Source organism: Podarcis filfolensis, assembly GCF_964270895.1.
Source record: "Podarcis filfolensis genome assembly, chromosome: 11".
Classification (NCBI taxonomy): domain Eukaryota; kingdom Metazoa; phylum Chordata; class Lepidosauria; order Squamata; family Lacertidae; genus Podarcis; species Podarcis filfolensis.
This window is the reverse complement of record NC_139613.1, coordinates 6,187,558-6,331,736: the sequence shown is the minus strand read 5'-3', so window position 1 is coordinate 6,331,736 and position 144,179 is coordinate 6,187,558.

Sequence of the window (144,179 nt, the reverse complement as noted above, 5' to 3'; positions counted from 1 at the left end):
CCACAGAACCCCAGAGCACTTTGCAAACAAAATAGTCAAACAACCTAGCCATCAGGCTAAAACAAATTAAAACCAGGATATGCAATAATGTAAACTGGGGCAGAAGGGTTGAGAAACTTCTGGTCTAAACTTCCTAATCTGGTCTCCAGGACTGTCTCCTGCTGCTATCCATCTCCTGCCCTGCTCTGCACCCTTCCTTGACCGGACTGCATGGATTGTGTTTTGGGACTGTGATGATGCCTCTTGCTTCCTTGGATGGAGCCTAGAGAGGACTACTGTGTCCAATTCTGGGCCCCACAATTTAAGAAGGATGTTGACAAGCTGGAACATGTTCAGAGGAGGGCAACCAAGACAATCAAGGGTCTGGAAACGGTTGAAGGAATGGCTAAAGGAACTGGGCATGTTTAGCCTGAAAAAGAAGAGACTGAGAGGAGATATGATAGCCATCTTCAGATCTCTTAAGGTCCAACTAAACATCAGGAAAAACGTTCTGACAGTAAGAGCTGTTCAATGGAGGAATGGTCTCCCTTGGGAGGTGGTGGACTCTCCTTCCTTGGAGGTTTTTGCTTAAAAGCTTGGATGGTCTTCTGTCATGGATGCTTTAGCTGAAATTCCTGCATTGCAGGGGGTTGGAGTAGATGACCCTTGAGTCCCTTCCAACTCTATGATTCTATGAGTGTATTAATAATAATAATAATAATAATAATAATAATAATAATAATAATTTATTATTTGTACCCCACCCATCATGCTGGGTTTCCCCAGCCACTCTGGGCGGCTTCCAACAAAGATTAAAAATACATTAAAATGTCACACATTAAAAACTTCCCTGAATAGGGCTGCCTTCAGATGTCTTCTAAACGTTAGGTAGTTGTTTATCTCTTTGACATCTGATGGGAGGGCGTTCCACAGGGCGGGCACCACTACCGAGAAGGCCCTCTGCCTGGTTCCCTGTAACTTGGCTTCTCGCAATGAGGGAACTGCCAGAAGGCCCTCGGCGCTGTTAACTCTCTCTCTAAAATCCTAGCATCCCTTGAGCTAAAATAGCTTTCCCACCCTTCACATAAATGCATGCAAATAGCAGTGGATTTTATCTATATGGGATAACTCAGCTGGTAGAGCATGAGACTTCATCTCAGGATTGTGGGTGGCAGTATTGATCCTGGGGGGTGGGAGGCATTGCAACACCCCCAGTTTTGGCCATAAGGACTCCTTCCCCTGACATTCTCTCAGCAGGACGTTGAAGAACTGAGGGACTAAGCCAGGAGCCACAGCACAGCCAAGAAGACCTTTGCTTGTTCAGGCAAAGTGGCAGCTCAAACAGGAAGTCTGTTAGGGCCTTTCATGCCTAGAAGGGCCAAAAGCCCAATCTAGGTGGGTGGGACCACTCCAGAGCCTTAAAATACTTTGCTTCCAGGAAACAGCTACAATATGCAGTTCCAGCAGCTCACCATATGGGGTGACAGAGAAAGGCAGCTCTCACCCAGAAGGAGAATCAAGATTTGCCAGTTGTCGCCCCAGTGGTCAAAAGTGGATCACCACAAAAGCTGGTGGCTGAAGTCCAAATGGACACATCAAAACCTTTGTTCTTAGCCTTGTTATTATTATGAATTGGAAAGCTTGCAAAATAGTTTGCAAATGCCTTGCAAATGTTCGAGTTGATTATCCATAGCTGCAGGACCCAACACATACTTCTTTCCCCTTCCTTTTCCTGGCGAGATAATTCTTTCTCGCCTGACAACAGACCTTGTGTTATACGGTCCTTTGATCCGAATCTTGCTTTCTGACATGCCAATTTTTATTTATTTATTATGGAGGGCGGGTGGCAGGGAGGCAGCTCTGTGTCACTCATCTGACGACTTGAGTGAATGGAAATTTGGTTCTCAAATTTCCAGCTGTTTGAAAGATCCACCAGACAATACCAATCCCTAAAGGTACTTCCTTTACGTGCATGAAGATTCATTTTCTGTGCAAAGCATTTCATAGAGTTCCAGTCACACTTCGCTGGATCTTATTCTGAGAAGCATCTGTCTAAGCCACTGGCTGAAACTTTCTAAAACATGTTGCATTATACATTACTATTGACTTTCACGGCATCTCCACAGCTCAAAGATCCAAGGAATGTGAACAGGGCCTCCACAAGGCAGGGTCTTTCACCAGGATCATATGGCTGCTGGGTCTTGTAACAGTGTTATTAAGGAAATTTGAAAATGCCATTCTAGTTTTTCATAATAATCAGAGTCAAGAAATGAGGAGGCATAACTCAGGACGGAATGGTTTGAACTTGATTTACTCCCCTGGTCCCCTTCATTCACCTCACACTATTCTGAACCCTGCCAATCCCTGGGAGAAGCATACACTAAAATGCTGACCAAAAATGTGATGATGAGGAGGAGGATTATTCTATTAAAAAACCTGAATTTGGTTGTTTTGAGGAAAAGTTTATCCAAAGGATGCGGAACCTTAAGGTCATGATCAAACTCCTCTTCTTCAGGAGAGGAAGCCAGGGATTCAGAGTAGGAGAGGAAATCACTATGAGGACCAGACCAGAAGCTTGAAAATGCCATCTTCCAATTCCATACCCTCTAACATTTCTCCGATGAAAATTGTTGCATTCAATAATGAATGCAATACTATTTATACACCACACATCTTATTGGGTTTCACCAGCCATTCTGGGCAGCTTCCAACACATATAAAAACATAATGAAACATTAAACATGTAAAAAAACCACCTTCCCTATACAGGACTTCCTTTTGATGGCTCGGGGGTTGGATAATTCCATACCCTCCAACATTTCTCCAATGAAAAGGAGAAATGAAACATCCTAAGGAAAAGCGGGACATTCCAGGATCAAATCAGAAACCAGGATGGCTTCTCTAAATCAGGGATGTCCTTGGAAAATAGGGACACTTGGTGGGTCTGCAATTCCAGCTCAGAAACCTTAGTGCAGAGAACTCTTGCTTCTGTCCAAGGGACATGTTATCTTCTGGAGAAACCTCCATGCCACGTGTGCTTATAGTGAGCAGGGCAGGAACAAAAAAGTAGGCAGAGCAACAAATGCAATGTTTACCTTTGTACAGTAAGCTACTTTCTGCTCACACTCACACACTTCACCCTACCCCACATGCAGACAAGCAGGAGGCATTGTTAGTGTTCATTCCAGTGAAAATATTCAGGATAAGAAGGAGAATAAGTGAATTGTGTGATCTGGACATGGTTCCAAGTATCAGATATAGAGGCCTGGAATTCTGTATTTGGCCCCCAGGTCTAAGGTGCCTCACCCATAACCTTGTGCAACTACAATTCTCCCTCCCCCCAAAAATCCATCAGACTAACTGCTAAAGCAGGCTAGGCTCATTAAATTGGAGAGCCCTTCTCAGAAAAGGTGGACCTAGCAACTGAGGCAGAGCTGCTCCTCCGATTTATATTGCAACCGAAGGATGACTGCTGCTGAAGCAACATCTCAGCTTTTGCCTCACTTGGAGCTGTCCATGGTACTCTCACCTCTGCTGAAGTCACTGCATACAACATATCATTAGTCACTGGTACCACAAAGAACACCAACATTGCGAGACAGGTGGCAGCACTCGTGCAAAGGTTACAGGAGGCAATTTAGGCCCATTCCACAATTTTAAGCTGAAAGTCCTCTTGTGGAGCTCTTTTGACTTAGCCCTACAAGGGCAGAAATCACCACTCAAATCATGTTGTGTGTGTGTGTGCACGCACGCGTCGTGGAGCCAGTAACACAGAACAGCACCGAGTAAATATAAGTCCATTTGGAAAAATTATGCATGAGAGCAATTTAGCCTTTGGCACTGGTAGCATCTCCCCCACCCCACCCTCCTTTTGAGCATGGTTAGAATCTTCATGTGCTGTTATGATCACAGCATCTTCTGCAGCGAAGACTCCCATAACAAGCAAAAACAAAAAGGAAAGGAAAGAAACCCATAGCAATGGGAGAGAATTCCCTTTTGCTTAGTGACTTGAGAAGAAGAAGGAGGGAGAGAGAGAAAAAAAACAAACCTATTGCCTGTGGTGTGGCAGCGCTTTTTCTGCAGAAACTAATGGGACGTACATGCTGATACTACTGCTTCAAACTGAGATTGAAATACCATGTGGTGCCTAATGCGAGGGCTGCCCACGCAGAGAGCAACTTCCAGCCACGGCAGATCCAGCATCACACAGCTAGCAGGAGGTTCCATTCCAACCACACAGCTATTTCACTTCAGTCTTGGAGATCTGCTTCATTTGAGAGTTGGATACAAGTTGGAAAGGGCCCCAGGTGGTCATCTAGTCTAACCAGATTGGAACCCTGGTGTTTGGGTGGAAGGAGTCCCTAGGGCTGCAGTCTATGAGGGGTGGATTTCAATTTCAAAGGGTATATGTGTGAGCTGGCTACCGGTCTGTTTCGAAGAACGTTTCAGAGTATCGGTGTTAATCAATAAAACCCCATAAGGCTCGGGATTGCCTTAAGGGAAAGGTTCTCTGGTGTGATTTCAGGGACAAACAGTCTTTGAAAATTTTAAGAGCAGCTTCCCATAATTCCTGGAGTGATGTTTTATCTGGGTATTTTGGGATGAGTAAGGAGAGAGAAAATGGTGGCCACTAGTTCTCAGCTGCTAAGAGCTTCACTGCTGGCCTCATAGCTGGTGGCAATATATGTCTGTTGTCTTTGTCCATGGAGTTTTCTTGGCAGGGATACTGGAGTGGCTTGCTGGTTCCTGCTCCAGGTGGATCACATTTGGTCAAAACTCTCCACTATGACCTGTCCATCTTGGGTGGCCCTGCACAGCAAAGCTCATAGCTTCTCTGAGTTATTCAAGCCCCAATAAAATAGTCTAAATGTGTGTGTGTGTGTGTGTGTGTGTGTGTGTGTGTGTGTACTAACTAGTTGCAATTGCCTTTCTTTCTAAGTGAGCTAGAGGGTAATTTTTTGCAGGAAGTGTCATTTTTGGGGTGTAGGGCTATGCCTAAGGAGGCTTTGAATATTTCTTCCTCTGCTCCTTCAACAAACCCACAAGACCCACTTTGTTTTTCATTGTAACTTTTTTTTGACAGCCTCTGTTCTCTCCATCACCCCAGTGCCCCTCTCAGAATGATACTGTTTGATATGATTTACTCTATTTCTATGCCTCTCTTCATTCAAATGAGTGCCGAAAAGGCTGACAAACAATAAATAACAATAACACGGCAGAACATAATAAAACATCACAAATACAGCATAAATCATATAGAATAGTTAGCAAATCATCAGCGAAACAGTCGCAATCCATAAAGCACTGTTAAGAAAGCAACAACTAAAAAAATAAGCTAAGCATCACAATTAAAGCAAAAGTCATTGTATATGATTAACAAATCAATACAGCCTTTATAATCTATAAAACAACATTAACATTAACATTAACAAAACAGCAACAAAAAATAAATAAACTAAGCACGGTTAGGTCCATGCACACAATCTCCACACCTCCATTGATTCATACACTTTTGCTCAATTCATTAAAACACACACCCACACAATGCCTGTGGCAGCAACTCCCTTCCAAAAGTTCCTCAGGCTGGAGGTGGGGCAGAACAGGAAAAACCAACCACCCCCTGGTGGCAAACAGAGTCTCTCTCCCCTCCCTCTAGCATTGGAGAGGGGCGTATTCCTTTCTGTGTGGTGTGCGCACAAACAAGCACACACACCATTTCCCATCTACAAATCGTCTCCTCCTCCCAGAGAGCAAATGTTGCGGTGAGATCAGCAAGACTGACCTCAATGCTGTTGTGGATGGGAGCGATTGGATAGCCACAACAACACGATTGGTGGTCCCTCAGTTGCTGGGGTAATTCTGGCCAATGGGATCATTTCATACATTAACCGAGGGATCTTTGTATTCCGCTTCACGTTGCATTGAGCTTCCTCTTTTCGCCTTGTACATCAGATCACCCACCCACTCTCCCTATATTTAGGGTTGGATGGGGATGGCGCTGTGGGTTAAACCACAGAGCCTACGGCTTGCTGGTCAGAAGGTTGGCAGTTCAAATCCCTGCAAAGGGGTGAGTTCCCGTTGCTCGGTCCCTGCTCCTGCCAACCTAGCAGTTCAAAAGCACATCAAAGTGCAAGTAGATAAATAGGTACCACTCCGGTGGGAAGGTAAACGGCGTTTCCGTGCACTGCTCTGGTTCGGCAGAAGCGGCTTAGTCATGCTGGCCACACGACCCGGAAGCTGTACGCCTGCTCCCTCGGCCAATAAAGCGAGATGAGCGCCGCAACCCCAGTGTCGTCCGCGACTGGACCTAATGGTCAGGGGTCCCTTTACCTTTTATGACCTTGCTATGCCGTCGTGAGTTGTCTGTTTTTGGGACAGGGGCCCGCTAGGCATTTTCCGATTTGGCTGATTGGGTGGTATCACTTGGGTTTCGCCTGCCGTGTAGCAAATCATCACAACTTTGTAAGGTTTGGCGGTTAGGCATTGGTTCAATGTGGTGTGGAGGGGAGGTTGTCACACTTGCGCCTACAATGTGCAAATGGTATTCCGTTAAAGCAATCCAGGGGCTCGCCTTGCTTTGGAGGCTTCAAAATCTGCTGAAACTAAATTGCCTCCAATATATGTAATAGCCTTTTGAAATTTACACTCTTGGGTGCCTTGAAACGTAGTCAGTGAATATATTACTTTCTCTCCATGCCTAATTATCTAGAAATCTGTAGCATAGCATCTTATGTTTCTGGGGCCAATTTCTCTTAAAACATCCCTTCATTCAAAAGCTGATTGTGCAGTCGTTTAGTTTGCTTCCTCACTTCCTTTGAATGTGCCTTTTCTTAAATTTTCCTTTTTTCCTTGTTAAAGTCTACTTTCCTTCCACCCAGCTTTCCGTCCTCCTCTTTTACATGAGGTCTTTAACATTTCGGGGGGGGGCTGATTTTCCATCTATTGAGTGACTTATCTTTAATAGACTTTCAAACTTTTCTTTTTCCCTAAAGATAGAGGAATAGTTCTATTTGGTGGTGGAATATTGTATTAATGAAGCAAGTAAATGTGTAATAAAGACAATGGCTGTATATGAATTATGTGGCGATATACTGTCATAATTTACAAGGGCTGTTAAATAAGATAATCACAAATGTGGCGTCTACACTCCGTGTTGCTATTTTCCTCAAGAAACTCTGAAAAGGCCCCTAAATTTTCTACCACCTGGAGAGAGAAAGTAACACAGTGATTCCTGTCATTTTAACACACACACAGTTCTTTGGCTCCATCTCTTTAAACACACTTATTTTTTTTAAAAAAATAAATCATACTAATTACAGTTGCAAACTATCATTCATTTTTTTCTTATTGGATCCAAACTGATAAAAATGTTATTTAATACAATCCAATTTTTAGTTTGTTTGGTTTAGAAGGGGGTGGGTGGAGAGAGAATTAAGGGGTGGTTTTTTTTAACATACAATGGTACAATAGCCCATTGCGAAGGAAATTAGATTTGATGGGGGAGGAACATAGTTTCTCAGAATTGTTCCATTTTTAATAAGAGCATGTGCTCTAACCCATGTTCCCCACCAATGTTTAATTTCAACAGATAAAGAAAACCGCAGGGGGTTGGGCAGAAGAGAGGGAGAGACAATCAGCTTTGCTGTTGCAATTACAGAGACTGGATGGATGTTAGGGGTGAGGGGGCCATTGCAAATCCAGGTGATTTGTTTTCTTGCTTGCTTGCTAAATCCTCACCTCATCTCCCCTGCCCCTTCACACTTTCTCCATTTGTTTACTTATAATACATAATAAAAAAGGGACACAGGTGGCGCTGTGGGTTAAACCACAGAGCCTAGGACTTGCCGATCAGAAGGTCGGCGGTTCGAATCCCCGTGACGGGGTGAGCTCCCGTTGCTCGGTCCCTGCTCCTGCCAACCTAGCAGTTTGAAAGCACGTCAAAGTGCAAGTAGATAAATAGGTACCGCTCCAGCGGGAGGGTAAACGACATTTCCGTGCGCTGCTCTGGTTCGCCAGAAGTGGCTTAGTCATGCTGGCCACTTGACCCGGAAGCTGTACGCTGGCTCCCTCGGCCAATAAAGCGAGATGAGCGCCGCAACCCCAGAGTCGGCCACGACTGGACCTAATGGTCAGGGGTCCCTTTACCTTTAATACATAATGACAGAAGAAGAGACTGCGGGATCAGGCCAATAAGTCTATCTAGTTCTGCATCCTGTTCTCACAGTGGCCAACTAGATGCTTGTGGGAAACCCACAAGCTGTTGGGGGTCATTCGTTGGTGAGTTTTGATTGGCTTAATTGGTGTTAGTCTGGGCAGGAAAGACAAGTCAAGAGATGGTGGGACAAAACTGTTGTTGGCATCCATCTGTCTTGAGAGACAATGGAGTCCTCTCCGGGGGTGGAATCAAACCGCTGGAGAAGCAAAGCTCCTGCTGTGGCTGCAGAGACTCGTAACTCATAACTGTTGCACCCCATGTTGGTTTTGCAGTATTAGTATCACCAAAGTGACCTCTCAAGGTGCAGGCCGGGGTAGTGTGTAATTTTTCCCCATTCTTTTATCAAGTTTTTGTCATATTCCTTCCGCTTGGTTTGCCATTCCGCTCTGGTAGGGACTTTGTCTTCTTTCCATCTCTGGGCTAGTAACATCCAGGTGGCTATTGTTCCGTACATGAAAAAAAAAAATCTGCTCCTTTGGAATGCTCGTACCTGTAATTCCTAATAAAAAGGCTTCTGGTTTCTTAACAAAGGTTATTTTAAGTACCGTATTTTTTGCTCTATAAGACTCACTTTTTCCCTCCTGAAAAGTAAGGGGAAATGTGTGTGCGTCTTATGGAGCGAATGCAGGCTGCGCAGCTATCACAGAAGCCAGAACAGCAAGAGGGATTGCTGCTTTCACTGGGCAGCGATCCCTCTTGCTGTTCTGGCTTATGAGATCCAGAATATTTTTTTTCTTGTTTTCCTCCTCCAAAAACTAGGTGCGTCTTGTGGTCTGGTCTGATCTTATAGAGCGAAAAATACGGTATTTATTTATTTTTCATTTCATTATATAAATCTGATAATGTATCTAAACCCATCTACCATGGATGCTTTGCCATCAGCTCCAAATTTCATTTAGATCCAGGACACATTCTTAATCCTGAACTTTTTCAAGAATTACTTTCGAAATCGGGACAGAAAATGTGGAATGAAGTCTCCAATGCTCCCCTGTGAGGAAAGATTGCAGCATATGGGCCTTTTTAGCATACTGAAAAGGTGAGTGAGAGGGGACAAGATAAGGGTGAATACAATTATGCATCGTGTGAAGCAAGCAGATAGAGAAGTTTGTCTTCCCCTCTCATAACTTGAACTCATGGACATCCAAGAAAGCCGAATGTTGGAAGACTCTGGACAGATTAAAGAAAACACATCTTCCAATTCTACAATTCTGTGATTCACAAAGTACATCATTAAACTATGGAATTTGATCCCACTAGAGGTGGTGGTGGTGGCCACCAACTTAATTTATTCATTTTTTTTATCCCCACTTCCTCCCAAAGGAACCCGCTTGGATGGCTTGAAAAAAGAATTAGACAAATTCAAGGGGGATAAAAGGCCATCAGTAGCCAGTAGCCACATTGGCTATGTTCTGCCACAACTGCCAGAGAGAGTCGCTGGGAATCACAGGATGAGAGAGTGGGCATCTGGTTGACCACTGTGAGAAGAGATGAGGGTTTTGCCTGATTTTCCTATATTTATGTTGTTAACGTAAGTTTCCTGGCCAGCTCCTGCAAATTAAAATGGTTTTCACCCCGTCTCTGCTCAAAACAATTATAGCATTGTAGAGTTGCAAGGGACCCCAATGGTCATCTTGTGCTGTTGCTGTTTAGTCGTTTAGTCCGACTCTTCGTGACCCCATGGACCAGAGCACGCCAGGCACTTCTGTCTTCCACTGCCTCCCACAGTTTAGTCAAACTCATGCTCGTAGCTTTGAGAACACTATCCAACCATCTCGTCCTCTGTTGTCCCCTTCTCCTTGTGCCCTCCGTCTTTCCCAGCATCAGGGTCTTTTCCAGGGAGTCTTCTCTTCTCATGAGGTGGCCAAAGTATTGGAGTCTCAGCTTCAGGATCTGTCCTTCCACTGAGCACTCAGGGCTGATTTCCTTCAGAATGGACAGGTTTGATCTTCTTGCAGTCCATGGGACTCTCAAGAGTCTCCTCCAGCACCATAATTCAAAAGCATCAATTCTTTGGCGATCAGCCAAAATACAGAAATCATCGGACTTCCGGGTTGGCGCCATCGCCGAATGGCGGACTCCCTCCGAGCTCCGGAGGGAGCCGGCTCGGCAGGGGCTGGGTTTTACCGCACCGGCGATGCGGGGACCCTTAGAAACCACGGCCACGGGGGCCGTGGACTTGGAGACTCGGCTAGCACCGCTAGCGCCCTCCCGACTCGTGAAGGAGCCTTTTTAAAGGCTACGGATCGGGTGCCGGGGAGAAGCGTGGTGCTTTGAGTCCTCTGCCATCCCTGCCGAGCGAAGCCGCATGCCATCCGGCGGAGAGCGCTGACTTCTTCCATTGAGAATTTGGACTTTTAACAACAACCCGTGAGTAAATTGGAAATCGGGTTTAAAAGAAGAAAAATTTTTGGGATTTGAGACGAGCGGGGGGGGATCTAAAAAGGAAGTCAGTCCCCCTCCCTATTGTAGACATTTTAAAACAAGGATTGGGAAGCCAAGGCCCAAAAAGAACGGTATCTTTGCTAAATTAAGAATTCCATGATGGGAAAGTACAAGAATTGTGCTGGAGGAAGAATGGAAGGAGAAGGAAAATGCACCCCCCTCCCTGGGAACCGGGGCGATTGAGGAGTGAGCCTGGTGAAAAGAGCCGGTGATTTTGACAGCTGTCAAAGTAGCTGTCAAAGTCGGAATATTAAAGAGGATTTTATTACAAGGACCTTGCTGGTCAAATTTGTTACAACTTGATATAATTTGTTAAGACTTGAATACAAAATGGCGAAAATACGGAGAACAATCGGATTTTTGGAAACAAAGTTACAACAACCCCCCTAGAGGAGTTTCGGGACATTACAAAGATGGGCGTAAGCCGGGAAAAATACAACACTCCGGAATTTCACAGAACTGGTTATCTCCTGGGAAAGCTGCAAAACGGAAACTGAATCTTGTCTACAGGGTGTTTAGACTAAAAGGATACCTTACTGAAGAAGGAAGGGACTGAACGCAAGTTTTTGTTCCTGAATAACAACAACCCATGTAGAGTTACTAAACTTCTGAATAAGAAAGTTTTAGCAGCGGAACAAGAGGAAGCTGGACTATAACCTTGAAAGAACAATGGGGGGAATTTTATAATTTGACATTTTTAAAGATTTAGGAATTAATTTTTAAAGAAAGTAATCCTAGAAATGGGAAATAATTCTGCAAGGAGTTGGGGGAAAAATGGGATTGATGGACTTAAGATTTCCAGGCTGGAAACATAGATTGGAGGATAAGGGAAATTAAACCGGGGAAGGGGAGGGAGAATTAGAATCCAAAGGCTTGCAACTATTTTCTGAATTGGTTTTCTTTTTTCTAATATATTTTTTATTTTTTTATACTTTTATTCTGTGTGCTTTTACTTTAATGGGAAAAAAGGGGGACATTGTGGAAAGAAAAGGGGGTGGGCTATGGGGAGAGATCTTTTGCTTTTTTTTTTATCAAGGGTGTTGCATAAGGTTTGTATAAATTTAAATTTGAACAATGGGGTATATAAATTGTGCTTTAAATCAGAAATAGAACTTGTGGAAACAACAATATGAAAGGGGAATACAGTAGGGGTGGGGGAAGGGGGGAGTCCCAGAAAGTGGATGTTTGAAAATAAGGTTCTGAATGTATCTTCATAATTTCTTTTCTTCTCTTTCTGTATTTTGGAAACTTCAATAAATATTATTTAAAAAAAAAAAAAACAAAATACAGAAATCATCAATATAAAACCCCAGGCAGGGGGCCAGCTAACCTCTGTTTAGAAACCTCCAATGAAGAATAGTCTATCACCTTCCGAGGTAGCACATTTTTTCTCAGTTGCGTCCATCTTTGCAAACTTCCCAGAGGAATCTAGCTGGGAACAAGTTGCTTGAACTAGCTTGACCTTGGTCATATCCAGAAACACAGCTCTACACTCTTTAGTCCATGCACCACAATTTGCAAAATCTACAGCCACAATTTTAAAAACAAAACAAAAACTTGAGAAATTTCTATTAATAAAATGTATGTGTTTTTTTTAAGGCTTTCCCTGTTCAGTACTTAGGAGCAAAGCAATCTCAGGAATTATTTAGATTGTCTTTTGCATTTCTAAACCAATTGAGATTACTGTTAATTAGGTCCTTTTCTCTTCTACTCCCCAGAAACCTTGCTGGGTAAAGTGCTATATGGCTATATACATGAATGCATAACTGCTAAGGGCCTCTGTTAAATATTCATGGACTGTTATATGAGAAATCCTTTCCTTTCCAGATTTGGGTAAGTATCTCCATTAATAAAATCCATTTATGTAATAGCTGATCGAGTCTTTCTTTGTAGGTGACTTGAAGTTCAAACTGGAAAAGGGGGTGGCGTATAGGTTATAGACGGAGGTGGGGGAAAAGAGGGAGTGAAAGGGGCTTTGTGTAGAATTGGATCTCGATTCTCTTCCAATTTGAGTTGAGCTGTTTCTATCATCCGTGCAAATAGCCTCTTCAGTAGGAATACAGGAGGGTGCTGTTTTTAACCAAGACAAGGTTAAAGAATAGAGGAATTTCTTGAGGGAGCTCAACAAACATTCACTGAGTTCAGTATACAGACACACACACAACACTATCCTCAGCATTCTCAACCTGGTCATCAGATTTCTGTGGCCTCCTAAAACCCCCTGGGAAGTCTAACCTCAATAAATCTGTTGGATTTCCTCCCCTCTCCTCAAATCCTCTTTTCGCCTATTCATACTGTTGGTAGTCACTCGTCTGCAGTGGCGGTGAGTTTTGATTGGCTTAATTGATGTTAGTCTGGGCAGGAAAGACAAGTCAAGAGATGGTGGGACAAAACTGTTGTTGGCATCCATCTGTCTCAAGAGACAATGGAGTGCTCCATGGGAGTGGAATCAAACCGCTGGAGAAGCAAAGGTCCTGCTGTGGATACAGAGACTCATAACTCGTAACTGCTGCATCCCACGTTGGTTTTGCTGTATTAGCATCAACAAAGTGACCTCTCAAGGTGTAGGCCAGGGTAGTGTGTATGGAGGTCCTGGGCTGCCCAGACGACAAGACCCCTTTTTGGCCTCACTGATGTGGTCCAGAGGAAAGCAGCATTGGGTTAAGGATGGTCATTGGGGGTGCTCTTTGGGCTTGGCATGTGCATCAAAGCTGCTGAAAGATTTGGGACAGATAAAATAAGCTACTTCTTAAAGCTGTTCATAGTTAGGTTACGGAACTCAGTGATGGCCACCAACCTAAAGGTAAAGGTAAAGGGACCCCTGACCATTAGGTCCAGTCGTGGCCAACTCTGGGGTTGTGGCGCTCATCTCGCTTTATTGGCTGAGGGAGCCAGTGTACAGCTTCTGGGTCATGTGGCCAGCATGACTAAGCCACTTCTGGAGAACCAGAGCAGCACACGGAAATGCCATTTACCTTCCCGCTGGAGCGGTACCTATTTATCTACTTGCACTTTGATGTGGTTTCAAACTGCTAGCTTAGCAGGAGCAGGGACCGAGCAACAGGAGCTCACCCCGTCGTGGGGATTCGAACTGCCGACCTTCTGATCGGCAAGTCCTAGGCTCTGTGGTTTAACCCACAGCGCCACCCGCGTCCCGGCCACCAACCTAGATGGCTTTAAAAGAAGATTGGTCAAATTCATGGTGGAATGGGTGGTCAAAGGCTATTAGCCGCAATGAGGTCCATCAGCCTCCATACTTGGAGGCAGTAATGCTTCTGAAGGGGAGCGGGCGAGACTGCTGCTGCTCTCAGGTCTTGACTATGTGCTACCCACAGGTATCTGATTGGCCACTGTGAGAACAGGATGCTGGGCTAGATCAGGCCATTGGCCTGATACAGAAGGCTGTTCTTCTGCTCTTAAATTAGCCCAACACTTTCTTCCAGCTTATATTTTTCTAACGCCCTCCTCTTCTCCTACCCAACTGTCTACACAATGCAACTGATCTCCAGTCCTCTAATAAGTTACAAAGATAAGCAATGGAAATTAGGAAGTGGGTGGCCCAGGTCTCACTATTTTGAATCCTCCCGTGGATGGAAAATTCCATGCAAGTAGAAAACCAGAAGTGTGGGGGGAAGGCTGAACCCTCCGTGATGGATTTCTACCTTCTAGGTGCTAGATTTCTGCCTGCTGGGAATCCCTTTGCACAGCAGGACATTGGAGAATGCAGCGCTCTCCAGAGCTCAGGTCGCTGCCACCTAAACTCCCCTCACCTGTAGATCCACATTGAGAGATAGTTACTGACTCAAAATCACTCAGTGAGTTTCGTACCTATTACACAAAAGTTCCTGAAGGAGCATCTCCACCCCCATCATTCTGTCCAGACACTGAGGTGCAGCTCTGAGGGCCTTCTGGCAGTTCCCTACCTGCGAGAGGTGAGGTTGCAGGGAACCAGACAGAGGGCCTTCTCGGTAGTGGCGCCCACCCTGTGGAATGCCCTCCTATCATATGTCAATTAGATAAACAACTATCTGACTTCTAGAACACATCTGACAGCAGTCCTGTTTAGGGAAGTTTTTTATGTTTGATATTTTATCATGTTTTTAATATTCTGTTGGGAGCCGCCCAGAGTGGCTGGGGAAACCCAGCCAGATGGGTAGGGTAAAAATAATAAATTTGCCGTTGTTGTTGTTAGTTGATAAGCCGGATCTGCTCCACCTTGTACCACTACAACGTTTCACCTCTAATTGGTATTGTGGTTTACCAAGCTCGGCCTGGGAAGAATTTGTCAGGATGGATCCAGTCACCGGTTGTTTGAGTTTTGCTAATGTTAGCCTGTTCTTTTTGCTTGCTTGTTTGCTTGTTTCCCCCCCTGCTTGGAATCAATGCAGTCTCTCCTCCTCTAAGGGATAGCGATTTCCCTTATTTCTACACAGCACAATGGAAGAGCCACGTAAGCTGGAAATTGCTATTGACAATCTGCCTTTATAATTACTGCAACTCTGAAAGAACAACTCGTTTTCTGCTCCTCACTTCCTCATTTTCCCTCCCCAAAGATGCATAGGCTTGGTAGCTTTTTCCACTACTGCCCACTTCTCCTTCCTTCCTTCCTTCCTTCCTTCCTTCCCTGCCCATCCCATCAGCCAGACCTAGTTCTTTAATTCGGTAGCTTTTTTCTAAGTTTCTGAGCCCTGGAGAAACCTGTGGAGGGGGAGAAATATATATGTATATATTTGACAGAAGCTTACATTAAGCTCCAATCTTCAGGTCTTTCTTTTCTAAATGGGGAACAGCCTGGGGCTGGATGTCTGCCGCATAAGCTCAGGGGTGTACAGTGGCCCGGGGCAGGGGTTACAAGATAAGAAAAGAAGTTGGTAAAAGATTGCTCTTGTCTGGGTGAATATTTTGCCTCTTGGATCAGGAGGCAGGCGGGAAGGGGTGAGATCCAGCAATATATATGAAAGAAAGTGAGAAACCTGCAATTGGAAGGGAGCCCAAAGATCATGGCTGGTCCAAGCTCCTGTTGATCCTGCTACAGTTCCTCTCTGGAGGGTTGCAATCCATTGACCACTAACAGAAGAAAACAATAAAATAATTGTAATAGAGAAATAATAATAATAATTTATTATTTATACCCTGCCCATCTGGCTGGGTTTCCCCAGCCACTCTGTGCAGCTCTCAACAGAATATTAAAAACACAATACAGCATTAAGCATTAAAAACTTCCCTAAACAGGGCAGCCTTCAGATGTCTTTTAAAAGTAAGATAGTTGCTGATTGCCTTGACATCTGAAGGGAGGGTGTTCCACAGGGAGGGCGCCACTACCGAGAAGGCCCTCTGCCTGGTTCCCTGTAACTTCACTTCTTGCTGTGAGAGAACCACCAGAAGGCCCTCAGAGCTGGACCTTAGTGTCCAGGCCGAACGCTGGGGGTGGAGACGCTCCTTCAGAAAGATTTCTGTAATAGATAAAGATATAATGAGGTAGGAAAAGTTTGAGTAAAAACACAGTGGAAGTGGGGGGGTGGGAAGTCAATTTATGAAACAACTTATGTAAGTATTCAATATGAAGATTATTGTGAAAAGGTTTGGGGGGAAATAATTTTTTTAAATATTTTTTTTTAAAAAACAGCACATAACTCTAACTTTTCCCAGTTAAGGAATCTGACCCTGCAAAGCTCCTTTGGAACTTGTGACCACTCAGGGACGGGCAGAGTGCAAAACAATGCAATTTCATGGCAACCAAACCAGGGACTCTAAATGTCAGTGCTCCAGAAGGACTCCTGAGATATTAAATGGATCTATCCGCCGTGGCCATGAATCTCATGCAAAAGTTCTTCTTCTTTACAGTACAGTGTGTAAGCGTAGTGCCTTTATGTTGGGGCGTGTGATGTGCTTTAGGTAGCTTGCAAATAGGCTCTTATGAGAATCTGCGGTGTGAATTTGCTGACTTTGGTAGCTTCGTAATTTCGGGCCGCTGTGTTGTGTACAGCATTTCATTTTTGCAATCTTTACAGGGGGTGATTAAATGAATGCCTGAGGGTAGGCTTGGAGAAGAATCCTACCTGAATGGAATGAGTAAGCGCTTAAAGATAATCCCCCAGTCCTTCAGCAACCAAGTTAGCTGGTTTCTTGCACTTTGCTTGGGTCTCTGCAAAGTCCGATGGGAGATGTGCCAGAGACAGCAGCAAAATGCAAGTGTGTGCATTTTGCAAGCTGTACCTTTTGAGGAGAACTACAGGGAAGCGATGCAGTTCGATGGCAGAGCACCTGAGTTGCCCTCCAGCCCCCATTTAAAGTCATGTGGGCCTATTGCATGGGACAGCATTAAAATGGCAAACCCCCTAACTTTAATCTGTGGGCCAAAGCTAGATGTAAACTTACAAATGTAGCACATACCATACTTTTCTGTGTATATGACGAGTTTCCCCCCATTAAAATAATGTTTAAAAAATTGGCTTGTCTTATACACGGAGAGTGTGGAGGGGGGATGGGTGATAGGTTGCTGCCACAATCAGGAGATGTTTAGTTGTGATAGTTATGGTGGCTGCAGCAAGTGCTGCAGCCGATTGGCTGCTGCTGCGGCATTAGGGCAGGCGTTTGGCTGCTGGCAGCCAGATGATTGGTGGCTGCTTTGTTGCGTGTGATTCTCAGCATTGATCTTGCGGGTGAGCGATTCTCTGCATCTCTCCCCCCAAAAAGGTTTAAAAACTCTGGGCAATCCTCCCCCAAAAAGCTCAATAACTCTGGGCAATCTCCTCCCATTTTCTTAACTTTGAGTCCCCCCAAATAGGGGGTGTCTTATACACGCGGGTGTGGTATACACTGGAAAATACGGTAGTTATGTTGTTGTGTTTTCTCCTTTGCTAATTTCAGATGTGGGGTAGCCCAGCCTTCACATAAGAGGTAATTTTTCTATGAGACTTTTTAACAGTCTCGTAGAATAATAGACTTGCAGAGTTGGACAGGACCCAATGGGTCATGTAGCTCTTCACCTTTGCATCTACCACTTTAGGACTTCACCACCACATGTGTAGAATGTGCCTCAGGCAGCAATACTGAGCACAGGAAGCCGGTGTGAATTAAGTGACAACACTGTAAAGGATGGCATACCCAGAGCCTGTTCAAGGGCATTCGGGAAATGGAGAGTGATGGCTTAGCCCAGCAGAGTGAATGGGAAAGTACAAAAACACAGAGAGCTAGGAAAGGAAAACTACATGGTCCTACCTGGTGCTAGTCACAGCTGCTTTCATTAGCAGCTTCGTTAGCATGCAGAGAAGCCTCTCACAAAGGATCTGATCCTTTCAAGAACAACTTTTACCTGTGAAGGAGCACCACACAGGATCAGATCCTTCTGCTTAACCATGGTTCAGCTGGAGGTTCTGATCCTACACAGTGCTGTATACGGCCCTGTTTGTTTGCTTTTCAAGCGTTTTAAGCGGTTTTGCAAACCCTCAGCCCTGCCCCCTGAATTGTTTTGGGGCCACAGAATGGAATGGATCAGGAGTTCCATGACCATCCTTTGGCAGCACACATTAAGAGAGATGGCACAGTTGATTTCCACGGGTAGCATTCAACTAGGTTTCAATCAGAGCAGATGTGTTGAGATTAATGACCTTGGAAGATTCTTTAATTTCAATGGGTCTACTCTGAGTAAAAGTTCATTTAATTCCACCCTATGCAATGTTGGTTTTCAAGCTAAGTTAATGTGCCTCTCTTTTTCCTCTTTCAAATGCAGAGCAGTCTACAAAAATTAAGCCTGATAATTGGCAAAAGCCTATTCCCACCCCCTGAAAATCCATCCAAAATTAACTGGGTTCATCTGCACATTTTACCAGTGCCTTAAATTATGGTCTTCTTGGCACTTTCTTTCTTCTCTCTTCTCTCTCTCTCATTCTCTCTCTCTTAAAAAAAAGAGAAAAAAAGAGGGCTGAAGATTTACTGTCATTTACATATTTGAAAAATGTGTCCTCTTCCCTCCCTACCCTCCATCTCAAACCAACCTCCATTAATTCCTGACTGGATCATTTCATTCTTACCACCCTCAACACCTTCTACTTTTTTCTTCTTCTCTTTTTATCTGGGGCATGTGATTTGAATAGAAAATGGAAGGGAAAGCAGAACTTCCACAACACTTTTCACAAACAAAATTAGCAAGTTTCCACAATTTAAAGGTTCTGTTTGTAATTCTAAAAGTCTTTCCCCTCTCATTCCTTTCGTTTTGCTCCAGGCATGAATATAACGGAGAGATAGGTTGCTTTCTTTTTCCTTTTTCATTTTTCATACTGGAGAAGAGATAGCTAATAGTGCTGAATTTACAAAATACTTCCCCAGTTGTGCGTTTCATGCATAAGAGCACCTTATTAATATAATCTCTGGATCTTAACCGAATAATGACGCTTGGTTTGAAGTCACTTTGCTGTTCAAATGGAGGACAATGAGATTGTTTAACTCTCCCAAAGTTTTGGAAATAATTCACACAAGTGGGTGTGGTGTGAAACAACAACAAATATCATTGGACAATGACATTATTTCCTCTTCCCTTTCTGCACATGTATGGTTCTGTTCTCCCATGATTCACCCATGAAAAGAGCAGGAAATAATTCAATACCAGGATACTGCCCCAAATTTTTCAATTTTACTCTCACAATTGTCCAGTTTAAGGGGACTGCAAATAATCTCCTCCTCCTCCTCCTCCTCCTCCTGGAATCAAATAACATGGAAATGAGAAAACATATTTTTTCTTCTGAAGGCCAGTTCAAGAAATTTTGGCACCTGAGGTGAACTACAAAATGGTGCCCTCCTCCCCACCATGGCAGATGGGGTGAGCAAAGTTCTACGTCAGGAACAAGGAGGAAAATAAAGCTCTGCTTTGGGAAATAATGGGGGGAAATGATATATACTGGGAACAAAAGGATGAATGAAAAATCTACATTGAGAGCAAGGAGGGAGGAATCAAATCAATGTTCTCCAACAGTTGAAGTGGGTTGTGAAGGGGAAAGGAGCCCACTATGTATCATGCCAGGCAGGTTCAGAGAATTCTGGGCTAGGTTGACCACATTGGTCACATTCAGGGCAAAGTTGCTGCCCCTGTTTATATCTCAAATCACTCAGCATGCAAAACTAGGTAGCAATTCAAAAAGGCTGGATGCCCTGATATGGTCCAAAGCACAGGAAAGGCAGTGTTGGGGTTTTACTCTCTAAATAGAACACCCCTTACCTTCCATGTACTCCAAGGAAGAAGAGAACATTTCTCTGCTGCTTCAGGTGCCAAAGAGTTCTGTTGAGAAAACAGGAGCAAGATTCTTGCCCTCCTGCAGGTTTGGCCACATGAATTCCAAGCCTTGCAGTCCTCCTTCTGGGAAGGAGAAATGTTGCATTGGAATGAGCCCCGGAGTCCCTCCCCAAGCCTGGCATCTCATACAAAGGCATCGCCACTTTTGAAAATCCTACAGAATTGCCATGGCATCGGCCCATGAGATTACGCCGATATTTCCATTTCAACAAATAATAAAATCTGCCATCGTTATGCAGCCTTTGCCTCTCTCCATATGTTCCCTGTTATTTTATTAGCACTTTATCTTTTCCTCCCTAATTTGATACACGCAAAACAAGAAATCAAATTCCCATTGCAAATCCGACAAACAACAAAACCGATCGAGGTGGGTGGGTGGGCAAGAAGCTCCTAAGCATTTCAGGCTTGATCGAAGATCACAATCTTCCTCCTCTGCACCCCCCCTCTCTCTCTCTCATGTTATTTGGTATAGTGCAGTCCTGCAAAGAGTGAGATCATTATTTACAAGGCTGTGTTTTGCTTTGCCTCTTGTGGATTATTCTTAAGGAGTGAGTCTGATCTAGCAGCAGAGGAGCTAGATGATCCTCATTCCAACTCTACGATTCTATGGTTCTAAAATGGGTGGGTACCAATAATAACATTATTAGTGCTATTGCACCTTCCCTCCACCTCAACACCAAGCCAACATCACTCATCTGTTTTGCAGATGTCATGTGCATATATTTTTGCTGCTAAGTATTTGCATATTTGCATACAGCAGGGCTAGGGAACCTGTGACTCTCTGGGTATTCTTGGACTAAGGATGCATTCAGATGATACAGTGATACCTTGGGTTACAGATGCTTCAGGTTACAGACACTTTAGGTTACAGACTCCGCTAACCCAGAAATAGTACCTCGGGTTAAGAACTTTGCTTCAGGATGAGAACAGAAATCGTGCGGTGGCAGCGGGAGGCCCCATTAGCTAAAGTGGTACCTCAGGTTAAGAACAGTTTCAGGTTAAGAACGAACCTCCAGAAGAAATTAAGTTCTTAACCCGAGGTACCACTGTCCTTTCTTCCATCTTCCCGACACTTTATTGCCTGTTGATTTTCACATGTTATATGATCTTTCACATAAAACTCGCTTCTAGAAATCTAGAGGAATCTAGCAGAAATTTAGAACTCCCATCCACATTCACTGTTTTCAGGAAAAATAATCTGTTTGCATCCCTGGAAACTCAGAATAACTCTGGATCTTTGCATTGCAAGTTTGTTGTGCTTTTCATGGATCAAACCACCACAGCTTATATAATGAAATTTTGGGTGGTATTTTGGCATGGCACAGGGTAAATAATAGGGGAACAGAAGTGTGTGTCTGATCATGTTTGATGTTGTGCCATAGCTTGTCCACTGGTGTGAAATAAATTTAGTGCAACATGGTGATGTATCAATTAAAAAAGGCTCAGTTCCATGACGAAGCAGGCGTTTCCATGTAAAAGGAACATTATAAATCAGGACAGGTGCTCTAGCCTTATAACCAATCAAATGAATGCAATAAATATCACAGGTGAATGCAACACAGAAAGCTATCTCATACTGAGTTAGACCATTGGGTACATCCAGCTTAGTATTTTCTACACTGATTGGCAGTAGCTTGCCAGGGTTTCGGGGAAGAGTTTCTCCCAGACCTACCTGGAGATGCTGAGAATTGAACCTGAGACATTCTGCATGCAAGGCAGATGGTCTGCTATTGAGCTATAGCCCTTCCACAATCAGCTGGCCCTAGACTGTCCCCTAGAAATTGGTCTGCAGTAACCCAAGGTCTAACATCTTCTCACTCCTGGTACATATATGAATCACTGGGAGAAACAGATTGCTCCTCCATAAGTTGATCAGTTCCTCAATGCCTCCAGCACTTGGGCTGTTTTAAAAAGTATTTGACTTTCACCAGCTCCTGATGAAGATGGCAACTAAGGCTCTCTTCTCCTCCCCCTACAAATATTTCATTGCTTTTCAAGTACCTGACTTCTCACAAACTCACAGACTCTGCAATCCCTGGATCCATCTATGCCCTGAGGCTGATAACCCTTAGGGTCACTTCCAACTCTACATTTTTATGATTCTATGAATCAGCCTAAAATTCCCATCAGTGCTGAGCGTTAACCATTCTGACTGGGGCAAATGGGAGTTGGAGTCCAATGACAGCTGGAGGGCCACGAGGTCCCCATCCCCATCTTGCAGCCTGCTGTTTCTCTTGGACTGACACACTAATCCCAACATTAGCCTTCATAGAATATCTCTCACCCTTTCCTCAACTCATTCTTAGGAAAAACTAACAGCAAAGCAACAGGGCCCCGTGTCCACTGAACTCTGCTCCTTGCAACTGTTGGTACACAGAACAGGACCTTTTCACAAGTAGCTTCTCAGTTGTGGATTCCAAATGAGGTCAGGCAAGCCCCCATAACTTTTTCTTTTTTAGTGTGGCCTTTGTGGCTAATTAAGATCTGCCAGCTAGATGTTGTTGGGTTTTGTCTTGTCTTGTTTGAGAACTAGCTGGTTTATTTTCTTCCTCTTGTCTTATGGTTTGCTGGTCTGCACATTTTGGAAATAAATGGAGGTTTAAAATATTTATTGGTTTTGTCATTGGATTTGTGTTTCATGTGGTTGTAAAATGCTTTTTGGGAGACTCAAACCCTCCCCCCAAATATAGTGCCTTAAAAGCGAAGGAAGGAAGGAAGGAAGGAAGGAAGGAAGGAAGGAAGGAAGGCAGTCCTAGGATTTGGCTCCAATGTTTCCTTGAAAATCTCATGTGGTACGGTAAAGGTAAAGGACCCCGGCACTGTTAAGTCCAGTCAAAAATTAACTATGGGGTACAGCTCTCATCTCCACTTTCAGGCCATGGGAGCCGGCGTTTGTCCACAAACAGCTTTTCTGGGTCATGTGGCCAGCAAGACTAAACCACTTTCAGTGCACGGAACACTGTGACAAGTGCCAGAGCGCACGGAAACACCATTTAACTTCCCGCCGCAGCGGTACCTATTTATCTACTTGTGCTGGTATGCTTTTGAACTGCTAGGTTGGCAGGAGCTGGGACAAAGCAATGGGAGCTACCCCCATCACGCAGTTTCGAACTGCCAACCTTATGATCGGCAAGCCCAAGAGGCTCGGTGGTTTAGACCACAGTGCCACCTGCGATCCCACACCTCATGTGGATCCATGCAGGTCTAGGAAGCAGCATTCAATCCACCCACATCTGCGCTGGAAAGGGGAGAAGGAGCCACAATCTTCAGTATCCTACCCCTCACTTTATGTTCCTCTCACTTAAGTGCCCCTAACATAGCTGTCAACATTTCCCTTTTTAAGAAGAAGAAGAAGAAGAAGAAGAAGAAGAAGAAGAAGAAGAAGAAGAAGAAGAGGAGGAGGAGGAGTTTGGATTTGATATCCCGCCTTTCATTCCCTTTAAGGAGTCTCAAAGCGGCTAACATTCTCCTTTCCTTTCCTCCCCCACAACAAACACTTTGTGAGGTTAGTGAGTCTGAGAGACTTCTAAGAAGTGTGACTGGCCCAAGGTCACCCAGCAGCTGCATGTGGAGGAGCAGAGACGTGAACCCGGTTCCCCAGATTACGAGACTACCGCTCTTAACCACTACACCACACTGGCTCTTTTAAAGGGAATTCCCTTATTCTGAATAGGATTCCTCGCAAGAAAAGGGAAAAGTTGACAGCTATGGCCCCTACCATCCCAAGGAGAGTCAGCTCCAGTGTCTGACAAGCCATGCTCTACAGAGAAGTGGCTCCCTTGCCACTGTCCACAGGCACAAAGAAGGCCTGTGCTTCACTCTGTTCCAGAGAACATTTAGATTCCTGCTCAGCTGAACCTAAAGTGAGAAGCGGCAAACTTTTTCCCCTAGCTAATCTATAACATGACTCAGTCCCTAATTTATTCTGTTAAGCCTGGCATTGAAACTAAGCTGCTTGTTCCCTGCACCACCGAAGCTTTGACATAACAAGACAAATAATTTTCTCAGGCCCTTTTTTATCTTCTAAGCCATTTGATTCTCACTTACTCAAGCCTGGGGGCACAGCTGACCTTCTGATAAAGCAGCTCAGAAACCATAAGAAGCTCTCCTGACATCATGCAGGGCCCTGGTGACAGAAGAGCAAGGAAAGCCTCCCCTAACTCCTGTTTCCTTACATATCCTTCCCCATTTGCCTCCTGGCTGTTCTTTTTGGGACGCGCAACAGGCTCCTGCATGGAGAAAAGAGTAGGCTGGCAAGATGTGTCTTTTTGTCACTTAAGAGAGGTACAGCAGCACATCAAGAGCAACATGGCCTCTGAGAGGATGCAGAGGGCTTAGATTCCTGGCCTCGAGCTGCTTAGATGACCCGGATCATAGCACACAGTTGAAACCAGGGAAGCCACACAGCGCCGGCCCCTGGTCAGAAGGCAAGAGCTTCTCTTCCCAGCACAGTCTAGGCCAGTGTTTCCCCAACTTGGGTCTCCAGCTGTTTTTGGACTACAACTCCCATCATCCCTAGCTAGCAAGGGCAGTGGTTAGGGATGATGGGAATTCTAGTCTGAAAACGGCTGAAGACCCAAGCTTGGGAAACAGTGGTCTACTAGGAATCAGTATTGCACTTACATCCTGGTTGGCCAATCTGAGAACAGGATGATGAACTAGATGGCTTTGGCCTGATGTAGCAGGACTCCTCTAATGCTCTCATGAGAAATATCCACACACACACACGATGACTCAAGAAATGGAGGGGAAACTCAATGTGAGGCAAAATTCAACTTGTCACACGTGTCACTCGGAGAAACTTTAAAACTGAACTTGAGGTTCCCCCTCAAGCCAGACATCTGAGGAATCTTGAGGAGATAGTGCAGGATAGTGCACACCCCAGAAATGATCTTTTTCAGCTTCTGCCTTCTGGAAGAAGGTACAGGGTTATAAGAAAGAAAGGTACAGGGTTATAACTGAGAAACAGTTTCTATCCAAATGCGATTTTGGTTTTAAACACAGTGTAAGGTAGTCCCTGTGGGAGTATATTGTATTTAATTATGGGGTATCAGAGTTTTTAGGGGGCTAACCAGGCTGGGATCGCTGCGATAGCAGGCTTGTTGGTTTTTGAATGTATGATGTAGATTTTTTTCAATTTCGTTGTTCTGTATGGGACAATGACAATAAAGTCTATGGTATCGTATTGGAGTGTTGAAATCATGTTTAGCTCAGCCACACAACACAGTCTATCTTATGCAGAAGCCTCTGAGTTCAATCTATGACACCTGCAGCTAGGGCGGGGGGGGGGGACTCCTGACTGAAACAACCTGTCAGTTTTGAAAATATTGAAATAGATGGACCAATAGTCTATCTATTTTTACCAGGTAGCTTTTTCTGTTCATAAACAGTTTCAAAGGACATCAGTATATCCATAGGACTTTACATAGTGTTAATTTCCAAGTGCATTTAGTAGTTCCTTATGTGAAAGCACCAAAAGTATGGTGTGAAGACACATTTTGCTCAAGCCAAGCTGTTCTTGGTCTCGTCAGTGCCTGGATGGGTGACTGTGTAGGAACTACATGTAAGTTGGTATAATTCAGGGGGGAAATGGGTGAAATTGAACTAAATGCTTGGTAGCCCATCCACCATGTCTGGATTCTGTTTAGAGTTAGTACGCCAGCTGCACTGGATGACTTAGAAACAGGCCAAGGCTAAATGCCTGGAGCATGACTCATCCACTCTCCTTTTCTCAAAGGAATGTGAGTATGCACAGAGACTGGTATACAGTAAAGCCAAGGATGCATTCAGCAGCATTGGCATGAGCATGAGTTATAAAATCATAGAATTGTAAAGTTGGAAGGGATGTCAAGGGTCATCTAGTCCAACCCTAGTTGAGGAATCTCAACCGGTTCATACATGACAGATAGCCATCCAACCTCTGCTTAAAAACCTCCTAAGTCCTGAGAGTTCAACACCTTCCAAAGGAGTCCATTCACATGTCAAACAGTTCTTACCACCAGGAAGTACTTCCTTATATGATAGCCCTTTAGATATTTGAAGATGGCTCCTCTCAAACTTCATTCAGCAAAAATTATAACTGCCTTCTGTGTGCCATGGACTCCTCTCCCCCCTGATTCTTGAACTTGTTAATCTTTTAACTTAATCTTTTTGGTGAGCTGCCTCTCTTTGATTTCAGATTTGCCCTGGACTTTCATCACTCTACTGTTTGAACCTTATTGTGCCTACTCCCAGTAATATGCATGCCTAGTTCTGATAATGTCCTTCATCACATTCTATACCAGGTGTAGCCAAAGTGGTCCTTCTCAGAAGTTGCTAAGCTACAATTTTCATGAGCCCCAAATCAACATGGTCAATGGTCAGGGATTATGGAAGTCGTAGTCCAACAACGTCGGGGGGGCATATTACTAGCCCCTATCCTACACCTAATGCAGAGAACTTGGTCTTATGTTGTTATTCAGATGTGACCTTTTCAGGAATGGGATTCTTCTGATCTTGTCAGGATCAAATGGACCTCAGCACTTGATGGATAATTAGGAAATTATTGATCTTGCCCACAACTGTTGAATCCCGATTCTTGATGAGCACACCTGTGTCTTCCCAAATGTTGTTTTCTATTTCCGCCCCCTCCCATCTCCTTTCATGCCTCCCAAACTACAACGAAAGTCCGGTGGAAGAAGAGCAATAGGACCCGTCTGCGCCAGATGTTCATTTAAAGAGATCATAAATGAATCAGAAGCAGACAGGTGGAGAAAGCAGCATGAAAACCGTGAGACATCCTCAGCATGCTCTGAGTTCAATTGAGGCCATCCCCAGAGGAAATGGAACACAGCTTGTCAAGGGAAAATGAATGCCACAGAACAAGAAGGCACTGAGGGGGTGATGACAGGCAAAAGATGCATCATTTCTTCTTTGACTGCATTAAACAGAAACCATATATGATTGCAGAGATCAACCTGAAGAACCACAAAGGAGAAAACTTCTCCCCCCATCTCCATTTATTCCAGTGGGTGGGGACCTTAGTAGCTCATCAAATGCCCATGATCAACTTGCAAATTGTGGAACAGCATGGTTTTTGAAGTTGATCTTCACACTTGAAAGGTTCTGCAGGGAAGAGGACAGTCTCTCAGCTGTTTGGGATCAAGTCATTGAGGGGTTTAAGCACTAACCTTAGCAGCACCCTGTGTTTGTATGTTGAATATTAGCAGCTGACATCTAAAACTTACCTCTCAGTTCCTCATGGTTGTATACACTGTGGCGATCACACAGGGTCCCCGGACGTTTAACAGTCTATTGATCCCTGTGTCACCACTGTGCTCACTTCTCCGCTGCCACCAACCAGTTACTCTCTGGTAAAACACTGAGTCCAGACAGTTGTTAAAAGTGAACCAAAAAAACAAGTTTGTTTTACAAACATTAACAAGTTTATGGTTTCTCTGATAATATTCGTGTCAGTACCTTAACTTTAGTTTCTTTACCGGCCTATACCTTCCTAATACCTTCTGTCTGATTATCTCAACTGTTTGACTGACTCCTCTTAACAAATTCTCTCCCTCTCTCACCCCAGACTAGCCCAACCCACAGACTTATCTTCTCTGTCTCTTCTAACTCCTGACTGTCTTCTCTAACTCTAATTCCTAAAAAAAACCACACCTCTGTGCTTAAACCTTATACACAGTTAACTCTGCCCCTGGGTTCCCATTGGTTAGTCATTTTATGATTAGTTAACCCTTTCCCTATGAACCCAGTATGATGTCACACACCTAGGAGTGCAAACGCCACATACACAAACACATTTTCTCTTTCAACTGCATTTTGGGGGATTAATAGTAGAGTTTAGTAGCCAAATCACTGCTATTTTTAATACGCTTCCTAATGGATGTGGCTTGGGTTCCCTATACTTCTCCTCCAGCAAATCTAAAACCAGTTAGCACTATGCTGCTCCTTCTCCCAGGAGGCGCACTCCCCATTTCGATCCATCCTCTCCATCTCTGGGAGAGAGAAATCAGGAGATAAGCAGGAGCCAGGGGGCGTGTATTTAATCTACAACTGGCTTAGCCCAGCATCTCACCACAGGTGCTTTTGTGGAAAGCAATGATAGAGTGAGGAATGAAGAAAGGACCGTTTTTGAGATTGGCCTCCAGCTAATTAATTCAGGCCGGAGCAAGGAAGGGGGAGGAAAGCAGAAAAGGAAAATGTGTGATGGCTCTTAGCAAAGCATAAAAGGAAAGGAATAGAGTTTCGGCAGCAGATAGCTTCCCCCTACACACGCTCACAATTCGATATGATCTTTACTATGGTTTTACTATAGTTTCCAATTATAATTACAGAGGCAGCAGTGCTTCTGAATACACTGGACGCTCGGGTTGCGAATGTGATCCGGTGTGGGATGCATGTTCACAATCAGCAGCATTCGCAACTCGCAGCAGCGTGTCTGCGCATGCATGGGTTACGATTCAACTCTTCTGCACATGCTCAAAGCCCGATTTAGCACTTCTGCACATGCGCAACTGACGATACCCGGAAGTAACCCATTCCAGTACTTCCGGTTTTCGGTGGTCCGAAAACCGAAAAAAACACAACCTGAAGCATCTGTAACCCAAGGTATGACTGTACCAGTAACTGGAAACGACAGGAGAGGAGAGTGCTTTTGTGCTCAGATCCTGCTCACGGGTTGCCCACAGACATCTGAGTTGGAAGACACATTGAGGGTCACCTAGTCCAACCCCCTATAATGCAGGAATCTTTTGTGCCAACTTGAGGCTCAAACCTGCAACCCTGAGATTAAGAGTCTCATGTTCTGCCGACTGAACTATCCTTGATGGGCCATTGCTTTAACCCAGCAGGTTCCTATGTTCAACATTCATTACAAACTCAGTGACTCATTCAAAATGTAGTGGGTTATATTCTGCTAGAATGGGAAACAAAAGATGGGGAGGTCAAATCAGTTATGATCAAATGGACACAAGATATAGGACATAATATACAATTTGAGGACTGGGAAAAGTTGTGGAAGGTAGACTTGAAATTTACAGACTGTTCTCTTTTGAAAGAAAACTACTGTATTTTTCGCCCTATAGGATGCACTTCTTCCCCTCCAAAAATGAAGGGGAAATGTGTGTGCGTCCTATGGGGCGAATGCAGGCTTTCGCTGAAGCCTGGAGAGCGAGAGGGGTCGGTGCGCACCGACCCCTCTCGCTCTCCAGGCTTCAGGCAGCTCTGTGCAACCCTCGGGAGACCGGCGCCACTGCGCGCCCACCTCCCGATGGCTGCGCAGAGCTGCCTGCAGTCCTGGGGTGAGCGCAGCTCTGCGCAGCCATCCGGAGCGGGGTGCCACTTTGCAAAAATGGCAAAAATGCACAAAACTGGGTCAAATACATGTTGGAAATGTAAAGAAAAAAGAAGGTACTTTGTATCATATGTGGTGGGAATGTAGAGAAGTTAAAAAAAAATGGGAGATGATATATAACGAATTGAAAAAAATGTTCAAAATGACATTTTTAAAAAACCTGAAGCATTTTTGTTAGGGATTTTAGGACAAGACCTGCCAAGAAAAACAAAGAACCTATTTATGTACGCCACAACAGCGGGGAGTCTTGTAAGCACAATGATGGAAGAATGAAGAAATCCCAACGAAAGAACAATGGCAAGAAAAACTGATGACTTATGCGGAGTTGGCAAAGTTGACATATAAATTATGTGAGAAGGACAACCGTGACTTCAAGGAAGAATGGGAACTTTTTACAAACTATCTAAAAAGACAACAAAATGATTTGGACTCCTTGGCAGGTTTTGAATAAACATCCACAAATTTATTAGTAGAACATATGATAGATAAGGCAATGATATGTACAATTTTACAACATATAGAGAATAACGTGTATAAACAAATCAGAGAGGAGAGCTGAGGGAAGTCTCTGGAGGGTGGGAGAGGGAGGAAGGGGGGGAAAGGGGAAAAATGTAATTGGCTATATTGATTTATAATTTGATTTGTTAAATTTGCTCAATAAAAATATTTTTTAAAAAATGTAGTGGGTTATATCTAATGGGGCCATTCATTGTTGGGTAACAGTTGCATTAAGGGTGTTGGACCATCCTCTCAACCAACAATGTGGTTTTTATGTTTTGATGGTTTTAGCTGCTCATTGGATTTCACCTACCACCAGATTTGCATGGTATGATCACCAGTCACACCTACAAATTATGTTGCTGTTGTTTAGTCGTTTAGTTGTGTCTGACTCTTCATGACCCCATGGACCAGAGCACACCAGGCACTTCTGTCTTCCACTGCCTCCCGCAGTTTGGTCAAACTCATGGTGGTAGCTTCAAGAACACTATCCAACCATCTCGTCCTCTGTCGTCCCCTTCTCCTTGTGCCTTCCATCTTTCCCAACATCAGGTTCTTTTCCAGGGAGTCTTCTCTTCTCATGAGGTGGCCAAAGTATTGGAGCCTCCGTTTCACGATCTGTCCTTCCATTGAGCAAATTATATATATATATATATATATATAAAATAGGAGTGGATGGTAAAGACACACACCTGTTAGACAGGCAGACCTCCCCTATGTTTGAAAAGATTGTTTGCTATGACATCCAACTTGCTGCTCAAAAATCTCCATGCCAAAATATCTTCTTCCCTAAAGAAAGAGTGTTTGAAAAACAGATTCCCTTAGGCGGTTGAGGTTTGGCATTTCTTTGTCCTCCTCTGCCCTCCAGAAATTCGTATTTCCTCTTCCCTTTGTAAGTTTTTAAAAATTATTTTTTGCGGGGTGGGTGCAGAAGTCCCCTGCTATTATAGCCCAGGGAAATGTCACAGTGTTTGCATATGGAAATAAGGAGGGTAAATTAACAGTGAGTTTTAAAAAAGGAAGGGAAGAAGAAGACTGGAAGTGGGGAGGAGAGGACAAAATAGAACCCTGGAGCTATTTCACATAATATTTTGCTAAACTCACAGAACAGAAGTAACTGTATTCTCTTGAGTCTTCTTTAATGTTTATTCCTGAGATGGAGAGAAGGGAGAATGGATGGCTGTGTGGACAGAATAAGAGATGCTGCTGTCATTGGATGGGACAATATTCTACCCTGTTACAGAAGCATAGAGTAAGGTCACATTGACACCATACATTTAAAGCAGTATCATATCACTTTAAACAGTCACTGCTTCCTCCAGTGGGTTCTGGGAGCTGTAGTTTGTTATGGGTGTTGAGAGTTGCTGGGGGAACCCTATTTCCCCCGCAGAGCTACAGTTTCAAGGTGGTTTAACAACCCATCCGTCTTCACAAGATGCTCTGAGAATTCCAACTCTGTGAGGTGAATGGGTGTCTCTTGATAACTTTTAATTCCCATGCAAGGGTTCGGCCACAAGGACCCTGATTGAAATGAATTGGGAGGGGGATAAGATTCCATCTAAATCAGAGTGGTTAAATAAACTCCTAGAATATGCTGAGATGGCACAATTGACGAACAGACTGAGAGGCAATTTCAATCAATGCTTTACTCAAAAAAAATGGGACATGTTTAAAAAATATTTACAGAATTACAATCATGGTGTGGCAACTATGGTAGCGTTTGAATGATTTCTGTGTAAATAATATAATATAATGTGGGAAATAAAATAGGAGGTAAGGTTTACTTTAAAAAAGACCTCAGGTATATGAAGAACTTTATTAAAATATGAAATTTATTTTAGCACAATTGGTGTTCTAAAAAGGTATATACATTGGCTTCAGAGAGGAAGTCATGTATAAAGATACAAATGTAGAATAATAGAACAGAAGATGATCACTATTTTATCAAAATGGAAAATTATTACTGTTTTTGTTTTGTTTTTTGCGACCATCTCTGGTCTTTTCAATATTCATTGTAAATTCTATGATATGTTACTTATTGAATTTACACAATAAAATAATAAAAAAAAAAAAAATACCATGCAAGGGTTAGCAAATAGACCTGATCTGCTCTTTTCAGACTAAATTGTGGATTGAAACTTAGTTATATCTTGGTCTTTACACTTCCCAAACATTCTGTCACAGGTCTCATCTCCAAAAAAATATATAAAACCTTAAAAAAATTATTTTGAAATAAGCTATGTTTAAAATGTGCTTTTAAATGTGAATTCCTCTACAGATATATTTTTAAAAATCACAAGATTTGTCCTAAACTGTATAGAACATGGGTGAGAAGCAGGTTGATTAATCCATCCCTATCCCAATTTAACTTTGTGACTCTCTTCTATCCAAATTTTTGCAAGTGTTACATTTAGGATAGAAGTCAGTCACCATAGTTAGAGTAACTGCACCAACATTTTCATACCCTCCAGCCTAAATCTGTTTGACTTTCAGAACCATTTGGACAGTTCAGATGGTATAAGAAGCCTTTAAAATAGTGAAATAGACATTTGGGCACATGAGGTGAACCAAAAAATTGTGCCTCCTACCCCACCAGGGAAGTAGAGATCAAGATCAGGAACAAAGATTGAAATCAGAAACAAAGGGGAAGTGAAGATCTATATTGGGGTCCCCCTTTGGGTCTGTTAGAATTCCTGCTCCATGATTGCAGTCATAGGATTGTTGTCTTTCACATAACGTGGTATGTTTTGACTCCACAGATTGGGAAGTGACGGAGACAGGATGTTTGTGTTACTGTGTTCCATGAAGTGGGACTATTGTCCTTTATTCTTTTTCTCTTTGGTGTCTGATGCTAGAGAGAGAGGGAGCCATGTTGTAGTGCTCCGTGTGTGTTTATATGTTAATAAAGCAGATTGGCCAAAATGCTGAGTTGCTGGGGTCTGTCACACAGTGCTGTGAAGGCTCTGCGGATCCCTAAGTGTGCCGGTGTCTGTTGGCATCGGTCGCTGTGATGTTCGGGCTGAAGAAAGCTTTTGAAGCTCCCGAACGAAAGACCAGGAGGGAGAGAACATGCCAGTTGGGCATGTGTCTCTGCCAGGGTCCTACTTGAGTGTAGGCTGAACTCCTGACAAGGTCCTGCCACCTGTGGAGATCGCCTCATCTTGTCTCATGAGTGGGCCAGCCCTGACTAGGAACATGACAGCAGTGGGTGGTGACAGCAGAGGTTTGGAAGCCAACTTTGACTGCAAGACTACACTGGAGCCAGATTAGATTAGGATTTGAGACCATGAACGTTCCAGCCTAGTCGGAACTGGGTCTTCCTGGAAGCCCTGTGGATAGCACCACTGTAAAGCCAGCCCTGGGATGTCTAAGGTTCCTCCAAGGTCACACACAAACACTTGTCTGTAGAAATGTCTCCTAAATTCAAAGCAAATGTCACTGTCATAAGAAAAGGCGCTGCCCTTCTTCTCCCCTTGAAATCTGGAAAAGAAAAAAGGACCTCCTCAGCAAAGTTACCCCATGAAGGTAATCAACGGCTCAGAAACAGAGAGGTATGAAGCGCCAGCAATTCTCCTTGACTTCAGTCCCTGACACCTCCTCGATCCTCGGTGACCTATGATTTATTTATTTATTTGAAATTTGAAATGCGCTTTCTTAATTGGTTCCATCTACATTTTAATAATACATTAGCTTGCAATAAACTTGCCCGGTTCTCGAAATTCCATAATACACAACACACAAATCACCCGTCTTTTCTCTCCCTTCTCCCACCTCCCCTTATGCAGCCCTTGACTGAATTGAATTATAAAGCGCTGTTGATGTTCTGTATAGGGGTTTGCTTTATTTCTTGCTACATATTTTCTCATTACATTTCCCTATGATTTATTTATGACAGTGCTATGCATATAAAATCCACGCTGCTCCGAAGTTCACATTGCAATGACCGAAGCGGCAGTCCTGGAAAAGTTCAGCGGGATGATTCAGAAGTGAATCACTTTTGGCAAACGTCCTTCTCTTCCGTGGAGCGAGTCCTCGAGATGCGCTTCAAAGCAGAGCCGGGCAAATGGCAGCCTTTGCATCTGATTTGACGCCCGGCTCTTTTGCTGAAGGAGATGTTGACAACAGGCAGCGGAAATGCTCTTAAGCAGCTGTATAATGTGCTGTGGTAATAAATCATTCCACACAGAGATTGGTCCAACCAAACACCATATTGTGGTTGCTTCAAAGAGAATCAAGCTGACAGTGTTTTGAGCCCCATCCTACCTTTCCGAACCCTCAAAAGCACTCGGCAAAGGAGGGTGAAGAGATTAATTCAGCTGCTGTCCTTCAGAGATTGGTCCATAGCTCAGTGGTAGAGCATTTGCCTCGCAAGCAGAAGGTCCCAGTTTCCATTCCCAGCATCTCCAGGTCAAGCTGAAAAGGGCTCCTGACTGAAATCCACAATCAGTAGCAACTGAAGCACACCCCATCACTCTTCCGAACATTCTTGCTGCAACTCAGCAATGGCAGGATAGTAGAACTTCCAGGAAATCAATGTGGGGACAGATGGGATCAGATATACCTTCCCCATCTCCATGCTCATGCTCCTTGATTGGACAGTAGAAGATCTGTTTGACATACAGAAGTTCCTAAGTTCAATCCTGAGCATCTCCAGGCAGGGGTGGGAGAGATCCCTGCCTGGAAGCCTGGAGATCTGCTTCCAGTCAGTGTAGACAAGACTGGGCTAGATGCACCTATGATCTGACTCAATATAAGGCACCTTCCTTTGTTTCTAAACCTTCTCCAGCTCTGGAGGACCTTTTGCTGGAGTTCTCCCTCCTTCCCAGTCACAACCATGAGCAATCTTGGTTTCTAGGGCCAAAGTTGTGTTTCCCTCCCATTAAGAAGTTAGCTTAGATTTATAGCTTCTCAGCCTATAGGTTTGTTGCACAGAAAATTCCTCAGATAAGAGCTGCTGATGCACTATCTATCATCTATCTATCTATCTATCTATCATCTATCTATCTATCTATCTATCTATCTATCTATCTATATCTATATCTATCATCTTTCTATCTATCATTTATCTATCTATCATCTATCTATCTATCATCTATCTATCTATCATCTATCTATCTATCATCTATCATCTATCTATCTACTATCTATCATCTATCTATCATCTATCTATCATCTATCTATCAATCATCTATCATCTATCATCTATCATCTATCATCTATCTATCCCACTGCATCTCAGCTTCAGCAAAACATAATTTCCACCATCAAATGCCTTTTTTTTAAATGCATCTTCTGAATGCAACCTCTCAATGTGCATGGACACAATTCTCCCTGTATGATACTGCAGTGTCCTTCCAGCCTCAGTGCATCACTGATAGTAAGAATATAAGAGGAACCCTATTGAATCAGACCAAAGTCCTATCTAGTCTAGCATTCTGTTCTCACAGCAGTGAACTGGATGCTTCTGGGGAGCCTCTGTGCAGGATCTGAATGCAATAGCACACTCCCATTCATGACCCTCATGATCCCCAGCAAATGGCAATTCAATGCACATTTGCCTCTGACTCTGGAGATGACATAATGTTCATGCCTCTGACTCTGGAGATGACATAATATTCATGACTAACAGCCATTGACTATAGTAAATTCTATTTCACTGCCCCTGATCCAGGGCTTTTAAACTTTAAATTCTGTGACAGAAACCCGAAATGCCTAAACATCTGCTGATGTTCCAGAATTTCAGAGGTTTTGTTTCCACGTTCCTGCTTGAGCAGCGCATCAGAGCTGCCATGAAGGAAAACTGAAAACAGGATACTCACCACTGATGCCATAATAACGATGGTAGGATTGAATCCTTCCTTGTGTTCCCATTCATGCTTTAAAGGTCTTTGCTACAATATTTGCTGATGAAATTCATGGACATCTAAAGCACCTGAACGTTGGAAGAGGCAGTGATGGCCAACTCAAAAGGCTTTAAAAGAGGATTAAACAAACGCCTGGAGGAGAAGGCTAGTATCCATGGCGAATGTCTTCTACCTTCACTGTTGGAGGTATGGAGGTGGAGTGAGTGTTGCTGTACTCATGTCCAGTTTGTGGGTTTCCTACTGGCATCTGATTGGCCACTGAAAACAACAACAACAACAGGATGCCAGCCTAGATGGCCTGAACCAGCTGGCTGAACTTATGTTCTTATACAGTGGCACCTCGAGTTACAAACACCTCAGGTTACAAATGCTTCAGGTTACAAACTCTACTAACCTGGAAGAGTTACCTTGAGTTGAGAACTTTGCCCCAGGATGAGAACGGAAATTGTGTGCCAGCGGCGCAGAGGCCGTAAGAGGCCCCATTAGCGAAAGCACACTTCTACTTAAGAACAGTTTCAGGGTAAGAACGGACCTGAAAGGGATGAATTTATAAAGGCAGTGAGGATTAACTGTGGGTGAAATGCTGATCTTAGAGAGATGGCTGATATAAACCAGAGGTCTCATATATTTGGGATGTAGCTCTTTTGGGAAAGGCAGAAACTCATCGGCATAGCATCTGTTGAATCCAGAAGGTCCCAGGTTCAATACTCCAGGAAAGGATGAGAGAAACCTGTCTAAACTGCTGCCAGTCAGTATAGACCAGGGATGTCCACCAGGTCGATCGTGATCTACTGGTAGATCCCCGGGAGGTTTAGGTAGATCGGAGTCGATCGCTGGGTCACTTTCCTTAGCATTGTTTAAAAAGAATCCTGCCGTGCCCCATTGCTCTGCCCTCCATTGTTGCATGATCTGCAGAACAGAAGACAGTGTTTACTCAGTGAGGCTGTTTGTTTCCCTGAGTGGGTGTTCCTCTTTCTCCCTTAAAATGGCCAGCAGCTTAGCCATGAACCCCCCAAAATCGGGGCTTTCTTCCTCACTAAAAAAAAAGCTCAGCAACCAGTTTTTAATTCTGTGAGTAGATTGCAGCCTCTTCGGAGTTGACCACAATACTGAACCAGAAAACCTCTCAGACAAGTGGACGTGAGGATGAGCCCTCAGTATAAGGCAACTTCCTATGATCCTGTGACTTTGTGGAGCTTACACTAGAGGTGAAATGCATCCAGCTGTTTATTAATGAAAACTTAGTGCCTCTAGGAAAAAAATGAAAGTTTATAATATAGACACTCTGGGGAGGTTGCTTTGGTACGCACCAGCTAATAATATTTGATTAGGCTTTACTTCAAATGTGGATTTACTAGGATGTCATCTTAGCAATCTAGAACTGCTTCAAGGTCCAGTAGTTTTGCCTCATCAGGTAGCAATGCAGTCACCAGGAGCGGGAGAAATGCAAATAGGAAAAAATGATGGAGAGTCATTCATGTAATGGAAAAAGCTGGACAAAGTATCAATGGAAGGGTGTGTGAAAGACAGGGAGAGGCTTGTTCCATTTCTGAAGAAGGAAAAGAAGAGGATTAAAAAAAAGTAGGAACCGTAAAAGCAGGAGATGGCTAACCATTGTACAGAGCGTTGAAAAGGACGCAATTGTCTTCTGCTTGAGACTTGCAGGTTTTTGTAGCACTCCCAAAATATGGGAAACCAACTGAGAGTGGGACAAAAAGAATGGTGGCTCTAGCTTGACCTCTTTTAAAAGCACGGTTTGCTCTAAGCAATTTTGCTTTTCTTATCACTGTTTGGCCAAAGAATTCTGGCACCTGCAGTTTGCTGGGGGGTGCTGAGACTTGTTGGGCAGCCCCTATTCCCTTCCCAGAGCCACAGTTCCCAGAGCTCACTGGAAAGAGGAATTGACTGTGAAATATACTCAGAGTCACAAAGTGATTTCATGCTCTTTATTCAGCTCATAGTGGTGAGGAGGAATGAATGAAAGTCCCCTCAAAGTATCTGCTTTATATACATTATTTACACAATGGGTTACACATGATTGGCTAATTCTGGAATTCTACTGTAAGCCAATCAGGTTGTGGATTCACTTCTATCTGGAGCATGATTGGGTGGTTCCTGCCAACCAATCATACTGCTGCATTGTTCTAGGACCAATCAGACTGCTGCATTCTGAATCCTATTGTTCTAGGACCAATCAGACTGCTGCAGTTTGGATCCTATTCAACTCAGTACATAACAGACTGCGAAATCACTCTGAGAACTGACACTGTTTGTAGCAACTCTCAGCACCTTTAACAAATCACAGCTCCCAGAATTCTTTGTGGGAACTCATGGCTGTTTAAAGTGGTATCATAGTGCTTTAAATGTACGGTGTCAGTTTGGGTCAAGTCTAGATAAGTTAGGCCAAGGCCAGGCAAGGAAAGCCCAGAAAAGGTTTCATACAGGAGTCTTTTCCAGCTCTACGTAGAGATTCCAGAAGCTGAACCTGAAATCATCGTCATGCAAACCATTTGCTCTCTGTCCTTTTCTCTGCATGCTTTAATGGTCTCACCATAAAGAACAGCAGAAGTTATCTAAGCATCTTCTTTGGCCAAATCTTGGCTGATCTTAGCAGTCTGTTTCACCCCAGAGATTCTTGCCACCACCACTCCTCCTGATCCCAGAGCCTAGAAGGCCTTTAAGACCTCGTCTTCCAGACAAGGGCTGCAAGCAAGGCAGGCATTTGACATGCAAAAAGAGTCAATCCAGAATCAACAGCTGTCTCCATGCTAGCACAGGAGGCCATAAAAAAGAGAAAAGAACCCAGCACCTCATTTCTGGTGACAAAAATAGTAACGAAGAAAAACGAATGCCACTGAATTAATCTACTCCCCTGACAAAGATTGCAGCAAATGATGGAAATGGCCTGGCAGGAAAATTAACCCATATTCTCATTATACTGTTAAGTGGCCTTTTCAGATGCTGCTGCACTCAGCTGATAGTTTACAATTCAAAAATGTGCAAACGATACCAGCATACACTGGCAATGCTTTTATTGCCGAACGCTGCATATGGATTGCCCTCCCAAAATACACACACAGAGAGAGATAGAGAGATAGAGACCAGCTTTTGCAACTGCTTCTTGTAAACAGACCGAGAGATGCTTGTTTGCCTGCAGACTTGGGGCTGTTAAATTGGCTTATTCCAGAAACAGGGACATTTCTTTTCGCCTCCGCAACCCAAGCACCACGGTAGCCATTTGCAAAGCGGGACTCTGCAAAAGGGCCGCCACGTTCTGAAAGATGAATGATATGGTGGATGGTCCTTATTCAACGAGGAACAAATCTAGGTCTAAGTACCAGATGGCAGAGCCGAACACAGAAAATCCGTATGTGTGATGGCGGCAAGGGACAGTCATTGACATACTTGCTTTTCCGGCCAAATGCCTCAACAGATGCAGAGATTTTACATGTTAACGTTTCAATATGCCACTAAAACCCAGGAGGAAAGTTGGAGGCAAGAAGCAAAGGCAAATTAAAGTGACAGGGGAGAAATGCGACTCATTTCTCCCACTAAGCTAGGTGATTCTTTCTAGGGAGTTGCAGGTCAAATTGGGCCCTCAATATATTTTTTTTATTGCTGTTGCTGTTGTGTTCACAGCCCACTGGTTAGGCAACCCAAAAACTAGAACTCATGGGCATCCAATAAGAACATAATAATAGTCTGCTGTAGCAGGCCAATGGCTTTCTGCTGTTTTCAGTACCACATACCCTGATGTGCCAGAACCACAGATACTGAGTGCATGGATTTTTGCACCCCTGTCATTTGTAGCTTCTGGCTATGTTTGTTTGTCAGGGCACTTTCTCAAAAGCTACCGTAGGAAGCAAAGTTTCTTTGTGCTGTGCTCAGTGAATGAAAGAAAGCTAAGGCGCAGAAATTTGCTGGCCAAACAAATTAGTGTCTGTGATAAGGTTCTCTCCACAAATTTTGCCACTGGGATGCACAGGGGAGCTTAAATTATGATTTTCTGTGTTCTCGTAATGACAGAACATAATAAATTGGAGACGCAAAATGTGAGGGGATGTGCATTTTTGTTTCATGATCACTCCACTAAACTTAGCCCATCCCATATCTGACCTCAGGCAAACTCCTTAGGGGGCCAGGATATATTTCTAAGCTAATTGGGTTTCAGCCAAAACAAAGGGGGGGGGGGAGAAGAAACCTTTTTGGTTTGTTTTGTCCTACCAAGCAAATTATTCACGTTTATGGAACAAAATAAAAATTGAAATAAATAACTACTGCAAGCTTTGCACTTTCATCCAGCCCTGTATTATACTTTTAGCAGAGCCTTATTTCTCCCCACTCACTTGCTTCACTTTGGAAAATGTCATTACTTAAGTGGGGGAAAACTTACACATGGTTGCGGTTTCATTGCTATTACAGTGGTACCTCGGGTTACAGACGCTTCAGGTTACAGACGCTTCAGGTTCAACACTAATCCTACTCAGAGTAGGCACACTGAACTTAGTGGACATGGCTATCTTAGGGCTATTCATTCTACTCTGAGTAGGATTTCGTTGAACACAAACCCACACATTTCATTCTTAGGGGAAACGTCCAACAACTTAATGGTAGCGCATATGTCTTGTACGCTGGTCTCAGATTCAATCCCTGATATCTCCAGGAAAGTTCCTGCCAGTCTGTGTAGGGAATACTGAGCTGGATAGGCCAGTTGTCTCACTTTGTATAAGGCAGCTTCCTATGTTCCTGTGCCAGTAGATTATTAGGGGTTATTAATGTGAGAGACTGGACAATTACAGTATGTCTTAAACTCCTGTAGAAATGAATGGTGCATTATTATCTATCACCTAGAGCAGGCATGGCCAAACTTGGCCCTCCAGATGTTTTGGGACTACAATGCCCATCATCCCTGACCACTGATCCTGTTAGCTAGGGATGATGGGAGTTGTAGTCCCAAAACATTTGGAGGGCTGAGTTTGGCCATGCTTGATGTAGAGAGTCTCATCTTTTCCTTTCTTCATGATACATCACAAAGGAAGGGAATGCCCAAGAAACACACACACACATGCACACAGGGCAGATCTACACTCGTGGTTTTGAATGCTAAAGAAGGGTTAAGGAATTGTTTTCATAACTGTATGGACACATGATGCCCAACTTTTAATGTTCACAATGTGTTATTAAAATGTGACACCAGAGGGCACTGCAGAGCAACCAGAAGAAGGAAAACTGTTTTCACTGGGGGGGCGGAGAGCACAAAGGTAAGAAACGCTTCATTTTACAAGTATGCCCTGTGGCCCTGTGATCTTTTAGAAGGATCTATGTAATATCATTCTAATAATGTTAAATAGGTCAGCGTAGATCCAGTCCAGTGAGTGAGAGAGAGAGAACGAGAGAGAGAGAGAGAACGAGAGAGAGAGAGAGAGAGAGAGAGAGAGAGAGAGAGAGAGAGAGAGCGCCTTATCATGATCTAGCTTTGGCCTGTTGTCAACAGTTGCAATAATTCTAGCCTTATTTTTTGTATATAATATAGCATGCAGCTGGTGAAGGTAGTTTAAAAGCATGAATTAAGGTAAAGGTAAAGGGGCCCCTGACCATTAGGTCCAGTCGTGACCGACTCTGGGGTTGCTTGCTCATCTCGCTCTATAGGCCGAGGGAGCCGGCGTTTGTCCTCAGACAGCTTCCGGGTCATGTGGCCAGCATGACTAAGCCGTTTCTGGCGAACCAGAGCAGCACACGGAAATGCCGTTTACCTTCCCGCCGGAGTGGTACCTATTTATCTACTTGCACTTTGACGTGCTTTCGAACTGCTTGGTTGGCAGGAGCAGGGACTGAACAACGAGAGCTCACCCCTCGCAGGGATTCGAACCACTGACCTTCTGATCGGCAAGTCCTAGGCTCTGTGGTTTAACCCACAGAGCCACCCGCGTACCTCCAAAAAAAAAAAAAAAAAGCATGAATTAGGACTGCATGAAACCTGCCCCACAGTTTTCTGCCTTTCTGGATGGTGGCATTACATGCTCGGGAAACTTATACGAGAGGTTTGCAGTGCTTAGCTACAGCACTGTCGCACACTGCATCTGCTTCATCATTCAAATTCAGCCTGATTCTGAGCTATACCCCCCATTCAGAAGTCCAGATCTCTGTGTAATGTGGAATGGAGGTCTGAATAGCTGTGATAGATCACCTGCACAAGACAGACTGCCAATAGTTTAGCTGCACATCATGCTTGCCATTTTGATGCACAGAAACTTTGTAAAACTGGTGTGATATTGTTGGTCACTGACACGCATAGTTAAGTTGCATGCAAATAATAATAATAATAATGATGATGATGATGATGATGATGATGATGCACTGTTGAGTTGAGTGTAAATGCAGTCTCCCCCTTTCCAACCACCCCAATGGATCTGATAATATTCTTGCTCCTCTTCTTTCAAAGCAGTTAAACACAACAGCGATAGGTGATATCCAATGTGGACAGCAGAAAACCATGCATATTTGTGGCAAGCATAGTATACAATATTGTAACCAAGTGCTGGGAATGTAAAGAGTAATGTTTTGCATGCTATGCATAACTCAGAAATTTCATAGTGTGTTGCAGGGAAGAATTTTCTGACAGCAGCAAATGAATCTACCATATTAAAATGCAGTTCATTAAATTGCTGATCTCTGTTTTACCATGAAGAATCTTTCAGTGCACAACCTCTAATTTGCATCAGTACCACCAACCACCCCAATGAAATGCACCAGCTTCATGTACCTTTCCACAGATTAACGGAGGCATAATGGCTTGGCCTACACTGAATTTTTGAGCACAAACATATGGGGAATTCAAGGAGATGCATCTTCATAATATTCTCCACATACATCTCTTTTTGTACATTGTTCTCGCCTTCTGTTTTCACGTGCAAGCTCTTGAGGTTACCCCCAGTAAGGGATTAAAGAGTCAGTATTGCACCTCCCAGGGACGCGGGTGGTGCTGTGGGTTAAACCACAGAACCTAGGACTTGCCGATCAAAAGGTCGGTGGTTCGAATCCCCGCGACGGGGTGAGCTCCCGTTGCATGGTCCCTGCTCCTGCCAACCTAGCAGTTCAAAAGCACATCAAAGTGCAAGTAGATAAATAGGTACCACTCCAGCGGGAAGGGAAACAGCATTTCTGTGCACTGCTCTGGGTCGCCAGAAGAGGCTTAGTCATGCTGGCCACATGACCTGGAAGTTGTACGCCGGCTCCCTCGGCCAATAAAGCGAGATGAGCGCCACAGCCCCGGAGTCGTCCATGACTGGACCTAATGGTCAGGGGTCCCTTTACCTTTACCTTTATTGTGCCTCCCAGGGTTTGTTTGTTGTTGTTGTTTTTAACTGAGCATTTGCTCAGTGCGAGAGGTCATCTGATGAATGCCAATTTTGTGTATGATTCCTCCTCCATCTCTAGTTTTGAACTCCTCCATCCTTATCCCACAGGATAGTTTGGGAGCTATTTGCTTCTTTTAACATGCTGTTTTTACTTTGTTTTAATGTTTAGTTGGTTGCCATCCTGGGCTCCTTCGGGATGAAGGATAGCAGATATTTATTTATTTATTTAATCATCATCACCATCATCTGCCACCAGAAATTGATTTACCATAAATGGTGTTGTGAGTGGGGTGGGGGGATTGCCCCCAAATGCTTTGTGTATCCATGTCTAAACCTGCTCCTTTCTAAAATGCATTTATTGGGGTGTGTGATTTTTTTTTTTTTTTTTTTGAACTTACTCTTTTGGCACTCTGCTTCTGATAGGAAGTACTCTATAGGGAAGGGGCAAAATGGGGGGGTCAAAGAGGGTCAGCTGGGGGAATGAGAAATATCCCTATTTTCATCTGAGGAAGAGTATGGTCTAATTGATGGGTATGTTCTAATTCTACCCCAGGTCCCTTGCACGTGAGTCAGTTTTGCCCTGCAATGAATCCCGTCAAAGAAACTTTGGCGCAGAATCAGATCCAAAACCAGTTCTATCCTGGAGTCCGTTTGTGGTTTCCTCTGCTGCTGCTGCTGCTGCTGCTTCTGCTGCTGTTGTGGCTTTGTTTAATGTTTGTACCTCTAGGCCATTTTATGTTTTGATCATTCATCCATTTTTATCTTTGATTTGTCTTATTACTGTTTTCAGCTGTTCTTATTTCCCCTGCGTCACCTCGGCTATTTGTTTAGAAAGGCGACTCATCAGTTCCTATAGAAATAAGCAAATAAAATAAAATGAGTCATTCCCATTCCGTACATCCAGAATGCAGGCTGATGTGGCGTACATACATTCTGAGAGTGTTTTGTCTCTGTTCCACGGAATTGCATCTTTCACTCCCAGCTTTTTGTTTTGTTTTCTCTCTCCCCCCCCCCCAACTCATCTCTCTTTGTTTTTCATATTTCTGTTTTACCATGATTATACTCGCAAAGGAAGCCTCTGTTGTGTCAGCAAGATAGCATGCCAAATTAACTGGGGAAATCATAGAAAATTGCCCCCACCCCCCTTTCATTCAAAGGTTATTTGCTCTGTTTAATGGAGGAAGAGAACCCTGGCCCCATTCAGTCCCATTAAAGCTGCTCTCTTTCCCCCAAAATGCCCTAAGGCAGTCAGAAAAAGGACCTTGATTGGCATTTGGAATGCCCCATTATCCTGGCAGTGAGCTGGCATCTCCCCAGTTGGCTCAAATTAACATATCCCAGGGCAGCAGAAGTTATCATACTCCTTGCTAAAGCAATTCACTGTTTTTTTGGATGGCATTCATGGTAACAGATTTTCCCAGCCAGTCCCTTGCCAAAGGGGTTGAGGAGGCTTAAATAAATAAAAAAATAAAAGCCTGAAAGCTTGTCATTCTCTCGGTGGAAGTTCATCTTTCCTGGGTTCAACTGGATCCATCCCGGCCTCTGAAAAAAATATTAAAAAAAAATAAAGGGGGGAGGGAAGCAGTAAACAAAGTCACAGAGCTTTGAAAGACATTGCTGCGATTTCCATTATTCGCCTGGCATTTGCTGGGAAAGAGGCTGGGCTTTTGTACGCAAGGCCACTCTGGGTAATGGGATAATAGTGTCTTTCAATTTGACCGTGTGTTTCGTTCCAAAAGAGCCCAGAGTGCTTTGCAAATGGGAGGCACAGTGGAATTGGACATGGCAGCTGTTAAGAGCCAAAACGCAGCGAAGGCATTGAGCACACATGTCTAATTTTAAGAAGGCGTTTGACAGCTTTTATAGGAAATGCCACGCAGCTGGATCCGCAACTCAGTTAAGCTGAAAGACTTGGTATTTCTTTTGTGCCCTGTTACAGGACAAATGGATCGTTTTTAATGGCTGGTATCCCTGTGTGCATGGGACGCAGGTGGCACTGTGGGTTAAACCACAGAGCCTAGGACTTGCTGATCAGAAGGTCGCGGTTCGAATCCCCGCGACGGGGTGAGCTCCCATTGCTCAGTCCCTGCTCCTGCCAACCTAGAAGTTCAAAAGCACATCAAAGTACAAGTAGATAAATAGGTACCGCTCCAGTGGGAAGGTAAACGGCATTTCCGTGCGCTGCTCTGGTTCACCAGGAGCGGCTTAGTCATTCTGGCCACATGACCCGGAAGCTGTGCGCCGGCTCCCTCGGCCAATAAAGCGAGATGAGCGCCGCAACCCCAGAGTCGGCCACGACTGGACCTAATGGTCAGGGGTCCCTTTACCTTTACCTTATCCCTTTGTGCATTCATGGCTATATGGCTGCCCTGGCAAGTGAGGATTTATATGGGTGAATGCAGTTGCCAGTTTTTGAAACATATTCTCCTTATAGGGGGAAACTGAAGCAAGGCGTGGCAAAAGCCAGGGTGAATCCAGTAGCATCCATCAGGAGAAACTTGGTGGATCGTGAATGGACTCTGGTAGGTGTAGGTCATGAAACCCCTAGGAAAATGTATTTGTTGGGTGGATTCTGAGTGCCAACAGTTTTTAGATCCAGATGACAGATTTTTCGGGAGAACGACCATAGCCAGTGCTTTATATTGGGGGGGGGTGAGATGCTGGTATGCACCTTCTCAGTTCTCCCCGTTAACCTGCCTCTTCCTCCTCCACCACCACTTCCCCCCCTCCCAGCGCTTTGGTGTGACCCACCAAAGCAGGTCCACCACAAAGTGCCATGGCTAGAACAGCCATTTCCTTGACATGCAGGCCGTTCTAGCTGCAGCACTTTGTGCTAAAGCAAAGCAGTCTCCTCTGTGCATCAGCTGATGGGCAGGAGTCCAGTCCTGCTTTGTGCTTCAGAAGCTGTGCACCTTTCAGCCGAGCCACACCCTTGCCTGCCCCACATACGACAAGGACAATGACAATAAAGATAATATCGTATATATCGTATATTATTATAATTACATTGCTATCCCACCTTTTCCTCCAAGGAGTTCAGGGTGGTGTATATGGTTCTCCTAGCCTCTCCCTTGAATCCCAATCACAAACCCTGTGAGGTAGGTTAGGCAGAGAAACAGTGACGGTCCCACGGTTACAAACCCCACAAGTGTCCTTTTTTCCAGGGACGTCCCTGATTTGGAGAAGCTGTCCTGGTTTCTGATTTGATCCTAGAATGTCCCACTTTTCCTTAAGATGTCCCTATTTTAATCAGAAAAAAATGTTGTAGGGTATTGAGTTATCCGACACCTGAGCCATCTGAAGGCAGCCCTGTATAGGTAAGTTTATAATGCTTAATGTTTTGTTATGTTTTGATGTATGTTGGAAGCCACCCAGAGTGGCAACCCAGTCAGATGGATGGGTATAAATAGTAAAACTATTATTATTATTATTATTATTATTATTATTATTATTATTACAGTGGTACCTCGGGTTACATACGCTTCAGGTTACACACGCTTCAGGTTACAGACTCTGCTAACCCAGAAATAGTGCTTCAGGTTAAGAACTTTGCTTCAGGATGAGAACAGAAATCGTGCTCTGCTGGCGTGGCAGCAGCAGGAGGCCCCATTAGCTAAAGTGGTGCTTCAGGTTAAGAACAGTTTCAGGTTAAGAACGGGCCTCCGGAACGAATTAAGTACTTAACCCAAGGTACCACTATATTATTATTATTATTATTATTATTATTATTATTATTATTATTATCAACGTTGCTATTTTTATCAGAGAAATGTTGAAGGGTATGAGGTTATCTACCAATCACCATGGCTGTTTGCTCATTTGAACCCAGGGCCTAATCCAACACTCTAGGTAAAAGGTAAAAGGTAAAGGACACCTGGATGGTTAAGTCCAGTCAAAGGCGACTATGGGGTTGCAGCGCTCATCTCGCTTTTAGGTTGAAGGAGCTGGCGTTTGTCCGCAGACAGCTTTCCGGGTCATGTGACCAGCATGACTAAACCACTTCTGGCGCAACAGAACACCATGATGGAAACCAGAGCACACGGAAACGCCGTTTACCTTCTTGCCACAGTGGTACCTATTTATCTACTTCCACTGGCGTGCTTTCAAACTGCTAGATTGGCAGGAGCTGGGACAGAGCAACAGGAGCTCACCCCGTCATGGGATTCAAACTGCCAAGCTTCCGATCGGCAAGGCCAAGAGGCTCGCCTGCCTGCTCTCAGGGTGTGGCCCAGCAACGCCGACCACACCAACCCACCCGTCGGTCGATCTCCAACACTCTAACCATTGCATCACACCATTTATGTATGTTATCAGATGCAATGTGCAGGGCAACGGGAGTGGTTTACTCAAAATGGCCCAATGGGGAAGCCTGGCAGGCCACAACTGGCCTACGGGCTCGAGTTCCCCTACCCCTGCTCTGAGTGTTTGTCCTCTCCACACACATACACACCACTCTGCTGGTATTTAAGCCTACAGATTAGCTGGAGGGAGAGAGGAAAGGGCCGCTTGTGGGGAGGGTGTGGTTGGGACTGCAGAGCTGCAGAGTATTTGTCTACAATCTACTGGAGAAAAGCCTTGCTAACTTTCCCTCTTCTACCCATCTTTTAAAAGTTCAGTCCCATTTGCCAACTGTGCTGCTGGATGTGTGGCAAAAAATTAAAGCCCCCTTTGAAAGCTCTCTAAAAGGGTTAGCATGGGGCAAAGATGCTTCTCCATCTCATAGGCTCCAGCTATTCCACCACATACCTCCACTTTTGCAAATGCACCGTTAGCTGATTTCCCAAGAGGGCAAGATCTCCCAAACTTCTGAGTTCATTGATCCTTTGATGAGCTTATAAAGTCACCATTGACTCAAACACAAATTTGTAGGAATGTAAATGAAATAAGGTCAAGAAAAACCAATGTATATTTGACATTTATTAATCCTCAGTCATATATATATATATATATATATATATATATATATATATATATATAAACATCAGGTACTCTTTTCAAAACCTACAGGGGAAAAAAATTATTCAGGCATACCCATCCAGTCATGCAGAATGTTGATATGTGCATTAATCTTGCATTGAGCTTATCGTTTATTTCTTTAAAAAAACAATTTTTAAATGTTTTCAATAGTTGCTTTTAACTGGTTTTTGTTTTTAAAAATGATAATGTTATTGTTTTACTCTTTCCGTAAACCGCTTTGAGGTTTTATTACAATCAAGCAGTATATCAGTCTTGTGAAATAAGAAATACATAAATAAATGAGAAACTGCTGAATTGTGGAATCATCTTATTAAATACAGATTTTCCTCAATGACAAGGGAGGTGTACAAACCATGTTCATTACTTCTAAGGCACCTACTTCCTAATTAAATTGCTTGCACTATACCTCATGAACGTCTTTTCCGCACCCCTTTTGTCCCTAAGTCTTTGTTCAGCCTCTCCATAGTCCCATAAACCCCAGGGAGAGGGGTGGGGGGGTCAGTATTTGGGAAACCCTGCTCTATGGGGGTGGGGGAGGTCAGGGGATAGACAGATGACATTTTTGTCATTAGTCAGATGAGCTCTAGGTGAGAGTAGTCCTTTTAACATTGAAATGTCTATGAAAGAATGCAGAATTTTTGGGATTCCCCCCCCCAAAAAAACCCCAACAACAAAAAGCAGGGGATAATGATGGTCAAGACCTATGAAACTGGATCAAGACCATTCCACCCATTCATAACCCACAGTAGGGAATCTTGGCTTTACCTTTAAGTAAGCGAACGTGCTTACACAAACCACAATCATTTGCTCTGTTTCACCACCGTAGCCCAATTCTGCGGATTGAGCTGCAAATGTAATTGTATTTTAAGGGAAGAACTTTAATTAGGCGGTTTGATATACAATTCTGACTCATGATGGATTATCCAAGCTTTTGTATTCAGCAATAATTCCTGGAACTAAGTGATTCCAGTGGGACTAGATTGTGCTAATACAGTAGGCTGGTAAATAAATTTAGTTCTTAATTGGAGAAGCTTCATCTGGAAAGTCAGTTAGGTGTCCTCATCACTTTGTTACTGTAGTCATCCCAAAGTTTTCTACCAGCTCCAGGAAGAGTCATTCAGTTGCAGCAGAACCAGTTTCAAGTTTGAGAGGACACTTTGCAAAGTGCTGTATAGCGGACTTACACCAATGCTGGTGGAACTCAGAAGACTCCCCTGGTGGTTAGTGACAACCACCATTTGGGTGTCAACTTCAATAAAATATTGGAGAGGCTCCATCCCACATAACTGATCACAAGACACAGTGCATGCACCCCATTTGAATGACAATGCCCATCAACTTGGGTGGGGCTGGTCTCCTCAAATATATATATATTTGGGGAAGGAAGAGCCCTCGGCTGCTAGGATTTGGCTCCTATGACTACCATGGTCAGCGGCAACAGCAGTGCTCTGTAGACCGCAGGCATGGTGCCATTTTAATTTCCCACAATTCCCCCAAAGCATTGTGGGAAATGTAAATGGCAGCTGCCTAGCACTGACTAGAGCACAGGTTTTAAATGGCAAGCCTGGTTTGTCCCCTGTTGGGATTGAGCTTGCTTTCCATTTGAGAAACGCGACTTGCCTTGTATTGTATTTAGGGATGTAAAAGGGCATTACTTTCTGTTCTGCCCTGTATTCATCACATACAGCCCTGTTTCTGTTCTGCTGCTGTTCATCTTCCACCCAAGTCTGTGTTATTTGTCTTCCTATCTACTGTGCTGAAACTACATCACTTAGATCACTTCCGGAATTAGTTTGCAGAATTAAATTACATAATAAATGTAAATTATGTTGTCAGTGTGTTATTCCACTTCATCCATTCCAATTCAATGGAAGCACAATGCAAATGGGAGGGGGTGGGAGAAGGGTGATAAATTACATATTGTTTGCAGATTGAAAGCAACAACAGTGATTGCTGATCATATTCTCTGGACTGCATTTCTGTGCCAGGCACAGGACAAATGGGCAAACATCACAAAGTTCTGCTCCTGATTTTATCAGAATTCTCTGACATCCCTAATTGTACTTTTAATTGGCATTAAAGTGTGTGTGAGAGAGTTTTGAAGAGCTTTGGATTTGATATCCCGCTTTATCACTACCTGAAGGACTCTCAAAGCGGCTGACATTCTCCTTTCCCTTCCTCCCCCACAACAAACACTCTGTGAGGTGAGTGGGGCTGAGAGACTTCAGAGAAGTGTGACTGGCCCAAGGTCACACAGCAGCTGCAGGTGGAGGAGCGGGGAAACGAACCCAGTTCACCAGATTACGAGTCTACCGCTCTTAACCACTACACCACACTGAGAGAGAGACCTACCTCAGTATTGTTTTCCCTGACTGGGAGTGGCTATCTAGGGTTTCAGATACGAAATGTTCCCAGCCCTACCTTGACATACCTGAGACTAAGCCTGAGACCTTCTGCACTTAAATGTTCTCCTGCTGAGAAATGGTCCTCCACACAAAGCAGGTCTTGGGAACTTTGGGACCTCTAGATGTTGCTGAACTATAGCTCCCATCAGCCCCATCAAGCATGGTCATTTGTGAGGTATGATGTGAGTTGTTCAGCAACATCTGGAGAGCCAAAGGTGTCCCACAACTTCCCTAAAGTGGTATTATATACCACTGTGTGCCATGCCACAAATATGGACCACTTATAAGTGCCATCTCCAACTACTCGAAAGAGTCCATCAATGGTGTCTCCGAAAATTTTTACACATCACTTGGAAAGACAGGCGAACTAATGCCAGTGTACTGGAAGAAGCAAAGATCATTCTTTAACATCAACTTCATTGGACTGATCATGTTGTTCCGATGCCTGATTATCGTCTTCCAAAGCAACTACTCTATTCCGAACTTAAAAATGGAAAGCGTAATGCTGGTGGTCAACAAAAGAGGTTTAAAGACTGTCTCAAGGCAAATCTTAAAAAAATGTAGTATAAACTCTAACAATTGGGAAACACTGGCCTGCGAGTGCTCCAATTGGACAACAGCCTTTACCAAAGGTGTCATGGGCTTTGAAGACACTTGAACTCAGGACGCAAGGGAGAAATGTGCTAAGAGGAAGGCATGCTTGGCAAATCCACACCATGATCAACTCCCACCCGGAAACCTATATCCCCACTGCGGAAGGACATGTGGATCCAGAATTGGCCTCCACAGTTACTTATGGACTCACTGTGAAGACCATGTTCATGGAAGATAACCTTACTTGGCTATGAGTGATCACCGAAGAAGAAGAAGAAGAAGAAGAAGAAGAAGAAGAAGAAGAAGAAGAAGAAGAAGAAGATTGTACAATGCTTTTCATCAGCTGTCAAATTCTGGACAATACTAGAAACTTGCTACTGAATAGGGTAGAATATATTACAGCTGGTTTACATCTTCATGAAATGCTGGGGAACCAGGATTCAGTCACCAACCAAACTTGTTATCAGGAATGTTTTGTCATTGGTTCCAACACTGTATTTCCCACTGCCACACACAAACCCCAATTCACTCAGTGGTAAATAGAATACTTCCCTGTAGGATGTCATCAGGGGTTAGCAATGACCTATCAGGCTTTATTCACCCACACCCAAATGCTTCTGCTTTCAGCTCAAAACTACTTCTTCTCCTTTTGAAAGGTTGTGAAAACCAGGGAGATGATATTTCAGCCAGGTTGCTTCTACTTGAAGTCAGTTTCTGAGATAAATCTCAGTAGCCCCAAAGCCTCCAGGCACCTTAACTTTGACGATCTCAGGTTGATTTACACAAAACACTTCATCGTCGTAAATCAAAAAGACACACAGGCAATTGATTTACACTCAGCTGTTGTTTATGGCATTCAGAATGCTCTCAAGTCAGAAATAATCTTCTGAGAATGGATCCCTCTGAATTCCAGTTGGGAGAGGCTGGAAGCCAGGACACCCACATAACGGGATCCCATATTCTAGTAATGGTACGAAACAAATATCTAGCCTTGCAAAGATTCATTCTTCCTCCTTGCTTGCTCTTCTTCTCTGACTTCCTGTCTCCTTCCACGTCCTTCTTCCGATGTCCCATCGCTTACTGGTCCAGCAAGTAAACTCATTTCATGCCAGGTCACCAGTACTGGGGGAAGAAAAAACTCCAGTAAACCTTAGATTCTCCAAGGCTCCACCAACCACCCAACTAATTATGACAGCATATCATGACCTACTGGTCTTCTTAGGCTCCTGAATAAATTTTAGCTCCTCTAGTATCACAAACTGTCCAATAAAAACCCTCCTGATGTGCTTGTGACTCTACCAGCATTTTATTCTGCAGAAATCAATAGCTCTGGAGTTTCTTCTGCTATGGACATAAGCATGAAATGTGCTGATGTCTGTGAATCGAAACTGCTGTAAAAAGAACAGGGGAAGGGGACATTAAAAAGTTGGCAACTATTTGCCCCTTCCAGGGTCTATCATCTCTCTCTCTCTCTCTCTCTCTCTCTGTCTCTCTGTCTCTCTCTCTCTCTCACACACACACACACTGATGCTGCCTGCTTCTCTCTCTATATTATGTAATATGCTGGTTCTGTGTAAGCTGGCACTGTGCCAAAATCTCTCTTCAAAATTCTTGAATGTTTTCTTCCTTTGAGAAAGAGACTTCCACTTCTCATTCTCAGGGTACTTGCGAATTTCTTTAGAAAGTTGGCAAATGCAGGACTTTATGTGTTATCATTGCAAGGGGTGTATCCACATTTGACTTCCCAGTGAACATTTCTCTGGCTCTCTGCAGCCTCCCTGGGTGGCTGTGGCTCCTTAACTGAAAAAGCCACATGGGAGAGTTCCCTCATTACATATTTCTCTGGGCTTTAACTTGAAACATAGGCACCCAGGAAGACAGCAGAGTGCAGCCTGAACTGGAGAGATGATTTCATTGTGTGACCAGGCGGTGACTGCTCAAGCCCCCAGGGACCACCAGAAAGGAATAATTACTCATGATGACGTGTTATGGAATTAAAATTTGGCCACAACTTTATTAAACTTTCGAATGCAGGAAGACCTTGGCTCAGGCATTGGGCGTGTATCCCTCCCAGCCCCCCAGCCGGGGGAACTGGGGCTCCTCAGGGTAAATGGGATATAGGGGTGATCTGCAACTCATGTGTACGCAGGCAGCCCACCCCATATCCACACACGCAGGGTAGTTCACTGACAACCTTTCAGTGTATGGCCAGTGACATATGTAATATGGCCAGTGTATGGCCATATTACAACCCCTTATAAGAGGGGACCCTGGAATCGCTGCTGCCGGGGGGGGGGAGTCACCACTTCACGCCCCCCCCCCCATTATAGGGAAGAAAAGACTAAAGGATTCCACCCAAGGCCATAACTGCCAAAGTTGTGATGAATTGCTACAGGGAAGACAAAACCTGCCAATGCAGGAAAATTTCTTCCCAGTTCTTCAACAGCAACCAGTCAAAAGACCATAGCAGTGCACGCTAAACAGGAAGAAAAAGGTTAACCTGTAAACAAGAAACATTAAACAAAGGGAGGGTTGGGTGGGTGAAGCTCCTGAGCCGACTGCCTGGCTGCTGCCTGCTCCACCCCCTATTTATGTGACTAGCCCCACCTCCCAGCAGTGTAAATTGACTAACTGAGGCTGGGCATGAACCTCCAAAGAATAACACTGAGAGGCAGGCCAGCCCATACAACTGGTAAGTTCCCTGGGGTCCAAAGCGCTGCACGCAATCCCAAAAAGGGCACCCGCAGTGTCAAGTGTGAGCGCTCATTATGTGTGTTTTTTGTGTGTTCATTATATTTTGCTTTAGGGGTAGGACCCAAATCAAGGAATTCAAATGACTAGAAATGAGATTCTAACTAAACTTTAGGAGGAACTTTCTGGTGGTAAGAGTTGCTCAACAGAAGGTGGTGGACTTCCCTTCATTGGACGTTTCAAACAGAGGGTGGATGGCCATATCTCAGGGATCCTTGAGCTGTGTTTCCTGCATTGCAGGGGTTTGAACGAGAGGACTTTGGGTCCCCCCCCCAACTCTACAATTCTATAATTCAATGCTCCAGACTCTCCTTTGTTTTAACTGATTTTAATATTGTATTTTATGCTTGTTGTAACCCACCCTGGGACCTCATAAGGAAGAACAGCTAAGAAATCTTGACTACCCTACTTTATCCTACAAATGAGTGTTGAGCTTGTTTGGAGGTGCTAGCATGGAAGTGCAGGTATCATCTACCCTTGAGTGAAGAATGGTGGGATGGCTGTCCTCTTACACCAAGTGCACAGCTTCAGGAAGGCTGAAGGGAGGGAGGGAGGGTGGGTGGGAGGGCGGGGACACCCACCCAGCTAGCCAGATTAGCTGTATCAATCCTGGTGATGGGTGACCAATGTCACAGCCCTATTGTCCTCACATCTGGTAAAGCTAAATGTAAAGGGACCCCTGATCATTAGGTCCAGTCGTGACCGACACTGGGGTTGCGGCACTCATCTCACTCTATAGGCCGAGGGATCCAGCGTACAGCTTCCGGGTCATGCGGCCAGCATGACTAAGCCACTTCTGGAAAACCAAAGCAGTGCCGGAGCGGTACCTATTTATCTACTTGCACTTTAACGTGCTTTCGAACTGCTAGGTTGGCAGGATCACATCTGGCAAAGAAGCTTAATAACTACAAGTATGCTTTAAACTGTTTTGAATATTTCAAATATTGTGTTTTAATGTTGTAACCTGCCCTGGGACTTTAGGGCGAAGTGTGGGAAAACAGTAATAATAATGTTAATACAAATAATTTGTAGAATGAACACACACACACACACACACACACACACACACACACAACCCTTGGTCACCTTAAATTCAGGTAAGTACCAAAAAGCCACTAAGTCTTGCAGCCATCAGAATGAAATTTTCTCTACCCTTTGATAATTCCAATTGCAAACTCATTTCTTACTAATCGATAGGAAATGATGAGAGGGGTTTTTTTTTGGTGGGGACACACGGGGTAATTTTTCAGCACAGCTGTATAAGCAAATAGCACACCTTTCCATTAGAGGAATTATTCCCCCCCATTAAATAAAATCTCCACCAGGATTCCTCCAAGAGCTGGCTGCTTAAGATAGCAAAGGTGACATTTCAGGACTCGCCGTTTTAAACCGGTGTTGAAAAAATCTCCTTCAGAATTCATTTTGCTGACATTCAGAGCCTCAGCCCACGAGTCTCGCACTCTCTCCCCTAATCACTATATTTACCGCTGCCAGAATGGAATTCAAATCCTCAAAGTGCAAAGACCTAATAATAAACCTAAGTGGCTAGGGGATGCTTCTTCAACATTATTTCCACCTAATTTATAATCAAGATGTTCAATTAATAATTTTCGGTGCTTTACACAGTGTTAAGTCAGCTGAAAAGTACGTGATCCCTCCCACCCTTCATCAGCACGGACGTTTCATTCCACCTCCCACAATAGTGCTGAGAGATACATAATAATCCAGCCATACCAGAACACCAAAATTCTTTGACTGGGAAATTGGGCGATTTCAGAAATATTTATATTTAGGTGGGTGTATTCCACCCAGAAATTCATCCCAAACTGAGCACTGTTATGCCTCTCTGAGTTTTGTGAGAGAGTTAAGCATGGGACAAAGGTAATTTGCTTACCTGGGAGTAGATCCCAAGGATTTATAGAGCAATCCAATCCCCACCCCATATCATACCCTCCAATATTTCTCCAATGAAAACATGGGCTGTTATGCATGCAGGGACATCCTATTCCATACCCTCCAACATTTGTCTGGTGAAAATAGGAATGTCCATTGAAAAGCAGGACACTCTGGGATCAAATTAGAAACTGGGAGGCCTTCTGTAAATCTGGGACTGTCCCTGGAAAATAGGGACACTTGAAGGGTCCGATGTTGTGAGAGGGATTAGGCAGAGTCTCCACCCAGCTGTCCCATTTCAGCTGGTCTCCTATTGACTACTGAAAATGCACTTAGGAGGTGCATCAGCTTGTGCCAGTTGAAAGCACCAAATGGGCCTTCTGAGGTTCTAGACTCTGCTGTTCCTGCATCTGCTCAAGCCTAAACTGATTTCAGAGCCATCATGAAATGGGATTGATCTGGTGCAGTGATCAGACCCAGATCAGGCCCAATAGCTGTGCCCATTGTCTTCTTCTACTGTGAGCAGAAAGAAGAGTTGTGGATTCAGTGGCGGCTTCCCAGCTCCACAAAGCCCCTCTGATGGAAGGGTAGGAGTTGGGTTTGCTCCTTGCTGGGACTCGCTTCTAGGTAAATATCCATAGGATCTGACTGTATGCATCTCTTTTGTTTGGCAGGCAAATGGAAGCCAGTTGAGATGGAAGGCTGTGAGCTCTGCCCCATTCACCTGACTTGTCTTCACAGCTCAGAAGGAAGCCATGGTCAAATTATCTCCATCTGTTTGCATATAGGTTGTTTGCGGAGGCTGAACCTGGTCTCCTAAAAGACTAGAGTCTCTCTCTTTTGTCCTCAGGATGATTTGGGAGGAAGTTCTTCTTCTTGTTGTTGTTTAAAACTAACTTTGTTCATTGCAGAGTTGAAGAAAAGTTGGCTTGTGCCAAGACTGATGCATCAGTACATCTTGAAGATGTCAGAAATAAAAACTGGCATACATGGTTCTCTTCCTCCTCATTTTATCTTCAAAATAACCCTTTGAGGTTGGTTGGGCTGAGAGACTGAGACAGGCCCAAGGTCACCCAGTGTGCTTCATGGCTCAAAATCAACTCTTGTGTTAAGAACACTGGACACTGCCAGCTATTGACTCATAACAATGGTCTATACTCCTCCATACTGTCTACATTGAGTGGCAGTGGCTCTCCAGGAATTCAGACAGGGAATCTATCCCAGGCCAACCTGGCTATACCGGGGATTGAAACTGGGACCTTATAATTTTAATAATAATTTTATTATTTATACCTCACCCATCTGGCTGGGTTGCCTGCCCCAGCCCCTTGGGTGGCTACCAACACACATGAAAACATCATGAAATGTCAAACATTAAAAACTTCCCAATGCCTTCAGATGTCTTTTGAAAGTTGCATAGTTCTTTATCTCCTTAACATCTGATGGGGGGGGGGTGTTCCACAGGGAAGGTGCCACTGCTGAGAAGGCCCTCTTCCTCATTCCCTGTATCTTCACTTCTCACAGTGCGGGAACCACCTGAAGACCCTCGGAGGTGGACCTCAGTGTCTGGGCTGAATGATGGAGGTGGAGATGCTCCTTCAGAAGAAGAGGAAGAAGAAGAGTTTGGATTTGATATCCCACTTTATCACTACCCAAAGGAGTCTCAAAGCAGCTAACCTTCTCCTTTCCCTTCCTCCCCCACAACAAACACTCTGTGAGGTGAGTGGGGCTGAGAGACTTCAAAGAAGTGTGACTAGCCCAAGGTCACCCAGCAGCTGCATGTGGAGGAGTGGAAACGCGAACCCGGTTCACCAGATTATGAGTCTACCACTCTTAACCACTACACCACACTGGCTATTCAGGTATACGCCAAGGCCGTTTAGGGGTTTAAAGGTCAGCACCAACTGCTTTGAGTACAGTGGTACCACGGGTTACAGACGCTTCAGGTTACAGACTCCGCTAACCCAGAAATGGTACCTCGGGTTAAGAATTTTGCTTCAGGAAGAGAACAGAAATCGCGGCGTGGCGGCAGTGGGAGGCCCCATTAGCTAAAGTGGTATCTCAGGTTAAGAGCAGTTTCAGGTTAAAAATGGACCTCCAGAACGAATTAAGTTCTTAACCCAAGGTACCACTGTATACAAAGCAGATTCTCTACAAGTGATCTATGGCCTCTTCCAGCAGTAGGAATGTCATTAAAGATTCTATTGTAATTTTATTACAATTTGTATGCAGAAGGTCCTGGATTCCATCTCCAACATCTCCATGTAGGAATGGAAAGCCACTGCCAGTCAGTGTAGACAATACTAAGCTGGACAGACCAGTAGTCTGTATAAGACAGCTTCCTGCCTTCCAAAAATATCATACCTTCCAAAAATCTATTGAATGCAAATCTCAGCCAGTAAAAGAATTGATGAGCCTAACCTGGAAGATCAATCCATGGGCTTTGTAGCTGCTGAGGTTACACAGATGACTCTCAAAAACACGCATATGTACTGCTTAAATCACAGCAGAATTCAAAATAAATGAATGGATAAATAAATACATAGGCATATAGGTGAGGGGGGGGAGAGAGAGAGAGAATGATAAGACACTGCTTTCAAAGTCCAGACACACTTTCAAAGAGTACAACAAGCTCCTTGTTTCTATTTGATACTTAACAAGTGCCGTACAACAGAGCATATCTCAAGCTGTGCTTTTGTGTCTAAAAGAACCCAGACAGAAATTAACAAAGCCTTGGGTATTAAGGAAAGAGGAAAAAACACACCCAAGGGTATTTAGCTTGGCTGGAATGTTCAGTCTTTCACTTGTGTGAACACCTTTTTAGAAGTTACGCTAAGTAAATTAAAAACAGAGCTTCAAAGATTAACTAACAAAAGCAAAGGGAGAAAAATCCATTTGATTTCGCTACTTCCCTATCTTTAGGATCACACCATTGATCCATTTTGGTATAGATTGATTGAGATGCTCTTGTTTGCATGAGATGTTGCTTTGTTTGCAAACTGCCGAAACAGGATAAAAGACCATCGGCAAGATGGTTAATGTTGAGTCAAAGAGGCTGATAAAAGGCTTTCTGCATCCTCTTGTGTCCCAACATCTGTCGTTCAATAAGGTGTTGATTCTCTTCTTTGGACACTTTTTAGGAACGTGGAGGAAAAACTTTCTCCTCCCGCTCACAGTTATCCATCATGAGACATACTCTCCCTGAATCACTGTGTATTTTTTTTTTTGCATAATACACGTTAACAACTGTTGGCGGTCCCACACAAATTACTATCCACAGTTTATTTATTTGCTTTATTGTGTTGTAAATTGCTTTGTCGTGCCTCAGGGGAAGCAACTGATAAATAGATAAATAAGTAATGTTTGCTATTGTTTATATATTGTTGAAAGAAGCAATGGACTTGTCTCCACACCTTCCGTTCCTTCATCCAGCAATATGAGTTAACATAAGAGTTTCATTCAGCACTGAAAAGAGAATTTATGGAGAAAACCTGAGTGGTTTTACCATCCACCCTTTCCCAATTTTTTCAATGGCTGGATTTTATTTATTTATTTATTTTTATGTAGATACGTTTTTAACATGCGCTGGTTATTGCTGGTTGCCACCGTGGGCTCCTTTGGAAAGAAGGGTGGGATATAAATTTAATAAAAGAATAAAATAAAAACGAACAGAGCTCAAGGAGGGGAGGGATATGGCCTGTGGAGACGGTGTGTGGCTGAGGCAGAGGAGTCATAAGTCAAGGAGGGTCCCAGAGGCCACACAGAGAGTCTTTATTTGGCCCCTGAGTCTGAGGTTCTCCACTGGAAAGTGAAACTCATTCCAGGGTGGAATCTTTTCCCCAATGAAGCACAAGTTCAGTAATGTATGCCCAGATTTGGTTCAGGCCTTGCAAGGTGAGAGCACACCCTCCAACAATTCTCCGATGAAAATAGGGATAGCCCATTCCATAATGATAATTTTAGGGACGTGGGTGGCGCTGTGGTCTAAACCACTGAGCCTCTTGGACTTGCCGATCAGAAGGTCAGCGGTCCGAATCCCTGCAATGGAGTGAGCTCCCGTTGCTCTGTCCCAGCTCCTGCTGACCCAGCAGTTTGAAAGCATACCAGTGCAAGTAGATAAATAGGTACCGCTGTGACGGGAAGGTAAATAGTGTTTCCGTGCACTCTGGCTTCCGGCACGGTGTTCCATTGTGCTGGAAGTGGTTTAGTCATGCTGGCCACAAGACCTGGAAAGCTGTCTGTGGACAAACGCCATCTCCCTTGGCCTGAAGAGAGATGAGTGCAACAACCCCATAGTCGCCTTTGAGTGGACTTAACCACCCAGGGGTCCTTTACTCTTTACATAGCTGGGGGGGGGCAGAGAGGGGCAGCTGCCCCCCGCTAAATAATTAAAAATCAACAAAAAATAGTCAACTGAGGTTCTGCCCCTCAACAAAAGTCCCGACCCCCCAACAAAAATCCTGGCTACACCCATGCCCCACCCATCTGACTGAGTTGCCCCAGCCACTCTGGGCAGCTTCCAACATATATAAAAAACATAAAACCCATAAAACTTCCCTATACAGAATTGCGTTCAGATGGCTCGGGGGTCAGCTAACTCCCCATACCCTCCAACATTTCTGGGATGGGTTCTGTAAATTAGGGACACCCCTGGGAAATAGGGACACTTGGAGGGTCTGTGGGAATTCTTCCACTGACCTCATAAGCTTTGCTGCCTTTTATCAAGCCAGCCCATTCACCTGCTTGGCAAGCCGGCTCTGCTGAAGGCCCCCCCCCCCCCCATTTCCATTCTCTCCCTGTCATCAATTCTAAATTAAACGAAATGCATTTTTCTCATTCCACATTAATACCTCACAAACTGCAGCATTAATGTGGAGTGAAGAGAACAGCTGCTGAACCTGGAGCCATATGTTCCTCTCCCGGTGCCTTAAGCTCACAGGAAAGCTCAGCAAACCCACATAAGTGACTACCCTCTAGGGAACCGGCGGTCTCTCAAGGAAGTCTCAAAGTGCAGAAATTGGAGCTGTGGTTATCTCCACAGGTACAGGCAATTCCATCTGAGTCTTGCTAGGCCACCTCCTTCCCTTGTGGATCTTGCAGAAACCCAAACATTCTGCTTTGTGCTTTATCTATGAGAATCTCCCCCAGTTGTTTCAGTTGTTGTTTCAGTGTTACAAATATTATGCCTGAATGGAACATACCTCTATTTCCTCACATCCAGAAACGCAAGAAGGGCTTTTACTCTTGCCAGAAGCTTGGCCTTGCCCTCATCGGTTCTGGAAGGCTCCTATAGAAGAGTCCCATACACACAGAGACTTTGCGCCTGCCCATTAGGGGAAATAGGAAGCCCCGAACATATATTTTTCAGATGTCCTTTTTATGCTGAGATCTGTAGAGACACCATTGATCCTTTGCTGAAGAGGCTTGCCGATCTTTCAGACAAGTCTAAACTTAATTCTCTCCTCTTAGGCAAAGATCACAAGACGACCTGGCTGGTAGCCAGATTCTGCACCCAGATTTGTAGGCACGGATCATCCTCTAGAATAAAATAGTTTACTAGGGAAATGCTGAAGTCACCCTTTGGGGCGCCTCAGGATCATTTTTTTATGGTAGCCCAAATAACAGTTGTACAGGTGTATGTATATATCTCATTTTTTTAAAAAAAACCTCATGCCTGAATGTATGCTTTTGACTTGACAGCTCAGGGAAGATACCTAGCCTTATAAATTCATGGATAATCCATACTTTAAACAACTCTCCATTTTAACCCTCAAAGAAAGGTGAATTTGGGCTCCAACTCCCTCCATGAACCAAGAAGCAGGAAGTCATGTAGGCAGCAGGAACAGGGCATCCCTCCATAATTCCCCAAGCGTGAGAGCACATACACGGCCCACCACCCAGGGAGTGACCAAGGGGGCAGCAACAGACATCCACAGAGGCAGTTTAGCAAGTCAGGTGTTCTGAAAGCCCATCTCCAGACAAGTCCTGAGGGCAAAGATATGTAAATAGTTTTATTGTTCTTTTGGTCATGTGTTAAGAGGTGTTGGGAAAGGTGTCTGATAAAGCGACCTAATGTTGAACTTGTGTAATCCTTGTATAAAAAGGTAAAGGTAAAGGACCCCTGAGAGTTAAATCCAGTCGCAGATGGCTCCGGGGTTGCAGCGCTCATCTCGCTTTACAGGCCGAGGGAGCCAGCGTTTGTCCACAGACAGTTTTTCTGGGTCATGTGGCCAGCATGACTAAGCCACTTCTGGCAAAACCAGAGCAGCGCATGGAAATGCTGTTTACCTTCCCGCCAGAGTGGTACCTATTTATCTGCTTGCACTTTTGGCATGCTTTTGAACTGCTAGGTTGGCAGGAGCTGGGACAGAGTAATGGGAGCTCACCCCATCGCCAGGATTCGAACTGCCAACCTTCTGATCGGCAAACCTAAGAAGCTCAGTGGTTTAGACCACAGCGCCACTCGTGTCCCTAACCCTTGTATACCCCTCCCCATTTGTGACATTTATGGTGCAGGGATGTTTCAAATTCTGGGTGTCAAAACATTGACCAGATATCTCAACATTGATATCACACAGCTTAGGAAGGTGCAGTGAAGGACAATTATAAATGGATATAACATAAGAAGAGTCAATTTGGATCGTGCCAGTGGTCCATTCAGTCCAGTATCTTTTTCTCCCAGTGGCTAACCAGAAGCCTGTGGGAAGCCTGTGAGCAACCGGAGAACAGCACACTCTGCACTTGTGATTTTCAGCAGGACATTGCTCCAACAGTGGTGGTAGAGCTTAGCCATTATTTAGAATTCCACCATGGACAGTGATACGAACAATGTAGTTTTTGTTGGAAGCCAGATTGCAGTGGAATGGAAAGACGAATATGAGTTAAAATGGAAATTGATTGTATTAGACCTCTAAATGCCTGCTCATCATGTCATTCTAGCCTTGAAGAATAATCCCTCTCCTCTACTTTTTCACTGTTCTTTTTGGTTGTGTCCTTTGAAGACATCCCCACCAAAAATAGATGCTCTCAAGTGTCCCTCAACACCCTAGATCAATTCTCAGGATAAGTGAAGGGGATGTAGGGGATGGGAGGGGGAAGTTCTGTGGTGCCCAGTAGTAAGTCTTTTGCATGAGTGCTGTCTTGGATACAGTCCATGGGGTTCTGTGCTGTTATAGAAGGGTTCTGTCAGACAAAACTAAATAATGTCAAAGAGGAACCTATTGACTGCTGGCGCACACCATAAGATTTGCTTAGAATCCCAGTCCACATGAATTCTCCAGGCTTCGTATCTGGGATTGTGTGAGACACACATGTTGTTTTCTAGTAAAAGCAATACAAGAAAGAGGGATTTTTTTAAAAAAAAAATGTTATTATTACTAGTAGGGAGTGCCCAGCACTGCCCAGGAATTTTTAGAGACCAAGGAATACAGTGGGGGTTTTGCTATTTGTAAGCTTGGATCTGTGATGCCAAAATTTGAGTGAAGTCATGCCAAAGTCACATTTTGGCCCGCCATCTTGAATCAAAATGAAACCTCCATCCAGATGTTGATGAAGACTGTCACTCCCACCTTGGCAACTCTCATACCAAATTAGATATATATATATATTTTAAAAAGAAAAAGCTTTGGTGACAATATATCAAGATTTTTGCAAACACAGAGAGAAACGAACAGACAAAACCATTCCCCAAAATATATAATTTATCAATTAATATTAGTTCAATAATTGATTAATGATCAGTAATGATTAATCATTAGATCACAGATCAGACCAGCAGCAAATGCTGTGAAGGTTCATCTTAGCCAGTTTTCAACCAAGTTTATGAAATGTTACAATAAATGTTAAACCAGCCTCAGTTTTTCTAACTGATGTGCCCGTAGCCAAATGCAAAGGTGAGAGATAAGGTGAGAAGGAAACTCATCATTCATCTCTCTGAAGACAGGGGACAGGTCTGAAAATTATGGCTCAGTGAAGGGAAGAAAGGATTTGGTAATTTAGAAAACGAGGGCAACAAAAGCAGGGAAAGGCACCCCACTGCATGGCGTCCTAATGATATAAATTTCAATTAACAGAATTGATAAATGAAGCCATAAAGCAATGCAAACATGCAGAAGAAAAATTCAAATAATTTTTTTCTTCATGCTTCCAATTCTTTATAGTACATTACATCAGTTAATGGCAATTTGTATAATTTGTGTAATGACATAAATTGCCATGAAACTCTCGCAGAGCGAAGTGTGGTAAAAATGATAAATCGGGGAGGGTGGGGAGGAAGGAAAGACCAGGTCCTGACTGTGGTGCAAAAAAAGAAAAGGAAAAAAGGAGAGAGAGAGAGAGAGAGAGAGAGAGACTCTGATTCAGTGCAGTTGAACTCTGACATGCTCTGTGGCTCAGTGGATCAGTGTGTCTGGCTGTTAACCAAATGTTTGATGGTTCTGCCTCACAGGGATGGCTGTGGGCAAGATTCCTGCATTGCAGAGGGTTGGACCAGATGACATTCAGGGTCCCTTCCAACTGTACAGTTCTATGACTGAAAAAAAGAAAGTTAGAAAATGTATTACCGTATTTTTCGCCCTATAGGACGCACCGGCCCATAGGACGCAACTGGATTTGGGGGGGGGGGAAATAAAGGGGAGAAAATTACCCCCCCAGTCCGAGCTTCCCCTGACCCCAGCCCCCAGAACGGGTCCCAGAGCTTGCGGGGCTGGGGGCAGGGGAAGCCCGAGCTTCCCCCAACCCCAGCCCCAGAGCGATGCTGAAGCTGCGCGCCGGGCTCTGGAGGGTTGCGCGGAGCTTCCTGAAGCCTGGAGAGCGAGAGGGGTCGGTGCGCACCAACTCCTCTCGCTCTCCAGGCTTCAGCGAAAGCCTGTATTCGCCCCATAGGAAGCACACACATTTCCCCTTCATTTTTGGAGGGGGAAAAGTGCGTCCTATAGTTCGAAAAATATGGTATTTCAAAAAGGCTGAGCAGTTCCTCCTAGTGTAGCACAGCCACCTCACTGAGAACAAGGCCCAAATAAGTCATGCAAATCTAGTGGGCACTGTGTGGATCTTGGCCCAAAGTTTCTGGGTTTTTTCAGCTTAGAGATTGTCCTACTACAAAGCAAAGCCAGGCAAGTAGATTTTGAGCACCGTTAGGGATTGCAAAGTGTGTGCGCGAGAGAAATCCATGGAACAAAACTAGCAAATGCCCCATTGAGATGCACAGAAGCTGAACAAGGACACTCCCTATTTGCCATCTCAACACCAAGACATCACAGATGATCCAGTTTCTGCTCTCACAAAAGATAATTAGGAAAAACTGTCAAATCTGCAGATTAAGCCCTGCATGTATCTGCCTGGCTTTTACATCGAAAACGCTCAGATCTAAGAAGACAATCTTTTGTAATTAGCTAAGGCCACTATAATCCATAAAAAAACATCTGATCACATTGATTTTCAGTCAATCAGGCTCTATCAGTCAACTGCAATCCTAGAGATCATATGAAAGGTTTTGCACAGACCTGGCTTTGCTCATAAAGGTCATTTAAAGTTTCCTTTGGCTCCTGTGCACAGAATCGCTTTCTGAGACCAACAGCCATGGGTTCCAATTAAAAGAGAGAGGAAGAGAGAAAGAGCTACCTAAACACAGAGCAGAGTCAAAGGATGCTTCTGCATTTGAAGTCTTGACAAAAAGAGGTCCCTAACATTGTGATGGGAAATTGGCTGCGGAGAAAGGAAGGAAGGGAACTATGTTCGGAATAAAACAGAATGGCTAACGCTCGTTGTCGAAAATGAATTTCAAAGTGAATTTGGATGTCCTGCCTTGTCAAAGCATGCCAAGATTGATATTCTGCCTTTATATAGATGTACACATTGGGAGGGAGGGTATAGAAAAGCAGAGGAGCATACCAGCTATTTGGGAAGTTAAGAGTTAAACCGATGTAATTTTAATCTGTTTTAACATTTTAGCTTTTGTATATTTCAAAGTACGGCTGTGATTTTTTCTCGAATTTTTCATATTACCTTTTTGGCAAACTGCTTTTGGTGATGATGATTATTACAATCAAGCAGTGTACAGTGGTAACTCAGGTTAAGTACTTAATTTGTTCCGGAGGTCCGTTCTTAACCTGAAACTGTTATTAACCTGAAGCACCACTTTAGCTAATGGGGCCTCCTGCTGCCGCCGTGCCAGCAGAACATTTCTGTCCTCATCCTGAAGCAAAGTTCTTAACCTGAGGTACACTATTTTTGGGTTAGCGGAGTCTGTAACCTGAAGCGTATGTAACCCGAGGTACCACTGTATGCATTTTCTGAAATGAAGAAAAGAAAAGAAATTACAGAAAATCATATTGATTCACATAAGGACCTATAATGAACCCTGATAAAACATGCCATACATACCAGCATCCTGTTCTCATATAAGTGCCCAAGCAGTCGTCAACCAAGGAAGCCTGTGAGCAGGACTTGACTGCAAGAACACGCCCCCCCCCAATACTGCCTCTGATATTAGTTCAGGAGGGGAAAATCAGGTCAGTTTGGATGGAATAAAATTCTTCTCATCCTCGGGTTGTTGTGTCCTTTTAGCAGTATACCATGGGATCTATATTGTCTAGAGGTGCCACTGGCATTTAACAGATTGTGTTATCAGACCTTCCAAGTGTCCCTATTTCCAGGGGTGATCCTGGATTTACAGAAGCCATCCTGGTTTCTGATTTGATCCCAAAATGTCCCCCTTTTCCTTAGGACGTCTCTATTTTCATCGGAGAAATGTTGGAGGGTATGGAAGAGGATACCTCTATTTTCATGAGAGAAATGTTGAAGGGGACATCTCTATTTTCATTGGAAAAATGTTGGAGGGTATGGAATAGGATGTCCCCATTTTCATGAGAGAAATGTTGGTGGGTATGAGTGCTCACTGGAAAGACAGATCCTGAAGCTGAGGCTCCAATACTTTGGCCACCTCATGAGAAGAGAAGACTCCATGGAAAAGGCCGTGATGTTGGGAAAGTTTGAGGGCACAAGGAGAAGGAGACGACAGAGGACGAGATGGTTGGGCAGTGTTCTCAAAGCTACCAACATGAGTTTGACCAAACTGCGGGAAGCAGTGGAAGACAAGAGTGCCTGGCGTGCTCTGGTCCATGGGGTCACGAAGCGTCGAATATGACTAAACAACAACATGGAATAGGACGCCTCTATTTTCATGAGAGAAATGCTGGAGGGGACGTCTCTATTTTCCTTGGAGAAATGTTGGAGGGTATGTGTTATTATATAGGTGTGGTCTGGTTGTGATGACACAGTATGGAAATAGCAAATCAGGTTGATGCACAGTTGACATGTTAACTAAGGTGAGCAACACCAGCTCTGTCACAGAGAGGGAAGTCCCACCAGCTTAATCTTCTGCTTTCACCAGTGTGAGAGCAGTGGTACAGCTGATCCGCCTTTACGCAACTCAACAGTGTTGTAGCACGAACATGTCAAAGGAGCACTCCCACAGCAGCACAGTAACATTTAGAGGGCAGCTATGGTGACAGTTAGTTTGATGGGACTCTAATTAGTTAAGCATTATAAAGAATAGCCATGGTTATCACACCAACCTCTAAATATTAAAAGAATCAAGTGGTTGCTAAATCACATCTTTACTTGGTGACAACGTTGCCTCCTGAAAGCTTGCAGAAAGAATGGGGTGCTGGAAAGGGAAGATGGGGCTCAGATCCTCTAAGCTGTATCCCAGGCAACAACAGAAAGTGCTTAACTTGAGCATGGAAGTAATTATATTAAAGAAGGCATTAAATGCTTGTTTGAACCGAGGTTGCCAAGGACTCAGAGTGAGTGTGCCTTTGTAAGAAAAGGTTGCTTGCTTCATTAAAGCTGGAATCCTGGCTTTACCCTTGATTTGTTCCTTTTGCAGTTTCATGCTTTCATCCTCTTTTTTCTGTATTTAATTCAAAGAGCTTTAGCCCATTCAGAAAGCAAGAGAGGGTCTGGAATTGTCCAAACTGGGACATGCAGGACAGTTGCTCAACAGAGGCCTGCAAACCCAGAATTAATTCAACAAAAAGAAAGAAAGAAAGAAAGAAAGAAAGAAAGAAAGAAAGAAAGAAAGAAAGAAAGAAAGAAAGACCTAAGAACCAGATAGGCTGTTGAATGAACAGGTAGACTTGGGTGTATATTTAGCAAGGATGATACAAGATTCCAAAAGGGGATCAAGCTCTAATCTCCCCATTCTAAACATTTCCCTCAAAGTGGGTCAGACTCAAAATGGAGCTTCCAAAACATCTCCACCTGCACTCTGTCTCATCCCAGTAGCCACCACCCCAAACTCTCCCATACTGCATGGTGGGTGAGAGGTTCAAGTAATCTCTTCTTGCAGTGGTTTGGGTCTAGATCAGCCTTTCTCAACCTGTAGGTTCCCAGATGGTGTTGGACTACAACTCCCATCACCCCAAGGCCAGAGCTCAGGGATGATGGGAGTTGTAGTCCAACAACATCTGGGGACCCACAGGTTGAGAACTGCTGGTCTAGATGAACAGCTTCTACAGTCAGTCCACAGTGCAATAGGGCAATTGTGTTGGAGTGCTAGGCTTCTGTTGGTCTGGGTTAGCTGAACAAAAAGCTACACATCTAGCCCTGGAGCTCTGTAGTTTTACCCATTTGCCTTGTAGAGGTGGTGGGCCCACCTGGAGCAGAGCTATGGATGGGGAAGGAGGAAAGAGGGGCCATTTGGGAAGGCAGGGAGAGAAAGTGGGGTGCCACAGTGGGGTGCATCCCCCAGTTAAAAAGAAAAACAATAAAGGGCTGGATTTAGCTAACCTAGTGCACTAGCTGAAGCCAATGGCAGGACTCCCGCCAGCACAATGGAGTTTTCCTCCTTCTCTTCCCCTATGCCTTTTCTCACTCTCATAGGATTGCAAAAGTTGATGAGGGTTTTTTTTTTTAGCTTTGCCCAATTTTTTTGAGCTTTTCTTGGTGAAATCACACACAAAAAATGTTGTTTTTGAGGTATTTTTTAATGAGAAATTGGCAAAAACGGCTCTGTCAAAATGGGCTGTCATACATCCGGATTCTCCCAGACATTTTCTCCCGGATCCTGATGCAGACAGCAGTATTCTGGATATGTCTGGGAAATTCCAGACTTATGGCAACCCTACGATTCACACGAAGCACTATGGGTGTGCTATGGCTCTTGGTGGCAAAGTAAAGCAATCTATTTCTTATTGTGTCCCATCTGGTTAACCACGAAGACCAACAGAAATAGCCTCAGCTAAGGCTAATTGGGGGACGCGGGTGGCTAGGACTTGCCAATCAGAAGATCGGCGGTTCGAATCCCTGTGATGGGGTGAGCTCCCATTGCTCCTTGGTCCTGCCAACCTAGCAGTTCGAAAGCACGTCAAAGTGCAAGTAGATAAATAGGTACCACTCCAGCGGGAAGGTAAATGATGTTTCCATGCGCTGCTCTGGTTCTCCAGAAGCGGCTTAGTCATGCTGGCCACATGACCCAGCAGCTGTATGCCGGCTCCCTCGGCCAATAAAGCGAGATGAGCGCTGCAACCCCAGAGTCGGTCACGACTGGACCTAATGGTCAGGGGTCCCTTTACCTGTACCTTCAAGGCTGATTGCAGTTGTAGTCTGAAACATCTAGAAGACACCAGGCTGGGGGAGTCTGTTCTAACCAGTACAATACTACACTGGTTCTCAGTGTGTAGAAAGGTTGATGTTTAATAGGGATGCCATGCAGAATTGACGTCCGGGGCAATTTCTGAAAGCGATGCTTAGGAAAGTCAGTTGGAAAATCTTGGGTTCTTTGGTGTTTTTGAATTGCAACCCTGTAAGAACATAAGAAGACTGGATCAGGCCAGTGGCCCATCTAGTCCAGTATCCTGTTCTCACAGTGGCCAACCAGATGCACATAGATCCTTAAGCAGGATCTGAGCACAAGAGCAGTCTACCTTCCTGTGGTTTCCAGCAACTGGAATTCAGAAGCATTGATACTCCAGATGCAGAGAATTCGTCTAATCCTCCTTTAAAGTCATCCAGATTAGTGGCCAGGATGGCTTCCTGCTGGAGCATTTTTTTTTCATGTCCCTTGACAGTATGGCTGGGTGCAATTGAAGCTCCTTGAAATAACCCTCTTCTTTAAGGTGGCAGCTGGGATAGCTCTGTCAGTAGAGCATGAGACTCTCAATCTTAGGGCCATGGGTTTGACCCCCACATTGGGCATTGCAGGGGGTTGGTCAAGATGACCCTCATGACTCCTTCCAACTCTATGATTTTGTCATGGGCAATACTTCAGGGCTTACCTCCATACCCAGTTTCACACACCAGTGGTGCATGGAATTGTAGAGTTGGAAGGGACCTTGAGAATCATCTAGTCCAACCAATGCAGGAATCCTGCCCACAGCTGTCCCTGGGTGGGCTTGAACCACCAACCTTCTGGTTAACAAACAGATGCATTGGCCCATTGTGCCACAGGTTGAGACAATTATAGGTTAGCCATCTCTCTTTCCCTTGTTGTTGTTTAGTCGTGTCCGACTCATCGTGACTCCATGGATCAGAGCACGCCAGGCACTCCTGTCTTCCACTGCCTCCCACAGTTTGGTCAAACTCATGCTGGTAGCTTTGAGAACACTGTCCAACCATCTCATCCTCTGTCGTCCCCTTCTCCTTGCGCCCTCCATCTTTCCCAGCATCAGGGTCTTTTCCAGGGAGTTTTCTCTTCTCATGAGGTGGCCAAAGTATTGGAGCCTCAGCTTCAGGATCTGACCTTCCAGTGAGCACTCAGGGCTGATTTCCTTCAGAATGGATAGGTTTGATCTTGTTGCAGTCCATGGGACTCTTAAGAGTCTCCTCCAGCACCAGAATTCAAAATTTCCTTTCCCTAGCTGAGCCTTATACTTGTTTCCATTTGTATACCCCCCCCCCCAAAAAAAATTAACTTCAGCTCTGCCTTCTACTAATTTCCTAATGGAGTCTTTCTTTTTCACCTCTCCTCCAAATTAACTGCAGCGGTCACATTTTCTCCCCCCGGTGGCAAATAGTGCTTCGAGAAGGAAGCTCCTTGGATTATGACAGATCAATATCTCTGCAGCCCAACCACCAAAGTGCCCCAAACCAATGCTAATTGAGATCCCAACTTACACGATGCAGATCAGAGAGGAGCTGGGAAATCCATCAAAACAGATGAAAATGAAATATATATCCCCGAGGACTCTCTGGCTTTCTTTTTTTTCTTTCCTTCCTGGTGTCTGAGTTTGTAGTGCTGCATAATGAAAGAAAAAGCTTCTCTAACCATTGTTAATTGCAAAGGAGAGGGTTTTTTGGAATGCAGGCTCTGTACCACCAGGAAAAAGAAAAGTCAGAGTGTGATAAATCATTTGGAATACATATTTCATCTGTGTTGATTAATGCAACTGGTGTCACTGAGCAACCCTACGATGCAAGGGATCAGATGGACAGGCCCTACTCTGTTCTCTCCATACTTAAGGGAGGGATACAAATGGAGACAGACGTTTGCTAAACCTGGATCTATAACCCTGTTTTCATTTGACATGCTGAAGTATGCATACCATTTCTAAAAACTGGATAATGATGCTTTCTTAGGGAGCAAAATGGTCCCAGAAGAAGCTCTGTCGCTCCTGAGAGAGTTTCTATGTATAAGGCTGTGATCCTAATCCTTATGTGAGGGTAAGCCCCACTGAATTCAGTAGAGCTTGCTTGCTTTTAGAGGGATGTGGGTGGTGCTGTGGTCTAAACCACTGATCCTCCTGGGCTTGCTGATCAGAAAGCTGGAGGTTCGATTCCCCACTACGGGGTGAGCTCCCGTTGCTCTGTCCCAGCTCCTGCCAACCTAGCAGTCCAAAAGCATATCAATGCAAGCAGATAAATAGGTACTGCTGTGGCAGGAAGGTAAACGGCATTTCCGTGCGCTCTGGCACTCGTTACAGTCCTCCGTATGCCAGAACGATTTAGTCATGCTGGCCACATGACCCAGAAAAGCTGCCTGTGGACAAACTCTCTCGACCTGAAAGCGAGATGAGCGCCGCAACCCTAGAGTCGCCTTTGACTGGAGTCCTTTACCTTCCCTTTTTTACCTGCTGGCTTTTGGGTTTCACCTATGTATCTGTCTGGTTGGCCACTGTGAAAACAGGATATCATACCCTCCAAGATTCCTCAGATGAAAATAGGGACATTTCTCATTTCCCCCACAACTGACCCTCCTCAACTGCCCCCCCCCCATTTCTACACACAAACACACCCGAGCATTTCCTATCACACACTCTCCACCATCTTGAGAAAAGCCCTTTAATCCCGATTTTATTTTTTTTATTATTTGACAGATTTACAAAAAGAAAAACACACACCAATAAAAACACTTTAGAAAGGGGCAAGATTAGACACAGACACAGAAAGCATTTTTTTAAAAATAAATAAAATAAAAAAATAAAGACTCTTTATGCTTCTTCCTTTCTTCCTGCCTCTCAGAGCCAGCACATCACACAGGGCTGGGTCTCAGTGGCAGTGTGCTGGGCCCAGGGGTTAACCCGAGCAACATGGTCCAGGTCCAGTCCCAAATCCAAGGATTCTGTGAGGAGTCAGTCCAACAGGGCCAAGGCAGGAAACCAGGCTAGGTCAGGCACAAGGTCTCAGGCAGGTTCCAGCAAGCAGCAATGTTGCTCCTGCAACCTGGGGCGGGGTCCGTCAGCCTTTTATCTCTGAATCAAAGCACACCCATCCCATAGAGGTGAACCTCTTCAGATTTTGAATATTGTGTAAAATGGCATGCATGCAAAAGAAAGTGTATATTGGGTGAAATCTGCACTAAAATGCTGATGGGTTTTCTTGAGGACTTTCTGCTAATGTGCAGCAGAGGATTCAGCAGCATGGAAAGAAAGAGAGAGAGGGGGGAGAGAGGGAGGCGGTGCTCTGCTCGCCCCACATGAACCTAAGTTTTCAACGGCCATCACTCTTACCATCACCACCCCAGATCACCATAAGTGAAATTCATATCCATTCTGCTAATTTGGCTTCCTGGCCAACTGACTCCCAATCACTAAAACTTATTCTCCTCTCCTCTCAAACAAAGTCCATCTGAGTAGGGTTAAGCTTACATGAAGATCCATCCCCTGCTTTCAATTTTCCTTGTATTGCCTTTCCTTGCCTTACCCATATACAGATTGAGAAGAACAGCTCTCCAACTTGACCTCTTTGCACTACTTTCCTTTGCCAAGAATTTCATGCTACAGTTTTGTCTATGTGCACATTTAGGATGGCATGGACATTTGTACATGGACAGCTCCTGACTTCAGCAAGAGCTTTCTTTCCTCTTTTGTCTTTTTGCTATCCAGTCCTGTATGGTGTCCCTCCATACCTGTTGGGGGTGGGGGGGAAGGTCCATAATTTAGCAGTAGAGTGCAGTCATGTATTCTTCATGGTGGCCTGTGAGGATGTGGCAGGAAACACAGAAGCCAGGGGGGAGCAGGATAAGTAAGAAATCTTGTTAACAGTCACCACATGTTCCAGAGGTTTTTTCCACCCCACGGCTAGACTGTCTCTTCTTCAGTTCCAGCAGGGAGGAAAGGGAATTGAAGAATCTAGTCATCCCACTTGCCATTAATGTTGCTATCAATGTCTTCATCTCAGCTCTTTTTATGGTAATTATGTGTATGTTTGGAACAGATTTTATATATGCATCTAGTTTTAATTCTATTGATGTTTAATCATTTTTAATGATTGTTCCCCCCCCCCCCATGTATTTAGCGATCATTGTTTTTATCAGTAAGCCATCTTGAGTTCTGTCAAGGAAAATATATATATGATGATGATGATTGGTGGAAGGAACCGTATAAGCTATTTGTAGAGATAATCACATGCAGGGTTTTTTTCCTAGAAAAAGAGGTGACGGGGGAGCTGGGGGAACTTAGCAGGAGCTTTTTTTAAGGGGGCGCAGCCAGAGTTGTTCAGCTCCACCAACACAATGCTCCACAGGTGCTGGAATGCACAAAAGAGATGCTGGAACTCTGTGGTGTAGTAGTTAAGAGCGATGGACTTGTAATCTGGTGAACCGGGTTCGCTTCCCTGCTCCTCCACATGCAGCTGCTGGGTGACCTTGGGCCAGTCACTCTTCTTTGAAGTCTCTCAGCCTCACTCACCTCACAGAGTGTTTGTTGTGGGGGAGGAAAGAAAAAGGAGATTGTTAGCCACTTTGAGACTCCTTCGGGTAGTGATAAAGCGGGATATCAAATCCAAACTCTTCTTCTTCTTCCAGCTAAAAAAACCCAACCCTGATCATATGATATAACTTTGCCTTTTATTGTTAGCTTCACACTTTCACTTGGCCTCAGGATTTTGACCCAATGGCTATGGTACTTAGAGTGATCATATTTCTCCTCTGTGATGCCTCCCTAACAACCTGGGAATCCCTTAAGAGATGAGGAGCCTCTCACATTCCAGATGTTACAGGTAGGTAGCCATGTTGGTCTGCCGTAGTCAAAACAAAATAAAAAAAAAATCCCTTCCAGTAGCACCTTAGAGACCAACTAAGTTTGTTATTGGTATGAACTTTCATGTGCATGCACACTTCTTCAGATACATGCATGCACCTGAAAACTCATAACAATAACAAACTTAGTTGGTCTCTAAAGTGCTACTGGAAGGATTTTTTTAATTTTCTTCCAGATGTTGCTACATTACTTCTGTCATCCCTAACCATCACCCATGCTGGCTGTTAGACAGCTGGAGGGTTAGAGGTTCCCATTCATGTCTTAAAATGCCACTTTACTGTTAATTCTATCCTTTGGGGGGGGGGCGTGAAATGCTGGTTGGAGACAATGTTTGCTCTGGGAGCTGAATTTTCTTCTTTTGACATCCGATGGACAGGTGTGGTTGCCTTTTGTCTTGTTCCCAAAAAAAAAAAAAAGCCTGCAAAGCTTGTTTGATCAGAGGTAACCATGAGACAAAAGATAGATGGGGACTCAGGGCGGGGGAGAGAGGGAAGAATGACTTCTCATTTTGTAAACCAGAGGAAATGATGCTTTCCTTAACTCTCTTAAAACACTGTTGCCTGTCTGCAGTCTTTGTCTTTTCAGCCTAAAGCTAAACTTATTCAAACCAACAAAAGCAGTCCCATTTAATTACACCGAGGTCTCAATCTGGTGAGTGGCCTCTTAGTTCAATAATTGAAAGCTCATTCTTTGTTTACCATTTTTTATTCAAGGCCTAATCATGGATGAAACTGAATAATTCCTTGAGACAACTTATCGACTTCCCATTTCATCCTCTGGCTCTCCCCACTCCCTCAACCCACTCTTTCTGTGTGTGTGTGTGGGAAGTCCTTCCCCACCTTTTTGCCCCAACATAATGACCTTGTGGAGTTCCAAAAGTTAAGTGGAACGCAGGGAAACATCCATTGTTCTAATCACAGCTGCTCCAAGACCATATTGTCAGTGAAATGACAAAGAAATTAGTAGCTCATTTTGTGCGACGTGAACTTTCTCTCTCTCTCCTTCTCTCTCTCTCTCTGTTTCTCTCTCGCTCTTGATGAGAACGCTCCCTTTGATAAATCAGCCATCATACCTTATTGCCATGCAGAGACTAGGGGAGAAAAAAAATGTCAACAACATTTCTTCCCCGAGTCTTCTGAAAGCAATCAAATTTCACTGCCACAAAAAAGGTAATGCTTAATTCTCTTGCACCCCCCCTCTTCCTCTCTCCCGCCTTCGTTTCTTCGGCACAGAGAAAGTTAAAAGAGGACATATCTTTTCAAAGCTACAAAAATTGATTGGACTTGCAACAGATGAGGCTCCGGCAATGAATAAGATAAAGAGCGGATTTGGCACATTATTGCAAGAGGAGATCTCATCGGTGCGTACCATTCCCCGCCTTGCATACAGACTTCAATTAGCAGTTAAGGATGTGTTGAAATATGTTGAAGGAATTAGTCATTTCAGAGTCTTCAGAAGGGAAACTAAACTAGAGTGTGTTTGTAGTCAGCCAAAAAGGGGGGGGGAGAGGGAGGGAGGAAGAAAGAAAAGAAATTCAGCAAGAACTAGCTGATTGGGCATTTGTGGCATCATTGGAGCGTCGAAAGAGCAGCCCAGTTGCAAAGATGTGCTGATTAGCTCACAGTTCCAGGACAGTAAAGACTGTTTTAAGGTCATAGAAATTGCAACCTACACACATCTCATTTTCTTGGGATGCCAGGGCGAGAAAAAGAAAAGATATCTACAGGAGAACCAAAGGGCAGTTGCCTCCGATACAGGTATACCCACCAGTCAACCATCATCCCAGCTCCCAAACCAATACATACTTACACATAGGAAAATGTTCTTACATGTGATATTTCCAAATAGCCCTCCTGAATATCTCTGTTTGGTTCAAGTGTTATGAGTATTCTTCAACAGCTTTTCTGTAAGTCTTGAATGACTTTACTCAGTTAAATGAAGGGTCGTGTCTTGAGTAACCTAACTTGGGTCCAATGATTTAACTTGATGTGATGTTGTTCTGCAATCTTGTTTCAGCTGTTCAGCCTTAATAATAAGTGGGCATTTCCCACCATGGATGCTGGGGTTCATCACCTTGAACTGACTCAGCTGGTATTCATCATGTAAGTACTCAAAAAGAGCTTTTCCTTTCGGATTATAGAGAGGCATGCTGCTCCCATCCTGTTTTGCTCAAGGCAAAGTTGCATGTTAGAGTAACGAAAGCTCCAAATTAAGATGGCATAGTCAAGCCAGAAATAATATTTGAATTAAAGAACGGAAACTGGAGCAGCATGGGCTGTCAGCTGCACCCCCGGGAGCTGACTTGGGCCCCAGTTTATGGGTGCCCAGTGCGCGTGATGTCATGTTGTCATATTGCGATGTGTCGTCATGATGTCACGCACTCTCCCTGGCCTCGAAAACCTGACTTCAGGTGCCACCAAGGCCTCACAAGGCCTTGGATGTGACTTCCGGTGCTTCAGAACTTCCGAATGTTGCATCTGGGGCCCTGCATTGTAGGTGCTGAGCACCCACAACAAACATTTTGTGGGTGCATGGGCACCCAGAGCCCTCTATAGTTGTCGCCCCTGCCTACACCAAAAGAGGAAGGGGGGGGGGAGCCAGCCAGCAAAACCAAATCTGCCTTCTAACCATTCAAGTTTTCTCTCTGACTCTACAGTAACCCTTTCCTCCTTCAAAGCTACAACTAACTACACTATGTTGTGTTGTTTTTTTCCCTTTTTTTCAAATTCAACTTATGAAGACTATTTTTATCCCCACTCTCAAACTCTGAACCAATACAGGTATATCCTTCTGAGAGAAGTTTCTACCCCCCCCCCCCGTTTCCAACTTTGCACACTGAAACTTTGTTCTATCTGTGCAGAGCTTCTGGAAGAAAATATCCTGCTTTAACTTTGACTTCCCTCTGACATTTTGATCCATCTATGCAGGAGAGACCTTCCAGCAAAACAGCTATTTTACAGCCCAAGTTTTACTACCAAAAAGCCAAACACAAAATGGTTGAAAGTCCTATTTCTTCACAGTAAGCAAACACAGTTAGTTAGGAGGATTTAATCTGAATTGTTTATTTACTATATTTATAGTTATATTCTGCTTTTTAGTCATATTACAATTTACAGTCACAGTGTAACCCTGTCTGGCATAGATCGAAGAGAACATTAATATTATTATTATTATTATTATTATTATTATTATTATTATTATTAACAACAGTTCAATTGAAGAACATAAAATAAAAATAAAAAAGTAAGAGAAAGAGAAATACAGCTCTCTATATATGTAACTAATACATAGGTATTATTATTATCAACCAAATACATATATGTTTATTTTGAACCTACTGTATTTTGAAGCTACTGTATCATTACATTCATAAGTTGCAAATGTAGTCATATCTTCAATCCATTGATTAAATGCAGCCATACACTTATCAGATTGTGGAAAACTTGTTCAAGTACACATTGAAAAGTGAGTGTACCTAATTCATACTTGATGAAATTACATGTGAACTAAAACACAGCCATACTTCAAAATACTTCTCCGAATTTTGCAAAACAATTCTCCAGCCAACAATATGGCCAAACTGCACATACTAGTATAACGTGTTCATACATGCACACATACCATATTCATAAAATCAATTAAGTCATCTTGAAAAAGAAAATCAGTAATTAAATAAGCACAATCGAATAGCAGCAGCACGAGTAGAATCAAAACTGAGTATGAGAATGTGCAAATCAACAATGCAAACCCAACGAAAATAACTTCCTGAAACCAAGTAAATTTGTATGCCTCTTCATAAAGGGAGGAATTTGCAAATAAATAGTGGACTGCACCAAAAAAAAGCCCCACTCCTTTTGAGGGACCACTTGGCATCCACAAGTGATGATACCCACAGCATAAGTTCATTTGTTAGATTTTACTTTAGATCATGTTTGGTAGTATTTGGGAGGTTGTAAATATAATGGCATAATGTGTTAGCAGACTTCTTCTGTTATTGTTGTAGGAATTTGGGGTTTGCATCAGCTCTCTCTATAGGCCAAATAACCAGGTCAGTTGAGTTGGTTAGGGGCTTCCCCACTCCCGAATTGAAGAACAATGGCAATACCCCTCCCCCAAAAAGGTCAGATCAGTACCACAACAAACCTTTGTGCTGTTCTGTCACTCTGTTTTTGCATTGCTCCTTGTGGCATTTCTATATCTCCGCTGAGCTTTGTAAGAAATCAGGCTGTCCCAAGTGCTGCCTGCACTAGAGAGTTCAAGATTTGTGGTTGCAGTCAAAGCTCAGCATTGTTGTTGTAAGTTATAAGCTTCCATTTTGTTTATTAAAAAAACCCCTTTATTCCTCTGTGCTAAAAAAAAAAAGCAAACAAAAATACGGCCGTTCTGTACTCCAAAGGGAACATTTTGGGCAGGTGGTTGGAGGGCTGTGTAGTCTATCAGAGGCCAGTGTGAAATGCCAATGTGAAGCTACAAAGTTACTGGTGACTGAGAGTGACCAGCGAGACCATATGACACTGGTCCTGAAAGACCTACATTGGCTCCCAGTACGTTTCCGAGCACAATTCAAAGTGTTGGTGCTGACCTTTAAAGCCCTAAACGGCCTCGGCCCAGTATACCTGAAGGAGCATCTTCACCCCCATCGTTCAGCCCAGACACTGAGGTCCAGCTCCGAGGGCCTTCTGGCAGTTCCATCCTTGCGAGAACTGAGGTTACAGGGAACCAGACAGAGGGCCTTCTCAGTGGTGGCACTTGTCCTGTGGAAAGCCATCAGATGTCAAAGAAATAAACTACCTGACTTTTAGAAGACATTTGAAGGCAGCCATGTTTAGGGAATTTTTTAATGTTTGATGTTTTATCGTGTTTTTAATATTCTGTTGGGAGCTGCCCAGAGTGGCTGGGGAAACCCAGCCAGATGGGCGGGGAATAAATGATAAATTATTAATATTATTATTATTACGAAGTCTCTCTCTCTCTCTTTTAAAAGAAATTGGAATCAATAATATCTACCACTCGTCCACCTCTTAATTATTTTAAGGTAAGAAATAGCAAGAGGTAACCCTCCCTCCCCCCACAAGTAATTATGGAGAAAAGTGATCTCTTTTCAATAGGAAAGAGCAGTAGCAGAATAGCTACCAATATGATATATTCTGTTTACATGACAGTTTATGTGTGACAGTTGCATTGATGAACATTACAACTGGGCATTTCTCGGAGGTGATTTGGGGGGTGTTTTTAATCATCTTTTTTATTATAAATCAATGAACATAACAGTTACAATTATAATAAAGAAAACATCACATTACACTATCATTAAATCTGTCATTCCAGGAAGAAGTAAACAAAAGCTAATTCTGCATGGATTGATTGTCATGTTGACTAGCTTCTCTTATCTAAACCGAAGTCATTTATTCAGCATCTAAAATTTATCCCAAACCTAGAAATGGGGAGGACTAATCTCCAGTGTGGGCAGGTGTCTCTTTTTCCAGTGTTTAACAATCAAGGAAGAGGCTCCGTTTCTCCTCCCGCTTTGCTGAAGGGCGTCTACGCAGAGAGGGAAAGCTGGGCAGCACCTCTCCAGTGAAGTGAAGTCAGAACAGCAAGAGGGATCGCTGCACAGCAAAAGCAGCGATCCCTCTTGCTGTTCTGGCTTCTGGGATGCCAAGTCTTTTCGGGGCAGGGGGAATATTCCTCCCATTGCCCTGAAGAGGCTTCGTGCGGCTATCCCTGAAGCCAGGAGAGCGAGAGGGATCGGTGCACACCGATCCCTTTTGCTCCCCTGGCTTCAGGGATAGCTGTGCAGCCTGCATTCGCTCCATAAGACGCACACACATTTCTCCTTACTTTTTAGGAGGGGAAAAGTGCGTCTTATACTGCGAAAAATACGGTAACTATGGGCTTTGCGTCCTGAATCTTCCAACATTCAGGACAGACCTAGGACCATTTTCTAGTTTTATGAAAGAGGGGAAATAATCTCCTTGATCCTCAACTTTCATAATCTCATATACCTCCCGTCTTGCCCTGCTTGCTAGCCTTTTTCCAAAATTAAAAAATAACCCAAACCCCAAAGTTGCTTTTTGTTCCCTTCATGGGGAGCTGCTCCAGACCCTAGATCATATTGGTTGCCCCTTTCTGAACCTTCTACAATAACTAAGTATAATGGATATTGACAGTTTTATTTTCAAGACCTACCCTAATAATCACTAATATAGGATTCACCTTTTCCCACACCGAGTTGACATCTCTCTCTACGACAAGTCTTGCTCCTGGTCAGTCACTGACAGTTCAGACCCCATGAGTGTGTCTGTGAAATTCAGATTTATTTATTTATTTGCCCCAGTCTGCATCACTTGACACTTGCCTACTTTGAATTGCATTAGCCATTTTGCTGACCATTTAACCAATTTGGAGATATCATATTTGAGCTCGTCACAGTCCTCGTTTTTGTTTCAAACACACTGAACTATTTGCTATCATTGGCAAATTTAGCTACCTCACTAAGTCACCACTAACTCTAGATCCAGTACGAACAATTTAAAAGGCACAGGTCTCAATACTGATAGAAACAAAATATGCAGTCTGATCTTGTAGGTGCAATGGGTGAAAAATTCTAATTTTGAATTAGCCATGTGTGGCGATCACACAGGGTCCCCGGACGTTTAACGATCTATTGATCCCTGTGCCACCACTGTGCTCACTTCCCCGCTGCCACTAACCAGTTACTCTCTGGTAAAACACTGAGTCCAGTCAGTTGTTAAAAGTGAAGCGAAAAAATCAAGTTTATTTTACAAATATTAACAAGTTTATGGTTTCTCAGATAATATTCCTGTCAGTATCTTAACTTTAGTTTCTTTACCGGCCTATACTTTCCTAATACCTTCTGACTGAATTATCTCAACTGTTTGACTGACTCCTCTTAACAAATTCTCTCACTCTCTCACACCAGACTAGCCCAACCCACAGACTTATCTTCTCTGTCTCTTCTAACTCCAGACTGTCTTCTCAACCACCCTAACACTCTCTAAAAAACCTCTTCTGTGCTTAAACATTATACACAGTTAACTCTGTTCCTTGGGTTCCCATTGGTTAGTCATTTTTACAATTAGTTAACCCTTTCCTTATGAACCCAGTATGATGTCACACACCTAGGAGGGCAAACGTCACACCATGTCACCTTGAAAATTGACTGGGAGAGTTGGAGATCTAAGGAAACCTTTGTAAGAACATAAGAAGAGCCCATCTACTCAAGCATCCTGTTCTCACAGTGGCCAAAGAGATGCCTGTGGGGGATGGGGATGTAAGACTTGAGCCCAAGAGCAGCACTCTTCACATCATGAATGCTTTAGCTGAGATTCCTGCATTGCAGGGGGCTGGACTAGATTACCCTTCCAACTCTACATGCTCATGACATTTATTACGGTCAGAGACCAGCTTGAGAAACACAAATGGAATGACAATCCCAATAGCAAAACAAACATTTAAAACAATATACAACAATAGATTTTAAGTTTAAAAGTGTGATAGGCATATAAACACGTAAAAACTTTAAAATAGACTACCTTAGAGAAATGACCCAAAGTCGCCCGTGGGTCCGGGTTTGGGAATTTTCTAAACAAACTAGATTGAATCGGGGGATGGTCTGTGCCTACAGATCTGTGCGCAGAATCTGGCAACAATCTGGGTCATCTTGTGGTCTTTGCCTAACTGGAGAAGATCGAATTTTTGCTTTACCGGGAGGTCAGTAAGCCTCACTAGCAGGGGGTCAATGGTTTCTCCGCGTGCCTCATCGTAAAAGGGACATCTAAAAAATATGTGTTCAGAGCTTTCCAACTCTACAATTCTAAGAATCTGTGATTTCCTCTGGCATCCCGAAGCATTGTTGCTTCCAACTGCGGAGGTAGAGAGCATATTCAGCATGAATAGTCATCCTTGGTTGCCTTCTCCTCCATGAATTTGTATAATCCTGTTGTAAAGCCATCCAAGTTCTCTCTCTCTCTCTCTCTCTCTCTCTCTCTCTCTCTCTCTCTCTTGCACACACACACACACACACACACACTTTTCAGTCTTAATTAAAAGCCCCATGCTACACCAACACCCCAAAGTCCTCCTTGGTGCAGTAGGCAAGCAATGGACCATTTGAGAATGGCAACGTGACGTTCCAGGACCAAGCAAATCATTAAGCCCGTCTCACCCAAAGCCATTTGTTCAATCCCGGTTTATGAAAGGTAACGGAAACTTGATGCCTTTCTGGAAACAAATGCATTTCAACTCAGCTTCCATAAAGATTGACGGTGACTTAAAAATAGCCTGAGGTTAATATTATAAATCTTTCTAAAAGGGTTTTTTAGTGCATATTCTTCATGTCGGCATCGGACCGATCGCTCAAAGTGATGTTCTTTTAAGGGATGTAGAAACCAAACAGCGAAAATGAAGGGGGGAAATCTTGAGTTTTCTGCCCATATTTTCCTTTCCACTGAACTCAAGAGAAATGTTCACCCCAGGTATGTCGGCGGAGAAGAGTTGGCAATGCTATGAATGTATCATAGAGTTTGATAGAGCTGACTCCGGAGTCATCAGTGGTTATTATCTTTGAAAGAGAGAAATGCTGAAACTGAAGACTCCTATGAAAATGATAGCCTCTTGTCATAAACTGAGCATTATTAAGTCCCTTTTGCCATATTTAAGTTTGGCATCACTGGGGGAAAAACCACACACACACACACACACACACACACACACAAACACACACAAGCACTACAGCATATCTGAAAGCTAAGAACTACAACAAATGGATCCTAATTACTGAGTCAGAGGGGGGGAAAGTATATTAAAGAAAACAACTCTCACTATAATCTTAAACCCATTTACCTGGGAGTAAGTCCCTTTGGACATATCTCTGAATAGGCAATGTATTGAGCTCTAAATGTCTGTTTTCAGATCTGTAACAGTAACACTCAATGCTGTTTCTCAGGATTATGAAAATAAATAAATAGAATACAGTGGTTACATACGCTTCAGGTTACATACACTTCAGGTTACAGACTCCGCTAACCCAGAAATAGTGCTTCAGGTTAAGAACTTTGCTTCAGGATGAGAACAGAAATCGTGCTCCAGCGGCACAGCGGCAGCTGGAGGCCCCATTAGCTAAAGTGGTGCTTCAGGCTAAGAACAGTTTCAGGTTAAGAACGGACCTCCAGAATGAATTAAGTACTTAACCCAAGGTACCACTGTATATGTTCCCTGGAACACAAGCTCTGTCCTAAGAGACATGGTTATTTATTTAATCAGAAAGAAAGAATCACTGCTGAGTAGACTGAGAATTAATACCATTAAAATGAAGGGGGGGGGAGAGGTTTCCTTGGTTCAACTTGCATTTATTATGAAATGAATGCTAGAAGCAATGAATGTTATAAATAGGGCTCATCCACTCCTTATCCTGTTCATCACTCAGTTCAGGGATAGGGGAAAGGGAAATGCCTTCTTGTGCCTCAGCAAATCTGATTCCTAAGGCTGCCTCCTGGTGGCTGCCATTTTGTTTTCCCATAAAGCCCTGTTTGCTGACTCATTTGGGGTATTTTTTTGTGGCGGTGGGGGGGGGGGAGAGAGGGAGCATCAAGAGGTGCCACCATTTTTTTTTGTGGTAATCACCCAGAATGCTATGTAATAACATGGTTATCTCTGGGATAACCTTAGAAAATAAAATGGCAGCACCAGTAGGTCACGGCAGTAATATGAAATTAAGCTGGCTTCATTTTCCCCGGGACTGGTCTCCCTCATGCCTCATGGAAAAGGTCTTCTGAAACTCAGGGAAGAATGTTAGCAGAGTCCTTCTGAATCAGATAACAGGTGCAATCGGTCCAGAATCCTGGCCAAACAGATACTTCCAAGAAGCTCACAAGCAGGTTATGAAAGTAATGGCCGTCTCCCACTGTTGTTCTACAGCAACTGGTGTCCTGGGCTCATGCAATGAACTCAACAGGCCATTCAATGATGCTGCATGCTGGAAGATTCAAAACAACAACAAACCTATGGTTACATGAAACATACTCAATAAACACACAAGACGTAACCGGCTGTACTTTTGAATAAATAAGGTATACTATTCATTGTATCAAATTGTAGATTTCAATGGAAGTCTCATAAAGTTCAATGAAAAAAGCAGAAGACCCAGTGGGTCAGTTCATTCTCTAGTCAGTTCATGCATAAGGTCCATACATGTATAAGTATCTATTCCACCTGTCTATTCAAAGAGTCCAATAATCCACATGAAGGGTTGTTACAGTTCCACAGAATCCTTTCACAGAGTCTAAGACAAGGATTTCCAGAATATTAGCCTTGTTTCACCTAGGATGATGAAGCCCAGGATGGCAAAACAAGGCATGAACTGTCTAGAGAATGAACTGATCTGCTGGATCTTCTGCTTTTTTCATTGAACTTTATGAGACTTCCATTGAAATCTACAATTTGATACAATGAATAGTATACCTTATTTATTCAAAAGTACAGCCAGTTACATCTTGTGTATTTGTTGGAAGATTCAGGCTAGACAAAAAAAAAAGTATTTCTTTACAAATTTCATAGTGGGTGGGTGGATGGGGGAGGTTGAGCTCTTTGGGCTCCCTGAATAAGAATTTGGCCAGGGCAGAGCCCACACAGTGTTCAGAGGGTGAAGGAGACTGAGTGAGGCACTGTGGTTTCTGTGGTTGGCTTCTCCTGCTGCAGCAGCTGCCAGAGAAAGAGGCCCTGGCTCCTTGTGATGTTGTGCACATGGCTTCTGGTGCTCAGAGTGCTCAAGGCACTTGGCACAGTGTGGTGCACACAGCGCTTTGGGTGCATGGAACGACATCAGCAGGAGCTGGGGCCTCTTCGCCCCAGCAGATGCAGTAGTAGCAGGAGAAGCTGGTGTGCTGGACGCTCAGCACACACTGCTCAAAACGCACATCACTTGGCATGCATAGACACACACACTATACTATGTACGTATGTACCTACGGGACCACCTCTCCCGGTATGCCCCACGGAGGACCTTAAGGTCCATAAATAGCACCACCCTTGAGGTGCCGGGCCCTAAGGAAGTCAGATTAGCCTCAACCAGAGCCAGGGCCTTTTCAACACTGGCTCCGGCCTGGTGGAACGCTCTGCCTCATGAGACCAGGGCCCTGCAGGATCTGATTTCTTTCCGCTGGGCCTGTAAGACAGAGTTGTTCTTCCTGGCCTTTGGCTTGGAATCAATTTGATTCCCTCCCCCTCTTTCTTTTTTTTCCCTTTCCCCTGCATTTTAATGTTGTATTTTAATCTTGTTTTTTAAGTTGTATTTCAATCAACTTGTTTTTATTATTGGTTGTTAGCCGCCCTGAGCCTGGTCTTGGCTGGGGAGGGCAGGGTATAAATAAAATTTAATAATAATAATAGTTAAGCTCTGGAATTTTCTCCCTCAAGATGGCCACCAACTTGGTTGGCTTTAGAAGGGGTTTAGACAAATCCATGGAGGGGAGAGCTATCAATGGCTCCTGACCATGATGGCTGTGTTCTCCCTCTTCTGTCACAGTTTTCCTCGGAGTTCCGCTCACTGGGAATAACAGGCAGGGCTGTTGCAGTCGGCTCTTGCTTGTAGATTTTAGCAGCTGGTTGGCCACTGTGAAAACAAGATGTTGGATGGCCATCCGTCATGGGTGCTTTAGCTGAGATTCCTGCATTGCAGAGGGTTGGACTAGATGACTCTTGGTGTCCCTCCAACTCTACAATTTTATGAGTCTATGACCAGACGGGCCACTGGCTTGATCCAGCAAAGATATTCTTAGGTTCTTGTGGTGTATAGTGTCTCTACATAGGGAGGTTCAATTTATCTCTCATGTCTAATAGGCATTGATGTACCTGCCTGCTATGAAGTTAGATTTCTAGTGTGGCCTAGGAAATTTCACATCACATGATGTATGGAAGTGAAAGCTGGACCATAAAGAAGGCTGATCGCCGAAGAATTGATGCTTTTGAATTATGGTGCTGGAGGAGACTCTTGAGAGTCCCACGGACTGCAAGAAGATAAAACCTCTCCATCCTGGAGGAAATCAGCCCTGAGTGCTCACTGGAAGGACAGATCCTGAAGCTGAGGCTCCAATACTTTGGCCACCTCATGAGAAGAGAAAACTCCCTGGAAAAGACCCTGATGCTGGGAAAGATGGAGGGCATGAGGAGAAGGGGACGACAGAGGATGAGATGGTTGGATAAGTGTTCGCAAAGCTACCAGCATGAGTTTGGCCAAACTGTGGGAGGCAGTGGAAGACAGAAGTGCCTGGTGTGCTCTGGTCCATGGGGTCATGAAGAATCGGACATGACTAAACGACTAAACAACAACAACAACAAAGAAGGTAGATTGGGGAAAATTTCACACCTTAAGCAGCAGTGCATGATAAAATTATCAGTTTAGCACAAGATGTCAGGTTGATCTCATTAACAGAAGTCCCCATGCCAAGTTACTAATACCGGCAATATTTTGAGGCCCGTGAGACTGGACTTCTTACTCTTCTTTTTAACGCCTGTCAGGGTTTTGATGCGGGAGGTTAGCATCAAATGTGAAATCCTTGGTCCTCCATTCATTTACATGTGCATCATATATTACGGTCCTGCAGTTTCCTGATGGGGCCAGTTGGGTGTGCTGTCTGCACACAGTTCCTCCATATAGTATGGAATGGTTGAGGGATCTGAGATGTGGTCTGGGTGTGTGATTGACAACGGACGGATATTGCTGCACAATTAAAGCAAATGCCAACGTAGCATGGGACAGCTCTATTAGCCATGCAAAGTCATTGTGCGGGCAAAGGGGGCGATTTCGCCTCTGGGGTATATTTGAAGAGAAACTTGGACGACTCCACTGCATGGCACCGGCATAAATCAGCATAAATCTGGTTATGTGACAGAGATAAATGTCCCCCTTGCACGCCAAACATGTGAAATCTTTAATTTCCTGTTATCCCTGCAAGGAATTATCATTCCTTACAGGGGTCCATCATCTGCCTCAAGAATCAGGGCCTCTAGTAGCAACGCAGAGCTGAAGCCTATAATCTGAATGAGTACAAGACGGGTATATAGCTGAGGAGCTAAGACCAAGGTCTGTAGCCCTATGACAGAGCAGGGCTGTGCTTTGTATGCAAAAGGGCCCTGGTTTAATTCCCGACATTTTCAGGAACGACTGGGGAGACAGTGACATAGTATGGGGAGGCACAGGGGCAATTTTCCTGGGTGCAAAATAATTAGGGGTGCAAAATTTCAACATCTGGTGCTGCAGCAATACAGCTGCATGCTTCTGTTGCTGAGTTCCATTAGAAATGGCTTCTCCATGTGAAAAAGGAAGTGACCTTGCTAGACAATGGAATGACTCTTCTTTTCATCTCTGTGCCTGCGATCTCCTGGGTGAGGCAGACGCCTTTAGGCAGTTGAATGTGCATACATACTCCATCCATTTTCCTCTCTTGCACCAACCCCTTTTGCACCAACCCCAGGCACTGGTAACGCATGCTACACCACTGTTGGGAGGGACCCCCGGAAAATCCTGACTAGCTGCTGCCCATCAATGTCCGGAATACTGAGCTGGAAGGACTAATGGCTACTAGCCACAGTGGCTATGCTGTGTCTCCACAGTCGGGGCAAGCAGTGCTTCCAGTTGCTGGAAACCATAGGAGGAAAGATTGGTTTTGTGCTTGGTTTTTGCTTGCTGGTTTTCCCGCAGGCATATTGTTGGCCATTGTGAGAACAGAATGCTGGGCTACGTGGACCATTGGCCTAATTCAGCAGGCTGTTCTTAGATTTTTGTGTTCTTAATGGTCTGAGTCAGTATAAGGAAGATCCACATGTTGCGTGGCGAGTCCCTCCCCCCCCCCCAAGACACATGACACAATTATGAAGGGCTAAATAAGGCCACAACTTTATTGGTTACAGGTGATGAGCAGTATTGGCTTAGGCATTGGTCCTAACCAACAATATCCGGCTTCAGCCTGTCCGCTTGAAGTCCAGGAAGGGTTAACCACCAGTAGGGGGAGTCCTGCTGATGCACATCAACTAGGAACTCCCCCGGGGTCACCGCTCGGGGGTGTGCCTTAGGCCCTCACCTCCATAGGCTTCAGACAGGGCCATGCCCCCCAGAATCCTTTATCGGACTACCCTTCAATAGGTGATGGTGCTTCCTCCCCTCTTCTATCTACAAAACAATACCAATACCAATGCCAAACTGCCAATAGCAAGAAAGTTGTGACGATTTGCTACGAGATAGACAAAAACCAAGTGGTTGGTGCCAATTTGCCAAGTGGAAAAAATCCTACCAGACCCCTCAACGGCGACCAACCAAGGTCCATAGCAAGGTCAAGGAAAGAAAACCCTAAAGGGCGGGAGGGTGGGAAACAGGAAGTATAAGGCAGATCCACATGTTCCAGAAAGAAGTGTTCCAAACTAGAGCTATGTGTGCAAATAGCCTCAATTGTCTTTGAGAGGACCATTTCCACCAATTATCTCCACAGTGGGGAAGAATTATCAAACCATTTCAGTCGGGATGGAATGGACCATTAGCAGTGGGAAGAGCATGACATATTATTTTATTCCCATCCCCCAGACCTCACTGCCACCGATGCGCCAGCAGCTACAATGGCAACCTGACCACCATTTTGAATCCACCAATGACCTGTTGTGTGTCCAGGGCATTGGTGGGGTAGGGATAGGAATCGTGGTCACTAAAAAAGGAGGGAATCATTCTGCACAAATTCTGCAAGGGAAGAACAAGAATCCCAGGCACTTTCTCAGAATAGAAAAATCCCCCTGAGATATGTTGGGTCAACCAGAGGCATATCTAGGGTGCCTTGCACCCTTGGCAAGGATCTGTGTTGGCACCCGCCTCCCAATGGGGGGAAAAATAGTTTACCACGATAGCCACATACACATCATATGCTCCATCATCTTGTCATTTCTCCTATGGCTCAGCCCCCCATCTCACAAGCTTACACAGATAACTGGAGACAGATTTCTGGGGTGATTTTTTTTGCCCCATTGGACCTGTGCCCCCGACAGGGGCCGGTTTCATTAATCCTTAGGTATGTCTCTAGAAAAGAGGGTCCATTACTCTGTGACAGAGCATGCCCATTTTATATGCATTCAGGTTCAATCACTGGCATTTCAAGTGAAATTGACTGCATTATCAGATGATGGGAAATACTCAGGCGAGCCACTGACCAGTTTGAGTATCATGAGGATCCAGCCCAACCTAGATTCCCATGAGAGTAGACTGAGAAAGAGGTATGGGTACCAACAGGTGAACTCAAGTGCAACAGAGGATGCAGGAGAACCTGCCAACATCCCATGACAACCTGAAGAGCTTTGGCTAATGGGCGTTTTGACCGAGTTTTCTGATAAACCACCTGACCACAGCTTTTTGGAAGCAGGGGCAGAGCATAAGTCAAAGCATGGCATCTGTAACCTTCCACTTTGGCTGGCATGCTTCACTGCAAATTATGTGATAGGCTTCATTGCACGAATAACGTCTGCTGGCTGGAACAAGTTCACAGAGGAGCAAGGGAGGAGACAATCACCTATGGTCAGTGAATAACAACAACAGCAACAACAACAACAACAACAATATATTATTTATACCCCGCCCATCTGGCTGGGTTTCCCCAGCCACTCTGGGCAGCTTTCAACAGAATATTAAAATACAATAATCTATTAAACATTAAAAGCTTCCCTAAACAGGGCTGCCTTCAGATGTCTTCTAAAAGTCTGGTAGTTGCTTTTCTCGTTGACATCCGGTGGGAGGGTGTTCCACAGGGCAGGTGCCACTACCGAGAAGGCCCTCTGCCCAGTTCCCTGTAACTTGGCTTCTCGCAGCGAGGGAACCGCCAGAAGGCCCTCGGCTCTGGACCTCAGTGTCCTGGCAGAACGGTGGGGGTGGAGACGCTCCTTCAGGTATGAAGGAGGGCTGCAGATTCCATGGCAGCTCAGAAACTAGCTCAGCTATTACAACTGGCTTGAGCCCTGCATGAGCTGTCCAGACCTCATGGAGACAATGTAACAGGTCTACCTGAACTTAAGAATGCAGGGTTTTTATGTCGCACTGTGTGAGGATCCTCAGGCCCAAAAGGTGAATGCAGACACCCCCGGGCTTCTTCATTTGGCTGTCTGGACTCTGCCCAGGCCACGGCCCTGATTGGCTGGTGGTTGAGAAATGCCCACTTCTCCCACAGCCACCACTGACATGCATCCTGCAGGAGGTTATCCATGTGGGAATGTAGCCTTCAGACTAAAACAAGTTTCCTAACCATGGTTTAAGGCATGTCTTGAGTGACTCCCTCTTAAAAGTTCCCTTGGTTGTTGGCTTACCCTTTGTCCTCCAGAGGATTTCACCTCTTTCTCTTTGTCCTCAGCCCAGAATGGAGCAGTCTGTGGGGGTTTGAGCTATATGTGTTATATATAGATATATAGATAGGGGAGGAGGATTGTGAAGGGAGAGGAAAAAAAATCTGTACATAAGCATTTTATACCTGGGAAGCTGGGGGAGGAGGGAAGTCTCCTGTTAGAGAGGACTTTAACTTGCCTTGAGCTGGCTATAAAGAGGGCACTTTCTATTTTCCACACCATTTCTTGAGGCATCTTTCATTTCACCCAAGACCCATAAAAACAAAAACAACAGCACAAAAGCACCTCTTTCTTTCTCTCTCTCGTGTAGATAGGCAATGGGGATTAAAGCATCTATACTCATTACGTTGAGCCTTCAAAGCCATCCATCCCATGATTTATGACGGATTTGCGGGAGGTGTGATTCACTGTGAGCTCCTGAGAGCCATAATGGAAGGTGGACCCATCATATCTAGCAATCTGCAAACACACCCCTAGATTGCTGCATCATATCTGTTGCTCACATAGGAAGGCTGCCCTATACTGAGGTCCACTGAGCCCAATGTTGTCAACACTAACTGGCTGTGGTTCTCTGAGGTTTCCGAGAAAAACTCACAGAAGAAGAAATTCTTAATGGGAAGGAAACTGAAGAGGGAAGGAGAGAAACGAGAGGCAGAGCTACTCCGTTGGCTCTGTTGGAAGATCATTCCACTGGGTCTTCCCTCCCTCAACTGTCACCTGGCAGGAGTCAATTCAATACAGTGGTACCTCTGGATGCAAGCAGGATCCGTTCCGGAGCCCCGTTCGCATCCTGAAGCGAACACAACCCGCGTCTGCACGTGCCACGATTTGCCGCTTCCGCGCATGCTTGTCATTTTGAGCATCTGCACATGCACGAGCGGCGAAACCTGGAACTAACGCACTCCATTACTTCCGGGTCACTGCAGAGCGCAACCCAAAAATGCTCAACCCGAAGCTACTTCAACCAGAGGTATGACTGTACTTTGGTAGAAACAACCTTCTTAGTGCAGCACATCATTAAACTATAGAAATTGCTTTCAGAAGATACAGTGATGGCCACCAACAAGGTTGGTTTTAACAGAAGATTGGACAAATTCATGGAGGGTTATCAATGGCTAGTAGCAGTGATGGCTATGCTTTGCATCCCCAGTTGGAAGTAGCAGTGCTTCTGAATCTCAGTTGTTGGAAACCACAGGAGGGGAGAATGTTCTTGTGTTCAAATCCTACTTGCTGATTTCCCACAGGCATCTGGTTGGCCACTGTGAGAACAGCATGCTGGAGGAGATGGACCAGTGGCCTGGTCCAAGAAGTCTCTCCTCTTATGAAATGGTGGTGAGCAGCTGCTGGATGGACTAGTGGTCCGATTCAGGATCAGGAAGATTGCAATATTCCTAAATTTACTCCCACTGACTAAAATTCTTCTCCAAACTAGTTTCATGGAACTAGGCTATTGTGAACAGTAGACCTAGCTCATGGGGTGGGGTGGGGGGAGAAACCTGTTAATAGGGAAGAAACTGAAGAGAGAGAGAAAGTCCTTATTTAAGCAACACATACTTCAACTATGGAACTCACCTTGACAGGGTAACGGTAAAAGTAAAGGACCCCTGGATGGTTAAGTCCAGTCAAAGGCAACTATGGGGTTGCAGCGCTCATTTCGTTTTTCAGGCAGAGGGAGCTGGCGTTTGTCCACAGACAGCTTTCCAGGTCATGTGGCCAGCATGACTAAACCACTTCTGGTGCAACGGGACACCGTGACAGAAACCAGAGTGCACGGAAACACTATTTACCTTCTCGCCACATTACCTTCCCGCCTATTTATCTACTTGCAGCGGCATGCTTTCGTTGGCAGAAGCTGGGACAGAGCAATGGGAGCTCACTCCGTCACGTGGATTCAAACTGCCAATGAGCAAGCCCAAGAGGCTCAGTGGTTTAGACCACAGTGCCACCCACGTCCCTTTTACTTTTACTTTGACAGGAGGCAGTGATGGCCACCAACAAGAATGGCTTTGAGAGAGGATTGGGCAAATTCATGGAGGACAAGGTTACTAGCCATGATGGCTATTCTCTGCTTCTATAGCTGGAGGCATTGGTTCTTGTGAATACCAGTTGCTGGAAACCACAAGAGGAGTGGGCTTTCTTGTGCTCAGATCCTGCTTGCAGCTTTCCCTGTTGGCCATGATAAAACCAGGGTGCTGGACTAGGTGGCCCTGATCCAGCAGGCACTTCTTACATTCACTTTATGATAATAAACACTTTTAGCTTCGGGACTGGCTATGCAAAGTATCAGTCCTTTGTCATTGTTACTGCATAAGCCATTATGGTTTTGCTCTCCCTTCACTTCTACAAGGCACTCCAAGAAGAGGACCAAAAATACACCTTAACAGTGTCCAGCTAAACCCAAACTGTGTACAGGGTATGAGTCAGAAGCTGAAGAGGGAAGGATGTGCGCAGGGCATACAGTGGTACCTCGGGTTACAGACGCTTCAGGTTACAGATGCTTCAGGTTACAGACTCCACTAACCCAGAAATAGTGCTTCAGGTTAAGAACTTTGCTTCAGGATGAGAACAGAAATCATGCTGTGGCGGCACGGCGGCAGTGGGAGGCCCCATTAGCTAAAGTGGTGTCTCAGGTTAAGAACAGACCTCCGGAACGAATTAAGTTCTTAACCCAAGGTATCTGATGTACCCTGTTGGCTCCTCTCCAACACTGACATGCATAGGAAGCAACTCCTAGGGCCAAGGTCCATTCATGCTCCCCCAAATAAAATATTTGAGGGGGCTCAAAGTTGATTCAAATGGTATGCATGTCCTGCGTCTTGTGTGCGCCCCCCCAATATTTTATTCAACTTGGCACCCCTGCTGCAAATATACTCCTACGCAGATATCTCTGAACCCAGGGAATGGAATGACATCAGAGTTCCATTATATGTCATCATTCACAGCACCATTCACACACTGGATGTGGTGGCTGATGCCTCAAGGCCATTGAGAACTTGGAGGTAGCATAGTACAGAGAGAGGGAGAGGCTAAGAAATGTAAGGAGGGAAGGTGCCCAGTTTAAATTCCACATCAGCCGTAAGTATATGAGATTCGGCCCCCGCTCCCCCGCGCACCATGCTATCCCTTAAAATGAATGACAATTAAGAGAAGACTGCTCTGGGAGAGTCGAGGGGCTGTCAGAGTGTTCCCAGCTCTGCTGAAGTCAGCACCAGAAATAGTTTATTGCATGTCATCAAGATGCCTCCATAGCAGAAAAATCCGAGTATTGATACACAGAAAGGCTTATAAATTAAACAAGGGGGTTCTGAGGATTCACCCGGTACCATTTATAGAGTGCTAAATATTATTCATTGCTAAATAACAGCACGAGAAGTCCTGATATCAAAGCAGTTACTGTAGGCTTGAGTACATTTAGGAGAGCTTAGCTTTGCCAAATCATGGCAAAGGACAGTGTGTGTGTGTGTGTGTGTGTGTGTGTGTGTGTGTGTGTGTGTGTGTTATATTTAACCCTTTTTTCAGATAAAAAACTATCCTTTGCATATGTTCTAAGTATAGAGAGAAAGCAATAGTACTGGGGAGGGGGTTCATTGTAGGAGGGGCAGGCTCTGCTCTCACCTTAAATATTTTCTAATACCTGTGTCTGGAGTACAGTGGTACCTTGGGTTACAGGCACTTCAGGTTACAGACACTTCAGGTTACAGACTCTGCTAACCCAGAAATAGTACCTCGAGTTAAGAACTTCGCTTTAGGATGAGAATGGTAATCACATGGCGGCAGTGTGGCGGGAGCTGGAGGCCCCATTAGTTAAAGTGGTACCTCAGGTTAAGAACAGTTTCAGGTTAAGAACGGACCTCCAGAATGAATTAAGTTCTTAACCCGAGGTATCACTGTATTCTGACATGGGTTGAAACTAGAGTTGAGTTTTCTCAGATGGCATTTTTCTGAAACCATTTCAAATATTTGTTTGTGAGGAGCACAGGAAGTCACCTTATACTGAATCAGACCATCGACCCATCTAGCTCAGTCACATTGTCTACACGGAGTGGCAATGGCTCCCCAGGGTTTCAGAAAGGAAATCTTTCTCAGCCCTGCTTGGAGAAGCCAGGGATTGATCCTGCAAACTCCTGCATGCAAAGCAGACACTCCACCACTGAGCTACAGCCGTTTCCTTTTTCTTTGTCATGCCCTTGAAAAAAAAAAAGAGTTGGGAAAGGTTCAGAAATAAGCAACCTAAATGGGGTGATTCTCCTATGAAGAAAAGTTGCAGCGTTGGGCGCTTTTTGGTTCAAAGACAGGGAGATCAAGAAATGACATGGTAGAAGTTTGGGATATTATGCATGGCTAGGGTTGCTACCCGTCCCAAAAAAATGGGTTTGGACAAAAGTGTCTCCTGACCTGTTTGTTCTTGAAAGGGGACACATATTTGAGCTTGGCCAGCCCAAAATGGTGGTTGTGTCACTATTGGTGCAGCTGACAAGGAGCTCAGCCCAGCATGAGTGACAATAGAGAGGAGGGGGAAGGAGCGGCTTCCTCCCCCTCCCTTGCCCCCTCCTTACTTCCCTCTCGTTGGTGCTTCTTCTCAGCCACCATCCACCCATCTAGCATGAATTTTACAGTGGTATACAGTGGTACCTCTGGATGTGAACGGGATCCATTCCGGAGCCCCATTCGCATCCTGAGTAGAACACAATTGCGTCTGCATGTGCACGGGTCGCGATTCACTGCTTTTGCGCATGAGCGTGAGGTCATTTTGAGCATCTGTGCATGTGTGAGCTGTGAAACCCGGAAGTAACCCGTTCCATTACTTCCAGGTCGCCGTGGAGTGCAACCTGAAAACGCTCAAACTGAAGCATGACAAACCTAGACAGCATCTTAAAAAGCAGAGACATCACTTTGCGAACAAAGGTCCGTATAGTTAAAGCTATGGTTTTCCCAGTAGTGATGTATGGAAGTGGGAGCTGGACCATAAAGAAGGCTGATCGCCGAAGAATTGATGCTTTTGAATTCTGGTGCTGGAGGAGACTCTTGAGAGTCCCATGGACTGCAAGAAGATCAAAGCTATCCATTCTGAAGGAAATCAGCCCTGAGTGCTCACTGGAAGGACAGATCCTAAAGCTGAGGCTCCAAGACTTTGGCCACCTCAGGAGAAGAGAAGACTCCCTGGAAAAGACCCTGATGTTGGGAAAGATGGAGGGCACAAGGAGAAGGGGACGACAGAGGACGAGATGGTGGGACAGTGTTCTCGAAGCTACCAGCATGAGTCTGACCAAACTGCAGGAGGCAGTGGAAGACAGGAGTGCCTGGCGTTCTCTGGTCCATGGGGTCATGAAGAGTCGGACACGACTAAATGACAACAACAATGACTGTACTTTGCCCCAGTATGCACATTTTTTTTGCACATTATTTGTTACACAGGGGGAAAAAATAAGAGAAGTGCAAATTTCTTTGTACACATCTTGTAGGTATAACTCTCAATGTCCCAGAACCGACTTGCGAGCCCTTAAAAAAACCCCACCTTCCAACCCCATCTTTTAATGCCTGTTTGGGACTACAAAAGCAGTGAGTTTTCAGGCATTTGGGGATTAAGGGAACTGTCTTGTGACCTAGATTTTGCTTGATGGATTGCATCAAGTGCAGGGCAACCTCAGATGTTGAGGTTCGGCATTTTAGCCCCGTAAGATGCCCTGGAAATGACACAAAACTAGTTTGCCCACAGATGTTCTAGCTAGCAATTAATGTAATACATAAGTAATCTGCAGCTTCCATTCCCCACAAACAACAATTGGAAAGTCTCGGCTGCCTTCTGACATGCAACTCCAAATTTATGCCCTACACTCAGGGTTGACTTCTACAGATCTGTGTTAATTTACATCAGCCATAGATCTGGATCATATATTTGGAGACAGAAATAGTACACATGAATATATATGATGGGAGCCTATAAAGTATTTATTGGCATGAATTTGTGATGACCGCATTACTCATTTTGTGGTGGTGCTTAAGTCTTTAAGTCATGGAGGCCGGGATATTGCTGGGGTGTAAAATGCAATTCCACTAGTTGCTGGGATAAAAATCTCCTAATTGTTGCTACTGCATATCCCCCTCTTGATATCTTGCAAGATGTTGATGCCAGTGCAACTGACCATTTGCCTCTAGCAAAACAGGGTTTCTATTCATTTTATTTTCGATTCACCCCTTAGTCTACTTTGGGTCTGGTGAATTCCTATAAAATGGAATATTTAAATGTTAAACTAGTCATCTAACAACTGTGTGTGTGTGTGTGTGTGTGTGTGTGTGTGTACGTGCAAGAGTTCAACTTTTAGGTCTCTAAAGTTGATGTAGCCTAGAAGGGTGGCTAAATCATATTTTAAAAAATAAACCAACCAATAATGAGCTTTGTCACCTGAGACTTCCGGATCAGCTGGCTGTGTCACACAATGCTGGCTACGTGTTGAGGGAATTCAGGACAAATTCCTTACAGTTCCCAGGACCTGACCCTGGAGCATTGCTCCAAGGCATTGTGGGAGGTTAAAATGGTGGCTCCCCGCTTCCTGATGAAGTAGGAAAGGAAGTCACCTTTGACATTATGTGCTTTGAAGAGTCATTGGGGCTGCCCTAAAGGCCAGAAATGCATACCTTGTTGAGCACTGGACTTGGGGTGTGTGTATGTGTGTGCGTTGGGTTCAAATATCCAAGGCTGCTTTAGCAGGGAGAGATAATTTTCTGCAATTCTTGGCTAGGGAGCCATGGAATGTGGCAATTTACATGCCCTGGAATTTTACATGCTTCCCTCGTATGTGCCAATTCAAACTCACCTGCCCATACTTTCATAACATCAGGCATTGTTTGGCAGATGTCCTGCTGTTATATTTGAATGAATATGACCTCTCCATTATTACTCTGTCTCTTGAGTTTTCTTCCATGGTGCATTGGCAATGCAAATGTTTTTGGAGTGTGCACCCAAAACTATAATTTATTAAGGCAACAAACAAAGGTATTAGACATTATGCAAGACAGAAAGTGGCTGTAGTCCCTTGTCAAGTGTGCAATCATGGCAAACCTGGGTTTGCCCAGTGTAATGTGTGAAACATCCCTAACACTAATAATAAACACAGGACTTTTTTTTTTTAACAAAATCAAGTTTTGGAAATGGGTTTTATTTCCCAGCCAAAGGTCTATTTGGCTTCTGTGACAATTTTCTGATAAGGAAATGTGTTTGTTTCAGAGAAGCTAACAGTTGTTTGAAATTTTAACCAGCTGTATTAACTTCTCGTGATATCTTTCCAAGGTTGCAACACTCCAAATAAATGCAAGCCATTTATTAGGATGCTTATTTTTTATCTGCACTGCAACGTTTATTTTCCTTCATGAATTACCTTTTCGGATCTCACCACTGCTGCAATGCCTCCCATATCTTTAGTCAAAGTAACACTTTGTTTCACTTATGCTTACACACTCTTCATTCTATAGACCAAAATCGCTTTCAATTACACATAGATCACAGTCCTTAACCATTAGTCTCACTTGCTTGTGGTTAATAATTCACCTTATATTCCAGCATCCATCAACATAAAATCAGCATAACAACTTTTATGAATCCCTTTATCATCAGCACATTCCAAATGCTTATACAATCTGCACTCCAGATTCACATAGGAACTGGTTTAATAGCCCTTAAAGTCGCAATAATACTCAGTTCCTTTCCATCACAGAATTATTGTTCATTTTGTCAGAGAGGACCATTTTTTAAGCTCTTTTATATTATCCTGCCATATTTCTTGAAATCTATTGGCCCATATTCTGATCACGGTTAATTCAGAGCAAATATGATTCACAGCCGGCATGGATTCAAATGAACTGCTGAGGTGGTAAAACTAACGACTGATGGATGTGTGTGGATGCGCTGCCATCTCACAGCCTGTTGTAATTATTATTATGACTTGCAAAATGTATATTTCAGTTGCACCCCTATGTGAAACTACTCCTGTGGTGGTGTTTGGACCACTCAATGTCACAAGCGGACACCTGCTTCAGAATCTGCAAATGTCATTGACGTACATGATGTACGAGCTTGGACTAGATGACCCTTGGCTCATCTAGATGGGACCCCCTTTCAGTTCTTCAATTCCATGATTCTATGATGCTTTACAGTGTAAAATTGAGGTCCCTCCCCAAGCGCCACATCCCCTCTGCCAGGAGGAAATGAGCAAGGCCAAACTCAAAGTGGGCAGGAAGAACACACGCATACAAATACACACACCCCAATCTGCCTCTCACACAAACATCCTACATTGCCTTCTGTGCTTCATTGTGAGGTTGCAGGGTCTAAACCAATGGATTCCACTTGCAAGAAGGGGATTCCGACTAAATGCTGGGAAGAACTTTCTGGTTAGTGGGGTAGGAGACCTGAAAACAACAACCACATTTGTCTACCAATGTGCCTCTTTGATTTTAGATAGTACATGGGTCGACGAGTCTAAAAAGCCTAGGACACAAATTTTCACAGTCCTATAGCAGCTATGGTGGCTCCTTTACCAGAAGTAATGCATTTATGTGTTCAGATCCCGAGACCTCCCCCTTAAATAAAAACACATTTGACTCAAATTTTGGTTTTGGATTTTTGGCAAAATTTAGGCCACAACTTTATTGATTACAGATAAGTGAGTGGTTGCATAGGCTCTGGTTCGACTAGCTCTGACCCAAGGCGCACCATAGGTCAGCCAAGGGTAAACACCTAGGGAAGGTCAAGAGCCTGGGAGCAGACTCTGTCCATTCCCCAGATGCTCCCTGGGACTCAGGCACGGGCACGACCCCTACCGGGGGTTGACCAAACCAAGTTGAGTCCCTGGATTCCTTTAATGGAATACCCTTCACATAGGGATCTGCACAGCTCCGCATCCCTAACCACCTTGAACCAGTGCCTATCTGCAACCTTACAGGTTGTGACAATTTGCTACGTGGCAGGTGAAACCCAAATGGCAACAGCCAATCAGCCAAGTGGGGAAATTCCTACCGTGCCCCTGTCCCAATGACAGATGACACACGATGGCATAGCAAGGTCAATCGCTGAAAAAACCCTAAATATAGGGAGAGGTGGGTGGGTGTTCCAATGCACGAGCTAAAAGAGGAAGCTCACCAGCACGTGCATGGGCTTAAATAGGTCCCTCAAAGCCTTACCTTCTTCCCATTGGCCAAATTGCACCCAGTAATGAGGGACCTCCGATCGGGCATTGTGGCTATCCAAACAACCCACCCACAACCTTAGAGGTTCAGTCACATTGATCTCACCACAACACGTGCCCTCTGTGAGGATACAATTTAGCGTTAACTCTGGAAATTATATGTATACTTGACTCTGAGCAAACTAATTTGCTCAGTTAATTCCCAATAGGACCTGTCTGTCACTGCCCACTCCTTCTCTGGGCCATACCACTGAGTGGTATCTTTTTATGGTAGCCCAGGGAGTGGCCAAAAAAAAAAGCTTCATTTAGTTTAGTTAGCATCATTTTGGAGAGTGAAAAGCTGGCATTTAAACTGAATCAAATTTCTTCCCCATCACTAGTGGCTCCCTACCTTCCCCTCCACTGCCAAAACAAACAGCCAAGAGAAGATTTCCTGCTTTTTCTGACTCGATTATCATTTGGCGAGATGGTGCTCTTTAAAAGAAAGACCAGCTGATGCAAACTCCAACGCAAATGCCACACACTCTGCATATTGCAGGTTGGACAAGGTTCTGGGTTGTACAGCAGAACCGAAAAACGGTCTGCCTCGCCTTTGCCGGCTCCTTTCCCTTCACTTCCTGGCTGCTGCAGCGGTAAGTGCATTAAAGAAGTATATTTAGGTCACTTCAGAGCAGAACATTAAAACAAATGCTGATAGTTCAAGGTTAATAGATGCATAAAACAAAAGTAATTCCGTGTCAAAGCTAGGCTGACAGGTGATTTGACTTGAGGCTGCTTGGCAATCACTCTTTTACATGTGCTCTCTGCTGAGCCCGGTGGAAGGTGTTATGTTTCTGACATTTACTTGTCAGAAAGCTATGACAATAGAAATTGTTTCTATCTCTGCCAGTCCCAGATGTTAACCTTCGAGCTTTATTTTGTAATTGGGGTTCCGCCGAGCTTTAACATTTTCTATTGATTCAATAGAGGCGATAACATTTCCAATCATAAGAAGGCATTATAGAAATATCAGGCAATTCACATATCAAAATGTTTGATAGCTGGGCTCACCGCATTAATTTCTGTCACCTTTGCAGGGAACCCTTAATCCGCTTTTTTAATACTGAAGGGCACCTGGGAGTACTTCCTGTCACTTTTATAGTTCAATAAAGTAGACAAAAGTTTCAATTAACAGGCAAGGAGCCCTCTGGGGAATTGTGAATGCGAGTATATTTTATTCATTTGATTGTGATTTAGCCAAACTTCAAATCTTTTCCCCACCACAGTCTCCTTTCTCCAACCCTCTTCCCCACAAAGCCAGCCCAAACACCAGCTAATTTCAAAAGACTTAGTTCATGGCCTAAATCCAAATGTAGCTAGCATCGGAAGGGGCCTCCCAGTACTAACTGCAGCACACCAAATATCACATGGAGCTGAGTTGAGAATGTAAGAAAATAGGAACCCTGCAGAATGGAACCAAAGCTTCATCTACTCTCACAACTGACTTTCCACAGTGGTCATTCATAGACCTCTGGTCATATACCATCAACCTATGATCATAAGCTGAGCATGGAGGCAAAGGTCCTCTCCCATTGTTGTTCCCAACAACTGTCAGGCTTCGGGGAATCAGATCTTCCCATGGGGGCAGCCCAGAATCAGAGAAATGATAAAAGTTCTTACCAAGCAATTTATTCAATAATTTGCAGAGAACGACGAAGGAATGAAGCTTTCCCTAATAATGGCATTTCTCCAAGTCCCACCCTCCTACGTCCCCCTTATTCGACGTCACTCCTGTGTTGGTTAATCTGAGCTTTCTGTCTCTGAGCTCTCTGTTCTAATACTCTCAATGCCCGTCTGGTCTTGGGAGAGAGGCGTGGTGGTGGTCAGGAATGCTTTCCAAGGATAATAATAATAATAATAATAATAATAATAATAATAATAATAATAATTTTTAATTTATATCCCGCCCTCCCCAGCCGAAGCCGGGCTCAGAGCAGCTAACAACATTGAAAGTAACACAGTTTAGATAAAAGCACAATCTATTAATTGAAATACATTCTAAAATCAATTCAGAATCAAATTAATGGCAACCATTGGGCTAGAGTTCTATGAAGATTACCAAAGGAGGGGGTCAGCCTGTGCCTTGGCCAAAGGCCTGGTGGAACAGCTCTGTCTTGCAGGCCCTGCGGAAAGATGACAAGTCCTGCAGGGCCCTAGTCTCTTGTGACAGAGCATTCCACCAGATCAGTGCCACAGCTGAAAAAGACCTGGCTGTGGTTGAGGCCAGCCTAACCTCCCTGTGGCCCAGGACCTCCAATATATTTCTGTTTGACCACCATAAGGTCCTCCATGGGACATACCAGGAGAGGCGGTCCCGTAGGTACAAGGGTCCTAGGCCATTTAGGGCTTTAAATGAGTCTGTCAGCTGTCTCTCCCCTGGTACTTTCTCCTTCTTCTTGCTGTTCCTCTTCCAGTACTTCCCAGCTCCTGCCCTCTACAGCCTCTGAACTGTGCCCTTCTGCAAACCACTTCTAAATCCATACTGTCCTCCTGTTCTCAGGAAGGATCAGGAGAAGGCAGTCCAGCCCCTGACAACTGGGATGGTGTCTCTGATCCCCAAAGCTCCATGTAGCCATCATGGCTGAAAGCCAGTGATGGATCTATCCCCCATGAAACCCTAATTTCCTTTTAAAGCCATCTAGACCAGTGGGCATACGCGCATCTTGCGAGAGTGAATGTGATTGCTTCAACAATACACTATGCCATCAGTTCCCAAGTTGTGCTATGTGGACCACCAGTGGTCTACAAGGTTCAATCAGGCCGCCCACGGCATGTCTCTGGCTCAAGGCAAGGGTCATCATATGAAATATGAAATATTCATAATGATATTTAATGTACGCTTATTGCTTCTTTCATTTCTTATATTGTATTGCAGCTCAAATTCTATAGATTTCAAATTGCAATCCAATTAAATCTACATCAACACATCTATCCGATATAAGAAATAGTAGGAACAATATAAATACAATTGCAATTGCTATAAGAGGTGGAAACAAACCAAAAAACAAAACCAAAATATTAAATGACCTGCCAACACCCTCAGGAAATTTCAAGTGGCCCATGGCCCATATCCCATATGGGAACAAAATCGGACCATTCCAGTGGGTGCAAGCACATCAGAAAGCCACTTCCATGCTGGAGAGGAGATGGGGTTGCGGGCTTCACGCCCCTCCCCACGCTCGCCGGGGCTGACTCGGAGCCCCCATGATACTGGGGGGAATCCTCGGACGCGTCATCTCCCTGGCCAGCCAATCGGCTGGTCCGGGAGTTGTGGCCCACCCCATTTAGGGCCGGCGCGGCTGAGGATCTCCCTCTTTCCATGCTCCAGCTGCTCAGGTTTTCCCACCCCTCCCACCCGTTAGGTTTGGTTCTATGTCATTGCTATGGACTTCGGTTGGTCGCCGTCAAGGGGCCTGGTAGGAATTTTTTCCACTTGGCAAATTGGCACCAGCCATTTGGTTTTTCGCCTACCTCGTAGCAAATCGTTACAACTCCCTTGGCATTGGCGGTTAGGCATTGGTAGGGGTACTGATATGCAGATGAAATGGGGGGGGGGAGGAAGCACCATCACCTTCCCCCAAATTGAAGGGTAGTCCGGTAAAGGATTCCGGGGGGCGTTGCCCTGTCCTAAGCCTATGGAGGTGAGGGCCTAAGGCACACCCCCGAGCGGTGACCCCGGGGGAGCTCCTAGTTGATGTGCATCAGCAGGACTCCCCCTACTGGTGGTTAACCCTTGCCAGTCTTCAAGCAAGCAGGCTGAAGCCGGTTAGTTGATAGGACCAATGCCTAAGCCAATACCGCTCAATTCCTGTAATCAATAAAGTTGTGGCCTAATTTTACCCATTAACCTAAAATTCTGGTGTCTTGTGTCTTTATTTCTGGGGGGGGGGGGGGACTCGCCACGCAACCTCTGGAGAAGTTCTTTGGATCTTGGTCAGGGACTTCTGACTGGTGGTGAGACAACGATGAGTGGTCAGAGGGAGAAGAGGGAGACAATTAGGAAGCATAGACTATGGGAAGGCAGGGAACTTCCACAAAGGAAAAGACCTACTGAGAAGAGTTGCCAGTCATTTCCGCCAATTCCATATAGTCCATCACCTTCATCTGCCACTCTTCCAGGGTGGGTAAATCTTGCGTCTTCCAATACTTTGCAATAAGTATTCTTGCTGCTGTTGTTGCATACATAAAGAAAGTTCTATCCTTCTTTGACACCAATTGGCCGACTATGCCCAGTAGAAAGGCCTCTGGTTTCTTCAGAAAGGTATATTTAAATACCTTTTTCATTTCATTATAGATTATCTCCCAGAAAGCCTTAATCCTTGGGCACGTCCACCAAAGGTGAAAGAATGTACCTTCAGTTTCTTTACATTTCCAACATTTATTATCGGGCAAATGGTAAATTTTTGCAAGCTTGACTGGTGTCATGTACCACCTGTATATCATTTTCATAATATTCTCTCTTAAGGCATTACATGCCGTAAATTTCATACCGGTGGTCCACAACTGTTCCCAGTCAGCTCCTGACCCCATTCATTTTATTTATGTTTACTTGTTTCACAGATTCTGCCTACCTTCAAGACCTCTAAGTGGTTTACGTAAAATATATTGCATTTCTATCCCAGCTAAAGGTGGTGTAAATGGTTCTCCCTCTCCTCAGTTAATCCCCATGACAACCCTTTGAAGTAGTGAGAGGCAGGATCTGGCCCAAGGTCACCCAGTGAGCTTCATGGCCCAATGGGGATTTGAACCCGAGTCTCTTAGGTCCTACTCTGGTAATCTAACCACGGCACCACTACTAGCTCTCAATAAAAACTAGACGTTAGCAAGTTGGCCTAAAACTTTCAAACTGTAAATAAAATCAGCTGTTAAGCATATACGTTATAAAATGAAATTCCATATTGAAATGCATGTCAGCTTCACATATGTGGGTGGGCTTGCTTAAGCACAACATTATGTGTTTCTTGTAAAAGTGCCAGTTCCACATATTGAAGAAATCCCCTTTAGATCAGTGAATGTGATCTTCTTCCATATTTCCCCCGTATGCTGAATTAATAGCAATGCAAGCCTTGCGTAGGGCAGAGGAACTACATTGTCTGGCTTCTCCAAGCTGAATGCAGCCTGCTATCTGTGCTCGCCTGTGCCCAGTGACATGAGTAAGCCTGATTGAAATCAGTGGATTTACTTTTAAGTAAACACGCACAGAATCAGGCTTTAAGGCACACAGCTAGGGACCGCAAAACACACCAGGGGTTCATCTTTCTCAGGGATGGTTAACTTGTGGCACTCCAGATGTTGGAACCCAATTCCCATCAGGATGGTCAATGGTCAGGGATGGGGACTTTAGTCCAAAAACACCTGGAAGGCTACATACCCCCAACTCCTGATCTACCCGAAGACTACAAAGAATGGATAGAGGCCTCAGTGCCGTGCAGATATGCAGTAGGGTCTTCTCAGTGGTGGTACATGCACTATGGAATGTCCTATTTTTTTTAAAGATATTTATTAGGGTTTTACAAAAAACAGAGATTTACAGAATAAAAAGAAAACAAAGAAAAGGAAGAAAATAAAAAAATACCAAAAGTACAAAAATACATAGAAAAAAAAATACAAAATACAAAGAACAAATAGATAGGAAAAAATTAAAAAAACAAATCCATTTTTTGATATCTTTAAGCTCATTTGCTTGTTTCCTTGACCTCCTCACACCTCCCCTTTTTGTATTCCCATTTACACAATCAAATCAGCAAATCCTTACCCTCTTTCATTTATCATAACTCTATATCTTAACATATTATAGCTATATGTTTTCATCCATTATCAATCCATTTTTGCATATTCTTTTTAACCTTGTTGCTAATGCCACTTGTTTTCAATCCAACATCATTTTAACATTCATTAATTTTACAATATTTCTGCAAATAGTCTTTAAATTTCTTCCAATCTTCTTCCACCAACTCTTCTCCCTGGTCTCGGATTCTGCCAGTCATTTCCGCCAATTCCATATAGTCCATCACCTTCATCTGCCACTCTTCCAGGGTGGGTAAATCTTGTGTCTTCCAATACTTTGCAATAAGTATTCTTGCTGCTGTTGTTGCATACATAAAGAAAGTTCTATCCTTCTTTGGCACCAATTGGCCGACTATGCCCAGGAGAAAGGCCTCTGGTTTCTTCAAGAAGGTATATTTAAATACCTTTTTCATTTCATTATAGATCATCTCCCAGAAAGCCTTAATCTTTGGGCACGTCCACCAAAGGTGAAAGAATGTACCTTCATTTTCTTTACATTTCCAACATTTATTATCGGGCAGATGATATATTTTTGCAAGCTTGACTGGTGTCATGTACCACCTGTATATCATTTTCATAATATTCTCTCTTAAGGCATTACATGCCGTAAATTTCTTACCGGCAGTCCACAACTGTTCCCAGTCAGCTCCTGACCCCATTCATTTTATTTATATTTATTTGTTTCACAGATTCTGCCTACCTTTAAGAAAGTTCTATCCACCTGTATATCATTTTCATAATATTCTCTCTTAAGGCATTACATGCCGTAAATTTCATACCAGTGGTCCACAACTGTTCCCAGTCCGCAAACATAATGTTATGACCAATATCTTGTGCCCATTTAATCATAGCAGATTTAACCATTCCCTTTGACCCAGCTTGTACAGGATCTTCCCCCTGTGATACAGGAGGACCGGATGCAGATGGTCTACGCTGCTGGGATACTGCACTGGTCTGCTGCAATCTGACCTTGCCCGATCTTGTTATTTTTTCCTCCATCACACTTTGTCTGAGAATCAAGGTCAGTCCCACGGCCAAAGCTTGTTTTACAGTGGAAATTCCCAAGCTATTTAAAAATGGAAAATTCCCCAGCTGGTTGTAACAATTTCAGTGTTCCTCTAGGGGGACACAGTAGCAGTCAATAATATTGTAATAGAATATCTTTCCAACTTTTCCAAAGTCCCCCTTCAACAAAATAGGCAACAGTTTCAAGTCCAAAGAAGCCCTTCAACAAGTATCTACCTTGCAGAGTTAACTGCCAAAAAGTTACATTGTCCATAAATAGTGTGACTCTCAGTACAGCAGTTCTAATAATCCTGGCAATCCGTTCCCAATGATTAAATGGTGGTCTTTATTCCCTTTTCTCTCCTTCTTTTCTTTTTTCTTTTTTTTTTTTTTGCAGGCAAAAAATTACTTTCCCCTCTTCCCTCCCCTCTCCTGCAATTCAGGGAGGGAATTCTTTTGTTTTGACTTTCGGATTTGAAACTTTTAAACACCATTCTCCAGGTCTTAGCTTAAACAGTCTTTGCTTTGATCTATATACAGAAAGCGGAAGGCGGACTTCCTGTTTACACCTTCCCGCTTCAGTGCCAAACTAGTCCCTTTCCCCCCGTTAATTCCCAATCTTTAAGCTTCACCTACTCACGGGTAGTTGTTTAGTAGCCGAATTGTCACAGGAAAAAGGTCAGCGCTCTCCGGCAACAGCTGTGTGGCTTCACTCCACGGAAAGAGCAATTGACTCTCAGCACCGCGCCACACTCCCCCGTTGCGCTCCGGAGCCCCTCGCGGAGTTCCCTCACGAATTGGGGGGGGCACTGAAGGTGCCCACTGAGTCCCACGGTCACAAGCTTCACCTGCCTGTGATTTTCAAAAGGGTCCCCGCTTCGCCATAGCGGCAAGACCCGATTTCCGCGGAGCTACTCCCTCCAGACTAGAGGGAATCCGCCATTGCCGATGGCACCGCCTCCGGAAGTTGGAATGTCCTATTTTGGAAGATCTCCCATGAGATATTTTTGGTTTCCATAGGTGAGAGCCTCTTTGTATGTAAAAGCATTCACATCAACCTCCTAATTTGTTTGTGACAGGAGTACAGTGTTGGGTGCTATTGTTTTAATTGTTTTAATTGCTTTATTGTTTGAGATTTGTTAGTGTCATGGTCAATTAGCTTTGTACTTGATGTTTTACATTTTTCTTCTGAGTTGCATTTTATATAGAAAAATGACTAATACATTTGCTAAATAACAATGATACAGCTAAGAGCTTGCTGCAATGTTTCATCTCACGCTAGCTGCTTACAATTCAGGCATTCTACAATTAATTCTAAGAGGAAAGCTTGAGGAATTTAGTCTTTGTCAATTCCAATACAAACTGACCTGATCCATACCTCCCAAACTCCTGTATGGATAAGAATGTAGATCAAACATCCAACTCAGTTAAAACAGTGGATCACAATTTATGTTAAAATGTACACACAGAGACAAAATACATTTAGAGCTGCATATTTTGAGAAGGAAAATGTATTTATACATGTGAATTTCCTTCCAGATTCTTTTAAAATGCAGATTAATATGGAAATGTGGCATAATAGACTTATGAATAAACAGATACAATAGCAACACAGAAACAAAACTTATTCATTCCAAAAACACAAGTACTTTGTTCAGTGGAAACTTGATCCCCATAACTCACAATCATTCATGGATCTATTGTTTGTTTGTTTGTTTGTTTACCTCCTTCCATGCACATGAGTCAAAGTGATGTACATAGCTCAATGAAAGCAGCTAGAAAACAATTAAAAACAATACAGGAAGTGGCATCAGATAAAATTAAAAACAATACAAAAATAGACACAAACAGCAGAGACCTAGTCATCCAACTGGGAATACTTGCTGGATCAGAAATATCTTCAAATCTTTCCAGAAAGTGGAGACAAAGGGCATTTGTCACATCCCAGAAGGAATGATGTTCCACAGAACAGGGACAGCCGCTGTGGAACCCCTAACAAAACCTGATACCCATTTTAATTTTGACACCCCTTTGTCGATTTTATCTTCTTTTCTTGAAACTAGAATTACAAAATCAGTCTCATGGAATTTGCTGCAGATTTGGAGATTCCTGCCGGGGGTGGTGCGGGGGATGAAGATTTTCGAGGAAAGCCAAAGGAGCTTTGATAAGGGTACCAAAAATTCTGAAAGGTGGGGTGGGGCTCCTCTGAACTGCACCTAAAATGAAATTTAGAAGGAAGTTAGTCTACTCTCTTTGAGCGAATTTCAAGGGGAAGGAAAAATAGTGTTTCAAGAAGAGTTGCGACAGTTCTCTGGGGATTTTATGCATCTCTACTCTAAATTAAAACTACTCATTTTTGTTCAATATATTTTCACCCAGGATTTACCACCTGTTTATATCTCAGCACTGAAGCCTTCCAAAGTGACCCTGTTGCTGAAACCAGCTTTAGGCATTTGCTTAAGACCAGTATGTTCAGGAATTAGGAGACTTTGTAGCTGGAGGCTGCTACCACGCAAAAATACACCTGTTCAAGGTTCCGATCCTTCCGTTACTTGCTTGGCATTAAATTAATGGGATTGTACATAAACTTAGAAAGAATCAGGGCCCATATATATTAGCTTGGTTACACATCTGTTCTTAATTGCATATACAGTACAGCATCATTTATCTGAATGGCTTTGGAAGACGGCCAGCACATTGGGATAATAAGGCATTTGGGAACCATAAGGGTAATTTTCATAGGGCTACATTTACATAGGGCTAATACAGCCAACATGCTGTGGATGTAGATAACTGGGATGTTTGGATTATTTTGAGAATGGGCATTTTATAAGAGCTTGGGTGGGTGGGTCACACCATTGGTACATGGGCACACTCTTAAAGCTTGCAATTAAGTGCTTCCCTCACTCATGTCACTTAAAGTCATAGAATCGTAGAGTTGGAAGGGACCACAAGGGTCATTCCTGCAATGCAGGAGTCTTTTGCCCAACATGGGACTCAAACCCATGACCCACAGATTAAGAGTCTCATGGTGTACCAACTGCAGTATCCAGTTGTTCATTCACGTCAGAAGATCTTGGCTACATGAAAGGGACTCACAGTCAGCCTATCTTCATGACAGCATCCAGGAATATATAGGAAGATGAGTTTTGGGATTGCAGAGGTGGACTTTGCTCTCCCAATAGGCTTTTCCATCTCAATATTGTCTACTCTGACTGGCAGTGGCTATCTGGGATTTAAGGCAAGAGATTTCCCCAGCTGTTCCTGGAGGAGATGCAGTTCCCATCATCTCTGACCCTTGACCGTGTTGGGTGGAGCTGATGGGAGCTTGTGAACTTGCAAACTTGGACCTGTGTGCTTTTTATGTACATATAGCATCTCACTAGAATATTTCTAGGTGCTTGTACAAATATTAGAGGAGGAGGGGGCAGATACAGTGAGACCAGAGACTGAAAGATAAGTGAGACAACTCCCCCTGTTACCTTCAACAGCAAGGCAACGTTGCAGGCTTAGGAGATTCGAGAACCTGCTGAATAACAGAAGAAGAGACTGGTGGATCCGACCAGGGACTCATCTAGTCCAGCTTCCTGTTCTCACAGTGGCCAACCAGATGCCTATCTGATGGTTCTGAAGCACTGCTACCTTCAACTGTGGTCAAGGCAGAGCATAGCCATCATGGTTAGTAGCTCTTCCATGAATTTGCCTAAAGCCATCTAGGTTTGTAGTCACCTCTGCCTGCTGTGGAAGCAACTTCCAAATTTTTACTTTTTCTATCCCCTTCCTCCATGCCATGCATAATGTTATAAACTATCATGTCACGTCTTCAGTCTTCATGTCACAGTTTATTATTATTCTATGATCCTCTCCTGTGGTAGAAGACCTCTGGCAGTAACTGGCCAGGGGTAGAGCCTCAACTAGATCTGGCCCATAGAGATATTTTATTACTATTAGTATTTTCTATTGGCCCACTGAAAAATTGAACAACACTGATCCACAGTGATTACAGTGAATACTATATAGACCTAGATAATCATGATTCAAGCATCGGCATACATAAAGCTCCATTTTGTGTACCATCATCTAAACACCCACTACAAAAAAGCGATATTAGCACGGCCTCCTTCAGCAAATCCTGATAGAATAGTTTGATGTATACCCATATTACCTTCAAACATATTAGCATTTCTTATGGTACCAAGGTCAATGTCTCTTTCTCAAATAACATTTCAGACCTATAATTGTTCATCTACAAGCCGGCAATTATGGGGGAATTGATCAGCCAGTAATTAATGCTACGCTATTACACTTTTTAATTTGGAGATTATGCAGCAGCGAGCGTTCACACATTTTTAATTTGTATATTATACAGCCACAAATGTTTACAATGCCCTTTTTAATCTCCTTACACTACCCGAGCCATTATTCACTATAGATTAATGATACGCTGGATGCTGTGGTTTATTTCATTCACCACTCTTACCAAGAGAGCTGTTAACATTAGTGTGTTCTATTACTTAATGTCTTACTGCAGCTGCTAGTGAGCATTGGTTACCTTTTAAAATATTACCAGTCAATTATTTCCTTCCCACTCTCTCACTCTTTCTTTCCCTTGGCCTCTCTTTCAAAGACTGTGCAGGGCTGTGGAACTATTCTGCATCCCCGCTAAAAATAATAATTATGATAACAAAGAGATAGATGTGACATGATAATCCAAATTATGCAAATTACAAGAAAAGCAGAATTCTGCAACCTGCCTCCATTACACAAATTGAGAGAATAGATGCAAATCTTCTTACTTGCATAATTTAGTCTGCAATGCTAGTTCACACACACAAACACACCCCAGTTTCAAGATTTGATGGTTATATGGAAGGACGACAGATCTACTTGACTATGGAGGTCTGTTCCAGATTTATGGAAAACAAAACTTTTGGCATCAGCCCTCATTTGTATTTTATCTACTTACTTATTTCACAATGTCTAAACCACTCTATATTCAGAGAATACCTGAGCGGGGTACAAAAATGGAATATAAAATATATTTCTATTCTGCTCTAATTAAGCCTAAATAGAAGTAGCTGGAAAAAATGCATAACTTTTCTGTTTACCCCTGCCCCCAATGCCCTTGCTTGTTGTTTTGTCTGTGTTGAATGAAATATGCTGGTGATCAATTATAAGAATAGTTAATCACAACATCAACATCAGCAGAAGTCTAGCGTCCAGATCAAAGGAAGTCATAGAACCACTCTCTTCTGCCTTTGGTCAGACCACACCTGGAGTACTGTGTCCTGTTCTGGGTGCCACAATTTAGCAATTTGACAAGCTGTAATGTGTGCAGAGAAGGGCAACCAAGATGATCAAGGGAATGGAAACCAAGCCTTATGAGGCATGGTGGAGGGAGTTGGTTATGTTTTTCACGGAAAAGAGGAGACAGAGAGGAGATGTGATAGCCATCTTTAAATATCTAAAGGGCTGTCATAAACTTGTTTTCTTCTGCTCTGGAGGACCAAGCCAATGTCTTCAAGTTACAATAAATGAGATTCCAGCTAAACATTAGGAAGAACTTCATGAAAGTAAGAGCTGTTTGACAGTGAAACTGACGACCTCAGAAGGTGGTAGACTCTCATTTGTTGGAAGTTTTTGAGCAGAGGTTGGATGGCCATCTGTCATGGATTATTTAGCTTAAATTCCTGCATTGTAAGGGGTTGGACTAGATGACCCTCGGGGTTGCTTTCAGATCTACAATTCTATGATCTTATGATTCTGTGAACACTTAACACTTATATTATTATCATCATCTTTTTTGTGTGTTGTCCTCTTCTAAACCTTTCCCAACACTTGCTTTGACTACTACATCACATTGGCTATTGTTGTTTTGTTGCTTACCACAGAAATGCCTCAAAGCAATTTGCAATTATAAAAGCATACATAATGCCAACAAAACAAAACAAAACATTTACCACCTTTGTCACTGGTTGTGGGAAACCAGCCATGGCCTTCCTGAACCCCTTCCTCTTCTTCTTTTAAATACAAGTTTCAAGACTCAAAAAGCATTAGAAGTTCCCAGAGCTTAGCAAATGAGTTTCTCCTCTTCTCCAATATTCCACACCTCTTTCGCCATGGAGATTAAGGAGTTTATAAAATACAACTTGTTACAGCCATGAGGGATTACTACTATATATTATCACTCACAGCTCATTAACCCCGAAGCCCTGCTAACTAAGAAAATCCTCTCTAATGAGGTTTCCTTCACTGCACAGAAGAACAAAAAGGTCTCCAAGTTTTGCCTATTACCAATCTCCCTCAAATTATTTTCCCGTAATTAAAACAAAACTCTGAGGCCATTAAATTACAAATCTAAATTTCCTCAACTCATGAAAAATTCCAAGGTCGGTATTTCCCTCCCCCCTGGCAAAAAGAAAAAAAGGGGGGGAGGGTCACTCTAAAGGTACAACAGTGGAACTGAGTTTCCTCCAAGTTAGTAGATGAGCAAACTGTTCAGTTGGCCCTATAGAATCATACCCTCAAATGCTCTCCAAAATAAAGCAAAGGACAAATTAAGCACTTCATTGCTCTGGAAAGGAAAATAATGGAACTTATTTGCACACGTTTCTCAAGACCTGCAAAGAAGAGCTTGGGCAGGCCTCCCCAGGGTGTGAGTTCAAAGAAAAGTGTTCTGAAACTTGTCTTTGCTGATGTACCGTATTTTTCGCTCTATAAGACGCACCAGACCATAAGACACACCTAGTTTTTGGAGGAGGAAAACAAGAAAAAAAAATATTCTGAATCTCAGAAGCCAGAACAGCAAGAGGGATCGCTGCACAGTGAAAGCAGCAATCCCTCTTGCTGTTCTGGCTTCTGGGATAGCTGCGCAGCCTGCATTCGCTCCATAAGACACACACACATTTCCCCTTACTTTTTAGGAGGGAAAAAGTGAGTCTTATAGAGCAAAAAATACGGTAACTCCATCAAGTGAGATTCTTAGTCCCCCTCCATGCTCTTGTTAGCACCAGGTGGCTGTGGCTAGGAGCCTCTATATTAATGCCCCACAATGACCTAGAGTAGGGTGGGGAACATTTTCTAGGTCAAAGGCCACATTCCTTTCTGGGAGACCTTTCTGTGCCTGCATGCAAGGGGCAAAGGTGAGCAACACAATGAATGCAATTTTTTAAATTTGTACAGTAGGCTGGTTTCTCCAGACGCTTGCATGCCCCTCTCTGTCCTCCATCCAAGGAAATAAGAAAGAGCAGCAGACTCCAAGAATACATGCAAAAGCACCGAAGTAAGCTTGGAAGGAGGTGTCTCCTGGGGAGAATCCCAGGAGCAGATGGAGAAGCTTGGAAGGTCACAATTAATGCCCAGACCTAGAGGTGCCATCTTCTCAAGAAGTTTGAGGGGTGCTGAAGTGATGTTCTGACAGCATGCACACAACCTCATCTAATGTCACAAGGAGCCAGAGGTGGAGTCAAACACCCTTTGAACATTGAGGGGGACTGGCTACCTAAAAGAGGGGATTCCTTAGCCCCCAGGAACCAGTGCCTATGCCCGGACCTGAGGTTCTGCACAGCTGATCTAGAGAATCTATAAAGAATTGGCTTCCAGTCCTGACTGACTAATGGTGTTCAGACTAGCAGTGTGTGTCCCAGCAGACAAGCCCACCCAAATAAACAACCAACCTAAGAAGAGCCTGCTGGATCAGGCCAATGGCCCAAGGAATCCAGCATCCTGTTCTCACAGTGGCTTTGATTATGTCTTTCTTACTTCAGGCATTGTACATAGCAAGGAGACATTCAACGAACCAGATAGAGGAAGAACTCCCTCAGAACTACACAGCCAATCAGAGCATGTGCTACCTTAGCAAACATCACATCACTCTGCCTGGTTGCTAACCAGCAATACCACCACTTTCTTGGTTAGCTGGCTTACTGATAACAGAACAAACCCTTATGTTATGTTATAAACATGATGATCCCTGATGTTGCTCTTTCAACTGTCTGTAGTGTAGATGCTCTCAAATTATCATATTCTGCTTTGGTCAGACCACACCTAGAGTACTGTGTCCAGTTCTGGTCACCACAATTTAACAACGTGACAAGCCAGAACATGTGCAGAGGAGGGCAACCAAGATGATCAAGGGTCTGGGAACCAAGATTTATGAGGAGCGGTTGAAGGAACTGGGTATGTCTAGCCTGAAAAAGAAGAGACCGAGAGGAGATACAAGAGCCACCTTCAAATATTTAAAGGGCTGTTACACTGAACATGGAGCAAACTTGTTTTCACCCTGCTCTGGAGAGCAGGACGAAAACAAAGTGTGTAGGTTATAAGAAAGGAGATTCTAACCAAACATCAGGAAGAACCTTATGAGAATATGAGCTGCTTGACACCCTCAGAAGGTGGTGGGTTTTCCTTCATTTGAGTCTTTAAAGCAGAATTTGGTTGGGCATCTGTCATGGATGCTTTAGTTGAGATTCCTGCATTACAGGGGATTAGACCGGATTACCCTTGTGGTCACTTCAAACTCTACAATTTTCTGATTCACTGATTCATCATCCCTCAAGCTGATGAACTTGCTGAAGTTGCAATCCATGTTGCTTGCTTCCAGTTTACATGGACCAGTGTGCATTCCCTAATTGAGTGGCTAGATAATGCCAACAGAACATATGAAGTGGATCACAGTTTGACTAACTGAATGCCGATGATTGGCGATGAGAAGCAGTGGCCTCCCATCTCTTGTTGGACCACAACACTCACCATCTCTGACTGTTGGCCATTGTGGATGTACCTGATGGGAGTTCTATTTTTTTATATATATAAAATATTTATTAAGGTTTTAGGAATTTATATAAAATAGAAAATACAGAACAAAAAACAAGAACAATAAAAATACATACAAACCAAACAGAACACATACAACAACAAGTATAAATTCAATCCCTTATATTCATAAAACTTACTTTCCCGACCTCCTCATACCTCCCCTTTCTGTATTCCATTCTCTAATTAAGTCAATTCAGCAAATCCTTCCCCTAATTTCTGTATAATTTTTGACCTTTCTTTTCTTAATCACATAATCATTACAGCTTTTAACCACTTAATTTCTGAATCAACATCGTTCTAGCCTTCAATAATTTTACAATGTTTCCTAAGATAGTCCTTAAATTTCTTCCAATCTTCTTCCGCCGTCTCTTTTCCCTGGTCTCGGATTCTGCCGGTCATTTCTGCCAGTCCCATATAGTCTATAACCTTCATCTGCCATTCTTCCACGGTGGGTAGATCTTCTGTCTTCCAATACTTTGCGATGAGTATTCTTGCTGCTGTTGTAGCATACATAAAAAATGTTCTGTCCTTCTTTGACACCAATTGGCCGACCATGCCCAGAAGAAAGGCCTCTGGTTTCTTCAAGAAGGTATATTTAAATACCTTTTTCATTTCATTATAGATCATTTGCCAGGTGGGAAATGACCTGATGGGAGTTCTAGTCCACCAACAGTGGTAAGGCCAGGGGTTCCTCATCTATGTGACAGATGGAGACTTTTGGTTTCCATCTTTTGGTTTGTAGTGGCTTCTTGGGCTGTGATGCTGTCCTCATGTGATTAAAATTAAAGGTTCCAGGTGTGTAAATGTCTTCACTCTCCCATGGGAATACCCATACAGACGTATCTTGTGCAAATATATAACAATTCATCTTTGTCACCTCTAAACACTTTGTTTCTTGCAAGCAAAGCTATTCATCTCTCAGGGATTGGGGGGGGGGGGGAATCCTAGACCTTCCAGGAAGCGAAGTGGTTAATGATATTAGTGCACCACCTGAATTTATGGCTATGCACCCGGCATGTTCAGATGACTACATGTCTCTGGGGCTCTGTACGACCACAGCCAGGCTACTTACAAGGAGACACGTTGGCAAGATTTCTCTTCATTATTGTTCTAAATCATGTCATTTGCAAGTCTGAAAGTGACTTTGGATTTCACGCTCCAAATCAAGAAGTTCCAAGTGTCACCTCTGCTTACGACAGCATGCTTTCTAGAAAGTCGAAATTATTCAGAGGAAGGATTCTGAAAGAGAAGAATGGAGAGGTGAGGGTATCAAAAGGCGATATGCAAACGCAGTTGCATATAATTAGGCTTAGCTTCGGTAGGAGATGAGTTCTAAGGGACTAAGGCAGAGGAAGGGAACCTCAGGCTGGTGATACACCTTCAGTAGCATTGCCAGATCTCCATGTCTCACCTGAAGTCTCCAGATTTACCAGTTGGAAAGCTCGAACCTCCAGGTGAGTGAGATTGTCTTTAGTTGTTGCTGTTATTGTTTAGCATTCGTCTGTTTGGAGAGACAATGGAGTATGCCTCTGAGGGTGAAGTCAAACTGCTGCATTAGTAGCGCTGAAGTGACCTCCCCAGGGTGAAAGCCTGGGCAGTGTGTATGGAGATCCTGGGCTGCCCAGATGACAAGACATCCCCCACCTCGGCCTTGCCTGATGTGGCCCAAAGGCAAGCAGAACAATATTTTTGGCACCAGGTGTGGCTGCAGCAGTTGCCAGAAGGAGGTGTACAAGACGTCGTGCAACTGTCCTAGGGATTCCACTCCAGATTTGTGTGGGGTTCACTCTTTAGCCTTTTCCTCCCCAAAAGATATCCCACAAGGCAGTGGAGAAAGTGGATCAAGAAAAGTGTTTATTCCACTCTCATAACACTAAAACTCATGCACAGTCAATGAAGCTGAATGTCAGAGGACATTCAGGACAGATAAAAGAAAGAACACTTCTTCATACAGTGTACTTCCTCAGGGGGCAGTGTTGGCCACTGCCCTAGATGGGTTTAGAAGAGAATCTGACAAATTCAAGGAGGGCAAGATGGTTGGTAGTTATGGCGACTATGCAGATGGAAGAAGCAATGCTTCTGGGTACCAGTTGCCGGAAGCCACAGGTGCAGAGAGTGCTCTTGGGCTCATGTTCTCCTTGCTTGTTTCTCACAGACATCTGGTTGGCCACTTTGACAACAGGATGTTGGACTACATGGGTCATTGGCCTGAGACAGCAGGCAATTATTATGTTCTTAAGTCCTTAACACAGAGGAGCAATGGGGCTCAGTGGTTTCAGGCTCTGGTCTCTCAACGTTTTCAGGATCTGGTCTCTCCCAGCCCTACCTGAAGGCATCCTTGGGGATTGAACCTGCGACCTTCTGCATGCCAAGCGGACGCTCTGCCACTTTGCTAGGACCCAGCAAAGCTTCACTTATGTTTTTTCAATGTTCTTGACCACATGAAAGGAAACAGAATGGCATATTAAAAGGCTGGTATAAACAATGTGTGTGTGTGTGTGTGTGCGCGCACATGTTTGTGTGTGTGTGTGAGAGAGAGAGAGAGAGAGAGAGAGAAAGAACAAATGTTCCAGTAAGGGGCAAAAAGGACATTTTCTGCTTGCAGGAAGAGTGGGCACGTGTCACTAGCCTGCTCCAGCAGAAACTAATATGAGGTAAAAGATAGCCTTAAAAAAATGAAATGATCATAGCAAATTAATATGGAACCTCTGAGAAACCAGATCAAGAAATGTTTCTAGAGATAATAGACTCGCATAACCAAGAGTCTGGGAAATTGATGGCAAGGTTGTTGTGTTTTCCCTTCTTCCTTTAAAAAAATATTTTAAAATATCTTTACAATGCTCAAGATAGAAAACGTACAATGTTATCATCTAAACAGGGCTTGCATCCTTCCCACTCCCCTATAGTAATAAGACAGATTCATCTGCTGTAGAAAAGTGTTAGAAAAGATCAAAACATGTTCAGGGTCTAGCCCACTCCAGGAATCCCCCAACAGAGATCGACTGGGTGTCAAATGATATAGAGGATCTTTGTATGTATATATTTACTCCCCAAACTGTTGAGCATTATGCAGGCAGTGATTAAAAGGGAAATTATCTACATCTTGGTGATGTCGTCTATGACTGAATTTGATACGGATGCTATGAATGAAAAAATGTGGTTAGCGCAGAAAGGGAGGAGATGCTTGCTTGAAATCAGGGGGTCAGATATGAAAAGGCAAAAATAAAAAAAACCCATGTGGCATTATCAACAGGTGCAGAGATAGAGGGTGGCGGCATCAGAAGGGAATGAGGCTGGAGATAAACGACACAGGCCTCAATCAGCCAGATACCAGCACCAATCTCTGAAACACAGAATGCCAGTTGTGGAAATGTTAAACCCAGAGTCTTGTTAATCTCTTCAGATTTAAGGAGATACTGCACATGGGCTAAGCCGATCAGAATTTCAACACTAGTAGAGGTGTTGGAGAAAGCCAATGAAAAGAGAAGCGGGAGTGGAAGTTCCCATTTGTCCCATGTCCAGAACATAAATCAGTCCAGTAAAGATGATCACTTTTGGCTATATTCAGTCTTCAAATGATACATGATTGATTACACACACACACACACACACACACACACAAACACACACAATTTGTGCTGTGTGTTCTCTGCATTGAAATGAATGGGGTAGAAATGTAATGTGAAGGGAATTGCAGAATTTAAGTCATTAATTACATAGAATATGTAAATTGCAGGATTTTTCTACAGTGGGCAGCAAGATGAATAACATAGTTTCTGGTGGGAGATGGGCTGCAGTGCAATGGAAGCAATGTTGCATGCAACAAATATAGGTCAGGGTGGAATGCTATCTAATGGACATTAAGGGAATTTGAGTTAAGGGAATTTGGAAGAGGAAGCAACCCTATTGCCCTGTGTGAGTAGCTGGGTTTCCATAAAGCAAGACACAGTGATAACAGCAAGGACCTTTATTGAACTAACAGAACTGGACAACAGAGGCAATGCAACTGCTTACTATATGCATTTCTGAAGGCCTGGGCCATTCCCACTCTCAACGCAATTGGCTGTCTAAACTCCCAAGCTGCGAATCAGACCTCAGAGCTTAAGGGCCAGTGGCAGTGGCCCAAATCCTGAAACGTTCTGTGATTGGATATCATGTACAGAATCAGAACACGGGGGCTCAGAATCCTTAGTCTAGACTCAAGCTCAGGCAAACACGGACTACTGAATACATAACAAGAAGTTTTCAAGCTTTCTAGCTACAGGGGGATCTTCTCCACATTAGCTGAACTGCTGAGAACCCCAGCACCTCTGGCATAGTATCTGGGATGACTGGGATATTCTTTAAGATTTTTTAGCCATCATCAGCTGGACCAGGAGTTCCCAAACTGCAGACTGCAGACCACCAGTGGTCTATGGAGTGTCTGTAAAAATACAAAGAAAAAAATCATACAGTGTCTAGCACAGCACATTAAAATTGCTACAAGAGGCCGAAAAATCATGCAGTGGTCCACCAAGGAATTGAGCAACTTTCAAGGGGCCCATGGGTTGGGGGAAAGAGGGAAACACTGATCTGGACTTCACTGGATCTGGAGTCACATTCTTCCAGTGAGCTATTTTAGATGGATAAATTGTGCTGCAGTTACGGGACTGACTTCTCTGTCCTGTCAGATAGTATTTATTTCTGTTCTTCTGTAATCCTTCCCTGGTGCTTTGGATCAAACAGAGGTATAATTTAAGTAAATAAGATACAATGTAATGCAATTAAACCATCTCCCTAAGCTAGAAGCATCCAGGCGACTTCCAATTATTTTTTAAAGCCAAACAGTACACCCATTTATGTACTGGGCTTTATTCATTGAATACAGGATCCACAAGGCTTTAGCCCAAGAAAATCTTTTTTAAGTTTGAATTTTTACTGAGATCCCATGTAGGATCTCTTTTCAATAACAGAAGGGGCTCAGCTTTCACACTTATGAAGAAGGAAGTTGCTAGGAATCGAATCTCTCACTCTGACATGGTTTCGTGATGCTATCACATGCCTAAATCTGGTTCTGTTTCATTTTCTTTTATTTTCTTTTATTTATTATTAAACAAAAATTGATTGTAACAAAACCTCGAAGCAGTTTTCATGGAATATTAAAATTAACAATAAAACACTTAAAATAATTAAAACATTTAAAAAAAAACAATTAAAACCAGAGGTAAACTAAAAAGAGATTTAAACATATCAACATCTAGGAGGGGGTGAAGGGTTGCCTTATCTTGAAGAGCAAAAAAGAGGGCAGCCCCAGCTGCTGCCAGCCTGAGCCTGGGCAAGAGGCACGTGGGGCTGCTGTCACTGCCCCAGTGTGCCTCTTTTCCCAGCTTGGGCTGCCAGCAGCTGTGGCATGCAGAGCAGCCCATTCCCAAGCTGCCCGTGCCCACTCTGCCCACCCCAAAGCCCAGACATTTCCTCTAAAATGTAAAAATCTGTCTGTATTTGGCAGGTTGGTCCCTCGAAAGAGAACATGTCCAGGTTTTCCCAGACGTATGGCAACCCTACCTAAGTTTCATAGTTTAACTATGTGGTGTGTGTGAAGAAGTATTTTCTTTTACCCATCTGGAATCTTCAAACACTCAGGTTCATTGAATGCCCATGAGGGCCTTCTTGGTGCTTGCTCCCAGACTTGCTTCCTTCCTAGAAAAGTTAGGTCGGTTCACTACTTGTTATCCTTCTGCTAGCAGCTGAAGATTGTTGTCTTCTAACTGCAATCGCTGGTTGTTGTTTGTTTGTTTTGTTTAGGGAAGCACTTTCGTAGTGCTGTGCTGTTTTTAAAGATCTGTATTTCAATTGCTTTTTAAAAATGGTTTAAATTATATTGGCATATAAATACATTTTAATGCTATTTATATTTTTTATTTATTTTGCTTTCTGCATTTTATCGGTTTGTTTTAAGATGTCTAAACCACCTTGTGTCCCAGTTTGGGAAGAATAATAATAATAATTGTGGTAGGTAGCTGAGTTGGTCTGCCACAGTTGAAATATATAAAAAATAAAATAAAATAAAATTGTGTAGTAGCACCTTAGAGACCAACCAAGTTTATTCTTGGTATAAGCTTTTGTGAAGTGTGCATGCACGTGAAAGCTTATACCAAGGACAAATTTAGTTGGTCTCTAAAGTGCTACTGGACATTTTATTCTATTTTATTTATTTATTTTTAATCATCGTCATCATATTCTGAAGAGGGGACACGGGGACAAATACAAGAAGATGCCTTCACCCTGGTATGGCTCCCCTTTATTACATACACAGTCCAACAAGACAACGACAAGAATCTGCCAACAGCAAACAAACCAATCTGGCTAACCTGATTCAAAAATACACACTCACACCCCACTCACATATGAAAACAAAGTTCACCACAGCCAATCAGAAACAAACAACCACACCCTAGGTCAACCCCAACCTCTCTCACCGCCAAAGGAACACAAGCGAATAGTAAAGAGAACCCACACAAGCGACGCTGACACAAACCCCCACACATACACTAAGTAGAATTCCGTATTTTCACTCCATAAGACACACTTTTTCCCTCCTAAAAACTAAGAGGAAATGTGTGTACGTCTTATGGAGAGAATGCAGGTTGGAGGCTCTGCTCAGTGCTCCCTTTAAAGAGCCGCATGGAGCGTGTGTGTGGCTCTTGGGGGCTTTTCCCCAAGGAGGGAGAAGGGCAGCCTGTCAGTGATGGGCTGCCCTTCTCCCTCCTCGGGGAAAAGCCCCCAAGAGCCACAAACACACTCCACGCGGCTCGTGAAAGGGAGCGCTGAACAAAGCCTGGGATGCATACAGGCCCCGCTCAGCGCTCCCTTTAAAGAATTTGTTTTCTCTCTTGCATTCTCCCTCTAAAAACTAGGTGTGTCTTATGGAGCGAAAAATACAGTGGAAGCATTGTCACCTGACCCCAGCCCCACTCACCATGGCCCCCTCCACCTCTTCCCCCCTTTTCTTCCTAATCTAACACTAATGTCTCATCAAATGAAAGTGATCTGTAGAAATTGTAACTTGAAAAAAAGAGACATTGCACATACTTTTGTAACCCAAGAAATCTTTACTAAAATATGATCATAATGCATTATATATATATAATAGCTGTCAACTTTCACATTTGAAAATAAGGGATCAGCAGCCTCACCTGTCCCAGGGACAGTCTACGGGATATCTAACAATCCAGGATAGCAGCAGAAAACAGCGCTGGAGTAAGGGAATTTCCCACAAAGAGGGGAAGATTGACAGCTATTACACACACACACACACACAGAGTAGTACCTCGGGTTACAGACGCTTCAGGTTACAGACTCCGCTAACCCGGAAATATTACCTTGGGTTAAGAACTTTGCTTCAGGATGAGAACAGAAATTGTGCAGCGGCCGTGCAGTGGCAGCGGCAGGCCCCATTAGCTAAAGTGGTGCTTCAGGTTAAGAACAGTTTCAGGCTAAGAACGGACCTCCGGAACGAATTAAGTTCTTAACCCGAGGTACCACTGTATATATAAATACTGAAGAGGGCTGATGAGGGAATCCACCACTGGGCCACAGATTTTTTTCCATCCCTGACCCAAGCTAATTCTATTAGAAGTCAGAGAAATAAATATCATCACTTTGGTTTTATTTTTAACAAGGGGAGCATAGGGAAGCCTGTCAAGCTCAATATTTTCAGCAGATGAAGCAAACAGAGTTCAGCACAGGTGCTTCAGTAATTGTGACAAATAGGGAAAAATCCCAGTGATGTTGGGGTTTTTTTTTTGGGGGGGGGGAACGATTACGACGATGACGATCTGACGCTGTCGTTGTTGTATCTATTTTTCTTTTTTTTTTTTTTTGTGGTGTGTGTGGTAATTTCATCCCGATCCTATTCCAGCCTTCCCGCATTGTCCTGGGAGAAGACAGCCAAAGGGATTGTGGGTATGTCTGTGCTTTGCGACCCAGCTGAACATGTGTTTCCCAGCAAACAAACAAAACTCCCTGCAAAAGGAAGGCATAAAAGAAAACTTCGTCTTCGCTAGAGAGATGGTGCAGAGAAGGAGGCAGGGGGTTATACGCCTCAGGACTCTCCAGTTTTGTTGTCTCTGGGAAGCAGGATTGAGGTTCCGCACTGGTTGTCTACCAGATGTTCCATCCTGCCTCGCTACTGGAAGGTTGTGAGAAAGCCCCGGAGAGTTGAATGACAACAATCTGTCAACCAGTCATCATTGTCTCGTGCTTTCCCCTCACTCTCATATTCCATTATTCTCCACCTTATGTCACTGTTTTTAGTCTGTAAATTGTTCATTGTTTATTACGGCACCTTCTTTCCATCAGTATTTCTTAATTTTAATGACATTCTGCCACCGAGCCTGTTCTTCGGAGGTTTGACGTCCCTTTCCTCCAAAGGGGGAGGGAGAAAAAAATAAAATAAAGAACTGGGGAAGACAAGGAGAGAGCAATTACTCATCAGGATCCAGAGGTTCAACATGCGATGACACCAAGGGTAGGGAGTGTGATAAATGTGTGGCACTTTAGGTCCCTCTCCCATCAGATACTTTCAGAAAACAATGGTAAAGTAATTATTTGCAGGTCTTTGCCGCTTCGCAAAGGTGCGTTCGCCAGAGGCAAAAGAATCAGTGGGTCATCATATCCAACTAAACTCTACTCAGAGTAGATCCATTGAAATTGGGAGACCTAAGTTGCTCATGTTTATGGATTTTAATGGGTCTTCTCTGAGTATAGCAATGGATGGAAACCTAGATAAGAGTTACTGTTTAATTCTTTATCATACTTATATCCCAACATTTGCTTCATGGAGCTCACAGTGGTATGCATAGTTCTCCCTCTCCTTATTTTCTCATTTTCTCTTTGCATAAGAACAAGCACGAAGGAGATTTCCCAGCCCGCTCACAGGTTCTTATAATATCAGTGGAAACAGGTGGTCCTGGTGAGTATTAACCGCTTTCAATTTAACCTGAGGACTGCCATTTGTTTAGTTTAATTTTAATTTATTTGAATTAATTTTGGGATGCAATTTAATCGATTGATTACTTGTTTTTATGTACAGTGGTACCTCAGGTTAAGAACTTAATTCGTTCTGGAGGTCCATTCTTAACCTGAAACTGTTCTTAAACTGAGGTACCACTTTAGCTAACGGGGCCTCCCACTGCTGCTGCATGATTTCTGGTCTCATCCTGAAGCAAAGTTCTTAACCCGAGGTACTATTTCTGGGTTAGCGGAGTCTGTAACCTGAAGCGTCTGTAACCCGAGGTACCACTGTATATTGTGTTATTAATATGATGTTAGCTGCTCTGAGCCTAGCCCAAATAAAATTATTATTATGTGGTATGCCCCATAGAGGAACTTATGGTCTTCAAATAAAAACATCTTGAAGGTCCCAGGCCACAGAGAGGTTAGGCTGGCCTCAACTAGAGCCAGGGCTTTTTTGGCTGCAGCTCCAACCTGGTGGAACGCTCTGTCACAAGAGACAAGGGCCCTGCAGGACTTGACATCTTTCCGCAGGGCCTGCAAGACAGAGCTGTTCCACCAGACCTTTGGTCAGGGCGCAGCCTGACTCCCTCCTTTGGCAATCTTTACAGAACTTTAGTTTATAATTGCCATCAATTTTGATTTTAATTAATTCTTATAATGTTTTTAGAGTGTTGCACTATTTTAGTGTTGTTAGCCGCCCTGAGTCCGGCTTCAGCTGGGGAGGGTGGGATATAAATAAAAAAAAAATATTTTTATTATTATTTTTATTATTATTATTATTATTATTATTATTATTATTATTATCATTATCATTATCATCATCATCATCATCATCATCATCATCATCATCATCACTTATGTCATCGAATTCTACCCAATATTGATCCAGAGTAGATTCCAATGTATGGTTAGCAGAGTAAAAACTTAAACACGTTGCAAGATTCCCCCCAAAATAGACCAGAGGCAATTCATATTGCATCCAACAGATCTTTGCTGCTACTGAAGGCAAATGAGTATAATTGTCACAAATCCAATACATTCAGGATTGGCATTGCCCATAAAAAATCCAGCTGCAGCAGACTTAAGTTAAACTTACAATAACTTACAGTAAGTCTAAACCTTCACACTAAGCTTACTATGTACAGAACACCACACCAGAAGGAAGAGAGATAGAAATAGAAAGTGAAACCCAGGCTCCTTCTGGCCTTACTTTTATAGTCAGCATGACCTTGACAGAAGAGATAAGAGAACTAGTTTAAACCAGCTGTACTCAGCTTCTCTGAAGGAATAACCCAAACATCAGGAACCTCCTGCTTGTTTCTTTCACACAGAGAAGCTTCCAGAACCCTCTTGAATTCATTAGAATAGGAAAGATCTCTACACATCAGATCAATACTTTCTGCACTAAGAAATGTAAACTGACAACTGAATCCCTTCAACAACCCTCCGAGGTAGGTTAGGCTGAGAGGCAGTGACTGGCCCTCAAGGTCTCCTGGGGAGCTTCATGATTTGAACCCAGGTCTCCCAGGTCCTAGTTTGACACTCTATCCACTATGCCACATGGGCTGCCACCAGATATAAATTCCCACCACGAATGAAGACGCAAGGCATTAGCTTGAAGTAAAGATGACATATTGATTGTGTGGTCTACAACAAGCACTATAACATGGGTAATATAGCAGGAGAAATCCCACTGCCTCCTTGTTAGGGTGGATCAGGCAGTAGCTCCTTGAGTCCAATCTATTTACACCTGTCAGGCTCAGGCTAGCCCAGCTGGAAGTAGACCTGCTCCTGAACTGCATTTCATGGAGCAGAGAGTTATTGATGACTTCTAGCAGGGCGTTAAACCACAGAGCCTAGGACTTGCCGATCAGAAGGTCGGCGCTTCGAATCCCCACGACAGGGTGAGCTCCCGTTGCTCAGTCCCTGCTCCTGCCAACCTAGCAGTTCAAAAGCACATCAAAGTGCAAGTAGATAAATAGGTACTGCTCCAGCGGGAAGGTAAACGGTGTTTCCATGCACTGCTCTGGTTCACCAGAAGTGGCTTAGTCATGCTGGCCAAATGACCCGGAAGCTGTACGCTGGCTCCTTTGGCCAATAAAGCGAGATGAGTGCCGCAACCCCAGAGTCGGCCACGACTGGACCTAATGGTCAGGGGTCCCTTTACCTTTACCTTTTTAGCCAGGTATCTGGGTGACCACTGTAAGAACAGGATGCTGCACAAGATGGGATATTGGCCTGATCCAGTAGGCTGTTTGTAAGCTATTTTTTATCTTATGAGTTAGAAATAGGCATAATTTATACTGGTTTAAGAAGCCAGCAGAAGTTCCTACACTTAGGGTTGCTCTATAAGCCACAGGGTGCTTTGATTTTGCAAAGCGCTCGATGGACAAAGCCTCTGCAAAATTTGGACCATAGCCAGCAAGAATTTCTTTCCTTCTGATTGTCACCAAATTATTCTACTCTTAAGAGCCCCTTCCCTTAAAAGAAAGGTCACAACACTTACCTTCCAGGATTGGCTATAGGAAGGACATAACACATTACTTCAAAACACTAGGTGCTTCTTGTATTCCTCTGCATGCATTAACCTTCATTTTATTTGATGAGTGAGTCTGATTCGTGTTTTTCTGTGTATATCATGAATAATTTCATTAAGGCATTTTCTCCACTGTATCTTATTTTGCTGCTTCTCTTCCCAAAACACATCCTTAAAAATATTAACAATTTATAATGCATAAGAAATACAGACAGTGAAGGGTATGATTTCTCTGGTTTTACTATTATCGGAGTCTGTCATATCCCATAACCTTTTCCAGTATATACAATATTCAGTTCTTAAATTCCGCATTGGCAGTACGTTATCTTAGCGCGATGACGAGACAACAGACATGTTGGCGCACTCGAGTCACTAATCATGTCTCTTTTGATTCGATTAGCATAGAGATGTTCTTGGATTTATGCAACATCGGGGGAAATGTGTTAAAAATACTTGTCAGTGTCCTTACGATTTATCTTGGAGAGGAAGAAATGTTGCAGCTTGAGTAGGGTTCTGGGGGAAGAGCCATCGGGACTAGAGAGACTGAAACTGTATGGCCTTTAAAGTTCAGATGTAGTAGTGAGTGCTTGAAGAATTTCATCCTGGTGAAATCCAAAGTGAAACTGGCCTGATCCAGATCTACTGGAGAAATGTGTAGATCACAATGCAGCCACTTGCTCTTTCCCCAGAATTCTTTGTGGCTCAATAAATGTATCGAACTGCATGTAAGGACACACGTTTTGGGAGAAAATGAATGCAGAAATACATATATTCTATATTATATGTGTAGAAATGTGTGTTTTGGAGAGAATATATGTATCACAATGCAAATTCCTTAGGGCCCCACTTTCTTGGGGGTGCCCAAAAAAATTTAAAGGGAAAAAAAACCCTGGATGTACATTTCCAAAATATAAGATAAAAAAAACAAATAAAATAAAAGCTATATTCAGCAACAGTGTTTTGTGTTGTGTAGGCTCCTATGATGTAAGTAATGGGCCCCGCCTGCTAGCCTGCTCCCTAAAATACCACTGGTTAGATACCTATTAGGTTCATAAATTACCATATAGCATATATTCAATGCAAAAAACAGTGACAATTTGTTGTTGACAAAGGACAGCTGGACATATAAAGGGCCCCATTACTTTCAGTAGCTTAGGGCCTCATCAAACCTAAATCTGGCCCTGGGATGGATTGATGAGTGATGCAGATGAAAATGGACTTCTATATCAATTACTTGGCTTCTATGTTCAGAATAAAAGTTTGTGAAGTTATGGTGGGATTGTAAATAGGCGAGGAATGTTCTCATTTTCATGTAACACAAGGTCATTGGCCAAATGAACAATTGAGAGTCAGCATGGACAAAAGTAGCAGACAATCTTTTATTAACTTATGGAATCTGCTACCAGTGTGGTGAAGACCACTAGCCCTAGGTCTGACAGTGACTGTTCACTGTGATAGCTAAGCATTATCTTTTAATACAGAACTCCTGTACTCTGAATAGTTGTAACTGCTGCATTGCAGGGGGTTGGAGTAGATGACTCTTGAGGTCCCTTCCAACCCTACAATTCTATGATTCCATGATAATACTGTCGGAAATCAAGCCCATATCAGGAGAAACTGGCAACTCTCCCAGGCACCCGGCATGATTCCCTGTTGACCTCCCTGGCTGCATTCCCCAGCAAGATCCAGGCTAGGTCTCGATAGGCGATTCTTCTCAAACGTGAGAAGAACACACCCCCTCTTTCCTGCCCCCCCCCCCGGCAGGGGAAAGAGATAGACAGAAACGTATTTACATGCCTTTATTTCTGTCTTTGCAGCATTACAAAAAAACATGACTGCTCTCTTCAAACTCCAGCAGTCCAGTGGCTAACACTTCCTGTACTTCCTGGACAGGAACAAACGGAAGAGCTCATATTACACTCTGAGCTAATTCCGGTGCTTCGCACTGTGAATTGACTGTCCCTCTGTTTCCCACAGGCAGTCCCAACATTCCCATTATGTTTTGCTTTCAAGCTAGCAGTTTGCAGCTGCATTGCTTCTATATCGTAACAAATACTGTATATACTCGAATATAAGCCGACTTTTTCAGCATATTCTTTATGCTGAAAAAGCCTCCCTCGGCTTATACTCGAGTGAGGCGGGCGGTGGAGGAGGGATGAGCCATTTCTCGCCCCTCATCCCTCTACCACTGCCAGCCTCTCACAAGGGAGAGGCGCTGCACAGGAGAGGCGCTGCAGTGAGCTGTGCCTCTCACAACCGGGTTCCTATGCCTGCTCTTGGGAGCGGTAGAGTGGGGGGGGAGGAGAGGGACAAGCGGCGAGAAAGGAGCCCTTTCTCACCGCTCGTCCCTCTGCCACTGCCCAACTCTTGCAAGGGCAGGCACAGGAGCCTTTGGGAGCGATCTAACCCCCAGGGCAAACAGGTCTTACAGAGCTGCCCCAGCAATTGGCACATGTCTAGCTGGGGCAGCAGCTGTTTCCAGTGCTGCCCTTCTGTGAAGGAGGAGGAGGAGGAGGAGGAGGAGGGTCCTGGCAGAACAGCAATCACGTCCTGGTCTGGAAGTCCTCCAAGAAGCCACAGGTCCAGCAAATGGGAGAAGATGGAAGTCCCCAATAGGGTTGTCTCCCGAATTTCAGCATGTTTGCCATTCACCTATGTCAGGGGTATGGAACCTCAGACCCAGGAGCCAAATGTGGCTCATCAGGCCTGTCAGTCTGGCCTTCAGGTCCCCTGGAAAAGGAGAGGTGCTTCCAGAGTGAAATAGCTGGAGTCGTTTATTTAATATTTCAGAAACAGTCTTTTTGTAAATGGGCATTTGACTCCGGGGAAGAAAGGGTTGGAATAGTTTGGCTCTCGATGGTTTGGACCGTTGGTTTTGCTTTATATAAACATTTAAGAAAGCAGCCATAATGACATCTCAAAGGTACATTTTAATGAGGCTTGACTCTGAATAATAATCAAATCAGATGCTAATAATCAGTGTAATGAAAGTCCTTCACATTAATTGCTTGTGATATATATATATATATATATATATATGTGTGTGTGTGTGTGTGTGTGGATTGTCAAATCATGGTCAAGTGGAGCTCATAGTTCCAACAAACAGAAACTTAACTTTCTTCCTTAAGCCTTTTAAATCTCCTTACACCACTCTTAATCTCAATTATCTTCTATCTGCAGGCCCCATTCATATTTTGCTGTGCTGCCGGGGTGTATCTGTGTGTGTGTGTGTGTGTGTGTGTGTGTGTGTGTGTGTGAACCTTTTCCATCCTTCTTGTGGAGACCACATGCCACCAGTGGGTGGGGCCAGAGTCAAAAGCGGGTGGAGCAATTAATATAAATCTTACAGTTTTAAAGTAGGCTAGTTTCTACATGCTGTCAGGGTGCTGTCAGCGGCTCCCGGCTGGTTGCCCAGGAAATCATAAAGACAAGGAAAAGTTTCTTACCGTCTTTTTTTATTTCAAACTTTACAGAAAGAAGCTATAGAACCCAGCCTCTTGGATAATGGTGCTGTCCCGAGTGAATCTCCACCCCCTCTCCCACTTCCTCAGTCGTCATCATCGTCACCTCCTCTATGGGTGCTGCTACGTCCCCTCTGTTCTTTGAGCTCTTTGCTCTCCTACTTTTAAGGCTCACCGGGTTCTGGGAGATGGAGGGTCTGGAATGGTTCCTAGTGGCATTGGGCCAGTCGGCTGCTGCTCTGCTTTCCCCCTCATCTCAGCAGCTGAGCATATGCCCACACTGTCCAGGGTGGACATGCTCCCGAGGGGGGTGGGGCATGGAGGGTGCCCTCCCAGGTGTGGGATAGTCATTTGGGTGCACAGGGTGGAGCGAGCTGCCGTTGGCGGATATTCGTTGTGCTGCGTGCCTGAGACTCCCCAGCCTCCCCCAGCTGTCAAAACAAAGGGGGAAGGGGAGAATGCTGCTGGCAAAGCTGCACAGTTCCCCCACTTCCCCGATGGCTTAGAAGTAGCGGGTGGGCAGTGCGCCAAATGTCACCCCCCTCAGGGATGACACCCGGGGTGAGACGCCTCCACTGCCACCACCTTGCTCCGCCACTGCCTCATCTGCCTCTGAGCTGTGACCTCCCACAAACCCCTGTTGTAACTCTATACTGTCTTCCTCTTCCTCCTCCCTGGAAGGGTCAGAATCCACCATTTCTTCTCCTCTGCCCAGCCTGCTCTTGTATGCCCCTCTCTATCCTCCCCTCCAGGAAAACAAAAACAAGGGTCATTATCACATACCGCTCAACATTTCTCTGATAAAAACAAGGATGTCCTTCTTCTTCTTCTTCTTCTTCTTCTTCTTCTTCTTCTTCTTCTTCTTCTTCTTCTTCTTCTTCTTCTTCTTCTTCCTGCCCAGCTGACTCGGTTGCCCCAGCCACTCTGGGTGGCTTCCAACTTCTATGAAAATATAATAAAATTTCCCTATACAGGGTTGCCTTGAGATGGCTTGGGGCTTGGATAACTCCGGTGAATACAGAGACATCCTACCATACCCCGCCCCAACATTTCTCCAATGAAAACAGGGATGTCCTAAAGAAAAAATGGGACATTCTGGGATCAAATCAGAAACCAGGATGGCTTCTGTAACTCTGGGACTGTCCCTGGAAAACAGGAACACTTGGAGGGTCTGTGATCAGAATTCATTCTAGACAGGCAAGTCACTCCAGATGTGTGAAGCGACACCAGTGAGGGATGTGATCTGGGAAGGGTATTGTAATGGCTTTAGGGGTTGCTTGTGCGTAAATAGCCGCCGCTCTGGGCTAGGTTGGCTGGTTAAACCATTTCTCGCTGGACAGCCATCCACTCCGTGGCTGTTCAGTCGCTGGCAGAATCCGTCAGTGGGCGTTTCTTAAACCTTTTCCAACATAAAAGTTGTTTGACGCCCAGTCTCCTCCTACTCTCCCTGTGCGGAAGTCTTCTGCGCAGGGAGGGCGTGGGTAGCGGAGGACCTGTGCTCTCCCCGCTGGTGTCCAGTGAAGAGTCCCGGAGCCTGCTCTCTGCTTCCCCCATTGGCCCCCCTCTATCCCTGGTGTAGCGCTGATTTTCTTCCCCAACAGGAGACTTGCCTCTCTCCCTGCTTGGCCCCTCTCCAGCATCGTTGTGGGGCCTCGCCTCCTCCTCTAGTTCCGATGGCAGTTCCCTGACAGGTATGGTGTCCCAAGGGCCAAATAGAGTTCTGAAGGGCCACATTTGACCCGAGAGTTTCCCTACCCCTGCTGTACTGATTCCTGATTCACAGAAGAAAAGCTAGAGGCTTCTCAAAAGCACGGTTCAGGTGTTTCAGAACAGAACACACACAGTGTGAGAGAGGGAGAGAGTGTTTATGAATTGATGGGTACTTCTGCTTGCACCAATACATAGTTTCTTCAGATGTGCGACTCCTAATATACTTGTATAATAATTAAGTCTTAAGATTTGACGCAAGGCAAATAATTAGATTCATCTTTAAACACCCTCCTCCTAATGCGGGGGCCATGTTCACCAAGTGTAAATTATCCCAAAGGACTTTAAAAAAAGAAAAAAAGAGATGAAGTTGTTTTTTCCAAGATCTTTCTTCCCAGGCATGACCAACTTTTATTATTGTTATTATTGAACCAAAGTTCTCTTAGGAAAACTCTCCAAAGCTGATTACCTGTCCCCAGAGCCACCCATTTCTCCTTTGAGATATTTTCCCCCCTCCTTAACATCAGGGGCTCCACTGAAACATATGAATTAAAGTGGAAATTGAAAGTATTCAAACATAAATTAATTTATACCCAAAGGGTTATTCGTGCCAACTAGCAATAAATATTCTGGACCTCCCCCCCCCACCTTTTCTTAAAGGTAATTTGGATGAATACAGGCTGGCAGGGGGAAGAAAGCAATCAAGGGGAAGAAAGAGGCATGCGTGCGCTATAAAGCATCAGATAGAGGAAAGATAGAGTCAGAGAGATTAGAGGGGAATTAAAAGGAAGAAGGGACTGAGAGAGACACAAGGCTTGCCTTTTAATGGCTCAACAGATAAATTTGTTATCTCAACTTCTTGTCAGCTGGGGAAGCGCCAGCTTAAATTCTATCCAAGCCACAAGTGTCAATTTAAAGCCCAAAGCTGGAATCATCATGACATTTTGGCTGATGAAGGTCCTATATGGTCCATTTGAGGGGGAGAAACGGTGGCCTTGGACCTGCTGCGTCCCCTTGACAAGCTCTGCAGCAGGTCGCCCATTTAACAGATCTAGACGGGCAATGACTTGGGCAGAGCCATACTGAGTGTTCATGGAAGGGATGGCATGACCTTATCTCAGAGTTGAAACAAGAATTAAGGATGTTCCTTGGATGTTCCTTGGAACATCAAATGAGCCACGTTCAGTGCAGATGAGAACAGAAAATTAACTCACTCCATTTGATGTACCTCACTTGTGTGGCGTTATGGGATCAGACTTCATTGCATTTCTCCGCAAAGGTAGGCACTTGGCTTCTGTTTCCATCCTGAATGCTAAGCGAACTGTGAAGTCTTAAGTAACTTTGTTTGCTTATTATCTGCTCTGGCTTTTTCTCTAAACTGCAATTCTGAATATCAACAGAGATTGCCTTCTTAACAGAAAGGCATGAAGCCCATAACTATTTTGACTACGTGGGAAGCTGCCTCATAACCAGGCCTGTCTTACCCATAGGCGCTAGGGGTGCGGGGCACCTGGGCGCCAGGCTCTCAGAGGCGCCAGGCCAAGAGTCCGGGGCCTGAGAGTTGAGTCCAGGGAAGAGTCCGTCTGTGGGTCAGAAGAAGAAGAAGAGTTTGGATTTGATATCCCGCTTTATCACTACCCGAAGTAGTCTCAAAGCGGCTAACAATCTCCTTTCCCTTCCTCCCCCACAACAAACACTCTGTGAGGTGAGTGGGGCTGAGAGACTTCAAAGAAGTGTGACTAGCCCAACGTCACCCAGCAGCTGCATGTGGAGGAGCGGGGAAGCAAACCCGGTTCACCAGATTACAAGTCTACCGCTCTTAACCACTACACCACACTGGCTCTCTCGGAGCGCCATGGCGGGTGGCTCTATGCCATGAATTTGGGGGTGACCAAGCCAGCGAGATGCTGAGGCGACCGGCCGGCTCTGCCCTCTTACGCACCTGGGACTGGGCAACCTTGGGGAGGGGGTGTCGGATGGATCTTTGAACCCTGCACTACATATGCTTAAGACAGCCCTGCTCATATCACGTCGTGCCTTACGTCCATCGAGCTACGCAACACATAGTTCAATTATGGAACTTGTTCCCAAAGGAGGCAGTGATGGCTACCAGGATGGCTGAGGTATGGCCCCACAGTTGGAGGCAGCAATGCGTCTGAATACCACTTGCTGGACACCACAGAAGGGGAGAGTGCCCTTGTGGTCGCATCCTGCTTGCAGTTTCTCCACAGGCACTTGGTTGGCCACTGTGAGAACAGGATGCTGGATGAGATGGGCCACTGGTTTGACCCACCAAGTGTCTTCTTCTGTCCTTACATAAACCTTTATTTTATTAAATAAATATTAGGCCGCTTGTCTGAGGAAATGCCCATTCAAAGTGGATTACTATTCAAAACAATGGGTGGTATTCAACTATGTTTTACTGAGAGGAAACTTGCTGAAATTAATGGCCCTAAGTTGGTCATGTTCATTAAGTTCAGTGGGTTTGCTCTAAGTAAAACTTACTTGAATAACACTTGTACCTTTTTTTAAAAAAAGTTGACTAGTGTTTCATTTCTCCGCCCCTCAAACAAAGCCAAACTATTGTGTCAAGCGGTGACCTAGAAGGAGAAGGAGGGTATTTCTGAGAACAAAATTCACGATTCGGAATAGACAGGAGACATTCTTTTGAGTGTTTTGGCATGAAGAAAAACCTGCTGTTGCATACTTTTGAATATATGAAATGGGGGGGGGAATAATTTCAATTCATATCAGGATTCCTCTTCTTAAAAAAAAAAAAAAAGGAAGGAGCGAAAAGGAACGACACAACAGTGAAATTTTGGGTCTCGACTACTTGGCCATGTCTGATTAATTAAGCTCAAGGCTTTTCTGATACTCCCCACAGATTTTGTCCCTGCCTTTGATTAATTTAATTAAGGATTTTCCAGCCTTGGCTCCCCCACGGGGCGTTGCGTGGAAGATGCTAAATACAACTTTTTGAGAAAGTTGGAGGGGAAGGGAGGGAGAAGGCTGGGAAACACAAGTGATGATAAAAAAATTTTTTGCACTAGATTATATTTACAAAGACTTTCTGAATAACCTCCTGAGGTGGGGCTCTGTGAGTGATCCTCCAAACAGCACCATTCCTCTTCGCCACCCCCTGTAAAAGACATTTTGAAACACTCATCTTTTCATCTTTGTAAACAATTGAGACGGCCTAGTAGAGATAAATGAAAATCACAGTTTTTATGAATGGGCACACACAGGTACTTGGCTGATTTAGCCAATGGTCCCTCTAATTCTGTGTCATTTATTTAATATTATTTATATGTTGCATTTATATCCCACTTTGCCCTGCTCCTCCCCCCAAATCCTCAAGGTTGCAGGCTTTTCAAAGGCAACTGGTTGGCCACTGTGTGAGCGAGTGCTAGACTGAATGAGTCTTTGTGTGTGAAGACCCCCCAAACCACCCCCAAATAAAGACACAATAGACACAGATTTTTGTTTAAGGTTTTTCCATTAAATGTTGGGCACAACTTTATTGATTGCAGCATATGAGTAGTTGCTTAGGCATTGGTTCCAGACTACCTGAACCTGCACGGTGGCAGGAACAGGGCTGACACTGGGCACCACCATATGTCAGTAAGGGAAAGCATCCTGGGGGAGCGATAACTTCTTTGATCTCACAGCTCACCCCAGATGCTCCCAGGGGCTCTGGCGTGGCCCTAGCCCCTTGACAGGGTTCGGACAAAAACAAGGCGAGCCCCTGGATTCCTTTAACGGAATTCCATAGCAGGAATGGAGGGGCAGGCATAGCCAACCACGTCCCCTCCTCAAAACATTGAACCAAATGCCTAACCGCCAAACTTACAAAGTTGTGACGATTTGCTACACGGTAGGCAAAAACCAAGTGGCACCAGCCAATCAGCCCGATGGCAAAATTCCTACTGGTCCCCTGCTCCAAAACAGATGACCCCTGGACAGGCATAGAAATGCCATAAGAACAACCCTAAATATAGGGAGAGGAGGGTGGGTGATCCGCTGCACGTTGCAAGAAAGTAAAACTCTCCAGCGACATGCAGCAGCTTAAGTAGCCCCTCAGCAGCCAATAGCCAACCCAACTGTCCAAATTTCTATTCCAGCAACAGAGGCACAACCAATGGGGTGTTGTGGCCATCCAAATGGTCCTGCCCCACAACAGGGAGGCAGTTTCTGGTGATCTCACCGCAACACGTGCCCTCCATGATGGAGGACCCGACTTGGACTCATCCAACAGGGTTCTTCATACATTCTTATGTCCTCAAGTCAAGGTCCAAAGGCACCTGAGAAAAGTGAGGGAAGTATAAAAGTATTTCCATTAGGATGCACACGATATAGACAAATATATGTCATCTTAGCAGCTGTTCATCCTTTACCCAACCACCTTCTGCTACCCAAGCATTTCTCTCATCCAACCATAGTAATTAAAGTACAGCTTACTCAATTCATTTTCTTTTTACTGTACGTGCAGAACCTTCCTTCTACCTTTTATAAAGTTGTTTTCCACTGTAGCATTCAGCCATTAAGTTCCTCTTTAACTAGTTCTCACCAGTCTTGTGGTTAGGCCATATTTTTGTGTATATTACACTGGCCTCATTTAATAATGGACCTAACAATAATCAGGCATTATGAGGCTTCTGAACTCTTTACCTACCTGTTCCTTTGCCTTTAAATACTTACTCATGTCCTCTCTCTCTCTCTGTGTGTGTGTGTGTGTGTGCATTGAGGATGGCAGATCCATGTTCAAAACACAGAAAACAGATTCCCATCACATCTCGATAGCCCTGACAATCAGAACAACTGATTGTGCAAAGAGGCCTGCTGTTAGGTAATTATCAACAGTGGCTGAATGAGCCTTAACTTTACAAAAAACTAGCCGTTCCCCTCTAGCAACAGCCAGCTGGTTTGCAGACACCAGAAGTCCTGTTGACGCAGTCGATGTGGTGCGCAGCAGATCCTGGAGAAAGAGAGAAACTGTCATTGCTGGGCTCATAATAAAATTTAAGTGATCAGCCCCATAATTTCTCTTATTAGCTTTAGCCTGGATAGAAAAGGTCAATGCCCTGGCAAGCAATGATTTGCAAATAACAGGTGCAGCCATTTTCCATTATGCCCCCATGGGATAGGGCTCTGTCACTTTTATTTACTGAATTAATCCACCAAAGTCCAGCAGGAGAACAACAGTCAAATGGCCATTAATTGTAGTTTGATGTGCAGATGAAACAAATGTCCAAAGGGACCATAAACCTTTGTTCTTTTAGCCTCCTCTGGCTCCCCACGCTGGGATTATCAGTAAATCACTCAGCACTTCATCTGCTTATTAAAAATTTACCCTGCTGATCATCCCAGGTGACTTCCAACCAATCCGTTCATTTGTTGTTTGCTCCTCGGCATTCCCCTTTAAGGCAATCCATCATTTAATATGGTGGCATCCATTAAGAAATTGACAAAGCTCAAATTGAAGAGAGGGGGTGCTTAATAGTGCCCCAGGAGTAATAAAAAAGGTGCTACTGATGAAAACAAATGTTGAATTTGAAATATAATGAATCATAGAACCATAGAATTGCAGAACTGTAAGGAACCCAAGGGTCATCGAGTACCAGCAAGGCAGGTATCTCAGCTGATGGCCAACCAACCTCTGCTTAAAAACCTCCAAGGAAGGAGAGCCCATCATCTCTCATGGGAATCCATTCCACTGTTCAACAGCTCCAACCATCAGAAAGTTCTTCCTGTTGTTTAGCCAGAATATCCTTTCCTGTAACTTGAATCTATTGGTTCAGATCCTACCCTAGATGAGCCTTGGGAACTCTTCCAACTCTACAGTTCTATGATTCTATGAACAGAGAACATTTTTGTGTTTTAGACTCAAATGCTGTTGCGCCTATGGGAGAAGCATTCTTGGAATGTGAATCATCTGCTCTCCTTCCATCTAGATGCAGGTTGCATATATGTGTGTAAATAAACCATTTATCAGAAAGACACCACAGTCTCTGCTGTGCCTTATTGTGCAAAAGGAAACACAGACCCTGGGTAAAGCACGCCTGAAACCCCTGGAATCTTGCACTGCTCATGGAGATTGGTGTGTATGTTGAAACCATCTAAATCAAAACAAAAAATTTTTTTCCCTTCCAGTAGCACCTTAAAGACCAACTAAGTTAGTTCTTGGTATGAGCTTTCGTGTGCATGCACACTTCTTCAGATACACTGAAACAGAAGTTGCCAGATCCTTCTATATAGTGAGAAGGTGGGGAGGGGTATTACTCAGAAGGGTGGTGGGAATGGGTGATTGGCAGATAGCTGTGATGAGCCTGTTGACGACTCTTAACGACTGCAATAGGTCTTACAGGAAAAAGCAAGGGGTGAGAAGGTGAAAAATGGCTTTGTCATGTATAATGAGATAAGAATCCAATGTCTTTGTTCAGACCAGGTCTCTCCATGGTTTTAAGTTTGGTAATGAGTTGCAATTATCTGCATCTAAATCAAGAGAGGCTGTGCAGGTTTAAGCTAGGGTTGCCAGGATAAGGCTGTTGAGCTTTTTTTCTTTTTTTTTACAAAAATGTCAAAAAAGAAGAAGCAATTTTTCAATTGACTAAGATCCAGGACAAAGCACCACCATTTGGAAATTTTCCTGGGACGTCAGTTCCACCCTAGGAATCCTGGTAATGTCCAGGAAAATCCAGATAAAATTCAGGAATGCAGGTTTCCCATAGGCATCTGGTTGGCCAGATCCAGCAGGTTCTTTTTATGTTCACTAAGTCTTCAAGGTAAGCATACACGAGACTGCTGCATCCACTTTTAACATTTCACAATGAAAATAGGGACATCCCTGGATAGGCCTGGTAGACAGAGTCAAGACAATCTAGACCAGAGGCGGCCAACTCCTGAGAGACTGCAATCTACTTTCAGAATTAAAATCTGGCAATGATCTACCCCCATTTTGGGAGGAGGAAAGCCCCGCTTTTATACAAATACTTTCGTAGGAAGGAAGTACCATGGGGGGGGGGGGATTAAAGGAAAGAGTCAAAAGGAAAAGGTCACTCACAATAATATCACTTTGAATGAAAACAACCACAGAGAGAAAGCTCCGTCTTCCCTTCCACAACAATGGGGGGCGGAGCGGGGTAGGAGTCAGTTTCAACAATGCTGAGGAAAGGGGGCCAGAGATCGACCCACGATTTACCAAAACCTCGCAGGGATCTACCAGTATATCACGATTGACCTGTTGGATATCCCTGGTCTAGACTATACATCCAGTGGAAAAACCAACTATACCACAACTTCAGATAGATGCCCAAAAGAACAACGGGTTTTAGTGTAACATGGTGCAGGATAATATTCAACTTTATGTTCCCCATCTGCCACTTCAGAAGAAGGATTTGCAGATTTGAAATGCAAATTAAATTTGATTTGGAATATGTTTTTAGGAGTTGGCGACGGCTGTATATATTGTGCAAGCTCAAGTGTTCCTTCCTCATTTGTTATTGTAAATATGGTGAATAAAAATAGGCAATCACATTTTCGTCTACTAAAAAGATAAAGAAAAAAACGTGACCCCAGCACACAGGCTACAAGACATGGACTACACAAGGCCAGCTCAGGGTGTTTTGCTTTCTGAAATGAAGGATAAGATTCTCCCACCCCTCGTCCCATGTACTGAAGCCAACTAGACTAGTAGGTGAATTGTACTTCAACTCCCATGATGGGAGAAATACACACCACAAACAATAAAGATTTGGCCTGATTTTATCCCATCACTGTTGTACAGTCTGGTTATTTTGCTGCTCTCATGGGTCACATAATGCGCCTGCCTGGGCAAAGAACCTGACTTATTTCCATAGACATACAACCTTCACTGACAAGTGAGCATCTCAGGACTTCTCTACAGATTGAGACCCACCCCTGCCGCACCTGGAAGTGGAAAATGCAGCTGAATGGAGCACAGCTGTGGGCAGCCTGAGGAAATACCACCCACCTTGGGCCTGTTCATAAAAAGCAAGTCTAGAATGAGAAATTAGGGTGTCCGCTGTTTCCAGGAACTCTTCTTGTTGTTAGACTTTTGTGGCTGGGCTCAGAGTTTATTTGGACGCTGGGTGAGAACCCAGAGGCAGAAAGGGATGCAGTGCCAGAAGGAAAATGAATTGATTGTCATTTTGATATATTAGTAACTTTGTATTACTGTAATATTCTTATATGCAACTCCATATTTTTGTAATGTTTCATTTAAGTTGCCTGCTGTTGCTTCATTTCTTTTTTTGTACGCTGCTTAGAGATATTTTTAATATATTAAGTGGTATAGAAATTAAATACCGTATTTTTCGCTCTATAGGACGCACCTTTTCCCTTCCAAAAATGAAGGGAAAATGTGTGTGCGTCCTATGGGGCGAGTGCAGGCTCATTGGCTTCAGCGATAGCAAAGCGAAGCCTCCAAAGCGCAGAGGGAGTGCTTCCTCCACGGTCTGGAGGCTTTGCGTTGCTTTCGCTGAAGCCTGGAGAGCGAGAGGGGTCAGTGCGCACCGACCCCTCTTGCTCTCCAGGCTTCGGGGATAGCCACCTGAAGCCTTTGGAGTGCAGCGGGAACTCGTGCTGTGCTCCAAAGGTTTTGGGTACTTTTGCTGAAGCCGGGAGAGCAAGACTCTCCTGGCTTCAGCAGAGAGGGAGAGCTGCGCAGCGCCTCTTCAGTGAAGCTGGAGGAGAAATGGAAGGGGCTCCGTTTCTCCTGCTGCTTCGCTGAAGGGGCGCTGAGCAGAAAGGGGGAGATTATTTTTTTCTTGTTCTCCCGCTCTAAAACAAGGTGGGTCCTATGGTTGGGTGCGTCCTATAGAGCGAAAAATACGGTAATCAGTAATAATCAGTAATCAAGAGCAATAGACTAGCCTAGGGAAGCACAGCACTTTGTCCTGCAAAAGGGGAGCATAGGAATCCACTGTATATAAAGTTGAAGAATTGGTCCCCCTAGCTCAGTACTGTCTACACTGGCTGGCAGCAGCTCTGCAGGATTTCAGGTGGGAATCTCTCCCAGCTTCACTGGGAGATGTCGTGGATTGAACCAGGGAACTTTTTGCATGCAAAGCAGATGCTCGACTGCTGAGCTATGACCCTTTCCTGGAATGCACAGAGGTCCTCAGCCATAACTGCTCTCCCTGTTCCTCTCCCACACCCGGCACCTGCTGGGATGTGCTTGCATTTAAAATAGCGTACCAAAATGGTCGGGACATGGGTGGTGCTGTGGTCTAAACCACTGAGCCTCTTGGGCTTGCCGATCGGAAGGTTGGCAGTTTGAATCCCCGCAACGGGGTGAGCTCCCGTTGCTCGGTCCCAGCTCCTGCCAACCTAGCAGTTCGAAAGCACACCCCAAAAGTGCAAGTCAATATGTAAATACGGTATTTTTCGCTCCATAAGGCGCACCTGACCATAAGGCGCACATAGTTTTTAGACGGAGAATTTAAGAAAAAAAATATTATTTAAAGGGAGCGCTGAGCAGAGCCTGAATGCATCCCAGGCTCTGCTCAGCGCTCCCTTTTATGAGCCGTGTGGAGCGTGTGTTCCCAAGGAGGGAGAAGCCCCCAAGAGCCACACACACACACACTGTGGCTCTTTAAAGGGAGCACAGCTCTTGGGGGCTTTTGCGGGAGGTGGGGGAAGTGAGAGAGCCTTGCTCTTTCACTTCCCCCACCTCCCGCAAGAGCCGCACGCTATTTAAAGGGAGCGCGGAAATCCCTGGGGTAGCCACGCTCTGTCCCTTCCCCCACCTCCCGCAAAAGCCAGGGATAGCCGTGCGAAGCCTTCACAGGGCAGCGGGATGAAGGCTCCCCGCTGCCCTGCGGAGGCTTCGCAGGCTACCCCAGAGCTGCTCAGGTCCCCCCCCCCCCAGCCCCAGGGACCACACATTTGCTCCATAAGACGCACAGACATTTCCCCTTAGTTTTCAAGAGGAAAAAAGTGTGTCTTATGGATTGAAAAATACGGTAGGTACCGCTCCGGCAGGAAGGTAAACAGCGTTTCCGTGCGCTGCTTGGGTTTTGCCAGAAGCAGCTTAGTCATGCTGGCCACATGACCCGGAAGCTGTACGCCGGCTCCCTCGGCCAATAAAGCGAGATGAGCACTGCAACCCCAGAGTTGGTCACGACTGGACCTAATGGTCAGGGGTGCCTTTACCTTTACAACACTGAGATTAAGGACTGGGAGGAAGGTGACGGACAGGGCCACCCCCAAGTAAGAAGGCAGGCAGGTGGGGGAAACTGACCTGTAGTCTAAACCACTGGGCCCAGGGCTTGCCGATCGGAACGTCAGCGGTTCAAATCCCCATGATGGGGTGAGCTCCCATGCTGGCCACATAACCCGGAAAAACTGTCTGCAGACAAACATTGGCTCCCTAGGCCAGTAAAGCGAGATGAGTGCCGCAACCCCAGAGTCGTTTGCAACTGGACTTTAACTGTCAGGGGTCCCTTTACCCTTTACCTCTTCGGTGGTACCTGCTCTGAGGCATAAACATTCAGAATTAATTTGCAAGATTTGCATGCAAGGCACTTCTCCGTATTTTGCCACTAAAGTCTGTGCAGAGAAGCGGCAAGGAGAACACTTGGTATCAAGTGTCAGACTATGCTTGAGGCTTTGTAATGAATTAGGGAAATGTACATACCTGATTTATTTATTTATTTATTTTAAATAGTCTTTCAAGCCCAGTCTTCATGACACCAGAAGCCCTTTGAAGTTTTGGCTTATCTGCTTTCTTAAAACAACTCCGGAAATCAATCTTAACTTATTTATGATCATTTTCATGATTATTTCATTCTTAACTTATGTCCCATCACAGCTCCCCTTGATGGTTCCTTGACACAAGCGCAAGATCTGCCCCGTGCAACTTTCAACAGAGGAGCCAGGCACACACAAGGAAAAGTTATGGGATGCCAGCAACTTCATCTCTTGGGCATCCTTTGTGGTTTTTCAGAACTGGTGCTGTATTAAGAAGAGAGGCATTGAGGTTTTTTGAATGCTCAGATCATGGGGAAGAGTACTGTCAAGCTTTGATGCCGGAAATCCTTCTGTCATTGTCAAATGTGCTTCATAAAAATTTCATATCAGAAACAATATTCTGATATATATTCATATCCTAGTGCTAAGGTTTTAAAGAAGGAATCCTTGGAGACTATTGATTAGGGATGAGGCATGTGGGTAGGGGAAGAGTTGCAGCTGACTGATAGAAGCTAGGCATTTTGCTATAGCTGAAATAATATGCTGTATTTTAAAGCTTTCTTTCATTTTTGAAAAAAAACTTCAGCAGAATTCTTGTTTTCTTTCTGAGCGCAACTGTGATTTCTGAGAGATCTCAATTTTTAAAAAAATATAGCTTGAAGTGATTTCACAAGGAAAATGCCAGCCATGAAAATAACAGCACCATTTCATATATAAAAACTTTTAAAAATAAATAAATAAATAAATAAATAAATAAATAAATAAATACCCTCATATGTAGAAACAATTTCTTCCAAATGTGGCACAGATACAGAGTGTGTTAAACATACCCACTTAAAAGGTTTGCTGAAAAATCAAGGTCTTCCATAGGCTCAAAAAAGACAATCAAGATGACACCTTCCCCTGGGGCGAAGGGAATTTGAAAGGTTAGGTGCCACCATACTGAAGGCCCTGTTATTAAAATGTATGGAATGGAACTCCTGATGAGATGGCGGTGAGTCTAGTGATCCAGGGGCAGAGGAAGGGGAGGTGGTGGGAGCGGTCTGCCCCAGGTGTCACCACTGAAGGGAGTGACAAAATGCTGGGTGGCACTCACCGCAGGGCCTGCAGTGCGCCCGAGCCATACGTCTCTCCTGGGAGTGACATGGTGGCTTGGGGGTGCGCAGGCTTTCCACTGCCCCAAATGGTCCGCCAGCTGCCTCCCCTTCAGCTGTAGGGTGGGTGAATGGGAGGAGGCAGGTAGACTCCTCTGAGGCCCCACAGAGCATCCTGCCCCAGCTGGCCCCACCCCTGGGTGCAGGGCACGCACGCCACCCCAGGCGCCTGATCGGCTTGCTCCACTGCTGCAGTGATCAAGTGAGTATATAAGGAGTGAGATGAACTTTCAGGTGTCCTGTTCCCAGAACAGGGGTGTACTGGCCCCGGGGGTAACCTGAGAAATGTGGTCCAGGTCCGG